This window comes from Mytilus galloprovincialis, chromosome 9 (assembly GCF_965363235.1).
Source record: "Mytilus galloprovincialis chromosome 9, xbMytGall1.hap1.1, whole genome shotgun sequence".
In the NCBI taxonomy this organism is placed as follows: domain Eukaryota; kingdom Metazoa; phylum Mollusca; class Bivalvia; order Mytilida; family Mytilidae; genus Mytilus; species Mytilus galloprovincialis.
In genome coordinates this window covers 3,074,065-3,218,243 of record NC_134846.1, presented here as the reverse complement: position 1 = coordinate 3,218,243, position 144,179 = coordinate 3,074,065, and the positions used below count along the sequence as shown (strand labels likewise).

At 32.2% G+C, this 144,179-nt stretch overlaps 8 protein-coding genes across 15 annotated transcripts; all 8 read left to right on the top strand.

Moving 5' to 3' along the window:
- Positions 1 to 22,582: 22,582 nt before the first annotated feature.
- Positions 22,583 to 28,889, top strand: LOC143044270 (ras-related protein Rac1-like). The gene is made up of 5 exons (XM_076216205.1): positions 22,583 to 22,681; positions 23,296 to 23,367; positions 24,772 to 24,889; positions 27,441 to 27,503; positions 27,922 to 28,889. The coding sequence occupies exons 1-5, from the start codon at positions 22,647 to 22,649 to the stop codon at positions 28,222 to 28,224; spliced, it is 591 nt and encodes a 196-aa protein (XP_076072320.1). The 5' UTR covers positions 22,583 to 22,646; the 3' UTR covers positions 28,225 to 28,889.
- A 98-nt stretch (positions 28,890 to 28,987) lies between these two features.
- LOC143044269 (ras-related C3 botulinum toxin substrate 2-like) lies at positions 28,988 to 40,919 on the top strand. Of its 7 annotated transcripts, none has more exons than XM_076216198.1 (6): positions 28,993 to 29,145; positions 31,757 to 31,828; positions 37,596 to 37,667; positions 39,323 to 39,440; positions 39,972 to 40,034; positions 40,514 to 40,919. In XM_076216198.1, exons 1-6 carry the CDS (start codon positions 29,111 to 29,113, stop codon positions 40,808 to 40,810), a joined length of 657 nt encoding a protein of 218 aa, XP_076072313.1. In that variant the 5' UTR covers positions 28,993 to 29,110; the 3' UTR covers positions 40,811 to 40,919. The 7 variants fall into 7 exon arrangements, with proteins under 7 accessions (XP_076072317.1, XP_076072313.1, XP_076072314.1 ...); XM_076216199.1 differs by lacking the exon at positions 28,993 to 29,145 and adding an exon at positions 29,390 to 30,169; XM_076216201.1 differs by lacking the exon at positions 28,993 to 29,145 and adding an exon at positions 29,395 to 30,159.
- A 17,653-nt stretch (positions 40,920 to 58,572) lies between these two features.
- LOC143046588 (ras-related protein Rac2-like) lies at positions 58,573 to 63,067 on the top strand. 2 transcript variants are annotated; one of them, XM_076219741.1, is made up of 5 exons: positions 58,573 to 58,868; positions 59,748 to 59,819; positions 60,548 to 60,662; positions 61,781 to 61,843; positions 62,450 to 63,067. In XM_076219741.1, the coding sequence occupies exons 1-5, from the start codon at positions 58,675 to 58,677 to the stop codon at positions 62,744 to 62,746; spliced, it is 741 nt and encodes a 246-aa protein (XP_076075856.1). In that variant the 5' UTR covers positions 58,573 to 58,674; the 3' UTR covers positions 62,747 to 63,067. The 2 variants fall into 2 exon arrangements, with proteins under 2 accessions (XP_076075856.1, XP_076075857.1); XM_076219742.1 differs by having other exon boundaries at positions 58,646 to 58,868; positions 59,752 to 59,819.
- An 8,758-nt stretch (positions 63,068 to 71,825) lies between these two features.
- Positions 71,826 to 79,303, top strand: LOC143044268 (ras-related C3 botulinum toxin substrate 2-like). The gene is made up of 5 exons (XM_076216197.1): positions 71,826 to 72,029; positions 72,851 to 72,922; positions 75,676 to 75,793; positions 76,908 to 76,970; positions 78,945 to 79,303. The coding sequence occupies exons 1-5, from the start codon at positions 71,995 to 71,997 to the stop codon at positions 79,236 to 79,238; spliced, it is 582 nt and encodes a 193-aa protein (XP_076072312.1). The 5' UTR covers positions 71,826 to 71,994; the 3' UTR covers positions 79,239 to 79,303.
- Positions 79,304 to 83,690: 4,387 nt separating this feature from the next.
- On the top strand, positions 83,691 to 90,862 carry LOC143044267 (ras-related C3 botulinum toxin substrate 2-like). The gene is made up of 5 exons (XM_076216195.1): positions 83,691 to 83,818; positions 85,596 to 85,667; positions 88,283 to 88,400; positions 89,210 to 89,272; positions 90,528 to 90,862. Exons 1-5 carry the CDS (start codon positions 83,784 to 83,786, stop codon positions 90,819 to 90,821), a joined length of 582 nt encoding a protein of 193 aa, XP_076072310.1. The 5' UTR covers positions 83,691 to 83,783; the 3' UTR covers positions 90,822 to 90,862.
- An 11,353-nt stretch (positions 90,863 to 102,215) lies between these two features.
- On the top strand, positions 102,216 to 110,419 carry LOC143044265 (ras-related C3 botulinum toxin substrate 2-like). The gene is made up of 5 exons (XM_076216193.1): positions 102,216 to 102,444; positions 103,587 to 103,658; positions 106,526 to 106,643; positions 107,908 to 107,970; positions 110,053 to 110,419. Exons 1-5 carry the CDS (start codon positions 102,410 to 102,412, stop codon positions 110,341 to 110,343), a joined length of 579 nt encoding a protein of 192 aa, XP_076072308.1. The 5' UTR covers positions 102,216 to 102,409; the 3' UTR covers positions 110,344 to 110,419.
- Positions 110,420 to 113,309: 2,890 nt separating this feature from the next.
- Positions 113,310 to 119,298, top strand: LOC143044266 (ras-related C3 botulinum toxin substrate 2-like). Its single transcript, XM_076216194.1, has 5 exons — positions 113,310 to 113,549; positions 114,089 to 114,160; positions 116,177 to 116,294; positions 117,805 to 117,867; positions 118,893 to 119,298. The coding sequence occupies exons 1-5, from the start codon at positions 113,515 to 113,517 to the stop codon at positions 119,178 to 119,180; spliced, it is 576 nt and encodes a 191-aa protein (XP_076072309.1). The 5' UTR covers positions 113,310 to 113,514; the 3' UTR covers positions 119,181 to 119,298.
- Positions 119,299 to 123,882: 4,584 nt separating this feature from the next.
- On the top strand, positions 123,883 to 127,779 carry LOC143044264 (ras-related protein ced-10-like). The gene is made up of 5 exons (XM_076216192.1): positions 123,883 to 123,973; positions 124,706 to 124,777; positions 125,523 to 125,640; positions 125,834 to 125,896; positions 127,045 to 127,779. The coding sequence occupies exons 1-5, from the start codon at positions 123,936 to 123,938 to the stop codon at positions 127,336 to 127,338; spliced, it is 585 nt and encodes a 194-aa protein (XP_076072307.1). The 5' UTR covers positions 123,883 to 123,935; the 3' UTR covers positions 127,339 to 127,779.
- The last annotated feature ends 16,400 nt before the right edge of the window (positions 127,780 to 144,179 follow it).

Genomic DNA, 144,179 nt, shown 5'->3' with positions numbered 1-144,179 from the left:
TTGTTTATTGTCCTTAGCAACCAATATAGACATTTTGACACAAAGACTTGGTTCCGTCATAAATTGATACTTTATTGGCTAACCCTTGGAAAAGAAGATTGCGCGTTATGTAGAAACCTTAGAAGGGAACGCTTTATATTTTTTCATGCGACTAAATCAAATTTATTATTTTAGGAAGTATAAAGTCACAATTTAGCATGAATTAAGCCTAATTTTTTTCCCGCTGTTATAAATGACTTCAGTATTTACTCAATTTTAACCAAGGCTTTGGTATGGTAATACACAACAAAATTGACATTCTAGAGCTTTAAAATAGCTTTAACTTGTAAAATGTGTCTACTGTTAAGGTTAATTAAAGTTTTTAAACAAAAAAAGACAGGCTTAGAAGGTACAGTTTTAGAAATTTGACTGAAAAAGGAGAAAATGCACTTTGACATGGCATGTTTCATAAAATCACTTTTTTGTTGCATTTCAGTGTCAACTGCTAACCTTCATAAAATATTTATTTCTGAACAGATTTTCAAAACTAGCAGGCCAATTTGCTCGTTTTATCTAGAAGAAAACAGAAATCCATTTAAAGTGGAATTAGGAAAAAAAAATGTTAATCCTTAAGGTAGCAATACACAGTTAGAAGTTTAGTTTCACATTATGGCCCCTGTGAATTTTTTAAATATGAAAGTTTTTGTACAATAAAATTGATTTTTAGATAATTGAAGAATAATATAGCCTTCTTAGTGGGTTTATATAAACATTTAGATTGTTTTTAACATGTTTTATAGGCCATTTATATGATTGACAGTCCGTATTTTCCTATCCGTACCGTTCATAGGTCCATAAATTATTGTAGTGTTTATCAACAAAGATTTTGCGCTCGATCTTTTCAATTCAATTTTATGGAAACACAAGCAGAAAGGCATATGATTTTTTTTGGACCACTTGATAGATATAAACCTATGGATTCAAGAAAGGTATCACTGTAATTGATTGAAGTTTTCCTTTAGACCAAATTTTGGAGACTTTTGTGACATGTTCACCCCCCCCCCTTTTTTGCTATATTTTGTATCTAAGAAATGCAGATTGTTGCCATGGTTACACCCAAGAGGGATTATATTTCACCCTTATGACCATTAGAAATCAAATCTTTGGAAGATTCTCTTTTTATAAGTATATACATGCATAACACACATATAAATCCTTCTTTGTTAGACAGGAGGGTAAAGAGGGTGTTTAAAAATTATGAGTGTCAATTTTAAGTTTTTTTCCTAACTGTGTATTGCTACCTGAAAGACGGTCGTGTTTTTCAGCGTGGTATATAAAACTTATTACTCTGTAGTTATAATGAATAGTGACAGTGAACATGTGGATGAACCACGAGATGTTGAGAGTAGTGTTAGTGGCGCGGGAACCGCCATTATCAATACCGGTTCTTCAAAGACGAAGAAAAAACGGAGAAGTATATATGACATTCTTGAAGAGAAAATGAACAGTAAGTTGGACAATGTTAATGATAAATTCGATACTTTAATCACAAAAGGTTTGTCACAAAGACAACCTGAAGGTCATGAGTAAACACAAAGTAAGCTGCCTACATGGGTATTGTTATGCATATGTACATGCAACAAAGTTTGGGTATACTACTGCAAACCTTACGGTCAGACAACGTAGATTCTGATAAAGCAATACAACAGGTTAGAGATGTATTTGCCATGTCCACTGAAAGCTTAGATCAAGTGGGGCGTACAGGTACTTTTCATCACAATGTACGGAGGCAAGTATCTATGACTGATACAGATTGATATGAAATTGATGAGGCTAGAGACTTGTCTGATTTACCATTATCAGCCGATGGTGTGTTTGGATCTGACTTTGAAAAATTTCTCAAGACTTGTAAAGAGAAAAATAAAGCTCTGGACGACTTACTACCAGACATTAGTGTTAAAAAGTCCTATTTGGGTAAGAGTAAGACAGTGTCTTCTTCAGAAGCTTCTGGTTCTAAGAAACCTTATGTTTTAAAGGACAAAACAGAGTCATCAGATCGTTCTGGTTATGCAAATAAGCAAAAAATTTAATAGTAGACAGTTTGAGAAAAAAGTTGGGCATAGTGAGACTAAAAATGAAGTTCAACATTTTCGGATCCCAAAGTTTAAAAGAGGTGCTAGTAACAGTAGAGGAGGAAAGATCTCAGGACATTTTAGATGACAAGGTGAGAAAAGTGAAGTTTCCGAAGATACACATACCGGTCGGGGGGAGGAGGGCGGTTAACACATTTTTTACAAGAATGGGAGCAGATAACTCAGGATCAGTGTGTTCTGTCAATTATCAAAGACGGTTACAAACTGGAGTTTCTGCCAAAACCTCCTTTTCAGTGAATAAAAAAGACAGAAGTCAGTACAAAAAATTTGGGTATTTTAAATTTAGAAATAAATTCTCCTTTGGAAAAAGGGGCTGTAGAAAAAGTACCAGTCAAAGAAAGAATGACAGGTTTTTACAGTACATTTTTTCTAGTTCCAAAAAAGAATGGACAAATGAGACCGGTTATAAATTTGAAACTACTAAATCAGTATCTTCGGAAGCAACACTTCAAAATAGACACAAAAAGAGGTAAACTAAGTAAAACAAGGAGATTGGACAATAAGTCTGGATTTAAAAGACGCTTATTTTCATATAAAAGTATTCATAAATCACAGGAAATACCTCAAATTTTCTGTTCAAAGTCAAGTTTACCAGACCAAAGCCCTTTGTTTTGGCCCAACATCGTCACCACGAGTGTTTACGAAGGTGGTGTCAGTAGTTGCTGCCCATGTAAGAAAACAAAACATACGTCTAGCAGTATATCTAGCCGATTGGATGTGTGTCAATCAGTTTAAACAATAACTTGTAATAGATCGAGAAATAATGTTGAATCTCCTTGTTCGACTAGGCTTTTTAATAAATCACGAAAAGTCCAGTTTAATACCAAATCAAACAATCACTTATTTCGGAGCGGTGTTCAAGTTCAATCAAGGTTTGGTGTTACCAACTCAGGATAGGATACAGAGTCTATTTCTATCAGTACAAAAAGTAATGAATGGCAATGTTACAGCCAGACATTACATGGAAGTATTGGGGAAAATGGCATCTTGTCTAGAGTTGATTCCGAATGCCAGGTTATTTATGAGGCCTGTCCAGTTACATTTACTTCGAAATTGGACCCCATTAAAAATGAGTTAAGATTTTCAAATTTAATGTACTCCATATCTAAAAGTTAATTTGAAATGGTGGTTGCCTTTAGCAAACATTATGCAGGGAAGATCTTTAAAACAAAATCGGACCTCAGTTATGATCTCAACGGATGCCCCCAAGTCCGGTTGGGGGGGGGGGGGGGGGGAGGGGTCACATGAACAATCTAACAGCTCAGGGTCTTTGGACAGAGGAGCAAAAACTGTTACATATAAACAATCTAGAATTGGAAGCAGTTTTTCTGACTGTGAAGAAATTTCAGAAGTTTTTGAAAAACAAACTAGTTTTGATTCGGTCAGACAATGTTACAGTAGTCCAATACATAAACAAGCAGGGAGGGACTCGGTCACTTCAGCTATGTCAAAGGACTTTATGGATGTTTGCCTTAGAAAACAAAATTTATCTGAAAGCAGCACACATTGCGGGAGTAAACAATGTGTAAGCAGATCAATTGAGTCGGATAAAAATTCATGCACAGAGTGGGAATTAGACAATTCAGTTGTGCATCAAATTTTTCAAAATTGAGGGCATCCAATAATCGATCTTTTTGCGACAAACGAAAACAAGAAAGCAGTTGTATTTTGCTCATAGATAAATCACCTACAAGCATTAGCAGTGGATGTTCTGTCCATAGAATGGAACAACATGTTTGCCTATGCATTTCCCCCCTTGCACTAATTCCAAAAAATTTACAGCACATGCAAAAATTTCAGTGCGAGATAATACTGATAGCTCCACATTGGCCAAGACAACATTGGTATCCCCAGTTGTTACAACTACTAGTAGCTTGTCCTCTAAAACTTCCACTAGTAGAAAATCTGCTGGTTCAGGGAAAGAGAAAAGTGGCACATCCGAACCCAGAAGTGTTTCAGTTAACTGCATGGCTACTACCGACCAGCAGCTCAAAACAAAAGGTTTTTCTGAAAACGCTAGGAAACTCTTGTCAGCATTTTGGCGGGCAGGTACTCAAAAGGATTACAAAGCTAAAATTAGAAAATACAATAGCTGGTGTTCTGAACAGGATACCTATCCCTATACAGCTTCTTTTTTTTAACACATTTATTTGACAAAGGTTTACAGATAGCTCAAAATGCTCAAATTCGTTGATATTAAAGTTTTATTCCGCTAGATAAGAGATCACCATCGATTTTAAATTTAGAGTATCAATTCTCTGCGTTCGGCCATTTTGTCTTCTTTCCCGATTAATAACAACGATATGTCTATAAACCACAAAGGAACAAAACTACAGTAACCGATGTAGTCGTAATTGCGTGTCGATATCTTGTCAATCGTACGGTTGTTTTATCCGACTAACTAACTTGATACGGAAAATATTCTTATTTTTTTCAAATTACCATGGTCTGTTATTTTTAAACTGTTAATATTGGAATTAGTGAAAAAGTCAAAGTTGAAATCATAAATAAGTGTTCCGTGAAAATTGTTTTCGAAAATCTGATTTGTTCATAATTCTTTAAAGTAATAAACTTCATTCAAATACATTCTGATCTTTCCTCATCTGATCACCAGCATGGCTAAAGGTATAACTCCAAAAGGTATTGTGAGGGGTGTGAGGTGACACGTCCAGGTATTCAAGCCATTTCCTGTCGGTCTTGCAAGTTCATGCATCGTTTCACTTCTGTAGGTATTGATCAGTGTACACGGTCGATAACTTATAACTTTCCATTTTGAACTATCAGGTGTATAATATACATCTCTGTCTTGTGTGTCCGAAAGTGATATAATATACTAGTCATTACTTAACTCATACGCTTGTTTATAAATAACATTTCTGGTGTAAAGAATATTATTTATAAAAATATAAATAATACCAAAAAAAATAGATTTGAAGAAATAAAAATCTATTTACATATTTTTTCCAAGGGTTAATTTGGGAAAATGTAATATATACTCGTTGTCAATAGTTAAGGACAGATTGGAACATACCAGAAATGTACGCACTTGTCGACGATTTGTTTATATGCCTGGATAGAAAGTTACGGAACTATCGCGCAATTTAAGATATATACATTGAACATAAGAAAGAAATATACATTTTGTGTAAATTGGGGTAAAAGTTTTGTAAATAGTCCACGTATGCCAACAGTATGTAATCAACGAATTCGATAGACTATTGTATACCAAAAGAAGAAGAAGAAGAAGAAGAAGAAGAGAACCAATTTGATTTAAATACAGGTCGATATATAACTTGCTTTGGTTCATCGAAGTTATGAACATAGTAAAATCACAGATTTATATATAAATTAGATTGTTCTCGAATAAAGGAAGAAATTCGTCATCATCACAATTGTTCCGACATTCATGTAATATATATATGCAACTGGACGTACATATTCACTTCCCTTGGGGATTATTAATACACTAATAATCCCCAAGGGAAATGAATATTTTCTAAGAAAACTATTGAGTATTAAAGTTTCAAATCAATTTCGGGATTTATTTTCGTTCTTGATATTCAATGACAGCAATTTAAAGAATAAACTGCTTGTCCGCTTTAGGGGTATTCTTGCCAGTTGAACAGACTTATAATTACATTCAAAAATAGGGAAAGATGACATTAAGTTCGATGTCTTTTGTTTTTAAACATCGTTGGTCAAATAGCTAAAGAATAATACGTTTTGAGACGAAGACTACTTTAAGTGCCAGTCTGCCTACGAATCAGGAGTGGTGAAGACATGACCAATTTGACATTGATTTCAGTTCATAAAATGTAGTTATGCACAAAAAAAAACAACATTCATTTCTGTTTTCTGTTCTGGTAATAGAAGATACAATTTGGTTGAAATGCACTAGGAATTAACGAATAAGGGGAGATAACTCTGTAATTTGCTATCATTCTAATCAATTTTCTAACCAAGTTATTTAATATTACCAGACACACACAAACGAAAGACCAATTATTTTTAACTCAGGATGTCCGATGATGATTAGTATTAAATAGCATGATTATCTCGATGGGTTTTTTTCTGATCATGTTTTGATTTTTACTTAAATTGCCTGATTCTTACAAAAACTTAATAAGGACGTTCCCGATTATGAATAAATTTGGTTGACGTTTTTCACACTTGAAAAGAATATCTATTCGTAATTTTTCGATTCCATTCCAAGAAGATCCTTAAATTTCCTGTCAATTTTTTAAAACATCTTTTTTTTCAAATAGTGAAGTATTCATGCGTTGTGAGATTTAAAATATTTTGATGAGAACATTAATTCCTAAATAGGTAAATAAAGATCGCTTTGGATGGACTAAATTATATAATTGCAATTGGTAATGATCTGTTTGAAATATTAAAGGTTGCCGATTCTAATTTAAAAAAGTACAATTTTTAGTTCATACACTCGTGTTTAGAAGGCTATTTTTATTTATAAATTTATTCAATTAAAATAATTCAGTATTTTATTGTTACAAAAGTAATCAGAAGTCAAGTGAGCTTATGCAAAATATATCCAGTTATTGTGCGACCTTATTACTCCCGAAATTAATTTTAATTCTTTTTCTTACATTTCTGTGTCTAAAACTATAACTGACTCCCGTATATTATTCATACGAAATGTAATTCACATCTGAAATGGTGAACCGTGACGCCTAGATGTCACTGAATGAAGATCAAAAGATAAGAATTACATAATGCTAATCTTTTAATTACCTTGAGTTTAACTACGCATTCAACATTCACTAAGTGTCACAAATTAATACACATTTTATTTCCACAGTACAAGCAAGTGAAAATGTTTGCTGGAATGAAGCAAAAAGTTCAGAATACAAACATGTATTTTTTAATACACTATCGATCATGTCAGTTTCACATGTTTGTTTAAAGTATTTGTAGAAAAAAAACATAAAAATGTTCTATTGTATTATTTACTTTAATTACTAAAATTCGTATAAAAAAATCCACACATAAATCCTACACTCTAATTTTAAAAGTTGAATGGCTATCACGTACTTTTCGTTGGTTAATAGCTACATCAAAAGTCGTCGATGCGCTTTAAATAGCGTTATTAGTTGGTTAACGAACAAGACTTAAATGATATTAATTTCACTCCCGGCATGCAAAAAGACTTAAACTACGTCACATAAGTCGGTAAGTTTGAAGAAATAAAATTAATAATTCCCAATTTTCTTCTTTATTACTTTTCATATCAAAATAAAACTTGGTGAATATGTTTTTTATGGTATTATGAACATAATAAGATGAAAAGTGAAAAATCACGAATTATCCCTTTAATGTTAAAAAAAGGGGTAACTTTTTTACGTAATGGTTTGTAAAAACAAGATAGAATTTCTCATCAAAGTCCAACTATTTTTGTTCCAGTTTTTTAGAACAAATGATTATTAGATCCTATAAGGGCTTTGACACATTATTTGAGGAATACAGAAGATTTAAGAGACAAGAATGGCAAAGATGAACTAAAATTGTTTTTAACTGTAAATAAACCACATAGACCAGTGTCTTCGCAAACTATTTCAAGTTGGTTAGTTAAGGTGATTAAGTATGCATATAAGAAACAGAAGAAAGATATTACTTCAGTGAAAGGACATTCTACTAGGTCAATTGGACCTTCCTGTGCTCTTTTCAAAGGAGCAAAAATGAAAGACATTTTAGATAGAGCAGATTGAAGTCAAGCTAACACTTTTGTGATTTTTTACTTAAAAGATGTACATGTGGATATTTTAAACATTTGAATACTTTCCCGACGAGTTTTGGTGGAGAGAATGTTTTTAAATCGGTGTGTAAATATTAACAGTCGTATATTTTAACTGTATAAAGAAAATACTTAAAACATGAAGTTGTGGGAGACATTTTTATAAAAAAAGGCAGCAAAATATTTTAAAAAATTATAAAACTTTAAAAGCTACAAAAAGATGTCTGTACATATATATAGAATGAACTGATGTGAAGAAGAGGAAAATAATTCCAAAAGATCTATAGGGGAAAACTTCTATTTACCCACATCCAGAGAGGGATCGCTTTGGAATCAGAGATAATACTAACGGACATATGTCAGGTAGGTTTTTAATTTATGAAATTAAAATTCAAAAATTTGTAAACAAGTTTAAATGTTATGAATAAATTATACCTACCTGACATATGTACGAACCACCCTACCTCCCCGTAAATGAGAAGTTTGATACGCGGTATCTTTCAAGCGCCGTGTGAAAACTGATCTCGTTTACCTGGACCGGAAGTCATAACAGTACACCTGAGTACTAGTTTTTAACTTCCCGTGGGGAGCGAGTTAAATACCAACGTGAGAAAGAAAAACAATGTTCGGGGTTTAGTTGTGAATGCGGGTTTAAACGCAACCGGCTTTCTTCTTCTTGGGTCGCAAAACAATTATAAGGTTCGCAAATCTACCAACATAAAACTCCGGGTCTGCGACTGTGTTAATATATTTTCAAATTTGCAGGACGCTAAAACAAATACTAACAGTATAGTACTACGTCACAGCAATAAATGTTATTATTTACAGTTTTCGATTGCACATTAAAATGCAGATTACATTGAATCGAAATGCATACCTCTTTATCTTTAAAAGTTCACAATTTCTATCTCAAACGGAAGTGACGAATTTTGGTTACAAAAATATTATCTCTTACTATATATCTAACATTATTTGGCTAATATAAGACTAGAAGTGTGTACACAAAGTCATATTTGCAAAACAATATCGCATGAAGTAACCAGTCTTATATGTGAGTTCCCTGAATGCTTTATAGAACTGACAGCCGGAATCTGTATTTGGCATAAATTCAAAGCTCAGGTATTTATTTTCTATACAGAAGACCTTTATCATAATAAAATCATGGCGTTTACAGGTTCAATTATCTGTTTAGTTCCCCAGGGGTTAGTGTTGGCTCTTTGGGTTTTTTTTGGGGGCTGGGGCCTCAAATTTGCAAAGTAATTCTGCTGTTTCTCTGAATATGGCATATTTAGTACATTTTTAGGACAGAACACACTATTGTTAGCTTTAATGAGGTATTTTTATATTCCAAGCTTAGTTCTTATGTCGCAGTCACAGGAAACCATATTCAGGTGGTACGAGCTAATTTTGTATTTTCAATTGGACGAAAACACCTAAACAACAATATTCATCAAGAATCTATGAGTTTAAATGACTGTGAAGAGTAGATATAAGCACTGCTTTACAATTTAAATTACAAATAAGCATATATTACGAATTTTCTTTACATACAGGACTTAAGGTAAACTATACATATTGTAAACTGTCAATTTATGCTAAATCATGATGGTAAAGGCCCAAAGTTTCTCAATCTTCATGAATATTTTTATAACTTTGTATTTGAGTTTATTTTGTTAATAGGACTCTGGAGATAAACCAGAATTGATGAAACTCTACACGTTTTCTGGTTTTCACCCTATATAGTATTTCTGTAGATATAGAAAATGAAGTTTCCAATAGGAACTCCTTTTACGGCTAAAACTGTACCTCATTAACACGGTTGTCATTCGGTTTAACGAGAAACATTGTCGTGAAAGAATATCTGACGGTGGTCAAGTATTGCGAGACGATCGTGAAAGCTCTGGTACCGGATCGTGAAGTACCTTTAATCGAGAAGACATATGAAAGTTCAGTAAATAATCTTTTTTTGATTAATTACACAGACAAATCAGTTTTTAAAGTACATCGTTTTTACAAAACAACAAAAGGCAGATTGCTTCTTGACATTTCAATGTTATCAAACATGATTTTTTCACAAATTCAAATAAAATAAACTACTTTTCTCCAAATAAGGGCATCCTTTTTGAATTAATCAAATGGTTCTCATAGTTATTTTGTATAAACATAATCTGAAACTTGGTATAAAAAAAACTATTTAGCCAAAATTGATTTTTCGGATCGTAAAAGATCACGTACCGCTTTTTGAAGATCGTGAAAAGGATCGTGAAAGATCGGATGCTACGAAGACGTTAAAATTATTCTTCAATTATATGATAAAAAATATTTTCTATTGGTATTAAGGAAAACTAGATTGGCCAAGATCATCAAAAAATTTGCATTTCAAAGTATTAATATTTTCAGAAAATGAAAAAAAAAAGAAATAACAACTACGTCAATAAGAAAAAAAATGGTCAACAAAATGCTGAAAAAAGGTTCCATGAACATGAACGGATTTGTTATCACATAAGCAACACGACGGGTGCCACATGTGGAGCAGGATCTGCTTACCCTTCCGGAGCAACTGAGATCACCCCTAGTTTTTTGGTGGGGTTTGTGTTGTTTATTCTTCAGTTTTCTATGTTGTGTCGTGTGTGCTGTTGTTTGTTTGTCCTTTTCATTTTTAGCCATGGCGTTGTCAGTTTGTTTTAGATTTATGAGTTTGACTGTCCCTTTGGTATCTTTCGTCCCTCTTTTATTTGTAAAATATTTGGCTAATTGTAGGATGAAGGTTTTCATTGCCATGAGAAGTACTCACTTATCACGAGTTATAGGATAACTACATTTGGTATATTGGATCCTATAATTCTCATGTCCGTCAGACAGGAACCACCTTACCTCGACTTTGCATCATTTCATGGATGAAGGTTTAGCTTTGTGATCAAGTCCGTATCGCGGATTCGTTACGCTATAGGATAACTGTCTGTTGTTATGATTGTAAGGTGTACATTTTCGACTTCTGCAAGATTTCAAATAACATTGACCTCATTATCATGCATCATTTGGCAATGTTCGTGTTATGTTGTTTGGCCTTTTGTTTATATGTACATGAATGCTATAGCACCACAGTATTTAGTGTATGGTGTACATGTCTGCCTGCATGTTTCATATATGACGTCAATTGAATTTGATATATTGAATGATAGTAAGAAGTCTATGTTTTGCTGTCGGTCAGGGTTCATATACTTTCGACCTAATGTTCCGAATTAATTGGCCAAGCATAACTTCTACATTTGTCAGTTTCTATTCTAAGGTACTGTAAGGATCGGAACACCTATATTTGGTGTACGGGATGTTTGTAGAGATCTGTATGGCATTGTTCACCTTTTTATGAACCATTGACAATTTTAAGCGTATTTGAAACTTGTAGTAAAACCCTCATTATTACAGACGTTCAACAAATATACTACTATAATTAAAGCAGAAGAAACATTTCAGCATTTGCGCTCTGGTATTTTTTAGTCTGTAGTATATTGTTATCTTATTGGAAATCAATCCACATCTGCTACTTTGTATATAAAGATAAAAAGAACTTAAGAAAGTACTGTTGCACAAAATGTTGGTTATCGTTCAATCTCAAATTGTTCATGAAAGCTGCTGTTTTTGCTATAAGTTTTTGGTTGATGGTTAACATTTTGGTTCTAACGTTGCATACCCATACTATTGGCTAAATAGTGGCAGTCTGCTTGAATTGTACTGTACCGATTCTCAGAGCTGAATTTTTCACACTGATTTTGACACGTTTTAGTTGTGGTTTTTTTTTTTTTAACTTTCGAGGTAAAGTGTTGATTAAAAAAAAATGATAGCTTTAATTATTATGTTCATTCTTAGTTACAGGCTTCAACATCAAAGTGTAAAAGAAATATTGATTTCTATTACAAGTATCTTAGTCTGGTCACGCATTATCTTTCATGATCAAAATAATGCGTTGCATGATCTTTCACGATCAAGTTTGATGAAAATTCAACAAAATTCAAGGTTTTCAGAAACATATTAACTGTTTTAAGGAAAGGGTATACTTTTATTTTACTGTACTATCAGATACATCAAAGATTAAATTTCAAATATATCAAGATATATTGAAATATAACCATTATAGGTACAAATAGCGTGTTTTTGTAATTAATTCCATAGACATGCATGGCACCTTTTGTGTTTTTTGTTTGGATTTGTTCCGCGTTATGAAAATTAAGCGATTTTTTCACAGATTCTGTACTAGAATTTACATTAAATATCTTTCACGATCCGGTACCAGAGCTTTCACGATCGTCTCACAATAATTGACCACCGTTAGATATTCTTTCACGATCATTTCTCTCGTTAAACCGAATGACACCCGTGATGAAGTTTCGCTAAGGATAATATCCTAATGGAAAGCTCATTTGATTTACTACATGTATTTTGTCCAAAATCAACATATAGGGCTATGAGTCATGTTTTCAACCCCAAACTTCTAAGAGTTAAGCTTATACATAAATTATGTTCTACCTCTTCCGTCACTTTGGGTCTTCCTCGGAATTCAATGCGACCGCTATTTATTTTATTTTAACCTGGTACCATTCCTAAATTGTCAGATAAAAATATTGAGATCATATATTTGAACCAGTTCATAAGCACCACAGAATATCTATGAATAGTATATATATCTCTCCAAAAAAGATGTGGTCTGTGAAATAGTTTTATTGACAAAGTGCAACCTAATTGTAAGATTCGAGTTACTTCCGCATTAAATCATTTCAGGTAAGAGACGTGATTCAATTTGATCACAGTTTCATTAAAACGTTAAATAAACAAACTGTATTGATAAGCTTGTGATTGAAAGCTATCATTTTTTTATTAAGTTGATTTTTGACTTTCTGTCAAAATCAAAACGTTTCAGGAATTAATAGTTAAAAAACCGAAATTTGACTGGTTAATGAAAAAAAAATTGGAGATGTTCGAGAAAAAAACCAAGAAGGACTAAGCCGAAACTATACCATTTTTTGAAGCATTTCTTCGCCAATAATAATCCTATTTGCCATAATCTAATTTCCCTGACAGAAACTCTTGTACAATTTATCAGTGTCTATGATCGTTGTTTCAGCAAAACATCTTATTAAATCAGAAGTACGACAAAACCTATTTTTCCGGGTTATCCGCTTTTTAGAACATATTGTAACAATTTATTTTAATGTATATTCATTTAAGACGACACCCATATTAGACATATTTGAGACGGTTCATGGTTTTACATTGTCGTAATACACGAAAATACACGAAAATAAACTGTTTGCAACATTAGTTGGTTTACAGTGGGCACATTTTTTAAGAATATTTAAATACCATGTTGACAAAATTAAAAAGCTATTTATTCAGCACGTTGAGTCCATATTGGAATCATCAGTGGTATTTAAATCGAATCTGTTTGAAGATTTGAAGATTAATAGCTCAAGAGTCAAAAAGGTATGCCTAATTCAGCTTAGTCAATCTAATGGATACGTTCTATCATATGATTTTGCCATTTGATAATGGTCTTTCCGTTTTGAATTTTCCGCGGATTACAGTATTTTACTTTCTTCACATCACCTCGAATGGAACAATCTACATGTTTTGAGTAAAAAAAAGTATAAGATCTATGAGTTTTAATGTCCCTCTGTTTTCTTTCGCCCCTTTTTGTGATTAAAGCAGTTCATTTACTACTATTGAGACAATCTTTTAATTTTTGCTTTCTAATTTGTGTGGTTATAACAGTTCGTTTACCTTAATGTTTCTCATAAAATGTTAAAATCGAAAAAAAAACAAAAATAGTAAACAAAAAAAAGGACAGATGTTCGGTTTCCGCTATTTTCAAGATCTTTAGTAAATCTCATTTGGAGGTTGTTGAAATTTTCCACAGGAAACATGGACAATCGTTCGTTATCGTAAAGGTTGGTATTTATTGCTGTTCATTATTTATAACAATAAGATATGATAAGATTAAGTTCATCCAAAGTCCAACTAAAATTAAAAAATACATTATATCTCAAATAGTCTATAGAAAAAACTTGTTTAATGAATATTCATGAGGGGTAAGGTATATAATAGCTGATATATATGGTGTCTACCTTTACTTATATCAATTGAATACAATAGTTGTACATGAAATAACTAAACATGTTGCAAATTATAAAGATAGCAAATTTTGTAATTGTTACTGGAATGTTATTGTTTCATGGTTGTTCCATATACGTATCTACTACTTCAAAGGAATTAAAAAAGAGCCGTTTCTTAGTATTGTCAATGTACCTAAGTCTCAGTGACAGCGCATTGGGTCTGGAATACATTTATCACAATATTTGAATTTTTGTGAACTCTCAAGGTGTTACATTCCAATACCAGTGTTTGATGATTCAACATCTGATTGGTGGAACAGTAATGTCATCTCTTATACAGACTTTATTGATATGCATCGAACGACTAAATGCTACATTCACAACACAGAAAGGACTATTGGTCTTAGTATGCACCAATAAAGGAGTTTTACTATATTTCATACTTTGTCACTGTATTGCTTTGTTGAGATTTGGTATGGCAACAATCGATGGACCAGTACCATGTGACCCTAAAAACACTACTACTACCCTGAGTTTTTTTTCACATGACATTCCTTGCTTATGTATTGTTGTTGCAATAATTTCTTGTTACGGTTTCGTAATAAACAGGATGATTCGTTCGCAAAATGTACTTCAAGCAAGTAGTATGACGGAGAGCCAGGTCGCCAAGAAGAAGGCTAATGCTATAAGAACACGTAAAAATGCAGTTACACTGGGTTTGATAATTGCTGTATCTTTAGTGGCAGTTCTACCACGAACTATGCTTGTGTTCTCTTTGTACATGGGGAATACATCTGCTATAACAGGTACTCTCGCATTGATATTCAACAACTTTTTTCTGTTGTTAAATCCTGTAGTAGATCCCGTAATCTACGTCTTACGGATTAAGAAGTACCGTCAATATCTTCTGTGTAAATGTCTGAAGAACAATTCTGTTACGGACGCGACTAATTCGACAGCCGTATCTTAAAATGTCCAGATTTACTATATGTCAACCAATTGTAGAACGTTAATTATTGATCAACTATGTTGTTACAAGAAAAAAGTTTTCATTACTCTCTCATTGACAACTTGTTTCTGTTGTTAAATCCTGTAGTAGATCCCATTATCTACGTCTTACAGATTAAGAAGTACCGTCAACATATTCTATGTAAACGCCTGAAGAGTAATTCTGTTTCGGATGCGACTAACTCGACAGCCCTATCGTAAAATGTCCAGATTGACCATATATCAGTGAAACAAATGTTGAAAGTTTCACAATGTTTCATCAACTATGTAAAGATGTATACGTGTTGTCTTTCAATAATTCAAATATATTCAAACAGTATTTGCAGGTATACCTGGCTTAAAACTCTAGATAGACTCAGTATGTTTAGATAATTAGTAGGTTAGTATTATATTTATTGTTGTCTTCAATTTAGAATAAAGAAATCACACGTTCCATTTTTGTAGAATTCAATGTCTTTGATGAAGCCAGAACCATATTAATCCAAAGATGAACAAATGTAATGAAAAAGAAAAGTAGAAGAAACAGACATTAACGTATTTACAATAGCAAGGATATCGATCAGTCAGTGATGATAACACTTTTATAGTGTATGATACGTAAAAACTATTACGTCGGCATAAAATTTTAAAATGCGTGTAAGCATTTAATTAGCGTATGGGTAGAAAATACAATGTACAATAAAACAAATACAAACAAAAATACGGGTAGTCATAAAAAATTGTGAAAAAAAACAAAAAGACAAAGTAAAATTTATAATAAAGTTTACTTCCTTAAACTAAAAAACATCAAGACATATAGATACATTCATAATATAAGGTTCAGAACTTTCAGTTCGGTTTTTTTCTGGAAAATAACTGCAAAAGGTTTATTTATAAAAGTTACTCGAAATATCTTAATGAAAATGCATTAATTCTTATTAACATTTTCAGTGAGTGTAGCGTGAATTCAAACCTGTTCATGGAGGGGATGATCGATAAGGCCCCTTCTTGTCCGTTCACTCTACTTATTGACATCCTTAAGATACTTAGTATAAAAGGATGTTATTGAATATCAGATATTAATTAGATACCAGATGGTTTTAGTTATTAAATATATATTAGATATCAGATGAATATTAGATATTAGATATATTTTACAAACAAACATTGCATTCTTGCAGTGTTGACAAAAAATACCATGATGTATTTGATACCATTAGTTATTTATCGGTCGTCCAACTGTCTATATAAAGGCAACAGTAGTTTACCGCTGTTCAAAACTCATAAATCCATGGACAAAAAACAAAATCGGGGTAACAAACTAAAACCGAGGGAAACGCATTTAATATAAGAGGAGAACAACGACACAACACCGAAAAGCAACACACAAAACACCACGAGAATAACAAATATAACATCAAAACCAAATACAAGAATTTGGGATAGATAAGTACCGTGCCACGTCTTATCTAAAAAAAAAAAGAGAATACACAAACGACACAACGTTAAAATGCAACACACACAGAAACGAACAATATTATAACAATGGCCATCTTCCTGACTTGGTACAGGACACTTTTAAAGGGGAATAAAAGTGGTGGGTTGAACCTGGTTTTATGGCATGCCAAACCTCGCACTTAAATGGCAAAGTTAAATATAACATTGAAATGACAACATAATATTACAGGACTACAATACAAATAAAAAGGTGACCATATTAGACAAAGAAAAGCATGATTAATAGATAACAAAAAGCATCAGGTTTAAAATTCAATACGCCAAAAACGCGTCTTGTCCACACAAGACTCAATAGTGACGCACAGATATAAAAGATCGAAAGTGAAAAAAGTAATAAGTTGTACAGCACTGAAGATCAAAAGTTGAAAAGGTTTTGCCAAATACGGCATTTTTTGTATGCCCGGGATAAGAACATTCTTATTATATAGAACAATTCATGCTATTGCAAACAGTAAATTTTATCAAATGAATATGAAAGAGATATACATAATCATGATAACGAAACTGAAGTATTAACTAATTACAGAAAACTAAACCCGAATACATAACGCCCAGATATAAAAGATCGAAAGGGAAAAAAGTACAAAGTTGTACAGCACTGAAGATCAAAAGTTGAAAAGGTTTTGCCAAATACGGCATTGTTTTTATGCCCGGGATAAGAACACTTTTATATAGAACGATTCATGCTATTGCAAACAGTAAATTTTAACAAATGAATGTGAAAGATATATTCATAATGAAACTGAAGTATTAACTTATTACAGAAAACTAAACCCGAATACATGATGCCAAGTTCAATACAGCATAGACACACCCGAATCAATCCAGGCGTCAACGCAATTAAAAAAAATGACGTCACATACGATGGTGAAAAGGCAAACGTTATGCCACATTTGAATTTATGAAATTTAGAAACAGCATGACGTCACACATGAAAAACTATAATTCAAAAGTGAGATAGAATTAGGATTGCTTTAAGATTATATTAGAACTAAATACTGATAATTTATTAAAACAAAATGCATATTGCAATACTTATTAATAGCAATTAACTGTAATATATATATGTCCAGTTTGTTATATCACTCAGCTCAGCTGTTAATAAAATTGCATATCACGGCTTTGTGGCGTCAAATACGTTGACCCGGCCTCATTAACTTTGAGCCGTACGTTTCAGCGACGTCACAATGTTTAAACTGACGTTGATAAGATTGACTCGAATCAAGTCATCTTCTGGTTTCCTGACGAAACAAAGAAAACACTTCAAAAAGACGCAAATACAGCACAATAAAACGATTATCAGGTTATCTGCATAATGATATTAGCAGTCACATAGTGTGTTAGTTACCTAAAACGACATATATACGGGGTCAGTAAATTCAATATAGGATGAGAACAAAGCGTATATATCGTATTTTGTCACTAGCACATACACTATGTAACGAGTTTATCTTGCCGACTATCTTTATTTGTTGAATTTCGACAAGAGTTGTCTCATTTGCAATCATACAACATCTTCTTACCTTGATATTTAAGTGTTCAAGTGTTCAATTGTAAGAACCTACTTCCATTGGTCTGCACAAAAACGGAACGTAATGTCAACAATAACAATTTAATATCAACAACTTTGATATAACAATAGTCAGCAGAACTTTCAATACATTTAAATAATCAAATTGGGCCAAAGTCGTAACCGGTATTGAAATAAGTCTCCCTCCACACCTAATATGGAACATACACGGTCTGCACGCGGACCCTTTTCACCTATCATATTCCTAGAAAAGTATAGGAAGTAAGATAATGTGAACTGTCAGCTGCTTGACACATAATGAAAGATTTTTGAACAAGTTCGGTGCGCTCACTCGACAAAAAGCTTCATAGTGCGACTCGAAACTGATATTTTACAATATCAATATGCAGACAACCTGATAATTTGTACATATACCAACTTTACCCGGCATTTCTACAATTAATATACATATACTCTGACTCGAAACATTTGAAAACATAATACAAACGTTAAAGATCTGTTACAACATGTAAATTCAAACACGGACAATGAAGAGCTATGCATGCGGGAAATTTATTCCTTAATTTTGAAATTATTTGATATTCATAATATCAAGATTTGATAAATCATACCAGGATTTTCATGCCAGTACATATTAACTGATTACTGGGCGGATGATTCACACTGAAACTAACAGTCCACCAGCAGTAGTATCTATCCAGTGTTATTTATTCAATCAACGGTACCTATTTAAATGCAAATTCATAGTTCCACAAATCATGTCTCTTTTAGAACGATTGAAACCACAAACACTCACTAAAATGTAAAATCACAAAAATGGCCATACAAATGTTTTTCTATCATACCTCTATATTCTGCCAGCAGTCGATCTCGACTTAGTGCTAATTGGTACATTATGTTTTCCAAAAATTGGTTATAAGGAAATAATAAAGTTTAATCTGTCTATTCTTTATGGCTTCGTTATGATCTATTAAGTAAAGCCATTTTGCAACTGATTTTTGTGTCGTGTTCTTATTTTGTAATGTAGAACTGCCGTTCTAGATAAAAATGAAGGGAATGCCTGACCCAAATCAGGGGCCTGTACGTATTTAGATTCGGTGGTTGAAGTTTGTTTATGTGTATTATATATTCTGTTTTTCGTAACTTGTTTTGTATAAATTGGGACGTTATTGATTTTGCATGTCGGGGACTGTTATAGCTGACTATACAGTTTGGTTTATTTTTCTCGTTGCTTAATGTCGTACTGTAAACTACAAGTGATTATATATCTTCCTTATTTGAACACTTGTGCATGGAAAGTTGTCTCGTTGGCAATCTAAACTTACTGACGTGGTTTATCATCTTCATAACATGTTAACGTACAATGTATTCTTTTATTTGCCTTTATGAATATTACTCTTACTGTTTAGTTTGTTTTTGGTGATATAGTTTTTAACGGGGCTCTGTACTTATACTTTCCGTCATTGTGTTATTGTTCTGTGGTGACATTTTGTATTCTTGTCTCTGAATTTTGCTAATGTTCTTTGTCTAGATGCCTTTTTTTCTTTCTTTGTTACATATGACGTTGCTCTGTACTTATATGTCCCATCAATGTGTTAGTGTGCTATAGTAACATTTTGTATTCTGACATTTCAATTTCGCTAATGGACTTTGTCTTTTTGCCTCAAAGTATTTCTTTGTTACATATTTGTTTGTTTAATATAGGTTAAGACTATAACACAATGTTGACCTATGTACCCTTATTTTTGACATTTTACTCATTATTTCTGTTTATTTTGTTCACACATCGTTGTCAATATAATGGAATTTTATACAGCTGTCATACAAGTGAGAGGTGTAGCTAACTATAAAACCAGGTTCAATCCAACATTATCTACATAAAAAGACACCTCTACCAAGCCAGGAATATGACAGCTCTTCTCCGTTCTTTTGATGTGTTTGAGCTAGAGATTTTGACATTTGATTACGGACTTGCCGTTTCAAATTTTCCTCGAAGTTAGATATTTTGTTATTTACTTCATATTTTTACGAAAAGGTGTCTTTAAGACATCAGCCGGATTTTAAAATGTTGTACTAGCACCATATGGCAAAATTTGGGGTACTTTGCTAATTTGCATAGCGGCCATTTTGCCTTATCATGACGGCAGCCATTACAATAGGATTATATAAGCCCTTTTAATAAAAATGCCAATATGCAAATACCTATGTCGAGTGAACAATTTGTTCGCATATAGGTGAATTGTACATGTTTTTAGGCTTCTGTCCGTGTACAAATTGACATTGTCTACTCTGAAATCTTTCGGCCTTTTTAGTTGAAAAATCGGAAGCGTAATCATTGTGTAATTGCTATACAAGATCAAATAAAATGACAGAAAATCGTAAATAGCAAGATTCAAAACACAAATACATATGCAAAAAGATATTGCTCATGTTTTGTTCGCATATAAGGAAACACCTTGTAGGTTGAATTTTAAAGTTAAATAACCTGCTTTCTTAAGTTTCTTTTAAAAACATGATGATTTCAACCTTCCCATTTCGTGAAAAATCAAACTTTAAGCATTTTCCCTTAGACTTACACAGCATTTTTGTATTTATTAGTGTTGTCAACGGCTAACCGGTTACCGGTTAACCGTTCGAACGACCGAATACCGAATACCAAAAAAGCTAACCGGTTAACCGGACTTCTTTCAATTTAAATAGATTTCATATAAATTTGTATTGAAATCATTGAATAGTTGTGTTTTCTTTAAAAAAAACGTTGTCGTGGTAATTAATTTGACGGATCAATTGTCCAGTATACCGTATTGTTAATCAAAAAATATAAAATTAATTAAAACTTGTCTCTCAGCTCGGGGCAAGATCTTAAGGAAACATAATTAGTTTCATGTTTTTTTAACAGTAATTTTTAATCAGTAATACGATTTAATTTTATGATTTACTTCATTATTTCACTTTTGATCTTATATTGTGTAGACCTACATCTGAATGTGAAATCTCCGTCGTGCAAGTCTTTGTCATAACTAAATGCTAAATCAAAAACTGTAAAAGCAAGCCAACGTGAATGTAATCAATGTATACTTGATGGTACGAATATCAGGATTAATCAATTTTAATTGAAACAACTCACATTATTTTTGGAGACAACAAGACAAAATGGAAGAATCATCGGTTCCAGACATATTCAATTCTACGAGATCAAGACGTTTTTTTTTTTATTTTTCAATTTGAAGTTAGTACAAACGCCATAATTGACACCGTGTATTTGATTATTAAAAGTCAAACTTCGACAGGAATCTTCACAGACAAGCCTTTTAAAACCAAAGGCCAAATTTCAATTCATCGTATTATAAAAACGTAAATGTATGACATGGATGGAATGTAGTCACATTGACACTCATACCACATCTTCTTATATCGATGTGTAGGGTACTTTTGATAAGGCCTTCAAACATAAACTTCAACTACCGGTTAACCGGTTAATCGGTCGAACGATTATACGAGTAACCGGTTAGGTAAATGTGTACGATTTGACAACACTAGTATTTATCCACCAAAGGAAGTTTTTAAGATACATTAGTTTTAGATACATGACGGAAAAGGACTGGACTATCCGCAAATCTAAAATAGATTATATTTTCAATCTTAAGCTAACTTAAAGGGAAGTAATTTGATCAAAAGGGACAAAGTCACGTGGTGCAAATCATTTGAATAAAGTACCTTTGATTTTGCCATATGCAGTGGTCAGGTTTTGTAAACTTATAGAAAGTTATTTTTACCTACGGATATAGTTTGACTAAGTAAGGATTCGTATTCTTGGGACTGCAGACATACATTAGAAAGAAATGCTTACAATGTTGATGCATGTTGTCTAGATCCTTACCAAGTTTATTTGATCCCCATAGATTATTTCACTTGACAGTATAGATTTTAGTATGGAACACATACTGTTGGTAATTTTCCATGGATATTGTATTATCAATGCAACACATCAAATTTTAAAAACAATATTCACATTTCAATGCAAGTACTGATGCTAAGAGTTTATAACTGATGATTCACTTGGGAAAAAATAGACCCAGTGTTGTGATTATAATTAACATGCACCAATTTTAGATCCGCAGCAAAGTGTGAGTCCGGTGAGTCAATTCTTTTATTTCAAATTATTTGAAGTGCCCGACCCCTTTCCCTAAATTAAAAAAAAGCTAAATACAACAAAAACAAATAAACAAAAATAAAGAAAAAAATATAATTTTAGCAAAACAAAAAAAAAACAAAAAAAGAAATACACTGTATTATCCTTTAAAGTTTAGTATCACTACATAAATATATAACGATTATATAATGTATATATTCTAAACAAAAACTTATTTTATCATTCACAACCGTCGTCTTTTTGCACAAATATATCTTAACACAGAAAAGTACGTAGTTATCTTATGAACGTAAAAGTAAGACTACATATTTATTTAAAGGTCTGTCGGTTTATATACCTAAAAGCAAACATCCGGGTTATAAATTAAATTTTCACAATATATTAATAGAAAATCTATATTTAGGCATGAGAATTTTAACATATTTAAACAAATTTTTCGTAAGGTTATTTTATATAGATAATTATAATGCAAACTTTAAAGTGTGTCGTTGTAGGTGATGGGTGAGTTAGAATAATGATATGTTTGTATGTAAATTCATCTGTTGTGTATGTGTGCGTTTGGGTGTATTTTTAAAAATAAATTGTTTCATTTAACATTTCTTGAACATCATTATTTGTTCAATTGAAAATATAAACACACTTAAGTTGAAACAATGTTTTAATAAAATTGAGAAAGGAAATGGGGAATGTGTCACAGCGACAACAACCCGACCAAAGAGCAGACTTTTTAAAGTGCAAAACTGATGAAACAAAAAGAAAAAAATGAGGGTTTACAGAAATGAGAATTATGGCTTAAGTGCAAAAAGAAAATATAAAAAATAAAGAAAAATGTGGAAAAACTAAAAAATAGAATACTGAGGTGCTTTAGTATAACAAAACGATAATGACTGTCACAGTTAAAATAAATAAAGAATAGAGAATGATGGTCACAATAGATGAAAAAAAAACAATAAAAAAAAACATCTGTACAAAAAAGATTAAAAGAATGAAACACCCCATATCATGACTCTCACAAACGGTTAGTTTGGTTAACAAATAAAACATGGAAATGAGCTCGGGTTTAAACAGTTCATTTTCTTTTTGATAAACTTTATCTTTTTATAAAATTATTTCAGTGCCGTTGGGAAGACATGCTTGCTAATGAGCTATTCAAGCAACAATTTTCCTGGGGAATATATTCCAACTATGTAAGTAATTAATATATATCAGTTAAGACTAATTACATTACTTCCCAAAAACTTTCAATGACGCTTATGAGCTCATACAAAGACGATATAGTTCTGTAATTGTCAATGAAATGCTACATCATTGTTGTTCAAAAAATGTACTATGGCAAATGTTTCATATTTAGGAGGAGAACCAATCGAAAAATTTCAAGCCTAGTGTCTACATGTATGATGAGTTTAAATCCAATATTTGAATTGTGCGAAGTAGGTCAAGCGGAATGAAGCACGGGGAATTCGAATGTGACTGGATAGCGAGGTTTGTTCAATAGGGTCAGCCCCGTTACCCTATAACAATCAACATACATGTACAAACATTTCAAATGCATTCCTATGAGATGCAGAGGATTCATTACTCAAATTCTGATTGGACATGAATTGGTATTCATATACCCTGCACAGAGTTTCGGACGTTAAACTGCCTTCCGTATAGAAATATATTAAAGAATATCCAAGGCAAATCATCCTTTAGTGTCAGAAATGAACAAGAGACAAACACAACACTTGAAAAATGTGTAGTACCCACTGTAATGAGTACCTTTATTATCATCGTCAGCATTTTTCTATTTACTCTGAATTTGATACTACACTGTAGTTACTTTGAAAAAACAACTGATCGATTGATTGTTGTTTGCTTTGAGTCTTGTAGCGTATATTCAAAGCATGTTCAAGACAAACAAAATCAAACAAAATCAGAATTGGGATTGACCGTGAGGGCATACTGGATAGGGACAGAGATTTTTACTTGCAAATGGCAACCTATGTTCCTTAAAAGAGTTCTTGAGAACGTTTGCAATGTGCAAATCGACTAAATCAGTGTATATAACGGTCGTCCCACTTTTGCAAAAATTTCACTGTCGTTGGAAGAAGACCAAAAGTTACTGTATTGTTATCTCCAGCGACTTTTTGGGCATACAAACATGTAAGTTGTATCACACTGAGACAGCTTTAACGGAGGACATTTCTTATGCCTTGATAGAGCGTTATTATTGCTGACACGGAACGTCATCGTTGTCATCAATTCACAAGTCATCGTCACAGAATTATACGACTTTTCAAACTTTCTGTTTCTCTTTTTACTTTCTCTCCTCTTTGTTCACCTACAATGTATGAAAGCTAATATTATATTGTATAAACTGTTTGTTTTATATGTATGTCCATTATATTATACTATTATTGTAACTTTATATTGTATTATGGAGAAGACTTCATAAGTATGATTTACTTGTGTCTAATCCATTTTGCTTTAATTCAGCAAATAAAATATGTTTAAACTAAACTAAGGATGACATTTAATGCATTATCAATGTAATGAGGTGTTCTGAGAGTTATTAGAAGTCTACACATTTATTTTTTCGTTTAATCTAGATTTGATAATTACAAAGCTATTGTGAGAGTAAATGACACATGTGTCCAGTTATGTTTGTGGGATACGGCTGGTCAAGAGGACTATGATAGACTACGGCCACTCTCTTATCCGCAAACTGTAAGTTATATGATAAAATACGGCCACTTATATCTGTTATCCACAACCTGTAAGTTATTTTCAATATTTGATACATCATAAGATAATGACAATTTTTCCATTTTCAATGAAAATTTAATGTTGATTATTAGGTCTTTCCACTTTTCTGTGGAAAGACCTATTGTTTTTCTTCTGATTATTTTTTTTTTTTTTTTTTTTTTTCTTCCGCCTAATTTTGTTCTTGCGATAAACATTTGTTTCGCAATATGTCGCTTAGATATTTGGTATATGATATCGAACAGTTTATGCACTTTTGAAATTTACCCTGCGTAAACGAATACTTTTCTTTGTAGGAGTTATCTCCCCAAACACTGTTTTCCTTGTTAGCGCATCTCCTTCGCAACCGTAAAAGATTATGACAAATTTATTTTACAAAATTGCTCGTTATATCCTTCGCATGATTTGTCCTATTTTGACCGAAGCGATATGACCGCTCCATATGAGAGTTATTTCCCCTTATGCATCTGATATAAGTGATATGAATTTCTATCTTATAAATCATAAGTGATAGAGACCTAGGATCTTTTGATTTGAGGTCCTTGGTCCCAAAAAATGAAAATTAGGTCAAGGTCAAAGGTCAAGGTCATATTCTAATATTTGAATTTGGCTTATTTTCACTTATATCCAAAGACTGTATAAGATATCAACAAATTATTTTTACTAAATTGTTAGTTGCGACATGTCGTAAGATGTAAATTTTGATTGCAAGCGTACGTTGAATGTAAAAGGGAGTTTTCTCCCCTCTTGTATTTAAAAATACGCGTTTGGTGATATAACTCATTAACTAAATATAATAAAGACCTATGGTCTTTTGATTTGAGGTCCTTGGTTTATGACCTTGAAACTGATCTCAAGGTCATAGCTTAATTTGACGTTCTAGATTTTGACCTTTGCTTTTATTCTATATGTATACATGATAAAGATATACAACTTTTAGAAAAAGATATCAAACCATTTAACCTTGTAAAAAACAACCGGAAGTGACCTTTTGTAAACCGGAAATAGCTATTTTTTTTGTACTTTTTAATATAAAAGTATATAGAACCAGATATTTTTGGAATCAGTGTCAAGTAAATATTCAAATATAATCGGAAGTAACATTTTTCAAACCGGAAGTAACAAATTATCTCCCTTATTTAAAAAAAAATGTATGGAAACAATATATTTTTGGAATCAGCTTACTAGGAGCTATCATTTGACGATTGAAATGACATTTTAAACTTAGTTTCACAACTTTTCATATCAAAATACATTGTTTTGATGGAAAGACCTTCAATTGTTCTCTGAACAATTGGTTTTTAATTATTATAGTCTCTGTTCAGTTTTTTTCACATTTAATTGTCATATGTGTGGTGACAGGACGATAAGAATATTGACATTTCAATAGAGACATCAATATTGAAATTGACCTATAATGGTTCACTTTTAAAGATTGTTATTTGGATGGAGAGTTGTCTCATTGGCACTCACACCACATTTTCCCATATCTATTTAAAAAATGTTTAAAAAGTAATTTTGATTAAGGGACGACATCAAAAGATCAATGTAAGATAAAAAAAAAAAAAAAACTTAATTCAAATAGTTTGGGGGTGGGGGGTTGAACTGCTGCAAGATTTGGTTATCCGACATTGATTTTTACATATATCCATATGGGTCAATCAATTTTTCCCAAATTAAGTTAATAGGGGGGTAGGGGGGTCAGTGAAAAAACTATTTGAATTAAGTCTGTTATCCTTCATTGAACTTTTGATGTCATCCCTAAGCGATGTGTCTCTATTTGATTATTTTATTAGGATGCTTGTAAAAGCGTTGGTTGTTTGTTTAAAGCATATTTTTTACACAAATTTTGCTTAGATCATTGCGTTTACACTAAAACAAAACCTGACAAAATATATCTTTCCTCGATTGAACACTTCCCAATATGTTTTCAATGATTTAATATAATTCTCCCTGTAACACTTTACCTTTTTGCTTCTCATCACGGTTAGAAGGTATTAGTTTTATTCGATCTACACGCCATCTTGAAATAATTAATTATCACAAGTCATATATAGATTCTGATTGGTTGCTTTATGATGCGGTAGAGATACATCAACAGCTATTGGCGTAAATGAGATAAAGAATTATAGACTTTTTTCGTCTCAGGAAGACATCAAATGCAGGAAAATTAGCTATGTGTATGTCAGTTCCGATCAACTGTCATTAATTCATGTCCGTTTAATTATGCACTTCTTGCACACTGAAATTCAATATTGAAATATCAATTATTAATACGTGTTTATTTTCTTTACTAATCTGCAATATCCACGATTTTTTTGCTAAACAATATTCCCGCACGATGGTTACAAAATGCATTGTCTGTCAAAAACAGACACCTCTAGAGAGGCACACCTCCAATTTCAAATGCTTAATCAACAACCGCATGAACACATATTGTACATTAAATTAGGATAGAGCGAAGCACTCAATAGCTTTTTAGAAAGCTCAAAATTGTAACTTCATTTCTTCACAGGATGTGTTCTTGGTGTGTTTTTCCTTGGAAAATCAAGCTAGCTTTCAAAATGCTGAACATAAAGTATGTGTTATGAGATATTTATATCTGTATAATCTTTAACAATCTAATTTAAAAACAAATGAAAACAAAGTAAAAACGAGTTGTCTGTGGGCATGCAATAAAATCCGTCTTAAAAGTCATTTATAGTTTATGTATAGATATTTTATTCGAGCATTAATAACAAATACTTAAATTAAAGATTATCATTCCTAATACTATGACTGTTACTGTCCTTAAATAGCTAAATACAGACAGATATACATTTTATAATAGTAATAATATAAATTAGTTGCTTAGTAGCAAACATATTTTCAAATAGTTAATAGAGTAACAAAATTGATATAATTCTTGTAAGAATTTAACCTTTAAAAAAATACCGACGCCAAGTTGTTAAAAAAAATGGGAATTAAAAAAACAGCATTTTTCGATTTTTTCACAGTGGTTTCCAGAAATCAAGCATCATTGTGCAGACGTTCCAACTATATTAGTCGGGACCAAATTGGACATTCGGGAAAACACCACCAGGTCAAATGCCGAAGGAAAACAGGAAGACAAACGAACGTCAGCCGTGTTATACAACCAAGGTCTAGCAATGGCCAATAAGATGGAGTGTGTCAAATACGTTGAATGTTCTGCCAAGACACAAAAAGGGGTAAAAGATGTGTTCGATCAAGCCATTAAGGCAGTGTTAGTTCCGACCAAAACCAAGAAACATAAACATAAAAAGTGTCACGTGTTGTAACGTGTGAAACAATGTTCATACATTGTACGAAAGATTGTAAGCGAGCAAATTGAGGTTACAAATTCTTCATTTTTGTGCAAAATTTACTGTGCAATATGACAAAATGAGTTGTGATTAATTTTAATTTCTATATATTTTTTTTTTCATGATTAAGTTCACGTATGTTAATTTTGGAACATTCCATTTTGTGGGCCAGTCTATAAAGAAAAACAGAGAATTCGGTTTTCCGAACAGTGTAATTGGTTTTAAATCATTCGATTTTATGAACCAGTATAGTTTTAATTTGTATATAGAATAGTGATACAGCAACAGTCTTGGCTGGTCGTTTAGAGTTGTCTTTCGTTGTTCATTTCTGAAACACATTTGGTAATTATTGCTCACTAAAAAACGGCATAGCTCCTTAACTTACTGTCTTAAGAGTACATGTACATTTGTACCTACTAAATTAAATCACCGAAACATGTTTAGTGGGCAATTTAAAGAGATAGAAGGGGACACAATTTATTTATTCATTTATTTGTTAGGATTTTTTTTAAACTTTTTTTTTCTCTGTTCATTGTCCTCAAATCTCTAAGTCTCCATTCTCTGATCTATTCTTCTTTATTGTTTCCATTTTTTTTTTTTTTTTTTTGGTGTTAATTCTCTGTTCTGTAAATTTTTATAATTTAGACTTTAGTGGAGGAAAATACATGCTGTTATTGATAAATGTGGATAGTTTCCAATTTAATGTACACGTACTTAGTGTACATAATGAAAATAAAATATGTTTAATAGTTTATTATGTTCAGTATTTATTTGACATCCGACACGTTTACATTTTTATATGTCTTTTGAGTACATATAGTGTTTCAACATACGTTATATATCTTTTTCATTGCAATTAACTATGCAGGCTTTGAAACTAGTTGTTGTTGGAGACTGGTAAGTCAGTTTAACTCAATATCAAAAACAAGAAGACAAACATCTACCAAAGACCAAACAACAAGGCTTGAACTACTGAATGTGACCGTACGACCTTCAACAATGATAAAAAATTCCTTACGGTTAAACATAGCGAAATTTTCAACAAGATGACAAAATATCAAATAACTTAAAGACAAAACGATCAGCAATTGCATTATATGACTCGGATATACAATAGATTGATTATTCGGTCTGGTTTTTTTTTCAATTTGAAGGTTGTATGGTCACATTATTACTTATATTCACGCCATGTCGTTCTATAATTGTCCCATATGACTATCTTATAACATCTCCTATTTTTAATATCAAATCCAAACCCAGTCGTCTCGTATTCTAATGCCCTCGCTCCTGTTTTTTCTTAAGTTTGGCAAACTGAATTTTAAGTTTTTAGCGCCAGATCATACAGTTCACTTAAAAATATGAATTCACGTAGAAATAGAGTCTTACTTGAAGAGCACATCGGTGTGCATATGTTTGAATTAAAAAAACACACACTTTTAATGAAAAAACGCACCTAGTTTTGTAATTCGAACTCCACGTCTTGTGAACTCTGTTAAATAGATAATCGGCAATCATACCACATTATGGCACATATCCATGAATTAAACATGTTGTAATGTAAAGTCACTGACCGTTTGAGATCCTATTTCTAACACGTGAAAAATATATCTTCGCAGAATTGTAAATGTTAAGGTGTGTGGGTGGTATTGTACATGTAACACATGATATTGTCATACGTCTAGCTAGTGTTTGGGATTGTTCTATGGATGTCCTATGCCGCTGGTTAGCAAGACTTTTTTTAGAAAGAAAGCCGAGGGAGTAAATATGTTCAGCCTACATTACCAACCAGGCGATCTGGTGTGTATCTCGGAGCAGCAAAGGCTCACGAAATTCTAAGTGCATGCCATCTGGTATGTGGACATGTCCTAGCACGCAGTAGCTTTGGTTAAACTATGATGGATCAAATAGCAGGTAATGAGAGGTTCGTAGGCTAGCTACATATGTAGGTTAATGGGAGCAACTGAATTTCTTAAGGGACGTCAAAAATCTAAATATACTGGTCGATCAGACTTCTAAGCAATGGAAGGCATACCTATTTGAAGGGAAACCATAAAAAAATGGTACACCATGCATGTTAGGAGTTAAGCTAGGAGGTAATATTCTCTACTTATAAAACAGCATCTGATTACGGAAACAACTACAAGAAAACACTCACTTAATTCTTATGTGGTGAAATATCTAGTGATTGCACTATGTTCCTTCATATATGAATAGTATAATGTAGATCGGTATTTGTTAATAGTCGAACGAATACATGTTTAAAACATGATAAGAACAATGAGTTTTGATTACCGGGTATTTGATTATAAAAGAACATCTATTTATATAGACTCGGATATATAAAATTGTAACTTGCCATGTCTCGAATATGTATAGAGTTATGGGTAATATCCTCTACTTATGTTTACAGCTAGGAGGCAATATCCCTTACTTACATATAGAGTTAGGAGATACTGTACCCTGCTTATATATAGAGCTGGGAGGTAGAATGAAATTCAAAACAGTGTAGCTGTGGCCATTGATTGACACATTAAAATCATCCATTGACTGGGACAATTTACGTGAACGTTTGTCTGTAACGACCACTGTTCACGACGTACCTACGATAGACATTTAAACTGTGGGGTCACCAAAGCCTTTAATTATAAAATAATTCGAAAAATTAATCAGGAATAACCTTTGTGTTTTGATTTATATAATTGATATAAATCAAAATATCGTGTTATTTCTGATTAATTTTTCGAATTACTTTATTTAGGTGTTGAGAACCTTTGGTGACCCCATAGTTTAAGTGTCTTTAAAAAGTACATAGTGAGCATTGGTCGTTACATACAAACGTTCACCTAAATTGTCCCAGTCAAGGGATGATTTTAATGTGTCAATCAATGGCCACAGCTACACTGTTTTGAATTTCATTCTAATATAATCCCCATCATATATCTAGAGTTTGGGGTAATATTCTACTTATATTTAGAGCTAAGAGGTGATATCGCCCACTGATATAGAGAGCTAGAGCTAATATTCCCTACTTATATACAGAGCTACAATGTAGGGGATAATATCCCCTACTTATAAAACAACATATAATTACGGAACTTTGGGAGTCATTCCTTGATCGCAGTGCATGTGGATAGCTTGAGTCCAAGGATTAGAAAAAAAACTCACCTTTGATCAGTGGAAAGTGATTGCACTATGTGTTTTCGGGTATATCAAAGACTAGGTAGATAGGTGTTTGTTACGAGTCAAACGAATACAGGTTGAACAATTATAGAAAAATAAAAAAAAGCCTCGATTTTTTATCTGGTGTATTTTTTCAATAATCCGTGATCATACCTGCTGCAATGCCTGCATACTTTGGCTGAAAAAAACAAACTTCATATAATTTCTTCCACCGAAGTGGTTTTCTAGATTAACCTTCACCGGGAACCCTTTTTTTCCAAATATCCGACATCATTGGATGTATATGTAAGGAGTTAGCTGGTAAACAAAATGATAATTTATGTTTTAGTGGTGTTGGAAAGTCATCTCTCTTAATGAGCTACGTTGAGAAAAAATTTCCAGGCGAATACGTACCGTTTGTGTAAGCATATTTATTAAGATCATAAAAAACTATATTAACGTATGTCTAAGCAATTACAGGAACAATAGATCAGCATACGAAATTTTATGCATGTAAATAATCAAAAGAAAGATGAAAAAAATTACAAAATATTTTTACATAAATTACTTAATTCAAAATTCTACATTATTATTTAAAGGCTCGAGAGGCAAATCAGAAAAAAAATGAAAATAAGAAGATTTGACATGGTCGTAATGAACAAGATGCTATCTATTTAAGGGGGCAGACCTTGGTTCAGGGAGATAACTCTTTAAATCAGTTAAGCGTTTGTAAAAGTCAAGTTCATCAATGTAATTTAAGCATTTACCTGAAACAGATTGAAAATAATCTATGTAACCTAGAAGCTTAGAATATATTTTTGAAAATGGTTGACACAAACGTATTGATGATTTTAAGAGTTATTTCCCTTAACCTAGGTCTACCTCCTTAAACCAACTTATTTTCGAAGATACTTGATTTTGCGTTTAGTCCTTTCAATACTACTTGGCGGCAATTTCATTTCGCGATTTTCTTATAAACTAGATGTAGTTATTTAAGTAACGATCCAAGTTTTAAATTTTCGAGGATATATATATACGCGTTATTTTTCTACTCGCGATAGTCGCAAAAATAAATGCTCGCGAAAATAAGTTGGTTTACAGTATCCGCCTTAGCAAAAGACAACAAATGTGTCTGTACAGTCAAGTTAAGAAAACAAATTCTGTTACAGTATTTACTATTGTATTATTACCTCATTTTTTGTCAAAACAGTGATTTGAACAACGGTACACTACTCGTTATAGATGCGACCTTCATGATTATAAACATAATATTCAACTCGATGAAACATTCGTGCAGTTGTGTCTGGTAGATACTGCTTGCAAAGAGGAATACGACGGATTACGTCATACGGCGTACAAGGAAACAGTACGTATAACTCTTATGTTAGAAAAAGTTTATCTCATGTGTCTTATTTTTGGACAAATGTCAAAAATGGAATGTTTAAAGGGCATTATTATGAGAGTAAAATGTGTCTACATGTATTGAAGAAGAAGAAGGGAGATGCTAAAATGAAGAACGACTGACAACACCATGGCAAAAATAACAACATAAAAACGTGATGCGACAAACAACTCCACACAAGACTACATAGAAAAACTATACAGACTATGCTACACGAATCCTACAACTCACGTGTAGCATATAACATAAAAGACCAATCTTAATAGTGTAGAAAATATTTTATAATTTGTTTGATTATGGACAGTCATCTTCCTGCATTATATTTTGCTTCAGTTTTATATAAACTCGTATCAAGTGCATCAATTTATGATTAATTTTAGGATATGTGTAAAAAAATAAATAATGAATGTTCAATTTTGTAAATAAAAAAAACAGACTACATTTTGTTGCTGACCAATTTTATAAAAACATAGATGGTGTAGGACCATAAGATGTTTAAAGGAGGACAATGAAGTTCACTACAAGAAAATATCATCCGAGCTTGATAAACAGTGTTTCATATATAATTTTATTGATTTTTTTAATTTGTATTACTATATTTCATCTGCAGAACATTTTTTTAAATTGTATTTCTATTTTATTGGCAGGATATATTTTTGATTTGCTTTTCCTTGGATGACAGTTACAGTTTTCAGAACGTTGAAGATAAAGTAAATACCTATAGTCTAGTGTTTATTTGTTTATTTTCGGGGATACAGGAAACATTGTATTTTCATGTTTTATTTGATTTCGAGCAAAATCTAAATACAAATCTATAGAAAATTTTAACTTTGTAGTTACGGATGTAGTTCTTATTTGAAATTTAAAAAAATCTGGAATTTAAGATAAATACTATAAAACAGAAGAGCACTAGTAGGGAACAAAATAAGCTGAAACTATTGAACTATTGATAGGTTATTGAGCTCCTTTTCAGGATATCTAGTTTTATTTTTTAAATGGCGGGAAAAGGGTGACTCGGACTTTTGAATTGGTATTTTGTTGGGGGCCCAATCGAAAGAAAAGAAATCTAGATCTGTTGAAATTTCGGTAAATGAGTTTTTATGAAATGTTGAAGTCTTATATGATATTGTCAGTTTTTTTTTTTTTTTTTTTTTTTTTTTTTTTTTTTTTTTTTTATTATGGACTATGAGGATCCATTTGGTATCTTTAGTCTCTCTTTTACGCATAATTGAACATTTAGTTTTTAAATCCCAATTTTTATCTTTGATTTGAAATAAAAATCACATTATCTTAAATGCGTATCAGGGCTCCATAAAAACATGTACAGCGCAAAGCGTGAAATTTTCAATGTAGGTCTACGTACATTCTTGTAAACTACGGCGGATAGTTGGCTCACTGGTCGTCATATTACACCTCCTTATCAACATGAAAAAAACACTGTAATTAAAAGATACATTATATTTTTGAGTGCGATAGTTTTACGCCCTCAGTTTGTAAAATTTTCAGTAATTAAATTCAAGAAACTATCTGTAATAATCAACAGATTAATGTGAACAAATGTATTATCATGATGCATATTTCTTTGCAGTGGATTCCTGAAGTACGACATCACTGTCCATTTGTACCTTTTATTCTGATAGGAACAAAATTAGATCTACGAGAAGAATACAAAGATGCAGAGAACGAGCCATCTTCCCAAGGAAATTCGTTTGTTTCTTACAAAGACGGAAGGTCCCTATCTAATAAAGTAAATGCGGCTGGATATATTGAGTGTTCAGCTCTAACACAGAAAGGGGTGAAATCTGCCTTCGATGAAGCAGTGAGAACAGTACTGACCACTACAAAGACTAAGAAGGGCAAAACAACGTGTTTATGCACTTTGTGATTATGTGTGATTTTACAAAATTTAATATATTCAAAGACTTTGATTCTAAATCTGTCACGTATAAATGATTTTATATATTTAAGTATTAAAGAAAATTAGAGATGAACCTTTAAATGATTTGATATGCTCGTTTTAATAATATTCATTGATTGCTTTTACACTAAACGCCTCTATACCGTATGCGATTAATTATTCAACGGATATATACATGTATATTGCGGTGGATTTTTATTCAAGACATACATATAATCGTTAGATCATTTTATTTGAGGTATTGAGCTGGCATGTATGTAACTACTAAACACTAAAAGTAGTCTTATGATAATGAAAATTTACTCTGATCCTTGTCATTTGCATAGTTTCTTCTGTACATTTTCTAGCATAGAACTCCGAATTCTTTTAAAAACGGAGTGTTACTGTGCGTATTGATGTGTGTCTGTTTATTCTACATTGACTAATAGGGTATAGAATGAGGGCTGTAATCTCGCAAAAGATGTTTAACCCCGCCACATTAATTGTACACATCTCCCTGTTAAAGAATCACAAGCTTTTATATATTATATAAATTAGTTAGGCTTTTGCACATTTTGTAATTAAATATGGCGTTTATTTCGCTGTAAAAAGTATACATTATTCGGCCGACTGAAGCCTACTCCGGGTGTGGCATTTCTCGCTGTTTTGTACACTTATTGGTTGCCCTGAGCGGTGTATTGCTTTTAAGTCGGTTTGTTTCCCCTTGGACACATTCCCCGTTGAAATTTTCTGTTTTTTTAGTAGAAATAAATAGTTTAACCCGCCTGTACAGATGTAACAGGTCAAGTTAATTGTAAAATTAAACATAATCACAAACAATAACAAAGAACAAAAAAAGGGCATAGCACAAATATTGAAACGTTATATTTATTACAAATAATGTCTAATCATTTCATACAAGTTTATTTCGATATAAACATGTATATACGTTTGTACATGTACAATGTATATGAAAATACGCTAAACTACATGACTTTGTATGTATTGTTTGATTACATCGCTCTTTTTATGTTTTTGTAGTTTTATGAATAATGTTTATTCGTAACATTATCATCCAGATATTGGATTGTTGACTGCTTCTGGTGTATTTTTTGTTATTTTGCCGAAAAAAAAGATTAACTTAATTTTTACTTATTTATCAAGTAATATTAATCATTCCTGCCTAACGTTACCCTAAGTGGGGCAAGAAATTTCATTAACCAGCTTAGAGAATTGAACAGACGGTCGGACGAGGGACACTTATTCATTTAAATTAATGTTGAATAACGACTGAAATAAGTTGGCTAATAACTAAACAATAATTTGTATACTATAATGTTTTATCATTTCCTACAAGTTTACGCGTAAACTGTTTAATATAAGTCGATCATACCACGCTTTTTATGTCCTTAAATGATTTTTTACACAATATGATCGTACATATTTCCGGGTGTTTTGTTTACCAAGTATTTTGATATTAAAAGAAAAATAATCTTTATTGTTAAGGAGAAACTATTTGGTTATATATATATCGCATGACGATGCAGCATATAAAATGTGTGGTTGTAGGAGACGGGTAAGTAACGTTATTCACTTATTTATAGTTACTTTTACCATGTGAATGGAGAGTTGTCTCATTGGCACTCATACCACATCTTCTTCTTTTATTTATGTACATAAGTTATATATATATACATGTATAACGATTCATCCAATATGTGTTTGAAAATAAATGAAAAGAGACGCTACAGTAAACGTTAATTTAACGATATAACACAAACATATACTTATCTTTTTTTACGTTTTTCAATGATATAGATAAGCATCAATGTAATATGTATAGGGATTGAGTGTTGCTCGTGTTAATGTGACCGCAATTTGTCATGCATAATCGTCCGTCCGTCTGTCCCGCTTAAGATTAAAAGTTTGGTTAAAGTTTTTGGTCAAGTTATTGTTATGATTAAGTTGAAGTCCAATCAACTTGAAACTCAGTACACATGTTCCCGATGAGATTATCTTTATAATTTTAATGCCAAATTACAGTTTTCACCCCAATATCATGGTCCACTAAACATAGAAAATGATAGTGCGAATGGGGCATCCGTGTACTTTGGACACATTCTTGTTTAAATTCAAAAGTAAATTAAAGGTAAAACATGTTTATTAGCCATTTACCACGCTTCCTCAAGCTAATAGCTCAAGTTCTTACTGTCTATCAGTATCATGTGACTTATAAACATACTTTTAGCTGACTATGAGATTTGGATTTTGCTCATTAGTGAAGGCCGTACGTTCACTTATAGTTGTTAACTTCTCTATGAAATTTGGTCTCTGGTGGAGAACCATCTCAATGGCAATCATACCTCATCTTCTAATGTTTATAGTTTCCGATTGCTCAGTACTGATAACTTCTGTTCCACATATCAACACACTGGTGATACATATTAACGTATTCATTTATGATAGATGATGCCTACATTGCATTCGTCTCAACTCGGCCGATTCCGTTCCCCCAAGGAGAGTAGCGGATACTACCGAGGATTGCCGAATGGCTTAAATTGATACATAGATATTTTAAAATGTTAAAAATTAGTTAAAAACCGAAAAAAAAGTTTGAACTAAACCATAGACCATTGATTATTCGAGATAAATACCCTGACACACAAAAAGGCGATTCACACTTTAACGTTTTTAATAAATTATAATAAACTCTCATAAACCAATAAGCGAATTAATTAAACCAAATTGTAAAAACAATCATATTATGTCAAGAGAAGTTTTTTTATTATAATATTGTTCCCTCGCCTTACGGCTGGCGAAATTTAACATGTTCTCGACTGGTATTTTTCGCAAATATATATCTGTTCATAATGTTTTCTCTATTTTCAGATACGTAGGAAAGACATGTATTTTAATGTCATATGCTAACAACAAATTTCAACATGAACACGTTCCTTCAATGTAAGATTATTATTATACAAAACCCATGTAGTTTTAATACACAATTGTTTTATCAATGCTATATATAATTCTTACTTTTTGCATTCTAAAATGAAAGCAAAACATTTTAATAGTATTCAGCTTGTAATGTACATGACTATTTCACTTGAAAATTACGAAGTACATGTAAGCAAACTTTAATACTAAAATATATCGATAAGCAGGATACAAATTAAGGCTGCGGCGATGTTTGAGGTGTATGTTTTTACATCAAAGAAGTACATATCTAGGTTAACCGGTTACAACTGGCTAATCATCTATTAAGAAGCAATCACATAACACTTCCCCAAACTCAAGAGTCTTCATATCATTTTGAATTTCACAATATACATTTATATCCTGTATATATATTTCCTCTAACAACTGTTGGCTTTAAGTTGGGTGTCAAATGTAATGATTTGAACCAAGGATATCATATCTGTGCTTTAATAGTACAAGTACCCGGCCACGTCCACTTGTATTTTTGTCCATCTGATGAGTTTAGCCTTTTTCAACTGATTTTTATAGTTCGTTCAAATGTTGTACTGTTATACCACTGTCCCAGGTTAGGGGGATGGTTGGGATCCCGCTAACATGTTTAACCCCGCCACACTATTTAAGTAGGTGCCTGTCCCAAGTCAGGAGCCTGTAATTCAGTGGTTGTCGTTTGTTTATGTGTTACATATTTGTTTTTCGTTCATTTTTTTTTTATATAAATAAGGCCGTTAGTTTTCTCGTTTGAATTGTTTTACTTTGTCTTATCGGGGCCTTTCATAGCTGACTATGCGGTATGGGCTTTGCTCATTGTTGAAGGCCGTACGGTGACCTATAGTTGTTAATGTCTGTGTCATTTTGGTCTCTTGTGGACAATTGTCTCATTGGCAATCATACCACATCTTCTTTTTTATATTTAAGTGCTGTAACCTACTTAGCTGAAAAAGGACTATCCTAAACTAACCCCTTACTGTTGACAAACTATCTACTACCCAACGGAAAAAATCCTGTAACAGACTTAACATTATTTGCTAAGAATTATTCATTTGCATTGTAATTCATGATTACATCGTAAAATTTCGATTGCAAACTACTAACAAGTGTATCTTGAAACTTCATAGGTCACCGTACGGCCTTCAACAATGAGCAAAGCCCATACCGCATAGTCAGCTATAAAACGCCCCGATAAGACAATGTAAAACAATTCAAACGAACATAAAATATTTATCAAATAACCACAAACTCTTACATGGGAGACGCCACTTGCAGAGACAAGCGCACATTTTATTATAAATATGAGTATAATATTGTTGAAAGTTTATAGAAATATATATAGCTAAATTTGTATTAAGCAGCTTGTACTGGTTTCCCCATACTTGTGGTCCACAAATCTGACAATAAATATTATTTATTATGATTAATAATATTATTTATTTGGCAAAATGCTACTGTACACTTTGACTCCAATGGCTCGAATGACTTTAAACCACCTGAGTTCACTCGTGCATGAACTCAATACCCCAATCGAACCGACCTTACTATAATTAACCAAACACGTGTTAACTATAAACAAACAACATTTTACATGTTCGATTTTGTACAACTTTGATAAATACATATATAACAGCTTATGATTTCTATAGATTTGACAATTATAATGCGAATGTAATGGTAGATGGTAACTGTATAGAGCTAGGATTGTGGGATACAGCTGGACAAGAGGACTACGACAGACTAAGACCATTGTCGTATCCACTCACAGTAAGTTTACACACATCTACATATGTACAAACGCAAACGTTGCATGGAATTCAGAACGCTCTCAAATGAACAAAAAATCGAATGAGTATAGGCACATAAAAGTAAATTTTCCGAATTGTGAAGGATGGACAATGTTTACTGTCATTCGAAGATCACCGTCTATCGGACCTCTAAAAGAGTTGTTGCACGGGATCTTATACGTGCTGCGAAAGTGTCACTTTACTTACACACGAACTGGAATTTAAATATCAGAACTTTATAAGAAATCTTGCGCCACACGACCAAACGCGAATCTCATCTTTATCATGGGTTTAATTAATATTAGTTGATAAAAATTACTAGTATACTTTCAACTTTTCTATAAGACGTTTAATACGGGCTTGTTACATGCATATAGAGTATCACGTTTAAAGGAAGAGGTATAATTGCATGCAACGTCCGAAACTTCCATTTTTGTTGTTCAAATTACAACTAGAACTGTTATTTTCCTATAACATAGATATTTTAAAGCATATACTTCATATTTAACAGGACATATTCCTTTTGTGTTTCACTGTTGAAGGCGCAACTAGTTACCACAATATTGAACTCAAAGTAAGTTTAATAAAGGATTATAAACTATATGCTCTAATTAGCTCATATCCCTTCAATGAGTACCGATATAAAGTCATCTGCTATGGGCAAGAACAAGAATAAAGCATATACTAGATTCCATATTTCAGATTTCAGATGCAGCATTGCTAGATAATAGTTATCCTGTTGAAAATTGAATACATATACAATCATAAAGTGTGTGTAAAGAGTTGTAGGATATACGTTTCTGTGTTAATGTCATTAAAAAAACAAACAAGCCTGCACAATTATCATACATGTATCTAACAAGAAAGTAACGACTGGGCAAACCTAAACCCATTTTAAAAAAATAGGGATGGTCACCTGTGCTCCGGAAGGGTAGGCTGATCGTACTCCAATAGTGGCATAGTCATGTTGATTATGGTTAGGACACTAAGGTTTTAGGTCTTTTTACTGTCATTTCACCTTCTGTAACATTTACCCTTCTTTTTACATTTCAGTGGTTTCCCGAAATCCGACATCATTGTCATGACGCACCATTGTTACTTGTCGGAACAAAGATTGACTTAAGAAATACATATGAAAGAATGAAACACAAGTCACAGAAACATGAACAAACTTTTATAACATACGAACAAGGACAAGCACTGGCCGAGAAAATAAGAGCCGAGAAATACGTAGAATGCTCTGCAATGACACAAGAGGGCTTAAAAGAAGTATTTGATGATGCTATTAGAATAGTTTTACATCACAAGAAAATAAGACAAGAAGGTCACGGGAAGTGTGGTTTACTATAATTATTCACTTTTGTAGTACACGTGTTATAAGAATAAATACTCGTTTTCACTGACAATTTTGTTACCGCTTTGTGGATATTTATCAGAAGAAATGTACTAAAATATGAAACTGGGTTGTTCATTCAAAAACAAAAAGTACGAAACTGCCATAAACAGATCAACAGCACCTTATATATCTTCTGATTAAGATTGCAGAAGATGTTGCCAAATCGAACATCTTCAGGTTATGTTTAGACTTTCCGTATATCAGCTGAGCTTGGTTTTTGCTTTGGTAGGGTTCGAGTGTCACTTTCCAGTGCATGTTTTGATCTTGGAGCTGCTTTTGTTACATTCATTGTTGCTGTTTATTTAATGGATTTTTAAATGTTTATTTGATCTAATTTTGTTTTTTTGGGGGGACAAAAGAATTGATCATGTTTGCGATGAGGATATAATAGGTTTTCGTCAGTGCAAAGTATGGTTTTACTATCTTCCTCAAACAGGTAATAATTATTAGAATTTGTTTTTTATGCAAACAGGGAAGACTTTGTATGCAAACAATGTCTCGGGAAAAAAACGATACATACCTGTCAATACTGAATATCAGTGATAAGATCTAATTATAAACTCAACTTAACTTTAAATAGATTATATTGTATTTTTGTCCATCTGATGAGTTAAGCCTTTTTCAACTGATTTTTATAGTTCGTTCTTATGTTGTACTGTTATACCACTGTCCCAGGTTAGGGGGAGGGTTGGGATCCCGCTAACATGTTTAACCCCGCCACATTATTTATGTATGTGCCTGTCCCAAGTCAGGAGCCTGTAATTCAGTGGTTGTCGTTTGTTTATGTGTTACATATTTGTTTTATGTTCATTTTTTTACATAAATAAGGCCGTTAGTTTTCTTGTTTGAATTGTTTTACATTGTGTTATCGGGGCCTTTTATAGCTCACTATGCGGTATGGGCTTTGCTCATTGTTGAAGGCCGTACGGTGACCTACAGTTGTTAATGTCTGTGTCATTGGTCTTTTCTGGATAGTTGTCTTATTGGCAATCATACCACATCTTCTTTTTTATATAATAAATATTGTTTATGGTCAAACAAGGAAAAAGCTAGTAAAAAAAAATATTTGAAGATAAAGATACAATTTAACTTGCTGCATGTACACTATAACTTGTTACATTCTTTTAACTTTTTAGTGTATAAATACATGTAACTACATGTAATTAAGACAGAACCTCATTTTGGATATTTAAAGAGGAACTTCCCTTTTAAAGATGTATACTATAACTACGCATTAATAAATAAAGAAGTGCGTTGTACACATACCGTTTGTTGTAAATCGGAAAAACAGGAATGTGTACACAATGAATTAGAATTAATATCGTAATAGATGAGCGTGTGCATACTTGCTTTTTTGCTGTTTTTTTTAGGGGGGGGGGGGGTGATTAAGAGATTTCTTGAAATTTAAATTTACTCTTGAATTACCATTCTAGTGTGTCGTCCTTCTTTCGCTTTGAGAAGAAGGTCGTGTCCTCTACCATGTTTCAAAAACAAATTCGTACCCAAAATATATGTAGGATATCGTCTTGGTTAAGTTCTTCATGCTCTCAGTTTACGAACTCATTGAAGTTCATTGAATTCTCACATATTCCTTTGCAGTTTAGTGGACTCCACACACTGTGGTTGTGGTGATGTTGAAACTAATTATCACGTCAACACTGAAATTGCAACGTCAGCTGTGTTTTGAACAACGCTGAAAACCAAACGGATATTTTTTTGGTATTGCTCGATTGGAAATATTAAATCAAATCATTCTTTAATTAAGTATGAAAATGTAATGCCTCCACATGTTAATATGCATGAGCATACATGAATACATGTAGCATGGTATGAAAAAATATTAAATACATTAACTTATTACACCCTAAAAAGGAAGAGCATTGTTTTGCCCCTTTTTAAAGTGTTGTCCGGAGTAGCAGTTACAATTCTACATGTGCGTTTCATTTCACGCGATCCAAGAATATTGTGTCTGGGTAGGTTCACATGTTTTCTCCCTTACCAAGTACGTATAGAATCTAGATCAGTGTGCTCGTATAGTATAAAAGAGGGACGAAAGACACCAGGGGCCGGTAACAAGAAATTGTATTAAGAGAGGTCGTAAGTATTGAATTAAGGGGAAGATAAGGTATTCCTAAGATCATTCAAAGAGTGTAAATCAAAGCTCCCTTAGGTTGTTCGTAGATCGGTCTTATTTTCCCCTTAAGATGCATCGTAATAGTTTTCAAGTTACGAGTTCTTAATAATTTTCTGGCGTCTCCGTCTTTGGTTCCTCGCAAAGAAATTAGAATCACCTTAAATGAATCATAAAAACGTTTTAATGAACGATAAAATGTGCATAACAATCAATTACCCAGTTAACCTAAGGAAAACAATTCTGGCCTCTGACCACCATTATTCTTCCCCTTTGCTAGAATGCTTTTTTTTATTATATGCCAGCTATGCTGGCACTTATGGTAGAAGCATCGTTTTGGGACAAAGAACGATAACTCTTGCTAGACGACCCATCTGAAAAGTTTCGTCACTCTCGTTAAATCTCGTACGATTATTTTTTATTAATGGCTGCCAAAATTCTCGTTCAATCGCATTCTTGTAAAAACAGGCAGAACGGAACAAATTCGATGTTAAATACGACATGAATTTTTATTTGTTTGCAAAAACAAGAATTCAGAAATGTTGGCTACTTGTGTAGCTTATTTAAATTTTATTGTACCACGGAAATTACCGAAGTTATGACAACAACATCCGACGCCATGTTTCGTCTGCTTCAACATTCCATTATCAGTGAGGTCAAAGCAAATGTCCTAAATAATCACAGGTACTTCATTCAAAAGTCACAAAATCATAGTTAACGATAACATATTTAGCGTAAAAGTTCCGTCCAGCCATGGGAACACAGAAAAAAAACTCTGCAAGCAATATATTTCGCATTTCTTTTTACAAATTGACCATGTCGGACATGCGGGGTAAACTCCGGTGCACTGGTTGACCATGACTCCTTATGTTCATCTGCCACATATCATTATTCCCCACACCAAGGAACAGTCATAATTATACAGTTGAATGTGATCACGGTTATTCATGTAGTCAATGGCGAATCCAGCATTTTTCATAAAAGGGGGGGGGGGGCTGACGGGGCGCTCCAGTCATGTTTCAGTTATTCCCTATATAATCATCATTCCCCCCCCCCCCCCCAAGAAAAGGGTCTCCCTCTGGATCCTTTGGTAGACCACAGACTAATTCAAAACTTAACAAAAGTTAAAACATTCAAATAATTCACAATCTTCTTATTCTGTACTTTCTATTAAAATGGCAAACTCTCAAGACATCTTTTCATTGATTATGTCACACCTTATACAGTCCCAGGAAATGGAAACTGTTTTGTTTTCTCTCTCTAAGTTGAATCATAAAAGGAGACTTGAGTCTAAGTAGTACATTTAGAACTGACTACTGTATATATTGTATGCTTCAATATTGTCCAAAATTGGATTTTATGGGAAGATGGAGTTATTATGATAACCCATGAGAATAAACCATGATGTGTTTATAGGGCATGTTACTTGGAAGCATGTGGGCTACATCCTTTAAAATTCAAGCTGCAGCAGTCGCCTGCATATTTTATGCATCAGTTTATCCCTGATCAAAACATTTTCACTCTACCAAGTATTTTATCACTATATCACTATCAGGTTCACATTTCAACCTATTTAGCAATACACACTTATGATATAACATCACAGTACAAAAATTGTACCCAGTAACCAAATTGCACCTATTCAACAAAAAATACCTGCAAAAAACTTACAAGTTTTGTTTCACCATGTGAAATTATCTTATTATCATCTTTTTACTCTGGTACATTAATTAATAAGTGATAGATTTCTCTTAGAAGAAATTTAAAGGTCTGAGTGACTATAAACTATACAGAGAACAATACCTGTTGTATTTGTTCAATGGGACAATAGAACTGCAAACAGTTTAAATGGACAGGTAACTATCAGGTGAATCTATGGAAAGGTTCAATTGGGTTCCAATAAAATGAGCAAATTAAATGTGTTACCATGAACATCCTTTTCTTTCAAAAATAATAGTTACAGCATGAAATAAAACAAAATCTCTTTTTATATCCCAGTTTAAAGGATTTGAAATTAACCATACATGTAAAGATGTATGGAATTTGGGTACTGTTCTCATTACAGGATCATGGATTGTTTGGATGTTATTTCAAACTAATTTTTCAATGACTCTACATGGACTCAAAATTAAATTGGTATTACTCTATTGTAAACAAGGGAAGTCTACAAAATAAGCACAGAATAAACTTTTGTCTGGTACATAAAAAAAAGTTTGGTAAAAAAAACTGACAATTTAGGTAAAATTAGGGTATTCTCATGTTAGCAAATTTATTTTCATGACCCCAAAAAAAAAAGTACAAACCTAAAGGCAATAAAATGCTTTGCCATGCACAGCCTGATACGACCGCAGATGTATATTGAGCATATATAAATAACACCAAATTTTTTTATGTCAGTTGAAATCAAACATATTTTTAATTTTGGATCCTTTAAACTTCAATATGGACTAATTTGAAAACAGGCACAGGTAGACCCACATATTTCTATTCAGCAGAAGTCTCAAACTACATGTACATATCTCCTTAATTCCATTTGATAGTAAGTCCTACTAACTATTGAAAATGTGTACATTTAATTTTTTTCTAGCTCCTCTCGTGTGAAAGCAGAACCTTTTTGGTCACCATTTATGTGTTGCATCTAAATAAGAATTGTAACACTTTATAGTGACTGAACAGGTTAAACAAATACTTCTTAGGAAACAGAAAAAGAAGACAACTTGAAACAGCACAACCATGCCAGTATATGTATGTATAAAACTCAGATCAGAATAGCATGGACAATGTGTTAGTTCTATGTCCTTGTGAATTTATTGTGAGGAAAGTTATCAATAATTCTGCAGATAATGCAATTTATTCAAGTGTTTTGTACATTGCTGTTAAAATTTTCACACAATCAGTGAAACATTCAAACAAGCTAAACTGAATTTTTATTACTGAAAGTTTCAAACATTGACACATGCTTTATTTACCAAATAACTCATGTGTTTCTGTGAGAGAAAAATAATCATGTGCAATTTTTGGAATTAAAGGGAAAGAAGATCCTTTTCTCGCTCTGGTGCATGTCAATTGTGAATATATACTTACGGTTACCAAATATATTTTCTTTATCATGATACTCACATCAACATTATCAAGAAGTACATGTACATCATAGGAAAAATGCACAGACTACAGATAAAATGTTTAAAACACCATATTTTGAGTGCATCTCCTGCCAAATCTGTACTAGATGAGTATAATTGATGTAAATAAGGTAATTTTTGGAAGAAAAACCCAAAATAAAAAAATAAAAATACCCCCAATAATGTACTATAACCCCAAAATCAATTCTTATCTTCCTTTTGAGTTTTGTGTATGAACCTCCTGGTAAAATTTCATGGAAATCCATGTACTTAACTCAAGTTATTGTCTGAAACCAAATGTGTTTTTTTTAACATGCTTGTATTTCCCATTTCCATTCTCAATTTTTTTTTGCTATCATATAAGAACTTGAAAAGTAAGCTACATTATGTACATGTAACAAAAAAAAATATATGCAAGAAATGACATAAAACTGACTCTGAATTTAATAGTACATGTCAGATATTGATGTAGAACTCACAAACTGAAGATGATCAGAAATACAAATGTTTTTATTCGAGTCAGATTTTTTTTTACCGAAGCCATTCAGCACTATCATTTAAAATTGTTTAGTCAAAATTTAACACTAGTATTAAGGTTTATCATAACAAATTGGCAAATACAGTCTTATTATCACCTAAAAAATACTGTGTACAGACTGACATGTGCGGTTTGGGAAGTTTTTATGTTTTTAGATAATAAAAGTTAAATTTAATTTGCATATCTGAAAGATAAAATCATTTTTGGCAAAGATCTGGATTCAAAATATTTTTTTGTCCTATGCTTTTTTATTCATCAATTTGGGAATCAGAATATTTTTTTTTTCAAGAAAAATAGCATTTTCCATCTGAACTTATAATTTTATTTTAGACATAAACAAAACGTTACTGTAGCCTTGGACATTCGTTCTGAACATGCATGAAATATTTGCCACTGAACGTTAAACAACCAACAACCAATCAATATCTAGGACATTATAAAGCTGGCATTTAAGGTAGCGCCTTCCTCATATTATATATATATATAAAAGTCCAATTGAATTTAAAAATGTTCACCGCTTCAAACATGAAATTAATTTAACTGCTTATAGACCATAATTATTTTAATAAAAATATGCTTGTCTCAGGACAATCCATCAGTGCTTTTTCTTTTGAGTGCCCTATTATTCACCAGGCCAATGGTAGGATTTGAATCTTGTAGTTGTATAAATGACTTAGGCTTATTGTTCTATCCTTCTTTAATTGGGGTCAAATAACTACTATTATAATGGTTTACTTTTATAAATTGTTATTTGAATGGAGAGTTGTCTCATTGGCACTCTTTAAACAATTTTTTTTCTTCACATTTTGAAATCCTTACAAAAAATAAAATCACAAAAATACTGAATTTCGAGGAAAACTCTAAACGGAAATTCCCTAAGCAAATGGCAAAATCAAATGATAAAACACATCAAACTGACGAATGGAAGACACTAGTCATATTCCTAACTTGTTACAGGCATTTTCAAAGTGTAAACAAGAATGTATCCCAAGTACACGGATGTTCCATCCGCACTATCATTTTCTATGTTCAGTGGACCGTTAATATGGAATGAAATCTCTACTTTGGCATTAAAATCAGAAAGATCATATCATAGGGAACATGTTTACTAAGTTTCAAGTTGATTGGACTTCAACTTCATCAAAAACTACCTCGACCAAAAATTTGACCTGGACCAAAAACTTTAACCTGAAACGAGACGAACGGACAGACGGACGAACGAACGGACGGACGCACAGATCAGAAAACATAAAGCCCATAAATGGGGCATGAAAAATGATGGATTGAACCTGGTTTAAAGAGCTGAACCTCTAACTTGTATGACAGTTCCATTATATTGATAACGATGCGTGAACAAAACAGACACAATAGGCAAAAATGTCAAAAATAGGTGTATTTATAACAGCAACACGAAACCCACTAAAACTGGGGATGATTTCAGATGATTCGGAAGGGTAAGCTGATCCTGCTCCAGATGTGGCGCCCACCGTCTTGCTCATTATGTTACGAAGCCGGTAAATAGTCTAATTCGTTAGGTCACATTCGTGAAAAAGGAACGGGATTGTAGTTACGACATAATAAACATATCCGTTATCATCTGTGTAACGGATATTCCATAACGGTCAACCAACTCATGATGGCTTCCGTAAAGTTTAAGAATTGAAGATTTAAACTTCACCATTTGGAACTCTTGGTTTAAAATTGAAAAAGGTCACAAACTTCTCCTTGCTTTATATTTAACACTTCTCTCAACAAGCCAAAATTGTAATGATTTACAACAAAGAGAAACTACCATCCTCCACACACATGGCCAAGAAAACACTGATATATAATTTCCTATTTAGATGAAATAATAATTAGAATAAAAAAGTTCTAAGGTTCACGTATTAACTTTTTTTAAGCAACAGCTTAGTCGGGACCACTCTTACAAAAAATATCAAGTGAAGCTATTGTGAATTGTTCTTGGTACACCTCTAAGTTGCTAAGTTTGTTTTAAGAATACTTAATAACTGACCAAAAAAAGGATTTTGTGTTACAGGAATTAGTAAGATTGCTTTAAGGTAGACGTAAGAATCGTTCTTAAATCATGCACTTTTTCAAAACATTAAGGGCTGTCAATCATTCTCAGATAGGTCTGAGGTTGGGTCTTGTTACATTCTTAAATCTTAAGACGCTCTTAAGACGTTCGTAAGACATAAAAATGCTTCTTGTTACCGGCCCCAGAGAGATAGTCAAACTCTTAAATCGAAATTAAACTCACAACGTCATGGCAAAAAAAATGAAAAAGGACAAACAGACATACAATAGTACACATGACACAACATAGAAAACTAAAGAACAAACAACACGAAACCCACCAAAAACTAGGGGTGATCTTAGGTGCTGAAGAAGGGTAAGCAGATCCTGCTCCGTCGTGTTGTTTAAGAGATAACAAATCCGGTAAATAGTCTAATTCGGTAAGTCACATTTATGAAAGGGAAGGGGATTGTAGCTATGACGTAAGGAACATATCCGATATCATTTGGGAAACGGTTATTCCATAACGGTCAACCAACTCGTGGTGGCGTCCGTAAAATTTACGAAGAGATGATTATATATTATATAAGTTTCTCGTTCTGATATGCCTGTAAAATTTGCCACCGTATGATGAACACCAATCTATCCTTTCTTGAGACGACAAAACTAAGATATTGACAGTATTAATATTGATGCTCCACTGGGACTTTGTGATCATGCTACCATTACATTTGACTTTTTGTACTCTTTCAATGAATATGAAACTGGTAAATCGAAATATAAATATTCCAAATGTGACTTCGAAAAATTTTCTGAAGACTTTAGCAATTTTGATTGGGATAGTTCTTTTGAAGATAAAGACATAAGCGAGATGTGGAAAATATTTTCTGAAAAATATAAAAAATGTGTAGAAACGTATGTACCGAAAACTAATCCTAAACCGGGTTGTCAACCTAAACCATTATGGCTAACATTTGATTGTCTGACGATATAAAACGCAAACAAAAGGCCTGGTCAAGATACTTGGTTACTAGACGAGCAGTAGATTTTGATTTTTATGAAGTTGCTAGAAACAGGGCAAATGAGAACGTTCGAAAAGAAAAAAAGGAATATGAGAAGTTAGTGGCATCAAAAGCTAAAACAGAGCCAAAACATTTTTGGACATATGTCAAAAGTAAAGTGAAATCAAATTCAGCAGTATCAAACCTCATGAAACCAAATGGGAACTTAACTACTTCCGACAAGGAAAAAGCGACTGTATTAAATGACTTTTTTACCAGTGTATTTACTGCTGAAAATCCAAATAATATACCTAATATTGAAGAGAGAAATTTTGAATCATCTTTAGACCACTTTGTGATCAATCAAGATACAGTTGAAAAATATCTACTTTTATTAAATGGAAGCAAGTCTATGGGTCCAGATAATATTCATTCGTTAATAGTAAAGAGTATGGCAAATACATTTTCAAAACCTTTGACTTTGATATTTCAAAAGTCCATTGACACTGGAAAAATTCCAAAAGAATGGAAAGATGCTAGAGTTACCCCACTTTTTAAGAATAAAGGTAGTAAACTGGATGCAGGAAATTACAGACCGGTCAGTCTAACTTCAATTGTTTGTAAAACTTTGGAAAAGGTTATACGGAAGGAAATGATTGATCATTTAATACCAATAATTTGTTATCAGACTCACAGTTTGGTTTTCGCTCTGGAAGATCATGTATATTACAATTACTTGATGTCATGGAAGACTGGTTATTATATATGGATAATAATATATCCTGGGACACATTATATCTCGATTTTGCCAAAGCTTTCGATAAAGTGCCACATAAAAGATTATTAAAGAAACTGTATTCGTACGGTATTCGTGGATCTATATTAGAATGGATAACTGACTTTTTAACTGGACGTCGACAACAAGTTGCGGTGAAAGGGGAAAAATCTGAATGGCAAAATGTAATTAGTGGAGTGCCCCAAGGCAATGTACTTGGACCTGTTCTTTTCATTATATTCATAAATGATTTACCAGATGTTGTGGAGTCTATACTAAAAATTTTCGCAGACGATACTAAAATTTATGCACCTACTTCTAAATCTGATGTCTTACAGAATGATCTAGATGCCCTCTACGATTGGTCCAAGTTATGGGACATGAAATTTAATGTGAACAAATGTAAACAAATCCATTATGGAAGAAATAATCCTGAAAATGTTTATACCATGAACAATATTGATATCATTAAAGATGAACAAGAAAAGGATCTTGGAATTATTTTTTAAAATGATCTTAAATTTTCTCAACATATATCAAGTAAAATAAATAAAGCCAATAGTATACTTGGGCTGATTAACCGAACTTTTATCTTTAAAGATCAATATACATTTTTAAGACTATACGTTGCGTTGGTACGACCACACGTGGAATATGGAAATACAATATGGTATCTGCATTTAAAGAAAGATATTAATGCTGTAGAAAAAGTGCAGATGAGAGCAACTAAATTAATTCCTGATATACGACATTTAAGCTATGAAGACAGATTAAAAGTACTTAAACTACCTTCCCTAACTCACAGAAGGCGAAGAGGTGATATGATACAAGCTTTCAAAATATTAAAAGGGTTCGAAGATATATCTTATGAAAGATTTTTTACTGTCATCAGTACAAATACCCGTGGGCATAATTGGAAATTAGCAAAACCTAGATGTAACTCTTCTCTTCGATTAAGACATTTCTCACAACGAATTATTAATGATTGGAATAACCTACCAGTTGAAGTTGTTTCATCAAAAACTGTGGAAGTCTTTAAAATTAGTATAGACCGTCATTGGGAGTCAGTCATGTATCAGTTAAGAAATTGATGAGGACACAAATGGTTTTCTATATAACTTTTTAATTGTGTGAAATATTGCACCAAATCATGCAGGATTGATGATTGTATCAGTTTTGAAAATGTACCAAAATAGGGTGGGCTAAAAAGGATAGGATCCTTCCATATGAGCCCCACAACGATCTTACAGGTACAGGTAAGATGTAAAATTCGTGTCTCATCTGTTTGTTTAGTTTCTGAACAATACATATTTTTAAAGAGATGCGAAAGGTACAAAAAGGGATATTCAACCCCCACAAGTCGAAATCAAACTAATAACGCAACGATACTGCTAAAAGGGGGGGGGGGGGGTCATACATACAAACAACTGTTCCCCAAGTACAAAAAAAAACACAACATAAAAAAATCAAGAATGATCAACCGAAACCAACAAAAAACTGTGGGCGATATCAGGTTTTCGGTAGGGTAAACAGATCTTGCATCCGTTTAATTCATCCGACGGCATTAAATTGCATGAGATATTATACTTTAGTGTTAAAAAATAAGTATTAAACCATTCACATCTTCTTTTTTTTTATATAAAATGTATATACAATAACCATAAATTGTCTCGTAATAGAAAAAGTTCACATCGATTCCCTGATTTTAAATCTTCAAAGAACTGAAATTGGTGGTTGTCCAATCGGTTTTCGAAGACCCTCAGTTACAGCTTTCCAAAATAATTCTTCGCCCATACCTGTCTTATATTTAAGATGCGGTGTACTATCCAGTAAGGTACGCAAAGGACTGGTCATATTTTTGTTTTTTGTTTTCAAGCATTATCAAAAGAAGAACTTCTCGACCTTGTCGCCGTCGTCTTTCTTGAACAATGTCAACTTCCCACTGGCACCATTCACTTTTGGCAAATGCATTTGACATTATGACAACAACTTTCCAAGATTTTTTCAATAATGTATCTACATTTCCAATTATCGTTTCACCAACAGCAAAATCTCTGTGATGAATGCAAAGTTTAAATCCTTCCTCGTTTTCAAGCTTCTTGACAAACTCGTTATGCACCCATAAACGGTTTGCATCGCAGTAAACGACAAACGCATGGTACTCGTAATCTTCACTGTTATCTAAGGGAAGATAACCCTGTCGTTGTCGTCGACTAACTTTTAAAAGATATATACAATTCTTTAAATTAGTATAGCACCTTACAAAAACTGTAATTGATACAATAATGATAAATCCGAACACCGCCATTGAAATTGCTATGGTAAACAGTGGATTCCAGAGAGTACATGACTCAATAGTTGGCTTATAATCTTTAAGTTGCATCCCGTTTAAAGCTGGTGGTTGCACACAACGATATCTTTTTGGATAATTGACAATATTAATTTTGGAACTTCTGAGCCAATCAATTGACGAACCACATTTGGTGACAGGTACACGAAAACTGGTTCGTAGCAAGATTTATTCTACGCAAACTTGACAACAGCTGAGGTGGAATGGATGATTTGTTTACAACTTTGATATAGTTGTTACTCACGTCAAGTTCCTGTAGAGTAGTTACATTGTCAAATATTCTAGACTCGTCCCAGCCATATATCTTATTTGAATTAATGCTTAGGGTTTCCAAAAGAGACATTTTTGAGAACTTGGTTTGGTAAATAAGTAAGCTGAGTTAACTCTAGATTCAAGTATTTCAGCTTTTCTAAAGGATATAACAGTGGACCTAAAAGTATCCTTCCAGGATTAATAACATTTTGAGCAAGATCTAAATGTTGGAGATTTCTGCACTTTGAAAATAGATCTGCGAGAGCAGAGTGATTCAATTTATCAAAATGGAAATTACATTCACGTAAAGAATGTATAAGAGATGTACTATTGAAAGCCCCTTTCTCTAAAGTTTCTAAGTTTTTCCTTCCGACAGCCATGAGGTATAATTCCTTCAAAGAATTCAAATATGCGAACGTGTTTGTTTGAATACGTTTCAACAAATTTTGTTCCAAGCGAAGTTCAGTCAACCTTGGAAGGCACTTAAGTGGACGTATATTCTTTAAACTGTTAAAGGCTAAACTAAGAAATGTCAAATTTGGCATTGTACTGTTACTGGTATCATGAAAGCAAAAAGAAGGAAGGTCGCTTATGTCATTGTATCCAAGATCCAGTCGTTGAATATTCGGTAAATATCCCAATATTATAACTGTTTTTATTTGGTTCTGTTGGAGTTTTAGTTTAATCATTTTTTCTACATTTGAAAATGTTGACAAATTGCAAACATTAAAGTTATTGCCTGTAAGACGAATGTTTTTATGTTTTCTGTTTAGAAGAGTATCAAACATATCAATCGGCACCTCCGTCCAAGCGTTGTCGGCAAAACTAATACTTCGTAGCCGATTTGGTTTTATATTTTTCAAAGCATTCCTAATATCAATCGGCTTCAAGATTTGTTTTTTACAAATATCTAATTGGACGATGGTTGTCACGTGTGACAATGCGTCTGCTTCCATCTTCTCAATCCCATTGTTACTGAAGTTCAGCATGGTTATACTACTATTTGTGAGGTTTGCCATTGTTATTCCAGAAAGGATTTTTATTTGTCCATTCATAAACGTTATCTGCATAACCCTTGCTGGCATACATGGAATATATTCTCCAGAACAGATAGCCTCATGGTACAACTGTCTGTCTTGACATATGCATATCGGAGTAGGACATGGTATATCGATAACACCATCATTATCAGTTGTTTGCATGAACTCCACGTGACGGACAAACAACAGGAAGACCAATTTAAGATATGTAAATACAAAGGATCATAGTTAAATTGCCACTAAAAAGAAAAAAGAAATTTTGATAATTATTTGGTTATAATCATGGATCATAGTTTGACCTTGATAGTTTTACGTAATTTTACTCGCATGTTTTGTGACTTAAAAACTTCAGAGGTTTAGCTAGCTATAGATATAAAACCATATTAAAGCCATTCTTTTCTATATGATGAAATCATTTGATGTGCTTGAGCTTTTGAATTTGAAATTAATTTTTGATCATGCACTTTCTGCTTTTATTTCTCCTTTGCGTTTGATATTTTTGTTATTTTTTACTTTTTTAATCATGCTCTATTGAGTTAAGGTAAAGACATTTTAGGATTTCATTTTATTTCTTCAAATCCATCATGAATAAGTGCTTTTTGTCGTTTGAACTGGGTCTGTGATATAAAAGCCTCCTATAACTTTAGTATATTTATTGTTGCTTATTCTCCAACTATTTCCACAATTATCAGGTATAATTCAAGCAATGTTAATAGTTATCAAAGGTACCAGGATTATAATTACGGAGTGTCTATTCGTCCGGCTAGCCGGACGAATAGTTAAAAATCTCTATTCGTCCGGCCATCCGTCTGCGCATGTGCAAATCTTCAATATCAATCAAAGTGTCATGTGACGTGGAAAGTGTCCAGATGAGGTGTCGGATAACAAACGCGCGTATGCAATGGACGTTTTGAGAATCGGAGATCGTGATTTATATTTAAAGATGTCATAAAGAAAGCAAGAGAGAATGTTATTTGCTTTTAACGAATTTCTATAGGAGTGATTCAAGAACAATAGCGTATACATGTTAACTGTGAGGAATAAGCCTGAAATCAAAGTGAAATTGATGATTTCATGATCCCCAATTTACCTTATGGAGGCAAAACGATGATTCGGAAAAAATACTATATTAAACTTGCTTGGATGCATTATTTGTAAGTTATACTACAACGAAGATCTATCAACATGCACTGCTGATATGCCTGGACTGGGAATATGACACCAGGGTTGGGGTATCCCCCCTTTTTTCTGTTGTATCATATATATATTTGTTTTCTAAAAAATCTATCGAAAACACAATCCTACTTTTGGGGACAGGTTACACGTGCCTATCTTTTTCTCTGATTTCCTATGAATTAGAAATCGCAGAACAATTTAAATGAAGAATCGTGCATAATCATTTGAGGACCTTACTTTAACCAAACTTCACAACAACAATACATTTAGGATCTTTTAGAATCATAGATGTTTAAAGAAGCCAATAATCATTTGCCCGACTATTTACCTTATAAGAAATTCATAGGCAGAACAACAAAAGAGAGAATAATGTGTGCCCCCCTAAACCCCCTCCCCAAATTCCTTTAAAAAAATCTAAATCAAATGTAAAGTTTAGTTTTTTTTATTAGAATGAGTTCTTTTCATAAAACGATGAAAGACAATATATTTAAAAACTACTTATGCTTGATCTATCTCCTTCAAAACACATGTTATATAATGTCTTCATCATTATATTTTGGCCGGACAAATAGCGAAAAACCGTAAAAATGCTATTTGTCCGGCTTGCCGGATGAATAGACATTTTTGACTATTTGTCCGGCTAGCCGGACGAATAGCCACTGCCTTATAATTAAGTACGCCAGACGCTCGTTTCGTCTACATAAGACTCATCATTGACGCTCATATCAAAATACAATGAAGTTATAAAGCCAAACAAGTACAAAGTTTAAGAGAATTGAGGATCCAAAATTCCAAAATATTGTGCCAAATACGGCTAAGGTAATCTATGCCTGGGATAAGAAAATCCTTACTTTTTTGAAAAATTTTAAGTTTTGTAAACAGTAAATTTATAATATCTTCAAATTAACTCTTCATGTATCAAATACATTGCATGTTATACCAAAAAAAACCTGAAATTGTTCTGATGTATTCTACAACCTCCAAGCTCAATTTTACAAAAAGGGAATAGAATTGTAATCATGATGATTTTTCAACAAACATATCTTACCTTTTAACTTAAGGAACATTTCTGTCGATATCCTGACGGAATTTGCAACAACACTGTAGTTAAATGCTAATTATGTAGTGATATTTAAACAACCATCTTTTACATGAATTTACAAAGGACAGGAAAACCGAAAAACTTCCTCAACTTTTGTTAGTTAGTTTTTCAATTGTGTGTATGTTCTCAATTTTACACTTGTCTTTACAATTCAAGAAGGAAAAACAATGTGACATACAGTTTTCCACAAGATAAAAATAAACTGTGTCGCCTTATATAAAGAAAAATGTACAACAACACAAATTCTTTTTATGTATGGATTATAACATACACAAAAATTCAAAATATGTTTTACCAATTGTCTAGTTTATGTATATCAAGATAGTTGCGTGTTAAAAAAATAAAACGTTCAGTAAATATATATATATATAATATAATTGTGCTTGACCTGAACATTAATCTAGTTTAAACTTTGCGGTTTTTAATATACTATTTTTTGTTGAAATTTAAAATTTATCATGTTTATATCTGTTAAGTTCAAAATGATATAAAAAATGTATTGATCAATATCAACTACTTTGAATTCATAATTTAAATAGAGAGACAAAAAATAAATAACAAATGGACTCTTAAACTGAACATAACCTGACAATGTCATGATAAAAAAAAATAAGAAAAAGACGAACAGACAATTGACGCTGCACATAATACAACACAGAAAATCAAATACCGAGCAAATTAAATCCAACCAAAAACTGAGGTGATTGCAAGTGATCGGGAAGGGAAATCATATCCCTGCTCCACCTGTAGCACCCCGTCGTGTTGCTCATAAAGAACAAATCCAGTGATAAGTCTTATTTGGTAGGTTAAAGTTTAGTTAATCTACAAAACAATCCATACAATTTAAATTTTACATAATGAAAGAAAATACGAACGTTAGGTTATCAGCTAATATAACCACAATTTCTGCGTTCACTTCCATAATCATCAAATTGAGAATGGAAATGGGGAATGATGTGTCAAAGAGACAACAACCTGACCATAGAACAGACATTAGCAGAAGGTCACCAACAGGTCTTCAATGCAGCGAGAAATTCCCGCACCCGGAGGCGTCCTTCAGCTGCCCCCTAAACAAATATATATATATATATTATATATATATACAAGTTCAGTGATAATGAACGCGATACTAAACTCCAAATTGTACACAAGAAACTAAAATTAAAAATAATATAAGACTAACAAAGGCCAGAGGCTCCTGACTTGGGACAGGCTCAAAAATGCGGCGGGGTTAAACATGTTTATGATATCTCAACCCTCCCCCTATACCTCTAGCCAATGTAGAAAAGTAAACGCATAACAATACGCACATTAAAATTCAGTTCAAGAGAAGTCACACTGTTTGACATCTAACGGACTGGCAGTGTAAGGACTCGAAAATGTAAGACATCCTATTTTCTGAAGTAGGTCAAACGTATATCTACACTATATAGGAAAGGCACATGAGATAAAATAGTCAACTTCACGTCAGAAAAATCAAATTTCAGTTATTCAAACTTAATGTATTACCAATACAGAACTATGACCTCTTAAGGTGAACTACATTGTAGGTGACAAAACCCAAGTATTTTTAGAACTACTGTCAATAGGGAACGATATACCGGGGTAAGCTGTTATTTTCCTAGGATCTTTCTTGAAATAAATATCGGACAGTACAGATTAAAGATTTGTTTACCTATGTGTAGCTAGTCATTTTCTATAAAGAACAATTTCATTGCGGTCTTTTTTTTTTAATGTGATGGAGGAAAACGAAATGTTTCTTGTAAAAAATATTGAATAAATCAGGAATATATCAAATGTACCATGTCACTGTGTTGTAGAACAATGCCCGGAATAGATATTGATTCCTACAGTAAGAAAAAAAACTAGGGGATACCAAAAAGGGCAGATAGTAATAATGAAAAGACAGATCATGGCTGAAAGACATTAGAAAGAAATGATTAACGCGAAATGTAGAGTGAATAACTGCATAATACGAGGTTCCACTGGTAAGCCCTGGTATGTTCAGTTCCTTGTCAAGTAGTGTAACCCGTAGTGGTAATAGGTTCGCTACACATATGCCCAATCGTGACCGTTAATTGAGTTCTAAACTCTCGTTTTTTATTTATTATTTGTTTTTTATTAATTATTTGACAACCTTTTAAAGGATGTATATATGTAAATTATAATAATATTAACCTTGACATGTTCGATACATGTACACATGCTACTACATAAAACAGAAGATCATAAGATGTTATGATTTTATCCTACTATTAAGCAATTCTTTGTAAAATAGATATATCTACACAACAACCTTAATTTCAACATTATACATGCACAAGTACGTGATTCTGAAGTGTCTTCGCGAAAGATTACATTGTACAATATACATATACGTGTTCATCTATAAGTTTAAGATCACCAATAACCGGACTTACCGATCGGGATTAAATAATAGTTTTAATATTGTAGATAAACAAATTTTGATGGACAGAATTCAAATAAAATGTGTTGTGATGGGAGACATGTAAGTATTGTGGATAAAGCATCATAACTTTAACTTTTTCCATTGCAAACGCCATTTTTGAGGCAGTCTTTGCATGCTGTATTATGAGTTTTTTTTCAATTAAGATTCATTGAGACATTAATTAACTAACAAACACAAGAGGAAGATAATACATTAGAGTAAAGTCTACATCCCATGTCGTCATGATAATCAAATATGTGGTCGCTTGTGCGGTATTTCTTCTGATCTAAGTATCTTATTTCCTCTGATCTAAGTATTTTGACGTCCTGACACTTCAATATGTGGTCGTTTGACAAACCTTTCTGCAGGCCTACAATGCATCTGTGTCCTGTGACGTCATGACATTATTTGTTTATTTAGATATTATGTGTCCTTTCAATAAAATAGACTAGCCTTTTAGTAAGCTTACGAGATTGGAACAAGCTCATATATTTGTATGCGGCTGGGCACCATACCCCAATCAGAGGCCGTTGTGTAACAACACATCATTATAAAAGACTAGTTGTTACACTAATTTGAAAACGACTCGCTTGCAACCGACTACATCAACACACAACAAATATTTCAATTAAACAACACATAGCAAAATAAAAATCATAGCTGTATTTTACCGTTCGTTTGGCGCTTAAGATTTTCTTACTTATTTCAGGACCCCCAAAATAATAAAAAAAAAATGAATTACTGAATACTTATAATATTGGTTTTTCTTTTCTTATATACTTAACCGTTTGTTTGGCATTTAATATTTCCTTACTTATTGGAGGACCCCTCGAGCCCCTCCCCCCCCCCCCAAAAAAAAAGCCATAAAATAACTGATTACTTATAATATTAGTTTGCATACAATTTGTACAAAATGACTACATTATACCTGTATTTTAGAAAGGTTGGGAAGACATCATTGATAATGTCGTATGCCTATAACATGTTCCAGGAAGAAGATATTCCTCTCGTGTAAGTCTATTGTAGAATCATTTGTATATTTGTTTGATTTTTTTTTAAAGTTTGTTTACACAGGGTTTGACTGCTGAATCCCAAACAATGTCACATTAACCTATAAAGTCTATTTTAGCTGCCCATCAAATTCTTCAATTTAATGGCATTATAAACAATATATACGTCATTCGGCAATCCTCGGTAGAATCCGGTACTCTCCTTCTTAGATGAGGGTACGGAATCGGCCGAGTTGAGACGAATTGCGAATACGTTTGAGGTTAAGCTAGCTATAAAACTAGTTTTTTTTCCAAAAAAGATATTTTCAGCATAATGTTTGCGCTCGCTATACATCTTCACGAGAGCAGATATCAAAGAGAAACAATCAAAGATAGCTGATACAGCAGGATGAGTTAAATAAATTAACAAAATATTGGAACTACCATAATGATTTCCTCGTTATTTTTTGTACTCAAAAATAAAGCGTTTGGATGTTCTCGATGTCATTAAATATAGATCTAGGTACTGATATACCAATAAATAAATTATCATTAGAAAGAGGATATCCTCATTAGTTAAAACTAATTTGCATAACGTTCCTCACAAGTTTAAAACGCATTGAATGATAAAGTCATGAAAATATCATATCAACAAACACAAATATACAATAAAATAAATGAACTAGTCGGGAATGCACAATACTTTTCAAAGCTCGATAATTGAAATACAGTTTCTTTAATAAATTTCAGATTTGATTTTAAAACAACTGTTACGGAGAATGACAAACCAGTAGACCTCGTGTTATGGGACACGTGTGGTAATGCGAATTATAACAAGCTACGACCAGTTTCCCTCCCCGACACGGTAAGTTTATACTATGCGTTTAGAAATACCTTCAGTCCTCCGATTTTTGTTATTGTATTATGTATTAACAAGTCATTGGTCGTTTAGTATTTCATCAAAAAAGTTCAATTTAACCAAATTACATCGCGCGTAAAATTGAGGCGCATGATACAAAAAAAGGACATCAGTTCAGAGTCACTAGTATTAACAACTCTCAGTAAAGACCTCGAAATGAAACGCATCTCCAAGAAGCACCAAAAACAAAAGACTGAACAACACAATTTCCACCCCAAAAAACTAGGTTTTAGTTTCAGATGGTCCAAAAGTGTACTAAGCAGGTCCATTACTGACAAACATGATGATGTTAATATATTTTGAAATTTTTTATGGAGTTCGATTTCAGTTGGGTTAGCTATTTAATAATTTGCACAATGCTTTTTTGTTTATATCTTCAAATATGTACACAAAAGTACACTAGTATTCTGATCAGTTATCAGCATCTGGAACGATGGACATTTGTCCTATGGAGTAGTGTTTTTTTTTTTCCCTTTAATTTTGATGTCCAAATTTAATTATGATTCTTCAATATTCGAAACGTTAAATTGAGAATAGAAATAAGAAAAAAAAGCAATAATATCTTTCCCTAAAAATGATGGATTAAAAGTACAAACTATGCATAGTTGCTTTGATCTTTAAGAAGAGAAAATTGCAACGCAATATTCACGCTGCGTGACGTAAAGTGTTTATAATTATAAAAAGTAAAATGAAATAACATAAAACGGTTATAACTGGATATAGATCATATTGACAGTCCTAGGATAGATACATTCATGTACATGTATATGCACGCATGATTTAAATACAAAAGCTCGTTGATTATTCAATTCAGACTGCGTCATTCCTTATATGTTTGAAATGTTGTGTTTTTGTTTTCATAAAAAAACAAAACAAAAAAAAAGTATAATGAAGAGTCTCATTGACACTCATTCCACATTTTCTTATATCTATATGAGACGTCTGGGTATTGAGATGTTACTTTGATGCCTGCTCGTTTGTGTTTTCATTTGTTACTTTTAAAATAGACGTGTTTTTTCATACACAATATTCTTGATATATATTATCTTTATCAATTATTTAAGGATGTCTTTCTGCTTTGTTTTTCCCTGGATGATCCAGACAGCTTTGCATTTATTGAGGAAAATGTGAGTAGTTACAGAACGGGTTGATATTATTAGACCAAAGCAAATTTGTTTGAAAGATTGTTGTTTGCCTAACGTCCAATGATAAATAGTTCATACATATAGAGGACAATGTAAAGTAAGAAACTTGAAAGTAAAATGATTATTTCAGAAAAATATTAGTTAATACAACATTCAACATCATTAAAAGCAAATAAAAAAAAATAGAAAAAAATAGAAAGCATCAATACAATATGGGAGTGAGCTGTCATTTTAATGTATCCTTCATTTCATCCAGGATGCAAAGATATTTTGAAAAAAATGTTTAAGTTCGTATTTTACTATCCAGAAACTAATTAGTTATTATATCGTATTGCACTATTAGTGGAAAAGCGAGTCCAGCATTTTATGAAGAAGCTAGTTGATGCATTAGCGTTTGCAACAGGGGGACACGACTAATGTCTTAATGGGATATAAACGTAGTATGACCCTTCCAGAGCACATGTAGTCAACCCCATTTTATTTGCGGAAAAAGGGAGAGCTCTTCGGTTTTTTTAAAGATAGTGTATTGGCCAGTGCAAATATTTTTATTCCTCTCTTTTTTTTTTTCATAATTTATCTTTATTTCAGTGTTTCCCGGATATCAAGCGTCTCTGTCCAAATGCATTAATTTTGCTTGTTGGTACTAAAAAAGATTTGATAGATGTTTGTCAGAACGAACAGGAAACAAGGAAGAAAGACACAGGCAACTCATATGCTTATGAGCACGGAATAAACCTGGCAGAACGGATTCAAGCTGTGAAATATATTGAGTGTTCTTCAAAAACAGGAGAAGGAATAAAATCAGTGCTACAAGAAGCAATCAAATGTATATTTAATAAGACAAAACGATTCAAAGAAAATATTTCAACGTGTAATGTTTTGTAGTTGCTTCGTTCAATGTGTTGTCCTGTGATAAGTGTTTGTTCTTTAGTCCTATTTCATCAGATAGTTTTTTTTTTATACTTAGATAAAATGAAAACTTTTCAATGCCTTTTTCAAAAATATAATAAAAGTATAGGTCACCCTGCTATTTTTCAAGCTACAAGTCGTGCAAAATTGCCAAAATTTGTAAAGATTGTTCATGAATTCGAAAAAAAACCATTTATGTGAATTAAAAGAAATCCATGAGATGGAATTTTAAAATAAAATATAAGAATATAGGTTTTGTAATATGCTTTAAGAAAATAAAAAAATAAAATATGGTGTCACCGAACTTGTTTTCTTGCGGCAAGTTAAAATTGAAAATTTCCCTATCATTCCATTATACAAATTTTACCATGAGAGTTATCTCTGACTCCTTAAATTGTCAGAATTAGGCCGATGTACAATCCAAGATGGCGGTAAACAGTGAATCTACCTTAATTTCACCAGTTTGTATGTACATTATACATAATTTTATACTGAAAAGAGTTCAATATTTTTATTGTATTTATTTTCAAACCTCATTTGTTCAACGCTAGCTAATCTACACGACACGAATCAACACTAAAAGTCACTGATCATTTATCTTTTTATATAGGATATAACTGGGTTTTTCTTCAATAAACTGCTTGATACCAAAGAAGGATATATGATAAAATTTATTGTTTGGCTGCTAATATAATAAAAATAGTAATCTCATTCCGGCCGTTCAAAAGTATATTGATTTTGTAATATACTAAACGGTAAATGTTTTACTGGAAATTTTATGACATGTCACTTTGATCGATTGATATACTGTTGGTGGCTTAACGTTCAGTGGCAAATATTTAATGCGTGTCCAAGACACGATATAAATACAGTCTATACTACTAAAGGAAGAGAACAATTTTATTAAGCCGCAACTCCTTTGAAACCATACAAAGTCGAATATGACATATAGATAAAATTGAGAAAGGAAATGGGGAATGTGTCAAAGCGACAACAACCCGACCATAGAGCAGACAACAGCCGAAGGCCAACAATGGGTCTTCAATGTAGCGAGAAACTCCCGCACCCGTAGGCGTCCTTCAGCTGGCCTCTTAAAAAATATGTATACTAGTACAGTGATAATGGACGTCATACTAAACTCCGAATTATACACAAGAAACTAAAAATTAAAAATCATACAAGACTAACAAAGGCACCGTCAACTACGGAAATAGTGTATAACCACCGGACTACATTAAAATTTACATAGGGGATGATTGCAGTTTAAACTTAACATACATATTTATTGTTAACTTCATAAACTCCGTGTTAAACTCGAGTGATAAATTTTAAATACGACATAAATTTTGGAAATAGTAAATAAGTGTTTCTGATTTTCTTTTATTTTGATAATATTTTGTACAAACATACATGCACGACGTACTCATTCATGATTTTTTTTTAAAGCGGATATTCCTATATAGTAATGCGCTAGCTCAATAACTCAGTAATGTTGTCGATTTTAACAAACTATCAACAGGTTAAATCACTACGATTTGACTTACGACTGCCTGTTAACACTTGTAAGTTTACGATCAAACTTGCGATAAAATTCGATTTACGATAGTTTATGAAACGGTCAAAAACTTACAATTTTACGTACGACCGACGTACAATCTAAGATTGTCGTACGATTTTTGTGAAACGATGGCCTGGTACTGTTTTAGTATGGTGTTTAGTTTAACCAATCTTTTGATTTACAAAATGTTGGGAAATATTTAACACTTATTTGATCCTATCGACGAGGAAAAATACAATAGATTACACATAAGTCCTAAATAAATACGTGAATTAAACCAACTTATTATGCCCAACCTAGATGCATTATATTTTGAGTTTGTGCGGCCGTTCTCTCGTTCGTCCGTCCGTCCGTCCGTCCGCTCGTCCGTCGACTGTAACACTAGTAGTTAAAGTATCTTCATGTTAAAAAAAATCAGTTTAAAGTGTTTTTGGTCAAGGTAGTTTTTGATGAAGTTGAAGTTCAATCAACTTTAAACTAAGTACACATGTTCCCTATATAATGATCTTACAAATGGCAATGCCAACTCAGAGTTTTGACCCCGATTATACGGTTCACTGAACATATAAAATGATAGTGCAACTGTGCCATCCGTGTTTTATGAACACATTTTTATATTAAGAGGTGTGTTATTTCAATTGGTTATATGATGACAGGCTAAAATTAATTGCAAAGTAAAATTGCCACAAAGTAGCATAAAATGGGTACAACCGTCCTGTTGCTCATGTTATAACAAACCGGTAATTACGGTAAATAGGCTAACTCGGTAGGTCACATTCGTGAAAAGGAAACGGGATTGTAGCTATGACATAAAGAACATATCTGATATCATATGTGAAACAGATATTCCATAACGGTCAACCAACTACAGATGATGTCCGTTAAATTTAGGAAGGGATGATTTCAACTTCACCATTTGGAACTCTAGGTTAAAAAACTTCCTAGTGAGCGGCTATAACCTATCAAATAAATCATAACAGGAATACAAGCCCGGTAATATCGTATCAATCGGGAGATATATACTCCGTCAGCAGGCTTTGCTGGAATGTTTTTGCATAGAAATTGAGGTTCACAATTGGAAAGCTGAAATCATCTCTTATGTCGTAAAGTTTTGTTTCCAACTAGTCAATGTCTAGATGCAAGTCAAGATATGAGACACACTTAACTGTATCTGTTGTATCCTTTATCTCTAGTTCGATGAGATAGATGCGTTAAAAAAAAGTTAAATCACAAAAAAAATGAACTCCGAGGAAAATTTAAAACGGAAAGTCCCTAAACAAATGGCAAAATCAAATGGCAAAATCAAAATATAAACACATCAAACGAATGGACAACAACTGTCATATTCCTGACTTGGTACAGGCATTTTCAAATATACAAAATGGTGGATTGAACCTGTTTTTATTGCGCTAACCCTCTCACTTGTATGACAGTCGCATCCAATTCCATTATATTTACAACGATGCGTGAACAAAACAGACATACTAGGTAAAATTGTCAAAATAGGGGTACAGCAATCATCACCGTGTCGCAACCTACTCACCAAATTTTGAATCATTTAGTGAGAGATCATCATCTGTATAGCGGAAAATCAATATGAATATCAAAATATGTAATCCTTAATGACCTGACAACAGTATCGTATCTATATCCTCTCCGAATAATTAGAAATACGAAGATCTGGTATGACTGCCAATGAGACCATTATAGGTCAAGTTACGGCTTTCAATAGGTAGCCATGACTCGCACCGAACAGCAAGCTATAAAGGGCCCTAAAAATTACTAGCGTAAAACCATTCGAACGGGAAAAGCAACAGTCTAATCTTTATAAAAAGTATGGTCAAAGGTTTGGTTAGATTTTGAGGTGAATGCCGACATTTTTGTGCTTTGTAAAGAATTTTGCCATAAAATATTGGATGTGATATACCTGAACGTATAAGATGTTTTGTTTACTGTTGTTTGTTTATTGTTTTTTCCTTTTGTTTTGTGCCATTGCGTAATCGGTTAATTTTTAACTAATGAATTTGAATTCCACTTTGAATGTATCTTTCGCGATTGGCATTATCGCTGGTAAATTGATGATAGGTAGTTTTGAAGTTTTTTGACGGTCAATATTAAAAATAAAAATTTGAAAGTAATAAAAAAACACACGAAGACCATTGAAGTTCAGTTCCGTACTACACTTTTTACAATTGTAATATATATATAATTGAATGATTTTTTTTTATTTACGCGGTTCTGTTTTTATCAAGCAACCACATAAATTTAATTTAAAAAACATGAAGAGTGCGATTTCTTTATTCTCAATCATCGGCAACAATTAATTTCAAACTTACCTACTATTAATCTGATCTGACTTAGACGATCTGAGAAGTTTAACCTAGTTCGATTTTGGATCATGTTTGAACAATATATTAATTGAATTACAAATTTCATAATCAACACTTTTTTCATTGTTAAACCGACATTGTGAAACGTTTAACACATGTTTGAGATGTAGTCAATAGTGACATTTTAAGATACGGCTATGGATTTTGTTCCATCCGTCACAGAAATGTTCTTCAGCCATCCATATAGAAGATATTGACGGTACTTTTTGGTCCGTAAGACATAGGTAACTGGATCTGTTACATGATTTATCTAAAGAAAAACGTTGTCCCAGAACAAATTATATTAATTAAACAACACTTACATTTATAGTTGATGAATAACTGAGAAACGTTCAACCTAAATTTGAGCTTTAGTCGATATACACATTTTGAGATATGGCTGTCGAATTAGTTAAATCCGAAACAGTATTTTTCTTCAGACATTTACAACGAAGATATTGACGGTACTTCTTGATCCGTAAAACGTAAATAACTGGATCTATTACAGGATTTAACAACAGAAAAATGTTGTTGAAGATAATTGTGAGAGTACCTGGTATAGCAGATGTATTCCACATGTAAGAATAGAACACAAGCATACTTCGTGGTAGAACTGCCACTAAAGATACAGCAATTATCAAACCCAGTGTAACTGCATTTCTACGTGTTCTTCTAGCATTAGCTTTCTTCTTGGCGACCTGGCTCTCAGTCATACTACTTGTTGGAACAAAATTTATCAAACGAATCATCCTGTATACTACAACACCGTAACAAGAAATTATTGCAACAACAATACATAAGCAAGGTATGTCATGTGAAAATAACAACACCGTAGTAGTAGTGTTTTTAGGATCACATGGTACTGGTCCGTCGATTGTTGCCATACTAAATCGTAGCAAAGCAATGCAGTGACTTAGTATGAAATAAAGTAAAACACCTTTATTGCTGGATACCATGACCAGTATTCCTTTCTGTGTTGTAAATGTAGCATTCAGTCGTTCGATGCATATCAATAAAGTTTGTATAAGAGATGACATTACTGTTCCACCAATTAGATGTTGAATCATCAAACACTGGTATTGGAATGTTACGCCTTGAGAGTTCATAAAAACTAGAATATTGTGATAAATGAATTCCAGACCCAATGCGATGTCGCTGAGACTAAGGTACATTGACAATACTAAGAAACGGCTCTTCTTTAATTCATTTGAGGTAGTCGATACGTATATGGAACAACCATGGAACAATAACATTGTAGTCACAATTACAAAGTTTGCTATCTTTATACTTTGCCACATGTTTAGTTATTCCATGTACAACTATTGCATTCAAATGATATAAGCAGAAGTAAACGTAATAGATATCAGCGATTATATACCTCAAACCTAATGAATAGTCATAAAATGTCTTCTATAGACAACGTGATATTAATGAAATATTTATTTGTAGTTGATCTTTGGTTGGAGTTATTAAATTCATATGAAACTTTAAAAAAGAGGTTTTTATTACTAAATGTCTGGTTTTTAGCACAAAACTTATATATACATACACTTTTTTCTGAAGAAATTCTTGATTTTTTCAAATTTTGAAGCAAATTATTTTTTTTAATTGCTTGCTTCCAACCAACAATTCGCCGATATGTAATCCGTATGCATTTACCTCAGCGTGACCTTTCACGTAAAAATCCGGAAATCGTAATATGCAGGTGGGAAGGGGGAAACCAAATTGGTAAGGAGAGTCAACAAACGTAAACATCGCTCCGTCATTTAAAAAACTGCATAGTATTGCATATGTTATACACGTGCTTACCTGAATATTCGTGCTTCTTTGTTGATTGTTTACAAAGGTGACAATAGGTAAACTTCGGTTTCAAAACTAGACCATTAATAAGCTGTCATATTTTCACAACAACACTGACCAATCGAAATATTCTTTTGTCGATAACACGATATCGATACGTAAAAAATGATAAAATCGTGCACAGAAGGCTAAGATTAAGATATATGCATGCAATGATTCAAGAATTGAATTAACATTACTTTTCACCAGTCACTTGTTTCATATGACTTTAAGAATAATGAACGATTGTCCATTTTTCATTTATACAATTTCAAAAACTCATTTCACTTGGCTTAAAGAGGGGTAAAAGAGAAGCAAAAATTTTCCACGAAAATAATTTGGCGTTCAATATTTCTGATTAGTTTAGTATAGTTTTTATATAACATATTTATTGATAGTGGATTTGGAAACAAGTTTTGCAAGTTATATTAATCCTTTTCCATTTTGCGGGTGCGAGTGCTGCCTTGTAGCGACATTAGCCTGCTCTTTTTCGAAATCTAAGGGTGTCTTTAACGTGCAAGATATATGGTTCTCTCTGAACACGGGTCAGACATTTATCGTCCCCTTCCGACGGATTATCATCTTTTTCTAAAGACCATACTCGCAAATGGTGTCAAGGGAGAGTAAAAAATTCAGTCCCTGAAATTTTCATCCCGGACCGGGAATCGAACCAGGCAGAAACCTTAGTGTTAAATTAGCTGTTTTGCGGAAACTACATTTCCTTGATCTATCAAATCTCGGGCTTTTAACCATTAACTCCTCACACGTTTTGATATCGAAAGAAAATTCGATAATGAACTAGGCGTATGTAAAAAAAGAAAGAAAAACACTATTTGATAGGTATCGGCAATAACCATGAATTACTTTTCCGTAGAGTTTGACAGCTAAGCAAAAGTGTGATCAAATGGCTTACATGTCACTTACAAGAAATATCTTATGTTTTTCTACCCAAAGTCAGGATTGCTTTATCCGTACTTAGCACAACATTTTGGAACTTTCGGTTCAAATGCTCTACAACCATATTTGATTTTGATTTCGAATCGTTTTGATTTGTGCCCAAATGATGAATATTTTATAATAAGACAGAATGTGGGTCTGGCTAGCGTTTCACGAAACATCGTAAAATTTTACGAGTGTTTCACAAAGCCTTTAAGGTGATCACAAACGTAAAGTAAACATTACGTAAACTTTCAATTACAAAGGAAAATAGGTTATTTCTTTGCCAGCCGCGTTCATATCAAATAAAATAATACTTCTTTCAAGACTAGGAAGAAAATTCATATCATCGTAGTTTGAAATTTTTATCAGTCGTTTATTCGTGTATCGTAAATAGGTTCTGTAAGGTTAGCATAGTAAATGTCCCGTCTAGTTTTGAGATATGTTTTTCCTTTGGTTCTATTAGAAATATTGGCTGATGTTTTTTTCGTTTTTTTCCAAGTGCAGTATGTTGAAAAATGATGATGTCATATAAAAAAAGCCTAGAAAAATCCAATGGGACTTCTTGAATCCAAATCATGATGAATTTCTAAATTGTTGACACAAAATTATAAGTACCTTCAAATGTTAAAAGTGACCTGGAATAACATTCGTTAAGCATTGTGCTAGTTTCAATAATGCGTTCAAGGCTTTTATTAAAGAGGAATATACTGTAGTAATGGTTCTGGCAAGACAACATTAATGCCTTAAACATGAATAAGATATTCATATTTTCATTAAAATTTCATCACTTGGCGTCCGTCGTCTGTCGTCTGTCGTCCGTTGTCGTCCGTTAACTTTTACAAAAATCTTCTCATCTGAAACTACTAGGCCACATTCAACCAAACTTGGCCACAATCATCACTAAGGTATCTTGTTAAAAACATGTGTCTGATGACCCTGCCTGCCAACCAACATCGCAGAAATGTCTAAAAATAAAACTTAAGGAAAAAGGCAATTTTTGACTTATATCTCTGAAACTAAAGCACAAGTATAACTGTTGCAATATTTCATGCATCAATTGTAATTAAAAAAATCAGGTGAGCGATACAGGCTCCTAGTTTATAATGCTATTCATTTGCTACTGTATCATCCAAAAATATGGTCCTCAGAAAATAAAAACAAGAGGCTCTAAAGAGTTTTTGTCGCTCACATATTATTGAATATGGATTTTATACACCCTCTACGGTCCATAGGTAGTCAGACGTGAACCGTATAACACATTTATCGCACGTGAGATTTCCCTGCAGCATTTTGTAGAAAAAAATAAACATTGAAATACAACAAGACCAATTGATGACATAATCATTAATAGAAAACGTGACGTTATGAACCCCATATGAAATTTACGAACCCACGACTTATCCATTGGGGTCACCACGTGACGGCGTTAAACCGGTCACAACTTCATAATTTATCCGCGGTGAGATGAATTAGGGAAGGTTACTCAGGTAGAGTAATTTTATGGTAGAATATCTTTTGAATTTCCTATTTTATTATGTAACTACTAAACCCGCCCGGTGACCCTATTTTACTTTCTCTCATCTAAAAGCTTCTTCTCCTAAATTTTAATGCTGAACTTTTCTATTTATCACACAAAATAGGGTTTTCCATCAGTATCTGTACGGTGACCCATTAATTTAGTTTATTTCAAAAAAAAAGCATGACATTAACTTCATTCTGACAAATTAATAAAAAAAATATTAATTTAGACCCCCATATACCTTAACAGATGAAGTCAACAATAATAATAGACGTGCCTGCATGAAACAAATATGAAATATACTGCCCTTTACGGATCCAAAAGGGTCACCAAGTGCGGCTTTGACCAATCATAACATCACTAATTTACCCGGGGTACGATAAATTAACTAGTTATTCTGAATATATATGCAATATTTGCAACTGGACATTAAGGAAATTACAGCAAATCGGTCAATAAAGCAAAAAGGTTATAAGGTCTTTTAATTTAAATGATTCATGATAAAATATTTGTTACAGTAGCATTTAATTTGGTATATAGAATATTATTTCTTTTGGAAACGAACTGTTAGTAAAAATGTGTTGGCTTACAGATCAATATTTATAAGTTAAGAGACGTTTTTATGATATGAAAATGACACGCTGTAATGTTAAAACAAAACTATTCATGTAACTTTTTTTTAATTATTTATTAATACTTTATTTGCAAAAAAAACCCAAAATATTGGTTATTTAGTATTACTTGTTTATATGTTTATCATAGTTTAGTTCCTTTTTTGTTTGAAATCTATCCTTTTTTCTTTTGTAAATTTTCTTAACCATGTTAATATTCACAAATACACGTACTAGTATAATACCCCGTTTGTACTGAATCGATGCAGGAAGAACAAAAACATATGTTATTATCAAGTTATAAAGTAAACAAAGAAAATGTCAATAAATCGTAAGAAGTGGGTCGAAATGAAATAATACATTTGTAAATCTATATTGGGAACTTGAAAATGCAACATATCAAATGTGTTGTAGTCGGTGACGGGTGAGTAAAACAAAGCTATTTTCTTCATTTAATTTGGTTGTATGAATATCAAAAATGAAACAGATAACAACATATATCATTAGCATAGAATTACATATTTGGTCTTCATGATTTGTTTACAGTTTTTCATTTATATTTGGGAGAGTTTTTGTGTTAATATTTTTAGTATACAATTGCGGTCTTACAACTATTTCCTTCTTTATTAATAGTTTATACAAATGTGAAAGAGATTTCGGACGCAAGTTAGACACTGCCTAGATATATCCAATATGTGTCATCAAATTGTCAAGGAACATAAGAGTTAACAAAATTGTAAAAATTTAAGAAATATTTACAACATTATTCAAATTCAGAGGAAACAATCATTAAACTATTACAAATGCTGTTACTACATTACTAGTTTACAAATGTATCACTAGGGTCCATGTAAAACAGATCTATATATAGAAGACATGTTGATTTTATTATACGTTTAATATGGAAAACATGACATTTTCTTGTTATTTGAACATTCATCTATTAGAACCAAAATAATAAATTACTTGCTACGTTCTTTTCCAATTTCCATTTGTAGAATATAAAGAATTGTTGTTCGTTAGAATGAAAAAAAAACCGTCACGATAGTGGATGCATTTCTGGTATTTTGGACGTTTTGGTGTATAATTTTGGAAAATTTACCCAAAATACTGTAACAGTGTATTTCGAAATGGTCGATTTATAGATCAGAAAAATATTTGAAAGAATACAAAAATATGACCTACCATTTATCCACACCCACTTCTCCGTAGATTGCCATACAATATTTTCTTTTTATTTTACAGAAATGTTGGGAAAACGTGCTTATTGATGTGCTTTTCTACGAATACCTTTAATGAAGATTATGTTCCTACTATGTAAGCCATTTTTATTTGAAGCATTACCGATTTAACATGTATTTGTAGGCAAAGACCCGCTAATTTGGTTTTCGAACTATTGTAATTGCCTGAGCCTATCGATTTTTCTAATAATAAAAATATGCCTTTGTCTTCAGCTACAAAATAACTGAAATGCCGCATTTGTTTGTTCATCTGATAGATTAACAGTAAAGAGAGATCACAGGGTTCTAACGAAATAATTGTTTTACTTATAAAATCGGTTTTGTCTTTAGAATGATCAGTCTTAATTTTTCACCGAATACACCGATCTTTGGCCATGTTTTTTTTTAAAAGATGTAACCCGGCTCATTTATCCCCTCTTAAACGTGTCCTCCTAATTTCAATTTACAACAATAAATTACTTATTGTGACCTAAACTATTTTTTTAATCTTCAAAAGGGAAGGTGATTTCCGTGTTGTATTTTGTAGTAGATTTTATCTTTTATAACTTATATGTAAGAAAGTTCACTTCCTGTTACTTATTAATCTGTAAATATCTCGGAAGTCTGTTGATCTTTTAAATTACAAATCACATGTACATTTTGACAGATATGTTTTTCTCAATGTTCTTATATTGGATGATAACATAATTTATAGCTTATCTTGTTATAATGTTATCGAAAACATCTACACTTTATATGTGTACAATTTTCAAAATTGACCTGCATATGGAAATCACAAAGCCATATATTTAGAAGTCGACGATGTTTAGGTATTAACACATGCGAAAAGCTCTAACTTTAAAATCAAATAGTTCCTAAATATAATAGCCAAATCCATCTAACCTAATATTGTAAAATCATATTGGAACTGATACATATTGCTTTGGGATACCATAATGCATATTTTGTTAATAGTGAATACTAGTACAAGGTTAAAATCTGCTACACAGAGGAACAAATGATCCGTATGCTGGAGTTTTTTATTGACAACATTTTTGTTGAATTTGGAGATATACTTCAATAAACTGATAGCATTCATATGGGAACGAATTGTGCACCTGTTTATATTTTCATATAAGTCTGAGTTCTCTCAGACACTTGTCAAAAAACAAGCAGATCAAAGCAGCCATGTCATTTTATTTGACATTCAGATATATTGATGGTGTTCTTTACATTAACAATCCAAACTTTTGTGATTGGGTTCCATTAATATATCATATCACACAGAACTAGAAATTTGAGAAAAAACAGACACGGCTTCTTCCGCCTCATTTTTATACTTATAACACGAATCTGACATCTACGAGCATCTCATTACCAGAATTTATTACAAATGAGACAATTTATTTTTGAATTGATCAATTACTCCCACTTTAGTAGCAATATACCAACTTTACCTACATATGGGATATACATTTCCCCATTGGTTTTACGATTTGATTAGGAACATTCTGTTTAAATCTTCCTCGGAGTTTCGGCGTTCGGTATTTTTTATTTTACTTTTTATTTGATAACACTAAACATACGTTGTTTACCCATAACATTAAATTGAAACATTATACACACATATACCAAATTTATCACATATATTAAATCCTTATCTACTGGTATAAGGATACGTTTCGAAGAAAATTCGATTAAGAAATTATTAACTATTAGATTAAAAGTAAAAGGCATTATGTTCATAGATGATTAAGAATGATTTTTATTAGGATTTAATAAATTTTACCCTGGAAAAATAAAAAAATTCTCTAGTATACAACATATGTTCCGAAATTGTTAGCAAACATTACCGCTTGAGAAATTATTACACTAACATTAGATAATATTAACTCAATATCAAAATCTCACTACGTATTAAGGAGTTTATTTCACACTGGCACTTTTAAAGTTTTAATGAGTTAAGTCCACAACAAGTACAACTTTCAATGCTTCTATTTAAAAACATGTCACGCTTGCACAATTACGTAAACTATCAAACAATAAAAGAATGTCTTTGAGTTGTAACAGGAATTCTATGAGCTGATGAGTACTAATCAAAATGGTATAATAAGCAACTTTTGAAAAGCATACACATTTCAAAACTTTATTTTTTTAAAGTAAACAAATACGTCAATAGATAGGGGAATTTTTGTTTTGAATTTTCCTCGGAGATCAGTATTTTTGTTATTTTGCTTTTTACTTTACTTTTGTTAAATGGACATTTAAGTATTATCGTTTAAATTGTTTAACATGTGTCATGTGTCGGCCTTTTATAGCGAGCTTTGCGGTTTAGATTTTAATTGTAACGAACGCCAAACACTAACACATAGTTTCTAACTGTCTACTTCAGTCACTTGTTTTCTTGGAAAACAAGTTGTCTTATTAGCATTCAAACCAAAACTTTATATATATATATATAATTACATTAGATGGATGTTTCATTATAATATTTTATTCTGATTGGCTAACTACAGATCACGTGTTATTCCGTAAGCAGTTGCATTGCTCTATACAACTTTTCACTCATGATAACACGTGCTCCAACAATAAAGTGCACAGGTGAATTAAATAATAAAATATAAAAAAATCGTGTTTTCATGATCATAGCTAAAAAATGTAATTATAAGTATTGAATGCTTCTTTTTGTAACTTTATAGGGTTGTAAAAGCGTTGATCGTGCGTACATTTTTAGAATGAAGCGTTTCCGCGCTTCATACAAAATGTACTTCGGTCAACGCTTTTACACCCCTATAAATTTACAAAAAGAAGCATTCAATTCTTAAATAACTACATATATCTTCATTATAGATTTGATAATTACAAAACTACTATAATGGTGAACGACATTTACGTAGAGTTAGGATTATGGGACACAGCAGGGCAAGAAGATTATGATAGATTCCGGCCATTATCATATCCACTTACGGTGAGTTTTCGGGACTTCTCTACACTTACCTTTCATAGTTGAATGGGTATACGAATTAAAAAAAGTTTAATCGCAGGTTATTTAATTGTTGGTGTCGTTTAAATATGATTTAAAAAGATAAAAAGATGCGGTTAGATTGCCAATGACACAGCTACTAACAACAGTTCAAATGATGATAAAAGCAACTAGTTTTCTCTCTAAAGTTTAGAACCCATAAATGTTATAAACGAAAAAATACCCAATTGGGTAAACACATTCTCAAGTCAAAGAAAGACAACCAATTGTGATTAACAAAAATGAAAATCATTGCATTCCAAAAAAAACTTCAAATAAAGGTTTGCAATTAAAATACAAACTACACCCAAAATTGAAACATTGTTCTGTGCAAGGATATGCAGATCGTCCTAGCAAATCTCTACATAATGCCCAAGACAAATATATCTAGTAGTACGACAAACATGAAACACATACGCATCAAGTAGTACGACAAACATGACACACTCCTCGGATAGTACGACAAACATGACAAACACAAGTGATATCAAAAAACTGTCAGGCGTCTGTAAAACTTTAAAAGAGATGCAAATAACTCGGAACATATTTATAGGCCCTTAAATTGTTAGAAAACCCTTCTTAACCTCATCTTTGTCAATAAATATTAAATCTGAACCGTTTGATACTTACAATTTTTTGGATTTTTCAACTTTCGAATTGTTTGTTTTTAGTAATTGAAGGTTTTTGGATGACACCAACAAAAAAAAAATATGCTGACGACACTTGAACATTATATGTATATGGTGAACATAAATTAAGACACAAAAACACACAAAAACTACACATTAAGTAAAAAAGTAAATATATTATTTAGTTAAACAATTTTTCAAAACCTATATCGATCTGCGATATCAAAATAAGAAGAGAAAGAATTTGAAATAATTGCAAAAACTCCACTCGGATCGATTCTTGGTGTATCGGAAGGATAATTGTCTCTGATATGCAAAACGTTGCTATGTACAATAACAGCTTAAATTAGAAAGATGTATCGTACATATTCACTTTTTGAACTTTAGAAATCCTCAACAATTTCATCTATTAAAAACTAGTTTAATTTCAGGATGTGTTTCTGGTATGTTTTTCACTTGTTCATCGACCAAGTTTCGAAAATGTAAATCAAAGAGTAAGTTATTTTATGTAATATTATCCGACTCCTCTCAGCAAAGCGTATTCCTTATGTATACAATCCCGTGGATCAGTATTTTTCAGTAGGTCACATTTGAGAAAAGAGTACAGAATTGTGGTTACGACAATCATGATATATTGGTCGTCATATGTAAAACAAAAATTCAACAACAATCAACCAACAAATTTTTCGTCTGCAACATTTGGCAAAGGCTGATTAAAATAAAGTTCAATTTACCACGAACGAGTTGGAATCACCTTTTCTTTTTGTTCTCAGTATATTAACGGAGAACTTATAAAAAATGTGTTTTGAAATCAAGTCATTATTGCAGTACTGATATTGGAGAGGATGAAATATCATTAAGGGTATAGACCAAGTAATTGTATTGAAACAATACCAGACAATTAAGTTATTAATTAAAACAATATGGTATATTGTATGCGCCGTTCTGCATTTCCCTTCACCAGAAGCGCCTAAACTGAAAAAAAGTCAATGAAAGCTAAGGATGTATAACGTAAAATAATAACAAAACCGAACTCCACGAAAATGCAAAAGTCCAAAATCAAATGGCAAAATCAAAAGCTCAATACATCATTCGAAAGGAGAATAGCTGTCATAAAATAAATTCATCTTTCATGCATGTCAATGCTTAAAATGGGATATAATAACGTCATAGGTACTACTTGTAAATAAAATTCAGTCTTAAACGGTCATTTCGATCTGCTTATCATCATGAAAATCTGAATCGAAGCTTCAAATATTTAGTCTTTGTAAGAATTTTAATATGTTTTCAGATATTTTCACTAGATAGAAATTTAGTATAGTTTAGACAGTTGATTTGCAGTTAATTTAGTATTGTTCAGTAACATTTTAGATAACTTGGGTGTTCATTCGTACAGATAAATTACAACTTCTCAACAATCAGAAGATACTGAACATTTGTTTGAACAATACTGAATTAACAACAGTTGACCTGACTGAAAAACTAAACTTTTCTTACCATTCATTTATCAAGTATTTTTAGAGCTTCTAAAACGAAATGATATTTTTAGTTAAAACTTGATTCACATGTGTATTTTCAGACGTTAAACAAAGTTAAGAAACATCCTGAAGGTTTTGACTTCAGTTAGGAAAAACAAAAAAGTGTGGGCGTCACTTGTAAGTCTTGTGTGGACAAGGCGCGTTTTTGGCGTATTGAATTTTAAACATGATGCTTTTTGTTATCTATTAATCATGTTTTTCTTTGTCTAATATGTTCTATTAATTTGTATTGTAGTCCTGTAATATTATGTTGTCATTTCAATGTTATATTTAACTTTGCCATTAAAGTGCGAGGTTTGGCATGCCACAAAACCAGGTTCAACCCACCACTTTTATTCCCCTTTAAAAGTGTCCTGTACCAAGTCAGGAAGATGGTCATTGTTATATTATTGTTCGTTTCTGTGTGTGTTGCATTTTAACGTTGAGTCGTTTGTGTTTTCTCTTATTTTTGAGTAATTGAGATAAGACGTGGCACGGTACTTGTCTATCCCAAATTCATGTATTTGGTTTTCATGTTATATTTGTTATTCTCGTGGTGTTTTGTCTGATGCTTGGTCCGTTTCTGTGTGTGTTACGTTTCGGTGTTATGTCGTTGTTCTCCTCTTATATTTAATGCGTTTCCCTCGGTTTTAGTTTGTTACCCCGATTTTGTTTTTTGTCCATGGATTTATGAGTTTTGAACAGCGGTATACTACTGTTGCCTTTATTTAAGATAGAAGTTTTCTTTTTGGTGCAGACAGTTAAATCAGATTTCCCTCTCGAAAGATATAATGTCTGCTAATTAAGGTCGAGATTACAACCTAATTTCATATGAATTTGTATTCTATTTAATTTATTTTCCAAATAACAGATCATTTCTACAGTCACACAAAAGGTGAAAAATGTATTAAGTTACATTGTCGTTTGATAGATATTTTTTTCCATTTACAGTGGATTCCTGAAGTCAGACACCACTGTCCAAGCACACCTATTGTTTTAGTTGGCACAAAAGTTGACATGCGACAAGACGAATGTCCAAGAAAATCAAAACATATTGACAAAAATAGCAACCTGGTGTCATTTAGTGAAGGACAATCTTTAGCAAATAAAGTACAAGCCGTAAAATATTTAGAATGTTCAGCAAAGACTCAGGAAGGACTTCAAATGGTGTTTGAGGAGGCTGTAAAGGCTGTGTTATTTCCTGCTACTCATAAACCAAAACACAGACCATGCATTTTATTGTGAAAATTGCTCAGAATAATATGTATAATATATTAGTTTTAAATGAATACAGCGTTTAGAAATACCAATGCAGTGTCATATCTTGACTAAATATGCATAACTATTCTTTCAACTGATTATTTTGCAGCTGTTTCTTTTCACTAAACGTTACTTATCAATAATCAAAGGTAAATTAATATCGAGATAATCTATGTTATCTACCTGTAGATCGATATATCGACTAATTGTTTTAACAAAGAAAAGTTGTTTTTGACATACGCTTTTTTATGCCCCATTTATTGGCATTACATTTTCTGGTCTGTGCGTCCGTTCGTCCCGCTTCAGGTTAAATATTTTGGTCGAGGTAGTTTTTGATGAAATTGAAGTCCAATCAACTTGAAACTTAGTAAACATGTTTCCTTTGATATAATCTTTCTATTTTTAATGCCAAATTAGAAATGTTATCCAAAATTTTACTCAAAGATAACTTAATATCGAGATAATCTATGTTCGTCGGGGTGTTTTTTAGCTTTAGATTTTGCCAATTTATGAGGGACTTTCGGTTTTGAGTTTTCATTCGAGTTCAGTATTTAAAGTATAATATTTGAGTACACAAAAATTGATGTTCAATATAAACGGCAAATACAGGTAAGATGGGTCCTGCTGTGCGATTTGGACAAAAAGAGTTTTTACCATGTTGTTTCAATTTTGATTTTATATCTACTGCTACTGTTTTGTTGGTGTCTTTGGTAGATTCATTTGTATGTTAAATTCGTTTCAATGTTTTTATTTATGTTTGGTTTGCTCACCCAATTAAGTCAACATAACAGAACTATAAACAGTAGGCATACAAGTTGAAGATATATTTAGCTATAAAACCAGGTGCAACATACCTGATTCATTGGAAAATACATGTCATATGTAATAAAATATGGCAGTTATTTTTCATTCGTTACGTTGTTTAATAGCGTTTATTTTTCCTACTTGAATTTGTCATGGAGCTGGTATTTTCGTTATACTTTATCTTAACAAACTAACGAAAATACGCTTATTATATCTCAATATCTATCGGCATCCACGTATTAATCTGGATTTTTATTTTACAGTTAAAGTAAATGCTATGTAACTGTTCTCTTTTTTAAATAGACCTCTAACTTCAAACGGATGATAAAAAATTCAAACAATACAAAAAATATTACAAATCGCCTAAACTTGCTTAAATCTATTTGAACTTTTATTCTTGTTTCATTAACAATCATTCTTCTTCTACTTATGTTTATACAGTATCGTGAACTGGCAGTAGTATTTTTTTTCGAAAATGATGGTCGCCTTTATAAGGATAATATTACACGTAAATGCTCTAACGGGTTTAGTCAACGAATTGTTGTACGGGTTCTTTAACGTAAAATAGCATTACACTCTACTTGAAAAAAAAATCTGATTTAAAATTCAAATATCTACCAACAATAGTGATAGTATACTAAGGTTTTTCTACTCAAGAAAAAGATAACGTTAGCTGTATTTGGCAAATTTTAGGTACTCAATGCTCTTCGTCCTAACACTTTATTTGACTTTTTTAACGTTTTTTTTTTATTCGAGACCACTGCTAAGTCTTTTGTAGACGAAACGCGTGTCTGGCGCAAATACAAAATTACAATCCTGGTGTCTATGTTATCTATACATAGCTTAATAGACACCTATATTGCATGGTGGGATAACTCTAAGTGTATCAACTCATGTACATGTATATTGTTTTTATTTTTTGTTTATATATTAGATGCATATCATCATATTACTGAAAGTACGTCATCTAATTGCAGATCAAAAAGGATTAACTGGATTTTCAGTTAACTTGTTGCCCCTAGTTTTTATGTCCATAGTAGACATATTTTATCAGTCCATGAAATCATTGATTACATCGACAACCAGTTGAATATTTCAAAAGTATTTATCGACATCAAAGATATCAAAGGGCTATTCAATCTCACAAGTTGAAAACAAACTGACACCGATATAGTTAAAAAAAAAAAAAAGACCAACAATACACAAACAACAGTACCCACAACACAACATAGAACACTAAAGACGGAGTCACTCATTCTCTGCCGAAATATGACCTCAGGTGCACCGAAAGTTAAATCCTTACGAATTGTTAAGAATACAATAAAAAATATATTATGTTGTTCTCTATAGAATATACAGGAATCTTTGTGGATAGTCAACATACTCTACTGACTGACTTGGTTACATTTATATAGTACAAGTGTTGTTGAATTGACTATGACATTAATACTCAAGCTAATTCAACATTATGAGTGTTTCTCGTTTAGTTCTATTGAAGAAATAAATGTAAAATCACAAAAATACTGAACTCCGAGGAAAATCCAATCTGAAAGTTCATAAACACATGGCAAAATCAATGACAAAACACATCAAACGAATGGACAATAACTGTCATATTCCTAACGTGGTACAGGCATTTTCAAATGTAGAGAATGGTGTATTGAACATGGTTTTAATGCGGTAAACCTCTCACCTGAATGCAAGTCTCATTATATTCCGATATATTTACAACGATGCGTGAACAAAGCAGACATAATAGATGAAATAGTAAACATATGGGTACAGCAGTCATAACTGTGTTACAAACTTAAAACAAACAATGATTTACAAAAAAGCACAAAGACATCTATCCAATGCATTATCGATACCCTATCACGTCTGGTCAGAATGTGTAATGCCCTTTTTTATTGTATATTATTGCAATTAATTTTTCAGTTGCAGGGTCAACATGTGGCTTTTCTTATGTCAAATGTCAAAAGTCCTTCCCAGATCAACTTAGATATGAGCAAACCCCATACTTATGTTGTTTCTAGTAAGACAAATGCAGTAACTTTAAAAAAAATTAAGGGAATACAACTATACACGCCGTGTGTGTTGCTTTTCTTGTTTACATCCTGTAAAGCTTTAACAAATGGGTTTTAAAATAACAAATATCTTTTATTATAATAATTTTTATTTCTCAAACAAGACATTTTCAAGTGAATTTTCAATCTTTTGCATTAACTACTATTTACAATAAAACCAGCTAAAAAGTGATCGATTGATTGTTGGTTGCTTAACGTCCAGTGGCAAATATTTCATGCATATTCAGGACGAAACTACAGAGTGAGCTGGCAAACTGACTTCAGCCTTTAATGTGGAATTCTAGGAAGTTAATTAAAAATAATACAACACCTATCTCCAAAACCTCATTTTAAAAAGACTTTATCTTAAGTAATAATATTTCAATTATATTAGAACACACCCGCGAAATCGCGGGCATTCAGAGCGTAGTTTCAAGTATTTAAAGTGTTGTTGGAAGAATTTTGTAAAAATATTGAATGACTGGAGAATTTCAGCAAAAGTATCATTAGTCATAGGTTATTGCAAACAGAAAAATGTTTTTTTTTATCCCTCCTCCTTTATTTTCATAATTCCCAATTTTTGGTTTTCTGTCAATTTCAGTATGAACATGCCTTTAGTATTTTATGAACATTTTAAAAGTAAGCAGCCTTTAATTCAGTGATTGTCGTTTGTTTATGTGTTACATATTTGTTTTTCGTTCATTTTTTGTACATAAATAAGGTCGCTAGTTTTCTCGTTTGAATTGTTTTACATCGTCATGTCGGGGCCTTTTAAAGCTGAGTATGCGGTATGGGCTTTGCTCGTTGTTCAAGGCCGTACGGTGACATATAGCTGTTAATTTCTGTGTCATTTTTTATCTCCTGTGGAGAGTTGTCTCAACAAGGCAATCATACCACATCTTCTTTTTTTTTAAATCAATGAATTTTGTAAAATATTGAATGACTGAAGAATTTCAGAAAAGGTCACATGAATTATTTAAGCGCTTATCTGTATATTATGAACATTCATTACTATATAAATAAAGTGTATTTACTTTCAATTCTAAGTTTACTAATCGATCCATGGTGGTCATTGATATAGTATACATACCCTCTTTTTAATAAACTATGTGACCGTCGTGGATAGTAAACTTGAAAATGATAGCAGATAGATTTAAATACACTTTATTCGTAGTATATGTATGTTCAAAGGAAAACACAAAACGGAAGTCTAATCTGACTTAAAATTTCGTCCAATGACGGGACAATATCCGGATGCCTTTTTTCTTGTTTTTCTCCCAAAATAATTTCTTGACAAATGCGACTATGAACTGTACCTATAGAGCACCGAGGCTTGTTGATTAATTTATTGTGGAAAGAAGAGAAGCGACACACAAAATGAGGTCTTCTCGTTTAATAGTATAGATATTCCTCCTAATTCAAATGTTCATCTCAATTTCATTTCCTGTTTTACTGAAACTCATAATTATTTCCCATAAACATTCACAATCATCATTGTTATATTTGTATATACATCTTCTACCATAATGCCCTTATAAACAAAGTTTTCACTGAATCAAGGAAGAAATTGCCCAGTTAAAATAAATACTTTAATATCAATGCATTTTAAAAGTGGACTGAAATAAAGTAATACATTATTTATATCTATAATTGGAAGATTAAAATGCAACACATCAAGTGCGTTGTAGTCGGTGATGGGTAAGTCAAATTTTAATATCTATAATACTAAAATAACGAGGTCCAATTTGTCAGCCGTCATGGGGCAAAAACGACAAATCAAAGAATTCAACTTTATATAAGCTAATATAGGACAATGGTGTTGATTAAAAATAACACCACTCCAGACCCTTTTGTTTTCCACATAATCATTTTTTCCAATAATTAGCGAGTTCCGGGTTGAATTCGATACGGATACTAATAGTATATTCACCCGATACCTATAACCTTATCTGTTCGTTCCGCATCACAGGAGCACCACCAAACGATGTATTAAGGATTTTGATATATACACGGGTTATAATCACAGGGTTAACACTAATAAATTCAATCATTGTCACATTGTTCCCTATTGCAGTATTTTAATCAGTATGACTTTCTAAGATGACAATACGAATACTCAAAATCTAGACTTAAAATAAGGCGTATAGGTACAGTTTTTAATTTGTTAGCCGATATGACGTAAAAGAGCGAATCAAAGAATTCAACTTTATTTATAACTAGTATAGGGCTATGGTGTTGATTAAAAAATGCTCCATTCCAGGCCCTTTTGTTTTCCAAATAATTAATATTACCAATAATTGGTAAGTCCCACTGAAAGCAGAGAAAACTGTACATATTACTAGAATCGGCATGACTTTATCAGATGACAATACCAATACTAAAATAAGGTTTACGCATAGTTATATACTTTAATTCAGTCACGAACCCGCGATATCACGGGTGTGTTCTAGTATATTTTATCGGATATCACAAATGTTATTGGATGTGTTAATTACGTCGTAACTACAATCCCCTCCCTTTCATGAATGTGACCTACCGAATTAGACTATTTACCGGATTTGTTATCACATAAGCAACACGACGGATGCCACATGTGGAGCAGGATCTGCTTACCCGTCCGGAGCACCTGAGATCACCCCTCGTTTTAAAATTTTGGTGGGGTTCGTGTTGTTTTTCTTTAGTTTTCTATGTTGTGTCATGTGTGCTGTTGTTTGTTTTTCTTTTTCATGTTTAGCCATGGCGTTGTCAGTTTGTTTTAGATTTATGAGTTTGACTGTCCCGTTGGTATCTTTCGTCCCTCTTTTATGTTTAAATATATATTCCTGAATATAGTATTGGCATGCAATTACACGTTACATGTCAGTCTTAACATTTTGGTTACTGTTTTATTTATAAGAGTTTAAAAATTTGTTATATAAATCAAGTTTATTATCATTTTATCATTTTGTTAAAAAAAAATGAAAGTCCCGGCGTAAGTTATATTACATCTGTGTTTCTCTTCTTATTGTTTATCAAAATATTTTAATGAAACTAAATGAAATGTAGGAAATATACATGTCTCACTTTAAATGTCAAAGCAGAATACAATTAGAATGTGACAATTTCTGATATGCCGTTACATGTTTGGCTCTTAGATATCTCACATGTAGAATATTCAGTACACTGTACATGATTGTCGATAGAAATGGTGACGACTCAAAACTACACAAATTCTTGTCATTTGTATAAGAACAACATGTTTTTCAGTGCAGGTTCTTTCTTATAATTTACAGTAACGGAATCAAATATAGTTTTGCCAATTCAATTATTGGTCCATGCAAACGAATATTTTACGTATATCACGAATTATATCACGTAATTTGGCTTGGTTAACGCCATAGTAAATTAATTTGGCAAAAATTCTTTAACAAATTTAATATTAATAACAATCAACTATACCACGAATTATTAATTGAATATACATGTTTCTTTACAGCAATGTTGGGAAGACGTGTTTATTGATGTGCTATTCAACAAATACTTTTAATGACGATTACCTTCCAACAATGTAAGCACACATTTTATATTACTAATCATCGATTTCCTAATGGATGCATTGTAAGAGGTCCTGCTTATTTAATTTAACTTCTTTGTATTAACTCCTGATAAAAGATTGTTCTTGTGCTCTCTTAGTGACGACATCAACAGTTCAATGAATGATAAAAAACTTAATTCACATAGTTTTTTCACTGTTCCCCCACCCCCCCTCTTAACTTAATTTGGGTAAAATTGACCCGTATGGATATATGTAAAAATCAATGTCGGATAACCAAATCTTGCTGCAGTTCAATAATTTATTTTGCAGTAGATAGTATCATTTACAATGTATACGCATCAAAGTTAACTTCCAGTTTCTTATGTATTGGTGTAAATATCTCGGAAATAGGCTAATGAGTTTAACGTACTAACTTCCTGTGAATGTAAACAGATAAACTTTCTTACATTTTTTTTTAAGTTGGACTAAGATGTATGATGTATTTATTATTTGTTATTTGCTTTGGACTAGCTGTCGGTAAATGCGAGTACTCTCAGGTATGCACCTAGTGTCTTTTTGTTGTTGGAATGTACATCAGTACAAGTACCCGGTCACGTCCACTATGTTCTTTGTTAGATGCATTTCTATGTGTATCTATCTGATGAATTAAGCCTTTTAAACTTGTTCTTATAATGAACTATAAGACTACCGTTCCAGGAGAAGGGGAGGGTTGGGATCTCGTAACAAATTTAACCCCGCCACATTATGTATGCATATGCCTGCCAGGATCTTGTATTTCCATGGTTGCCGTTTGTTGTTGTGTTACATATTTGTTTTTCATTTGTTTGTTTTTGTGTTCATTCATCAGGCCGTAAATTGAAAATGTATCATTTCTGGGCCTTTTATAGCTGACTATGCGATATTGCATTTGCTCTCTGTTGAAGGCTGTGCAGTGACCTATGGTTGTTAACTTTTATATCTTTTGGTCTCTGGTTAAGAATTGTCTCATTGGCATTTATATCACACCTTCTTTACTAAGTCATAATTAAGTTAAAATTGTAAAAATGGACGTATAAGTAACAAAACTTATAAAACGCTATATAACCAAATAGGCCTCCAAATCATTCATATTGAAAAGTTGCTTTTTGTCTCCATTTAAACGACATTTTAAAGTGAAGATTTCCATATTATATTGATATACCATCAGAAATGGTCTTACTCTTTGTGTTCTGTTTATTTTGAAACAATCATGTTTTACTTTTGCGTTTTAAACTTAGCGCACAATTGACAAATAAAAACAACAAGCAGACCAATCGTTAACAATGGTTATATTTATCTTAAAGCGAGTCAAAAGAATATAAAGTAATAATCTAACTCACAATTCAAAAACAGAAACTACCATGGGAAAAAACAAAAATCGGCGAAGACTGACAACACTACACAATCACATCAAAGAAAACGCAACATGAACCCCATCGCAAAAACCTGGGATTATCGCAAGTGCTTCGGATGTCTAACCTGGGATTATCGCAGGTGCTTCGGATGTCTAACCTGGGATTATCGCAGATGCTTCGGATGTCTAACCTGGGATTATCGCAGGTGCTTCGGATGTCTAACCTGGGATTATCGCAGGTGCTTCGGATGTCTAACCTGGGATTATCGCAGGTGCTTCGGATGTCTAACCTGGGATTATCGCAGGTGCTTCGGATGTCTAACCTGGGATTATCGCAGGTGCTTCGGATGTCTAACCTGGGATTATCGCAGGTGCTTCGGATGTCTAATCAGATCTACTTTTGTGGCACCTTTTGTATTGCTTAAGTATTAAGTATTACCCCGGTGGTCAGTCGGTGTGTTTCCTTTAATGTTCAGTGTAAATCGAAACAATTATGCCTTTTACTTTCTTCGACAATGATTAGAAATTGCATACAGATATTCTTTAGAGAGAGAGAGAGAGAGTGTGAAAGAGAGAGAGAGAGAGAGAGAGAGAGAGAGAGAGAGAGAGAGAGAGAGAGAGAAAGAGAGAGAGAGAGAGAGAGAGAGAGATTTTGTAGACTAGGGATATGTGCTAGACTAGAAACTTGCAATGTTAAACAACTGCGTGGAAATACAGTCAACAGGGATGTGTAAATACACAGCCACGTTCTATTACTTAACCTTAGTAAAAATTTATTACTCATTTTTCTTATCATCAAATTACTATATATTTGGGGTGTTTAAATACGCAGTCTCTGTTGCAATTTTTCTACTGTTGTTATATTTTAAATATCATATCAGCTTACATCGGTCACGACTGCTTATTGGGACTGTATTTCCACGCAGTTGTTTAACATCTCAACTATCACCACCTTTGGGAATTTAGAGTTGTGCCAGTTCACATCGTAAATTACTATTTTTATTTTGGCATATCTTTGTAGTCTTTGCGCCGTGTTTGAAAATTTGAAAATTGTTCCAGCGTTTGCTGAAATAGTACAAATTTCAAGATTTTGATATAGTCTTAATTTGAATTGACATGATTCATTTGTCATCGTGCTATCACGGAGGAAGGATATCTGTTATCCGAAATATCTAACATATTGTTCGTTTATTGTATTTTTTGGTGATGTTGTACCCTTTTAAACTTGTTATATATATATATATATATATTGTAGATTTGATAATTATAAGACTACTGTAAAGTTGGATGACATTTATATAGAGTTAGGACTATGGGATACAGCAGGTCAAGAAGATTATGATCGATTCCGGCCATTATCATATCCACAAACAGTAAGGTTTTTTTACAAAATTTAATAGGAAAATCAATTTTGAAAAAGCTGCACTTCATTTATACAATTTTGAACCAATCAACCAAAACAAAAGGAGCCTGGTATAAGATTGTGATAAAAAAAAACTTAAATCAAAGAGAGACAACTCATTTACTACATAAATACGTTAGGAAGAATCAATGAACAAGTCAATTTTAAACAAACGAGTCATGGGTTATCAATATAGTATTTGATAAATAAAAGTTCAACAATCTACTAGATCCCTTTCATTTATCTAAAATATCCCAAAAACAGTCGACGAGGAACGGATATAAGTGCAATTCTGGATTCGTCGGGATTAGAATCATTTGCTGCTGTACAAAACTTCATTTACCTTTCGTTATATGCGCTGAAAGGAAATTCAATTTTTGAAGTATTGGTTCAACTCCGATATATCATCAGCTCAGTAGTGAGTGCTTCGGTACTGACATGATTTCACAAACTTTACTAAAATTGTTCGTTTATAAATTTTGAAATTATTATAGCTCTGAGGTTTCAACTCCCTCAGGTAAAGCTGGCTTAGATGAATTTAGCTATTATTTTAGGTATTTTTGACATATAGCTCCTCAACGATTTTCGGTATTTATCCATCTTCGCATTTCTAATGTTTGGATTTGAGCGTTTCCGATGAAGGTAAATCCAGAAATGCGCTTCGGACGCTATAAATGATTAAACGTGTTGTTTTCGATTTTTAATATGCAGGCGCTGCAGGAAAGTTGATAAGACAGAAAAGTTAAAAATGTGATCTACAAAACATTATTTCTATTTCAGGATGTAGTTCTAGTATGTTTTTCACTTGTTCATCGAGCAAGTTTTGATAATGTTAATCAAAAAGTAAGTTATAACAGGTATCTGATTATATACTCGTTTAACGAAGCAGGATTTAGATTCAACTCTTTATGCGACAGTGCTATTTTTTTTTAAATCTAACAAAAAGGATGATTGATTGTTAAACTACACTTACAAAGCATTTTCCTATGTAATGATTTTGTCCATCCCTTGTATTATCTATCTAATATTTATCTAAATTATTTATCTAAAAAAATAAATTTCTGCATTTATTCTAAAGATGCAATACCAATATCTAAACTCTATCTGCACATATTGTACCTTTTCATACAAAGCAGCAAATGTGTGTCACGCGTTTCGAACTTATATTATTAGTTCAGTTAATCGATGTCGTTCCAAAAACAATCTAGTTCAAACTAGATGTCAGTTCTAAATTGTCTTTTGTAGACCTCTTTTTTTCATAATAGTGCAAATTTTAATTTGAAACAGAGAGTTATGAACGTTTAAACAAGATATTGAATCGGAATTGAAAATACATTCAGTATAAACTACGGTAAAAAATGTTTTGTATTTTTTATGTTTTTTTGTCGTTTTCTTGGAATTCACTTATGCAAAATTATGTACCGTACCTACGATTAATAGTAACTCAATCAGCAACATGTCAAAGTCTGTTTTAACTCTCGTTCAAAGCTCTATAGAAGATGTTATGGTCGTCGCCTAACAAATAAACATAGTCTTATCACAATATAATTTAAATTTGGATGTAACGTGTCTTCTGATTGGCTGACGTCGTTTCGTTAATCATATCATAGACACAATTTTGTCATGTGAACATGACGTCCTCAACTTTTTTTTCATGATTTACGCCGGTTTAAAATGGAATTTAGAATTAAAAATTATAAGAAATAAATTTACTGTAATATTTTGTCAGTCTATTCGAAATAACATAAAACAAATGTGGTGCACACTGTTAAATAACCTGCCATTCGCGTTATTCAGTGTGCACCACTTTTTTATGTTATTTCTGCATAAACAGAAAAAATTTTACAGTCATTCCTTCAACAAAAAAGGTCTTGGACGTCATTAAATTGGTTTAAATTAACATAATTTTAAATAAACGGATTAATTAGGAAGTATTAATATTGTACTCCTAGCTTAGTCTACATTAACTGAACTAATTTGACGAAATATGCACTCTTACGATTCCAAAAATAATACAATACATTTTTAACCTTTTTCTATCCATTTGAATGAAAATTAGGCAATGATTTACACTTATGATAGCTTTATTATATTACAGTGGATTCCTGAAATCCGCCACCATCTCCCAGGAATACCAATTGTGTTAGTGGGTACAAAACTTGATATTCGACAAGACGAAGAACAAAATAAATCAAAACATGTTGACAAAAACAATCTTCCTGTATCATTTAGTGAAGGACAATCTTTGGCCAGAAAAATAGATGCAGTACGATATATGGAATGTTCAGCAAAAACTCAGGAAGGACTGAATTTGGTGTTCGAAGTGGCTATAATGGCTGTGTTATGTCCATCTAAGCATAAACAAAAACACAGATTGTGTATTTTATTATAAAACTTGTTCGGTATTGTACAATGTTTTAAATAATTTTATATAACATTATCTGATTGACAAAAGATTGTTTTAATGTGCATGTATCAAATGCTTTCTTGCTCTCCATATGATGGAAATAGCTTTTGTTATAGGCTTTTGCTTGAAGGGTTCATATTGAGACAAGTTCTAAATTGTCTGTCATTAGAATATCTGCCAATGAAAGAGATAGACATGTAATATGTTGTTAGTTCAGCTTTCACATTGTTGCAAAATATGTTAAGCATTAATGTTTGAGATATAAAAAAAAAAAAAATTTTAAAAATAGTCAGTGTTACTGTGCAATAGACCACTTTCGAGTTCATCCGTCACCGGCAAAAACTCGTCAATTATGCACGCCTTTATGACGTCATTTACCAGATAGAGGGGGTCGCCTGTATCCCTGCACTATTTACGTTCATCAAGCGTCTTAGTGATCGTCTTTGTGCAGGATAAACTAGAAATAATGGTTGCTCTGTAGGTACTTACTGACAATTCCATAATGACAGCAGTGTTGATTGTCAATTTTGAGAATTCAATTTGCCGAATAATTCGTATAATATAGAATTATAGTTTTCCCAACCACTCGCTCAACATTGGAAGGGAAGTGACGGCGCCCCTAAACGCACAAATGACGGTGGTAAAAGCGCGTATAATTGACGAGTTTTTTCCGGTGACGGATGAACTCGAAAGTGATCTTTTATAATACATAGAAATGGTTTCTTCAAACCACAAAGATTACTGATGTTATGTCCAGTCTATGTTATGTCATGTCTCTTTCTACAATGTTGATAATGGACTTTATAAAGTATGTGTTTCCATGAGAAGGGTGATTGATCTGTAATCAGATAACAATTGATGTACAAGAAATAAGAAAAATCAACAAAAATATTTATTTGCATTTCTAGTATGAATATAAAGGAAAATACTAAGAGGACATTAAAAAGAAAATACTAAGGAGACATTGAAAGGAAAATACTAAGGAGACATTGAAAGGAAAATACTAAGAAGACATTAAAAAGAAAATACTAAGGAGACATTGAAAGGAAAATACTAAGGAGACATTGAAAGGAAAATACTAAGGGGACATTGAAAGGAAAATACTAAGAGGACATTAAAAAGAAAATACTAAGGAGACATTGAAAGGAAAACACTAAGGAGACATTGAAAGGAAAATACTAAGGGGACATTGAAAGGAAAATACTAAGGGGACATTGAAAGGAAAATACTAAGAGGACATTAAAAAGAAAATACTAAGGAGACATTGAAAGGAAAATACTAAGGAGACATTGAAAGGAAAATACTAAGGGGACATTGAAAGGAAAATACTAAGGGGACATTGAAAGGAAAATACTAAGAGGACATTGAAAGGAAAATACTAAGGAGACATTGAAAGGAAAATACTAAGGAGACATTGAAAGGAAAATACTAAGGAGACATTGAAAGGAAAATACTAAGGAGACATTGAAAGGAAAATACTAAGGGGACATTGAAAACTCATATGTCGATGTCAAATGAGAACGTCATAGAAAAACGAGAATAAACAAAAACACAAACAAATCTACAAAACATTACAAAGCATACCAAAGTTTGGGCAAAAAATGAATATGAATTCAGAAGCTCTGTTAAGTTAACGATTCCACATGTGATTTCCTTTGTTTTGCCTATGTAAGTACATACAGTCATGTTTGTTTGGTAGCCAGTTGAAGCTGCTTGTGTGCGATTTTCCCGCTGGGCTGAAGACAGTTTAGTGACCTTCGACTGTTTTCTGCTATTTAGTTGGTGTTGTTTTCTCTTTAATATATTCCCCATTTCCATTTTCAATTTCACACAATTCGTGATAAGTCTCACTCGTTAATGTCATAATCGAGATAACATAACGGGATTAAATTATCCCAGCCTATTTTTGACATTTTTACCTATTTTATAGATATAAGAAGATATGGTATGAGTGGCAATGAGACAATTCCTACATTTTTTAAAAGTAAACCATAATAGGTCAAAGTGCGGTCTCCAACACGGAGCCGTGGCTCACATCGAACAGCAAGCTATAAAGAGCTCCATAAATGACTAGTGTAAAACCATTCAAACGGGAAACCAACGGTCTAATCAATATAAAAAAAGAAACGAAAACACTTATGAACCACATTCACAAACAACAACGTTGTCTGTTGTTTTATTTACACATAAGAAAATGCCTGTACCAAGTCAGGAATATGACAATTGTTATTAATTCGTTTGATGTGGTTAAGCTTTAGATTTTGCCATTTGAATACTGTCTGATCGGTGTATTTTTGTTATTTTCCTTTTTACCACAAATGACACAAACGTGTTCATCTTTGAAACGGACAACCTACTCACTCCGGTGTCCGTAAAACTAGGAATTTGAACGCTTGAATTTAAAAGCAGTTCTAAACAGCAAATCTTTATCAATGAAAACATATCGAAAGCCAGCTCTGGAATATTGTTTCAAAATGAATATTTATAGTTCACATCCAGGCGCTACAACCATGTTGATTATTATAAATTTGCCTCATTACATAAACACTGATTACATGTACTAGATTGCATATTTTGGCGTTAATATTGATTCACTTATAGGGTCTTTGCATCGGAACTAAACACATTTATTCAAAAACCAGTTGTTGGCATGACACGGGTCATGTTCTTCTCATATATGTTATGATGGTATGATACTAAACCCCTAACGGGAAGGATTGTGCCTGATGTTCATATGATGAAATCATAGTCTTTCAGCCAATTTAATTGAAGTCTGGAGCTGGCATGTCAGTTAACTGCTAGTAGTCTGTTGTTATTTATGTATTATTGTCATTTTGTTTATTTTCTTTGGTTACATCTTCTGACATCAGACTCGGACTTCTCTTGAACTGAATTTTAATGTGCGTATTGTTATGCGTTTACTTTTCTACATTGGCTAGAGGTATAGGGGGAAGGTTGAGATCTCACAAACATGTTTAACCCCGCCGCATGTTTGCGCCTGTCCCAAGTCAGGAGCCTCTGGCCTTTGTTGTCTTGTATTATTTTAATTTTAGTTTCTTGTGTACAATTTGGAAATTAGTATAGCGTTCATTATCACTGAACTAGTATATATTTGTTTAGGGGCCAGCTGAAGGACGCCTCCGGGTGCGGGAATTTCTCGCTACATTGAAGACCTGTTGGTGACCTTCTGCTGGTTTTTTTTTCTATGGTCGGGTTGTTGTCTCTTTGGCACATTCCCCATTTACATTCTCAATTATATTTAACACATTAACGTCGAAATTTGTAACGTAACGTACGTAACGTATTTTAGCGTCATATCATCATTACGCTATAGTGTATGTATAACATTATAAGGCAGTCAAGTAAAAATAGTGTGAATATACATATGTCTGTTTATTTATAATAAACTAAGTATTCACCAATTAAGCTAAATCAAAAAAAAAGGTTCAGCCCACGTCATACATAAAAAACAGAAGTGATGGCACACACGCTACTTTGAAGAAGTCAATCCCTTAATTATAAGTAAAAATATATTTAGAGAATTTGCGCAATTAGATGATTATTTTATTAGTGCAATTGCTACTTTTAGTTTTTAAAATGAAGGGGAGCAGAAGTAGCATTTGCCCTTATAAGTTGTGGTGCAAAGTAGTTCATTTTTGGTGCAAAAAGATATTGCCTTTCCTTTACGACATTTCAATTCGTTTTGCTTCGAATTATATAAAATTCAGGAATATTGATAAACAAATATTGATATGAAAGATACAAGAAAACAGAATAACATTGACTCTTGGCTAAACAATATGACTTACAAATAAATATTGATTTATCTATAACTTTGTTTGGTTCGAAGAAATTGATCTTTTTTTTTTTCATTTTAACAATCTTAACTTCCTGTGAGTGAATACAACCGTATTCGAAGTGTTTATAGTAATTCTAAGAAGAATTGTGATAGTATATTATTGGAAAAATATTAAGATTAGATATTAAAAATGAAAATAGATATTAAGTGCAACGCAAAAAAGATTATATTTACCCGTTAATCAATAAACCAAAATTCTAAGATGAAGGATGCTAAAAATGTTAAATGCGTCGTTGTCGGTGATGGGTGGGTACAATTATTATAATTAATTATTGTATGAATATTTCCACTAATGGGAAAACGATTGACTGTATATGTATTCTAATTAAAGACTTTGTTCTGTTTCAGCAATGTTGGAAAGTCTTGCTTGTTGATGTGCTATTCAAATAATACTTTCATATTCCAACAATGTAAGCACAATTCTTTTTAAAATCAAATTTACATTTATGATTAAATAATCTGGATTTTCTTTAGTTTTGATCAATTTAAAACGGTTTAATGTATACTGTTTGTCATTATTTCAGTGTGTAAACAAGTTGTGTTAATTAAATCTTGAACTAAAAATCTTGAAAAGATTTCGAGGATTTATCAATATTTCTCTTTGTTGACATCTTATTTAAGCTGATATGAAATTCCTATAGTACGGATGACATAATTAAATAAGTTTTACTGTTTATGTCACTGATTCTTGTAGAAAAATGCCTTTGGTTCAACAAATATGGAAACTTGGGAACTGTACATGATTTACTGCATGTGTCAATGCCAAAGCATATATATATATATATATATATATATATATATCATGTTAATCATTCTACAAATTATATAGATATAGGAACATGTGGTATAAGTGTCAATATGACATTTCTTTTTTCAGGTGGCAATGTATAAAAAGATAACAATTAAAGGTTAAAGTACTGCTTTCAATACCGAGCATTAGCTAAAACCAAACAACAAGCTATAAAGGTTTCCAAAAATGACTAGTGTAAAACCATTCAAACAGTCAAACCAACCTAACGAGAAACACTTATGAACCCCATCAACAAACGACAACTACTGAAAATCCTGTTCCTAAAACAAATGTAGGACAAGTGCAAACAAGTGCAGTTGGTTTAAACGTTTAATATGAACCAACTTTCGCTCTTGTTTGACACAATAGTCACTGTGTAACATCACAACAAAGAAAAACACACAATAAACTATCAATTCAAATAGCTTACTTAACTCAATCAAAAGACATATGATCACATGTGAAGATACACAGAAAGAATGAATTTGATCTTTGGCACAAAGTTAACACAAAATCAATAAAATAAAGGGTTAAATGTTAAACAATTCCAGAAACAACCCAAACCTTGAACACGATAGAATAATGTACAAAGGTAAATGAAAATAATGTTGTTGTAAGATATTCAGTATAAATGGAGAACGGAATGTTTTTTACAAAATATATAATTTTGTGGATCATACTACTACGATAAAAGGGAAAATTTATAGTCAAACCAAACACTAGAAGAGAGAAGAGATATAAAACTACCAAAACTTGAAAAACAAACTTAAAAATAATTGTTTCAACGGGTCACATTAACAGGAAAGTACTATTTGACAGTACTCGCAGCTACTGAAATATAGTTTAGCATGTTGAAATTTATAACAAAAAAGAATCAGAAACTAATTATACTCTTATTTTAAAGACTTTGTTCTGTTTCAGCAATGTTGGAAAGTCTTGCTTGTTGATGTGCTACTCTAATAATACTTTCATATTCCAACAATGTAAGCACAATTCTTTTTAAAATCAAATTTACATTTATGATTAAATAATCTGGATTTTCTTTAGTTTTGATCAATTTAAAACGGTTTAATGTATACTGTTTGTCATTATTTCAGTGTGTAAACAAGTTGTGTTAATTAAATCTTGAACTAAAAATCTTGAAAAGATTTCGAGGATTTATCAATATTTCTCTTTGTTGACATCTTATTTAAGCTGATATGAAATTCCTATAGTACGGATGACATAATTAAATAAGTTTTACTGTTTATGTCACTGATTCTTGTAGAAAAATGCCTTTGGTTCAACAAATATGGAAACTTGGGAACTGTACATGATTTACTGCATGTGTCAATGCCAAAGCATATATATATATATATATATATATATATATATATATATATATCATGTTAATCATTCTACAAATTATATAGATATAGGAACATGTGGTATAAGTGTCAATATGACATTTCTTTTTTCAGGTGGCAATGTATAAAAAGATAACAATTAAAGGTTAAAGTACTGCTTTCAATACCGAGCATTAGCTAAAACCAAACAACAAGCTATAAAGGTTTCCAAAAATGACTAGTGTAAAACCATTCAAACAGTCAAACCAACCTAACGAGAAACACTTATGAACCCCATCAACAAACGACAACTACTGAAAATCCTGTTCCTAAAACAAATGTAGGACAAGTGCAAACAAGTGCAGTTGGTTTAAACGTTTAATATGAACCAACTTTCGCTCTTGTTTGACACAATAGTCACTGTGTAACATCACAACAAAGAAAAACACACAATAAACTATCAATTCAAATAGCTTACTTAACTCAATCAAAAGACATATGATCACATGTGAAGATACACAGAAAGAATGAATTTGATCTTTGGCACAAAGTTAACACAAAATCAATAAAATAAAGGGTTAAATGTTAAACAATTCCAGAAACAACCCAAACCTTGAACACGATAGAATAATGTACAAAGGTAAATGAAAATAATGTTGTTGTAAGATATTCAGTATAAATGGAGAACGGAATGTTTTTTACAAAATATATAATTTTGTGGATCATACTACTACGATAAAAGGGAAAATTTATAGTCAAACCAAACACTAGAAGAGAGAAGAGATATAAAACTACCAAAACTTGAAAAACAAACTTAAAAATAATTGTTTCAACGGGTCACATTAACAGGAAAGTACTATTTGACAGTACTCGCAGCTACTGAAATATAGTTTAGCATGTTGAAATTTATAACAAAAAAGAATCAGAAACTAATTATACTCTTATTTTAAAGACTTTGTTCTGTTTCAGCAATGTTGGAAAGTCTTGCTTGTTGATGTGCTACTCTAATAATACTTTCATATTCCAACAATGTAAGCACAATTCTTTTTAAAATCAAATTTACATTTATGATTAAATAATCTGGATTTTCTTTAGTTTTGCTGGTACCCATGTAATGAAATATTTGTTTAATCTAAAAGGAAAATTGTCTTCCATGTTGCATTCACAGATTTTATCATTATAGATATGTATCACAGTTCATTTCCCGCTACTTATTGATCAGGATAAGTGTTTATAGATACATTTGTTAAAAATCTATTGTTAAAGACCTATGAATGAAAAAAGTATGTTTTCCCAAATTTGGAGAAAACATTATGAATAGATAAACTTGCTTATCCTATATCATATCGTTTTAAATATACAATTTTTTTCATAAAGTGTCGCTTTCATTTCATTCATTTCGAAAATAATTTTTTGTCAACCTTTATTTTGACCTGGAGTGAACATGGTGAAAACTTCATTTTTAGGTAGTCTATATAAACTAGGCTGTTAGTTTTCGTTTAAATTGTTTTACATTTGTTATTCCGGTGCATTTTAATTTATAAATGACATTGCGATATGGGCTTTACTCATTGTTAAAGGTGGTACGGTGACCTGCAGTTGTTAATTTCTGTGTCATTTGGTATTTTGTGGAGAGTTGTCTCATTGGCAATCATACAATCTTCTTTTTTTATATTGGTTCAAACATAAACACAAGTTCAATGTGAATAATCTGAAGACTACTCATCACAAATGCAATTAGGTCAGACGGACTTTATGAGTTGTTGTGATGAAACACATAGTTAACACATTAATACATACCGTAATAATAACATAAAACCTGAATAATTCTATTCAAATCCAGACACATTCCAGTGTTTTATCAAGTTTATTCAATCGATATATACATTGTATTGGCAACAATCAATATGTGGACCAAAAAATATATATAAAAAAACAGTCAAAAATGTGTTACAAACCAAACTTCTTTACTCGATTGTACTTTTTAGTATTTTAGAAAATATTGAAAACAATATTTTAATAGTCAAATATTCTAAAGATTTTTTTCTGAAATATTTATGATAGATATGACAATTACAAAACTATTGCAATGGTGAATGACATACCTGTAGAATTAGGATTATGGGATACAGCTGCATGATCAAGAAGATTACGACCGAATCCGTCCATTATCATATCCACAAACGGTAAGTGTAAGGTTCGTTTAAATTTAAAACAAGAATATGTCCATAGTACACAGATGCCCCATCCACACTATCATTTTCTATGTTCAGTAGACCGTGAGATTGGGGTAAAAACTCTAATTTGGCAATAAAATTGGAACAATCATATCATAGAAAACATGTGTACTAAGTTTCAAGTTGATTGCACTCAAACTTCATCAAAACCTTACCTCTAGCAAAATCTGTAACCTGAAGCGGGACAGACTGACGGACAATCTAACGGACGGACGGACGGACGCACAGACCAGAAAACATAATGCTCACAAACTGAACATACAAAATTCCAGCTGAATGGGATTCGTCTTTTTATTCAGGATCTTTTGAACGGCAATTGAAAATCAGATCAAAACTGCGTTTTTCATATTACATTTTATCCGTAACCGTGGTAGAAAAGGACCAGGAAATTCAAAACCTATTGCGAAACATAATCATCCTGTATCATTCAGTGAAGGACATTCGTTAGAAAATCAAATAGATGCTGTAAAATATGTCGCATGTTCTGCAAAGACTCGATCAGGAAGGGATTAAAGAGGTTTTTTATGAGGCCATAAAGGCCATTTAAGCGCAGACGAAAACACAGATCATGCATTGTATTGTGAAAAGTGCTCAGAATAATAAAATATGTTTGAATTGTATGCAGCTATAAAGTACCAATAGAAGTTTATTATACCTGATTATAAAATAAAAACAAGGTTGTACCACTTTGTTGCAATGGCCTCTCTTGCTGTGTTTCAGATTTAGATTTTTTAATTTGATAAATGACTTTTTGTTTTTAATTTTTCTCTGCCCTGTTGTTATTTTACTGTTATCAGTGTATTTTCAGACATCAAGACTGCAGATAGTAAGGGACATGAGTCTACCTCAAAATAATGTAAAATTTGTTAAAACCATTTATTATATTATAAAACATTTTTGTTTCTGACACATGTGACAGACAGAAATCAGATGTTCCCCTTAGATTATACAATTTCACCAAAATAATATAACGATAACAAGTTTATAACATTTGAAAACTTTATTCTCTATGACATTAATTCCTTAAATTTCAAATTAGAGATAATTTTAATAGCGCAGCCAAACAATGTTAAAACATTATCTATGCTGCCGCTTCATAGCTTTTTCTGTGACAGTGGACTCCTGAAATAAAACATCACTGCCCAATACCGCCAATTGTTTTAGTTTCACTAAATTTTACATGCTAAAGATATATTGACAAAAAAAGCCATTTTGTATTATTCAGTGAAGGATAATCTGTAATACAATAAATAATTTAGAATGTGCTGCAAATTGTAATTGGCATATTTCAGGAGGCAATAAAGGCAGTGTGATTTTTCTCTGAGCATATAATAAATCACAAACCGTACAGTTTTGTTGTGAAATCGCTCAGAATAGTTACATAATATACTGTGTTTTAATTGTATTCAACGCTTGAATATACAAAAGCAGTTTCAAAACATTACAAATGCTCGGAATTAAACATTTAATAATGGCACATATATAATGAATTGGGGTAAACCTTTTATCACTGCTCAGCCATCACCTCTCCTGATATAATGGTATAGAAGCACAACATGAAAACAAACTTAAAAGATGATTTTGTACACATTTAATTTATATGCTGAGAACCACTTCCGTGTGTCTGATTTTCTCGTTGCGTTGAAGACCCATTGGTGGCCTTCGGCTGTTATCTGCTCTTTTGTCGGGTTGTTCTCTCTATGACATATTCCGTATTTCCATCCTAAGATTAAATTGATACGGAAGTGATGGTTGTCTGTTTTTGAAAATCACGGATGCCCACAAAAAATTGTTACAAAGGCTCATTTCTGCATATACGTTACACTCTATCAGTTTATTTTCGATCGCCATGAACAACGAACTATCCCCTTGTTTGAAGGGTTCGTTTATGTTTAAAAGCGTCACATTCTCATTAAACGAAATCAAATCCCCTCAAAGAATTGTTACAAGTGTTCGTTTACGTACAGGAGCTATACAACATCCCTGAACGAGGAATTAAATTGAACATTCAACATTCTACCGACCATCTATATATGGATTTTACTGCAGAATTTTAGAACCCAAAGTGATCATATCAATACCTTTAGCCCTGTCAACTCATATTGATTGCATGTATGTGTTATGGTTTTTTTATATACCAATTCATATCATTAAATTGCTGGAAATTCTTCACCTTATTAGAGACCAGAAAGGACTAAATGGACTTTCAGTTAACTTGTCAACACTACTAAACTCATCATAGATACCACGATTAAAATGGTGCACGCCAGAAACGTCTCGTCTACTGAACTCTTATCAATAACTTTCAAAAAAATATAGACTGTTCATAGCGACAGTGTTATGTTTCGCTGTATGGTATCATAACAAAACATACCAAACTCCGATGAAAATCAGAACTGAAAGACTTTAAACAAAGGGCAGAATAAAAGCTAAAACACATCAAATGTATGGATAACAAATGGCATATTCCTAACTGGATACATGCATTGTAGAAAATGGTAGATTAAACAGGGTTTTATAGCTAGCTAAATCTCTCACTTGTAAAGCCGTTGTTTTTAAAATGTTCCGTTGCATTGTGGATTGTTGAAATAAATCTTTGAAGCATGTGCAGGATGCATATGTTACTTTACAATTACTCAACAGACAAGCATAATAGCAGGAACAATCGACAACCATCAAAGGCTTCTTGTGGACTTCATGTGGGATTAAGATTTTACGCGCTCAGTCTTGAACCTTACATAACACCGTTGTGTAACAGCACAACATGGGATAAAACTGTGTTAGTTGATTATCGCTAGAATTTTGTAATACTTTTATTTCCAATCAATTAATTTTCCGCAAAAGTGTACCAATCGAAATCTAGATTTCATGACTTTACGTTGCTCTTACTTGACTTGGTACCAAGATGTCCTACAACAGATTATGCAACCTGTTTCAAAATATGAACTTCGGAGTCAAAAGTCCGGAAATACAAATAGTCTATTAAGATGATAAGCTAGTGTTTTTGGGATGTATATCGCTTTGGGTAATGATGAAATATTCTTTCCTGAAAGATAGGGAATACTTTGTTTTAAACTTGTCATTGTCCTGTGCTATTTACCTTCATTGATAATTATACCAAAAGGAAATATTTATCTAGCTGTGTTTTTATCACGTTGATCTCTTTCCTTTCGCGTGTAATCAAGTACGTGTGCATGTATTATCAGTAATCTTTGTATTAAATCCCGGAAGACCAACAATATATGTTACTATCATGTTACAAACTATAACAAAGTATGGAAAAGAATAACAAATATCAAGTGGAAAAATATTCTTTTCTTTCTTGAAGTTTTCTGATACTTATCTATAGTTCAAACTTAGATATGCAGCATGTGAAATGCGTTGTTGTCGGTGATGGGTGAGTAACAATTACTTTTAAAAATTATGTCGTTGATAAGTCTCGTTGGTAATCAACGATTGATTGATTGATTGTGAGTTGCTAATACTATTATTGCATGTATGGACAAAGATAATAAATAAGGCGAGAGTAGTATACTGTTGTGCAATAGACGTATTTACACTTGTATGCAAATTTGCCAGCCATTACGTAAAATCACATAGGTTCATGTAAACTTTGACATCATAATTCAAAACATTTGACGTCACAATGAAAACGTAATTGATGCTTGACGTCAATAGGTGATTTTGGAGTAGATCTAAGGTCATTTGGAGGCAAAATACAACTAAACACAAAAAATGTAAATACGTTTATAGTCAATCATAGAGTAAGTGAAAACAAATCGGGGTCACAAGTTAAAACTTTTGTAAACACATCAATTATAAGAGGAAAACAATGGAACAACAGAAACACTGAACTGCTACAAAAACAATCGTCAACATACATAGGACTGGACCATTTGGAAATAACTGCAATATTCATGACTAGGTACGGGACATTTTAAGAAAAATAGAGGAATTTTATCTTTTGTTAATTCCAGTCAAACCTCTTGCTAATATTGCAATATTAGAAATACTGTAAAATGGACAACAACACGTGACATGAATACGGTACAAATAAACACAAGAACATGTAAGACAAATTTATACATAAAAAATAGTATGAAAGTAAATTACATCATGTAAACAACAGAGTATCAAGGACAACTTTCATTACTTTCAGACAGTACACCAGACACCTCAATAGAATTGTAAACTAAATATAAACAATTTTATACAAAATTTACAAAAAACCTAGTTTGTAACAAATATATTTTGAATATTTGCTTAACCTTTCATCAAACATTTCGTTAATCGGATATATAACTGTAGGCTGTGTTTGAAATAGTCTTCTAATTTTGTTGGTAATCAAATTACAATGTATGTCAAATTGTATGTGCTTTTGTGTTATTCAAATTAACACTTATTATTCTCAGAAAAAAATTGAAACCGACCCTAAATATCTATTCCTCCATGTTTGGATTGGTTTTCCTTGTTCAAAATATACACCATTGTTGATCCTTATACATGTATGCTCCTAATAAAAAACCGTTTTTATTACAGTGCTGTTGGGAAAACCTGCTTGTTGATGGTTTATTCCAGGAATTCTTTCGACGAAAAATATATTCCAACAGTGTAAGCAAACACTTGATTGTGTTTTTTTTTTTTAACAAATATTTTTTTTTTAAAAAGGCTACGCTTATTGAATTTGGATTTCTTTGCCTTTTTTCACTAAATAATGACTTACAAATTGTGTTCATAATACACACGTTCATTTGTCATCTGTACAAATCGATGAAATATATGTATGTTCCTCTTTCAACAAGACAAATATGAAGGGTGATTTTAATATTTAAAATTTAGTTTTAAAACTATTATCGCTGAAAAGAAGATTGTGTTTAAGAATAATTATGTTTTAAGCAACATATTCTCGGAGTATATTTTCTTCACAAACAAAAACCATACTCAAACATTCAGTCACTTTTGTAACATGTATAATGAACTGTAGACGTCTTCATTACTTCGAAAGGGAAGGTATCTTCCGTGTTATATTTTGCAGTAAATGATTTCATGAGTACATGTATGTTTGTACCACATTCAGCTTCCCGTCAATGGTTTGATCTTGATAATAATCTAGGAAATACGTTTATTGATTATATTTTAAACTTCCTGTGCATGTAGACAGTTATAGTTCTCTCAAATTATTGCAGTGCCTTTGACTAATATAGCAATAATAATATTTAAAAAATTTAAAAAATATTGAATATATTTTTTATACTTAATCATTAAAGTTTTACTATAAAAAAAAAGCAACAGATACAAAGTTCTACAAAATTATTCCACAGTTACTAAAATTAGACATAGGTAAAGGAAAATCAAAATATAATGGAATCGAAATAAACATACCGCATGGGACATAAAAAAAAAAGTGCAACGATCTTTCTACCTTCTTATGTTTCAAAAACTCTCAGATTCTTTGTTGTTTGATTATCAAGGTAACGATCTGCAATCTTCTATCATCAAAACCCGAGAGTTACACATCAGCCACCATAGTCCATCAACAATCAGTGAAAGCATGTTTTGTGTTAATCAATTAATGATATGAGTTCAATATAAATGTAACACAAATGAATACAGAAATAAGTTTAGCATGGAGTGGTTCAATAATTTCGTGTGTCGTGTCACTGATGATAGATATAGTAAGATGTGGTATGAGTGCCAATGAGACAACTCTCAATCCAAATAACAATTTATAAAAGTAAACTATTATAAGTCAAAGTACGGCCTTCAACACGGAGTCTTGGCTCACACTGTACAGCAAGCTATAAATGGCCCCAAACATTAGTAATGTAAAACCATTCAAACGGGAAAACCAACGGTCTAATATATATAACTAGAGGCTCTTAAGAGCCAGTGTCGTTCACCTTGGTCGATGTGCATATTAAACAGAGGACACAGATGGATTCATAACAAAGTTGTGTTGTGGTGATGGTGATGTGTTTGAAGTTCTTACTTTACTGAATATTCTTGCTACTTACAATTATATCTATCTTTAATGAACTTGGCCCATTAGTAACAGAGGAAAATATTTTGGAAGAATTTACAAAAATTCACAAAATTTATGAAATTTGTTAAAAATTGACTATAAAGGGCAATAACTCCTTAAGGGGTCAACTGACCGGTTTGGTCATGCTGACTTATTTGTAGATCTTACGTTGCTGAACATTACCAATTCAGGGGCAGCAACCCAACAACCGGTTGTCTGATTCATCTGAAAATTTCAGGGCAGATTGATCTTCACTTGATAAACAATTTCACCACTTTGTCAGATTTGCTCAAAATGCTTTGGTTTTAGAGTTATAAGCAAAAATCTACATTTTACCCCTATGTTCTACTTTTAGCCATGACGGACGACGACGGACGACGGACGCCAAGTGATGAGAAAAGATCACTTGGCCCTTTGGGCCCGGTGAGCTAAACACGAGAAAGTCTTTTCTACACGAAACGCGGATTTGGCGCAAATCAACATTTTAATCCTGGTATCTATGATGAGTTTATTTGCAACGTAAAGTAAAGGAACATTAAATTGACAATTTGTAGAGCGTTTACATATTTTCCAATCAATAAGAAATTTCCTGTGCATTATCACATTATACAGACTTCATTAATAGTAATAAACTCATTAAACAAACACTACTGCAATACAATAATGAAGGAGAAAGAATCTAGCTACTCCTCATTTGTTTTACGATGATCTATTAAAATTGAGGATTTTTAGCATTTATAGACTAGGCAAAAACTCGCTTTTGTGTCTTATTTTAGATTATGCCAAACATATGAAAGAAATACATTAGAAAAAGTTATTTTTATTAAAGAACATTGTAAATGTTTATTTTCCTCTGAAGCAATAACCTCCGGTAATATTTTGGACAAGTGCAAAGTGTTTCAAAACTAAAATTCAGCAACTTTCAAGAAATATCTAAATTTCTTAATATCCTTGCAACTTTAGATATTGCAATTACTTAAAAGGATCCCTGAACTTTCCCGTTTGTATTTTTCATGTCTGTCAAGTCGGAAAGTGTTATAGCTAGTAATTTGGTTTCGATTTGTGCTCGTCGTGAAAGTCTGTACGGTGACATAAAGTTGCTAACTTCTACATCATTTGCTATCATATCGAAAAAGTAAGATAACAAACATCACAAAAATACCGAACTCCAAGGAAAATTCAAACCGAGAGTCCCTAAGCAAATGCTTGAATCAAAATCTTAAACACATAAAACGAATCGATAACAACTGTCGTATTTCTGACTTGGTACAGGCATTTACCTCATGTAGAAAAAGTTGGATTCAACCTGGTTCATAGTTAGCTAATAATACCTACACTTAATAATAACTATACACTTAATAATAACTTGTCGGGAAATGTTTTCCATTGTCAACAATACCACATTCGTTTTATTTTTACATGAATGGGACAATGTATTATATATGTTTGTTTTTAGATTTGATAATTATAAAGCAAATGTAAAAGTGAATGACATTTATATAGAGTTAGGACTATGGGACACAGCAGGTCAAGAAACTTACGATCGATTCCGACCATTATCATATCCACAAACGGTAAGTTTTCGGGTCTGTCTAGATTCATAACGCAACTTGGTGAGACGTTGCATTCTGTTATGCCACAAATAACATAAGGAAGACGGTAATGAATGAAAAACAAACAGGAATTATCAACTTTACATATATTTCTTCGGGCAGTGAATCATCACGTCATCTATGGCATTTCTATTTCGTGACATCAGTTTAGATAACCACTTATTCACAAGTTAATGGATGATCAATAGATAAGAAGATGTGATATGTATGCCAATGAGACAACTCTCCATCCAAGTCATAATGTGTACAGGTAAACCATTATAGGTCAATGTACAGGAAAACTCACGGTCTCATTTATATATATAAAAAAAAAAACGAAAAACAAAAAATATGTATTAGCAATATTAACCAAAAACAACTGAACATAATGTTTCTGACGGAAGACAGGCACAAACATATTGAGCGTTATGAACGGTTTAATAGGCGCCAAATTTCACCCCACCTGAAACAATAGTGTAACATTACATCATAGAAAAACATTCTATAAAATATCATTTGAAATGGCTTAACTCAATCATAAGACATATTAACAAAATCAAGTGAACATTCACTGAACGAATAAATTTGATATATGACACAAAGTAAATACCAAATTAGTAACAAAAAAGGATGTGAAATGTAAATCAATATCAGTAAGACAACCATAAAATTGGAAAAAATGCTGCCGAATAAAATTACATAAACATGGGAAAACAATTGTTGTAAGGTATACATGTAGTACGAAAATATATTTTACAAAATGATTGATTTTGTTGTTCATAGAACAGAAGGGACAAATTATTGTCATATCAAACTTTAGCATATTATATAAAACTTCCAAATTATATCTTTCATGTAAAAATCCTGATGGGTTATGTTTTATTTCTTTTTTTATTGCTAAGAACTGTCTATTTTGTTTTAAATTTCATTTTCAGTGAGAAAAAAATACTGTTTTGGCAGCTAATTATTTATTTTGTAGAGACATATTTTTTTATTTTAATAATAAACAACAATTTTGAATAACATAATAGCTGATGAGTGGTAAACACAGAGAAAACAAAAAAAAAAACATTTAGAAATACACTATTTAATAAGCGTCGGGGCTTTGAACAACCGCAAAACATAACCTGAAATACATGATCAAGCGGAATTCAGATGAAACATGCCCATGAATGTTATGTTCAAATACAGGTGAACCGTATACCAGTTTATGGATATCTCAAAATAACTATAATTCTATTTTTAGGATGTATTCCTTGCCTGTTTTTCACTCGTGTATCGGACAAGTTTTGATAACATACTGTACAAAGTAAGTAATAACAGCTAGGATGACTTATACCAAATAACTAATATTACCTTACTCCAAATCGGAAGCCGCTATGCAAATGGCAAAATCAAAATCTAAAACATCAAAAAGTAAAATTGTGAAACAACTGTCATATTCCTGACTTGGTACGGTCATTTTCTTATGTAGAGTATTGTATATTACACCCACCTCTCACTTGTATGACAGTAAACGAAAGTAAGGTATCTTTTGATCATTGTTCGTTTTGGTTAGATCATCTGTCTTCATACCAAAGGAATGTAAATTTATTGCAAAATAAAGGCATCAGGAGCCTGTACTTCAGTGGTTGTCGTTTGTTTATGTGTTACACATTTGTTTTTCGTTCATTTTTTTTACATAAATAAGGCCGTTAGTTTTCTCGTTTGAATTGTTTTACATTATCTTATCGGGGCCTTTTATAGCTCACTATACGGTATGGGCTTTGCTCATTGTTGAAGGCCGTACGGTGACCTATAGTTGTTAATGTCTGTGTCATTTTGGTCTTTTGTGGATAGTTGTCTCATTGGCAATCATACCACATCTTCTTTTTTATAACAGTAGTGTAGCGCTGTTCAAAAGTCATAAATCGAAATGGACATTCATTTTTTTTTTTTGCAAAAGGAGAAAATTGGGAAACATATCTATTGGCTATATGCATTTCCCCATAACTGAGTTTATTGGCAAATAAATGAACATCAAACTGATTTTATTGGAGATGTTATCATTTTCATTATAAATGAGCACTAATACACCAGATTTGTACAAAAAAATCGAATATAGGTTTTAGTGTTTTGTGCTATGTAGATCCATTTAATTGTTGATACAGTATTGCATATAGTTCCAACATTGTCTAATGTGTGGTTAAACGCTTAATCGAGAAGTTAAGATAAAAAATATTAAGCTATGGCAACTTAATGGTAGTTTTCAAAGAATGAAACGTTTTGCATTTTTGTATGAAGATCGACAAAAAATATGTTCTTTTTGATATGCAATCATATCACAATTTAAAGAAAAATTAAAGATTTTTTTATATAAATGACATCCGTCTGAAGCGCTATTTTTAAGAAACCGCTCAGAGCCAAATATTTAAATCCATTAATGTAAAAACCAGAGGACGTACAAAGCATTGCACAATAAATACTTTTGAATATTCTTTGACAACACACAAATATTTTAAACAATTGAACCTGAATCTACTTTTCACATTGATGTAACTTTTTGAGGATTATATTTCTTTAAATTGATATGGACTAGATTTACCAAAAGGTTTCGCAGAAAAAAAATGCTGGAGTGCAAATTTCACAGGCACTACCATTTATTTGTAAAGGTCAACACAATTAAGCTGGGCGGCATGTTTTCAACATTTAGATACATCTCTAGGAAATAAACATAGAGTTCATATCTAGGAACCAGTATGGACAAAAAAACTTATCTATGAATATTTAGTATATTTTTTAAAGCGGCGTAGTTCGTGAATCAATATTTACAATAGGCAACGTAGTTTATTGTTATGCTTAACTATTTAAAGGAAGATGTTGTATATTTGCCAATTAAACACCAAGAGACCAGATCGAACAGCTATAAGTCACCATACGACCTTCAACAATGAACAAAGTTACGCCTAGTTAGCTATAAAAGGCCCCGAAATCACAAATGTAAACAATTCAAACGAGAAATCTACCGGTCTAATTTATGTACTAAAAAGTAAACAGTAACAAACGACAAACACTAAAACACAGCCTCTTAACATCGGACAGCATTTTCCTCATTAATGTGTGTATCTGTAGTTACGAATCAGAGTCACCAAACAAACCCGAGGGAAACACATCAACTGTAAGAGGAAAACAAAAGGAGCAACAGGAACACTGAAGTGCAAAAACTTTACTCATAGCAAATATTTCTTTATTTCAAAGAAAGATAACTTCAGCCTATTTTTTGGAAAAGATCAAAGTTAACAAAGATTAAAAGGAGAAAAATGTATGGTTGTTTTACACCAAAATAGAAAATAGTCATTCATTGCGAGATATAACATGTAAAATAAAGAAATTTCTACGTTCTTTATTACAGTGGATTCCTGAAATTAGACACCACTGTCCAAGAACGCCAATTATATTAGTTGGCACAAAACTCGATGTTCGAAGAAACAAAGGACCAGAAAATTCAAAACATATTGAGAAAAATAGTCATCCAATAACATCCAGTGAGGGACAATCTTTAGCAAAACGAATAGATGCCGTAAAATATATAGAATGTTCTGCAAAGTCTCAGGAAGGGCTTCAATCTGTGTTTGAGGAGGCTGCAAAGGCTGGTTTACTTCCAATTCAGCACAAACCACAACAGAGATGCGTTTTGTTGTGATAATTGATCAGAATAATATACATGTATGTTGTTCTAATTATATATATTATCTGATTAAAGAAAAAACCACTTATTTATTATCCTTTAACAATCGTGAGTGTCTCATCGTGTAAAGTCCAATTTAAATCAATGGACATATCCAATCAAATAGACCTTTTTCAAGGGACATTGGTTTTTAAAATCAGTAAAGCAATTGGAATAGTTATGCAAAGTTTCAATAAAATAGTTACAGAATTGATAAAAACAATCTATATTTCTTAGAAACTTGTTAATGAAATACATTTGAAATAAGCTTATCCAAATGTGGACTATTATTCCCCGAGGGTATCACCAGCCCACTAGCCAGTATTTCGTTCGGTACTGGCATGAAAATACGGATTGTTTGTGTTATTAAAATTTGATGTTACAAAATGATGGAAATTATTATAAATTAAGGAATGTATCTCCCTCATGCAAAGCTCTGATTCCTTTCACGGATTTGGCTATACTTTTTTGACCTTTTGGATTATAGCTCTTCATTTTTTATATAAGCTTTGGATTACAAATATTTTGGCCACGAACATCACTGAAGAGACATGTATTGTCGAAATGCGCATCTGGTGCAACAAAATTGGTACCGTTAATTTTATTATAGTGATTCTTAAAGTGATGTCAATTAATACCACGAACTTTAATTTTAAAATATTAGTTCTTAATATGTCTAGTTCTTTGCTTAAATCTGCAAATTTTGAGACACGAGCCAATTTATTGGTTATACTGTAAATTGAAATAAAGTAAAAGTAAGTGATTTATTGCCTTATTCAGACTGATTTATCAACTTCCAAATATTCGAGTTTCTTTGAATAAAAAGATCGATTTAACAAATTTAGGGGGATAACTCAAAAATTCAAGTTTTAATGAATTACGGCGGCTCGGGTGGTTCCTTCATCTTAAATTTTGAAGTAACAGATAACAATTGGTCTTTTATAAGAGACTTCTATTTTATAAGAGACCTCTTTTGTATAAGAGACTTCTGTTTAATGTTTGTTTGTATTAACCAGATGTTTATCAAATCCCTAATTTCCAAAACATGTAATGTATACAGTTAATGATTAAATAAGTTTTCATCTGGAATGATAAATATGTTCGGCGAGAACAGAACAACATTTACATCATCAAAGTCACATGAATCAATATGTAGTCTATGTATAATGTAGGAAACGGCTACATTTACTCCACATGGTCATGCTTGGGCATCAGTAAAAAGGGAGACTAGTTTTTCCCTAAACTTATACCAATCATTTTCTTGATTTCATATCAACAAATGATATACTTTACATCTCTGTTCCTCCATATTTATTAAAGGTTTACTCCACGTCTTAGATAAATCTTTAATCATAACAATTTATTGCACTATAATTATAGTACGGCTTTTAAGGAGGTAGACCTAGGTTAAGGGAAATAAATCTTAAAATCATCAGTACGTTTGTGTCAACCATTTTTAAAAATATATTCTAAGCTTCTAGGTTACATAGATTATTTTCAATCTGTTTCAGGTAAATGCTTAAAATATATTGATGAACTTGACTTTTACAAACGTACTGATGATTTAAAGAGTTATCTCCCTGAACCAAGGTCTACCCCCTTAAAATTAAGTAAACAACATTACCATATTAATTGTATGTGAAGGTTAGCGTTGTGATTAGAAGTTACTTCCCTTTGATATAAACACTCTTATCATTGGTATGGTCATTATTATAAATTAATTTGAATTTTTCAAATACTTAGGCTTCTCTACCTCAGTTTACCTAAGCTGTTTGACAAACTTTTAGAATTTTTAGGTCTTCAATACTTTTCTACTTCGTTCTTTATTTGGCTATTTTACTTTTTTATTCGAGCGTCACTGGTGAGTATTTTGAAGACAAAATGCGCGTCTGGCATAAAGACAAATTTCAATCTTGGTATTTATGATGCGTTTTTCTCTCCAAAGGTTAACATAGATTTTTAAAAGAGACATTTATTATTTCATTTGAACTCTTAAGCTTACATTTTGTGTATTTGTGTATTAAAATCAGTTAGAGAAAGTAATATGAGCACTGCTTAAAGTCCAATATTGAAAAGTTAGTTTCCAAGTGTAAGCGTAAGCAATATGCTTGTTCTCACAAAGCATGGATACATTTTCAATATTAAAATTAAAAGGCATGTGAACTTGTACATGTTTTATATAAATAAAGACAACAGTAGTATACCGCTGTTCAAAGATCATAAATCGATTTAGAGAAAGCAAATATGGAAAACAACGACATAACAGACACACTGATGTGCAACAAAAACAAACAACAATGCAACACACACGGAAACTAACTATAATACAGCAATTGCCATTTTCCTGACTTGGTGCAGGACATTTTAAGAAATAATCATATTGTTAAATGTGGGTTTTGTGAATTTATTTTCGTTGAATTGAGCTCAGTTGTGTTTACAATCGATAATGTCTATTTATTTAATCGGTAATCCGCTTTTCAAGATGCTATCAGCTGATTTTTTTAAATTTCATTGAATATTTCAAGTGAACATTTATTCAATAACAGGGAAATATTCGATTCAATAATAAATCTTTCTGCTCTTCAAATATGTGCAATGTGTTTGGCTTGGACTAAAAACATTTTTTTCCTTGTTGATAGGAGATACATCATATTCATTGTTTTACAATGTATAAATTCCTTGATATCTATGACATTTAAATCGAAAATATACAGACGTGATTAAGTGGCTAATTGTATAACTTCAAAATATTTATTTGTTTACTTGAATATTAACTTATCTTTAACTATTTTAGTTCCTGTTCCTATGAAAATTATTTCATTTCTCCTTTTACGTTAAACATTCTGATATATATAGATGTACGTGTACATATATTATTACTATAGGTATAGAGAATCACGGACTATTTTAAGTTCCTGTTTTTTTAAGAAAATGATTTCATTCCTTTTACGTTAAGCATTCTTATATATATAGATGTACGTGTAGATATATTATTACGGTATGTATATCTATAGTGAATCCCGGAAGACCTTCAATATACATTTTATTATCAAGTTAAAAGTCAAATCAAATTATGGTAGTCGTCATAAATTTTAAGTGGAACAAATAGGTGTTATAAATTCGTAAATCTATAATCTAAACTTTAATATGCAGCATGTTAAATGTGTTGTAGTCGGTGATGGGTGAGTTACAAATTATTTTATTAGTTATGTGTATGATCATTCTCACTATTGATAAAATAATCATATACAGAATGATATCATAATTACTTTTCTTTTGTGTTTAACAGACTGCATTAGTTGTTAAGACTTCATCATACCTTTCAGGAATATAACAGTTGTTATCCATTTTATTCGTTTGATGAGTTTGGACTTTTGATTTTGCCATTTGATTAGGGACCTTCTATTTTGAATATTCATCGGATTTCAGTATTGTTGTGCTTTTACTTTTTCGTTAATCAGATATAACACAAATAATGATATTCTTTCTTTATTGTATTTGTTTGGTTTTATAAATATTTTGATCTGAGCGTCACTGATGAGTCTTGTGTATACGAAACGCGCGTCTGGTGTATTAAATTATAATCCTGGTACCTTTGATAACTATTGTATGTTAAATAATCTTCCGTGTGTGTATTGATTTTATTAAGGCCTAGAGTATATACCATCATGTCAATATTCCTTCGTTTAGTTTATAATATAGATCCTTTTTTCTGTTACAGCAATGTAGGTAAAACGTGTTTGTTAATGGTTTATTCCAGTAATACTTTCAACGAAGACTATATTCCAACAGTGTAAGCGCACATTTAATTTTATTATCTGTTTTACATGTATTTATGAAAATAAGAAGATATGGTATGATTGCTAATGGGACAATTCGCAACTAGAGATCAAATGACATAGACGTTAACAACTATAGGTCATCGTACGGCTTTCAACAATGAGAAAACCCCATACCACATAATCAGTAATAAAAAGGCCCCGAAATGACAAGTGTAAAACAATTTAAACGAGAAAATCAACGGCCTGACTTATTCAGAAAAAAACAATGAACGAATTACAAATATGATAGATATAAGAATAAGGTTAGGTCAATTGAATCACGATTTCGTTGCTTGCATCCATACCATAAAGAAAATAAAAAAAACAAAATTCACACAACCTGTCTTCTCCCCGAAATACCAAGTTACATGAGTGTTTGTTAATTTGATTAGCGAAATATAGAGAGTGATCTGAAAGTGTAAAAGTTTCCTTATAAAGTTTTTGGTATGAAGAAGATTGTATTTGTGAGAAATGTATGAACTTTACCATTTGTCTCTCCGTGTACTGAAAGAAAATATACTTGAAATAAAAAGAATATAAACCTATGTGTATTCTTTTTTTGTATTTCGTCGTTTTAAACAAGTACGATAAAATGTATGACAATCGAAAGGGAATGTCTCTTCCTTGTTGTATTTCGCAGTAGTTGATATCATTTAGTGCGTATCACTGTAAATTCTCAGTCACTGATAGTTATCTATAAATATCTCGGAAATACGTTTATTGATTTCATTTAGTTACTATTTCCTGTGAATGTAAACATACTGTTTCGTCATTTTATTTAACAATTTACTATAAAAGAAAACTCGTGTTTCGTAGACTTCTCTTAAAGAAAATTATGTATTTCATGTTTGCACTGCTATTGAGTTTTTGTGTTCCCGTACTCTAATTTGCTGACGGCTTTTACGATTGAAGTGACCTCAACAATCAGATCTATCACCCCTCGGGTAACGCACTGGGTAAGAACAAGTGATAAACGAATAATAAAAGAAAAGATAAAAAAAAATGTGGAACTTAAAATTTGATTATTGATTCTGAATGAAAAAGTTAGTACAACAAATCATTTAAAAATCCTACATGAATTAACAAATTTAACTAACAAATGGAACCGCATGCGAACTTATCTCTCACTTTTTCACGTTTTCTTTGTTTATCAAGATTACGATCGGTAAACCTCGTCACCAAAATATGAATTTTAATTATCAGCTAATAAATGTTATGCAGATAAACCTTAAAGGGGCACTAGTTACAAGATATATAAAATATTTAAAGTTAATTTTTTTTGTTTTGTTTAATCATTAATGAAAATGAAATAGTTAAATAATAATTCGGAGCAAGTCTGAATAATTTGGTCACAATAAGCTAAGAAACACTGATGATGAATAGTTTACTTTCAACAGAATAATTCGATCTCATTAAAGTCGTATTCTTGTGAACTTCAATTTAAAACCTTAGCTAGAGAGCTATATAAAAAAACGAGAAACGAGAAACATGTATAAATTACATAAACAAACGAAAACTACTGTACATCAGATTCCTTACTTAGGACAGGTGCAAACATTTGCAGCGGGATTAAACGTTTTAATGGTATCAAACCTTCTCCCTTTTACTGAGACAATAGTATAACATCACAACATAGAAAACCACACGATCAAATATCAATTGGAAGGCTTAACTCCAAACATGGTTATAGATTAAATATGAAAATTTAAGTCTAATCGGTGAAAACAAATTTGACAGTTATTGCCCCTTTAATGCTCGTTATAAATGAAAATAATATGAATAACAAACTCATTGTTGCATGTGCATACATTTGTTCCCTCATTTCAATTTTATTGTTATTACAAGACATTGATATCATTTTAACTTAATTCCTTTCTTTTATTTTGTGTTCCAAGAAAATTTATTAAATCTCCTTCCTAAAATATTCACGAAAATGTGTATTGACTTATAAATTGCTGAAGATAGTGAACTAAGAATATTTGTTGTAGATATGATAATTATAAAGCGACTGTAATGGTGAATGACATTCCCGTGGAAATGGGATTATGGGATACTGCAGGTCAAGAGGATTACGTTCGAATCCGTCCATTATCATATCCACAAACGGTAAGTATGCATGTTTTTGTAGATTATTCGTTTAAATTAAACATTATATGTGGAAAGAAAAATAAACAACACAATCGATGGTATAACATGCTTCAACTCCGATCACAATCTGTGGTTTTTTTCAATATTGAAAGAAGCCAAATTGGCAATCAAAACTGTTTCAATAGTTGAAAAACGTAAATTGTCAAATAAAAACGATGGAAAGACAAAGAGTCAATAACGTATTAAACAAGAGGAAATAATTACAAGTCACACACCATCCCAATACATAGTACCTGTATTCAGTTGCTCTTTTGGAGTTTGGCACCATGGCTAGATCCCAATCGACGGATTCTGCACTATGCTAATAATAAACCGCATATTCAAGAAAAGTTACGTTTTGAGATGCTATCAAAGAAAAGATACAAGTGTAACAAACAGAATTTATCCATTTTCACCAACTATACACTTATTTCAGACTGTAAACAAAATCATTGTGTGGTCCGTGAAATTTACGCGACACGTAATTACTAGATTTATTTCTCTTGACTGGGCGGGGTTTAGGAAGTTTGCGTATTTAAGACCAGTCTATCTATAGACAGGAGTTTTGGGATAAACTCATCAATGAAATTCCAGTTATTCGTCCAATATCATACACTCAGTTCTTTTGTATATACGTTTGGTGACACTGATAGGTGATTAGAATTTAATAATAATTATAACGACAATCATCCTTATCACACTCATCTTAAAATAGACTGTCCTTATGCAAATTAAATCATTAGCCTCCGCCCGATCAGTTGAAATAACATTGGTAATAACAACTGTGTAAATAACCGTCCAATTACTTTGTATCAGGCACATCTAAGTCACATTCGTGCAGTTTTGTTTTTTGTAGGATTTTGTTTATGAACTAACTAATTTTTAAACTTTAACATGTTTTAATGACAAAACTAAGGCCTATTGTGGCGACAAATAATTGTTTTCGTCGAAACTTACCCTTTTTAAACTTTAATTGAAAACAGACGTTTTCGAAAACACTTTACAACACGATTCTTTTTTAAATGATTTACGTTTTCTTTATCTTTTGTTGCTGATAATTTAAAGAAAAACAACAATAAAGATGTTTTCATCTCCCAACTGAACTTTACAAAAATGATATTCAGTTCGTTAATAATTTAACAATTTATTAAAAATGGGAATCCGCACACAAAAGACGAATGATGCTTGCCATAATGCATCGGATAAGAAGTTTTGACACTGCGTGAATTGATCAGAGATAAACATTGTGTAAATAAAATACGCAAAAACATTAATGATGTGGCATTTGAATGAGTTGGACGACAGCAAACATTAATTAGGGAATCATCTCATGCTAAATGTATCATGTAATCATCAACTGAAATACATAATCCAGCGGAGCTTAGAGGTGACATATATTGTACAAATGAATATTATGTACATATATATACATAGCTGATATTTAGAACAGTTTAAAAATATACCTAAATAACTATTATTTTATTTTTAGGATGTATTCCTTGTTTGTTTTTCATTGGTTTATCGATCTAGTTTTGATAACATACTTCACCAAGTAAGTATTTGCAGCTAAGCGGAGGTAAGGTGTGTTGTGACCATTTTTTTCATTTTGGGTCAGTTCTTCTGTTAGCATATCATAAACCAGACACTGAATTTCAGTTAATCTTTACGGCAGAGATCAAAAGTAAAATAACAACAATACTGAGCTCCGTGAAAAATCAAAACAGAAGTCCTTATCAAACGGCAAAATCAAATGCTCAAACTCATCAAGCGATTACAAGGGATAACAGTTGTCATATTCCTGACTTCGTATAGACATTTCCTGATGTAGAATACGGTAAATGTAGCCTAATATACCACTTTCTAGTTCATCCGTCACCGGAAAAAATCGTCAATTGTGCGCGCCTTTATGACGTCATTTACCAGATAGAGGAGATCGCCTGTATTCCTGCACTATTCAATTAAAGTTCATCAAGCGTCATAGTGATCGTCATCAAGATAAACTTGAAATAATGTTTGTTTTGTAAGTACTTCTTCACAATTCCCTAAAGACAGCAGTGCTGATTGTCAATTATGAGAATTTAATTTGCCGAATAGTTCGTGCAAAATAGCATTATAGTTTTCCAACCTAGACTTGCTTATCATTGGAACGGAAGTGACGATGCTTCTAAACGCACGACTGATGTTCACTAAAATCAGAGTTTTTGACGGAAATGCATCGAACTCTAAAGTTTTTAGATAGCTTATCATTGATTCAAACTAATAATTAAGAATTCAAAGTGAACAAAATTCCGTCAGGTTAAAAAAAATCATATTGCAGCCAAACATAGATAGATAGATAATTTTATTATTTACCAATCATGGTGCCCAAAATTTGAGCTATACAATTGAGTGAATTACAAAATTAAGCACAGAAAATAATGAGAATGATAACAGTACATTTAAACAAAAACCAAAAAAATACACATGAATACAAATGCACACTAATTAATCTGATATAAACCAAGTTCATGAAGTTATTGACAAAACGTATGTGTAACTTGGTTAGTTATATTGAAGTTCCAACATTCATTTTTGCAGTGGATTCCTGAAGTCAGACACCACTGCTCAAGAACACCAATATTGTTAGTTGGTACAAAACTTGACATTCGACAAGAACCAGGAAATTCGTCGCATATTGAGAAAAATACTCGCCCAATATCATTCAGTGAGGGACAATCTTTAGCAAGACGAATAGATGCTGTCAGATATTTAGAATGTTCTGCAAAGACTCAAGAAGGGCTTCAGTCTGTGTTTGAAGAGGCTGCAAAAGCTGTGTTATTTCCGTCTAATCACAAACCAAAACGAAGATCATGCATTCTATTGTGATTCCACTAAAGTTGTGTTTACTAATATATATAATGTTTTATTTGTATACTTTGTTCAAACTATAATTCTAAGATTGTTTTTATTCTTGTTAAACAATAATTAAACAATTCTATCGAAATTGAATGATTTATTCAATACCATTACTAATTCTCAAAACTGATCACACGGGGACCATAATTATGCCCTTAACTGGAAGATGTGATATCGACCCTAGAGTTCACTATTGTCTATGACCTTTGACACACCAATCGATTAAAAGAAATAAACGATAAGCTAGATCAAACATATTTAGAGAAAGAATAGCCATGCATTGAACGTATACAGTGAAACCTGATTAAACCGAACCCTGAATAAACCGGAAACCTGTCCAATCCAAACTTGTTCTGAAGACCAATCATATCACATTTTATGCATTGTGAACCTGATGAAACCGAATACCTGCCAAAACCGAACAAAATCTCAAGTCCCGAAAGGGCTCGGTTTAATCAGGTTTCACTGTATTTGTAAAATCTTGTTTTGGTTTATCTTTAATGAAGTATTGAACGTATTCAATTTGTTAGTCCCCGAGGGTATCACCAGCCCAGTAGCCAGTACTCCGGTGATGGCATGAATATACGGATTTTTGTGTTATTTAATTTGCTGTTACAAAATGTTAAAAATTATTATAAATTAAGGAATATATCTCCCTCATGCAAAGCTCTGATTCCTTCCACGGATTTGGCTATACTTTTTGGACCTTTTGGATTATAGCTCTTCATCTTTTATATAAGCTTTGGATTTCAAATATTTTGGCCACGAGCATCACTGAAGAGACATGTATTGTCGAAATGCGCATCTGGTGCAACAAAATTGGTACCGTTAATTTTATTATTCTTTAGTTTTCTATGTTGTGTCATATATACTATTGTTTGCCCGTTTCTCTTTTTCATTTTTAGCGATGCCGTTGTCAGTTTATTTTCGATTTATGAGTTTGACTGTCCCTCTGGTATCTTTCGTCCCTCTTTGTAAATTTTAAAATTGTTTGTGTATATGCACATTGAACATTTGAATAAAATTTTCTGACGTCAGACACACAGATCAATAAATGTGTTTGTAGATAGATGTTTTTTGTGTTCTGTTAAATTGTTCCTTTTAAAATTGTTATACGATGATGACTGATGTACCCATATTTTGACTATTTTATTAATTGTGTTTGTTTAGTAAACGCATCAATGTAAATACCACGGACTTTGATGAGTGAGAGGGTTAGCGCTATAAAACCAGGTTTAATCCACCATTTTCTACATTTTAAAATGCCTGTACGAAGTCAGAAATATGTCAGTTCTTGTCCATTCGTTTTTAATGCGTTTTGTTATTTGATTTTGCCATGTGAATATTGACTTTCCGAAGTGATTTATGTATGAACATTTATGACAGTTGATATTTTATCGTATGTTTTTCTTTGTTGTGATGTTATGCTATTGTTTCAGAAAAAGGGAGAAGGTTTGGATCCATTAAAACGTTTAATCCCGCTGCAAATGTTTGCACCTGTCCTAAGTCAGGAATCTGATGTACAGTAGTTGTCGTTTGTTTATGTAATATATACGTGTTTCTCGTTTCTCGTTTTGTTTATATAGATTAGACCGTTGGTTTTCCCGTTTGAATGGTTTTACACTAGTAATTTTGGGGCCCTTTATAGCTTGTTGTTCGGTGTGAGCCAAGGCTCCGTGTTGAAGGCCGTACTTTAACCTATAATGGTTTACTTTTTAAATTGTTATTTGTATGGAGAGTTGTCTCATTGGCACTCACACCACATCTTCCTATATCTAAGCGTTAGAATATGCAGCTGCATTTTACTTTAAATGACCCTAGAAACCGACGCATGCCAGTACAATCTATCTGTTCCATATACCACATTTTTGATGTTATTCTTTTTGACATAAATATTACCGTCTCGAACTCCAGCTGGAAAAGAAGAAGAGAAATATTGTCCAATGGAAATTTGTTTTTCTTTGACCATTTGCATGGATGGATGATAGAAAATAAGCAGCCAGATTAAGTTTTTTGTTTATTGAAATGCTGTTTTGAACTCTAGAATAGATGTGTCCATGTGTCTTCTTGAACCTGTATTGTCATTTGGTGATGAAGATGCCGGTGATTATTTCTGTGGAGAGAGTAATATAATTCTCGTGAGTGCTTTTTGTGGCGTGTACGAATGTCAAGGAAAAAATACACCGAAGAGGATATCACTGCCATGCTAGAATTTTAATTTGACAAAATATTTGTTGAATTTGGAGGTTTAGTCTTCCAACAGACCATTGGAATCCCAATGGGTACCAATTGCGCTCCTCTACTTGCAGATTTGTTTTTTTTTATTCCTATGAAGCAAAATTTATCCAAGGGCTTGTACAGAAAGGAGAAAAGAAATTAGCCCAGTCTTTTAATTTCACATTTCGGTGTATTGATGATGTACTGTCTCTTAATAATAATATATTCAGTGATCACTTACATTTAATATATCCAAGTGAGCTTGAAATTAAAGATACTACCAACACAGATAAATCTGCTTCATATTTACACCTTTTTCTCGAAATGACTAAGGATGGTAGGTTGAATACCAAAATTTATGACAAACGCGATGATTTTAATTTTCCTAAAGTCAACTTTCCATTTCTGTATTGAGCCCAAGCCGTGACCTTTTTCTGACCATGATAGTGACTGAAAAGGACAACAAATCATGTTCCGGCATAAAACAAAATACTATGAGTCTTTTTTTTTCACTTTTTATGAAATCAAAAGCACATTACTTATAAGACTAAAACAACTGGCAAAATAAAATATCCGAAGTTTGTTGTTATAACACAGTAGATGTGTTTGAATTACAAAGTATCAGATAATGGTCTAGTTGTATGCAAATCTAATCATTTTTTGATAAATGCCTCTACCCCTTGATACACAAAATCTGGCACCCTTACCGACACTTTATCTTTAATTTGATGAAAAACTTGTTTTAAAACCAGTAGATTTTAACTAAGAAATTGCTATTTGGTTAAATTCCATGACAAAAATTTGATTCCATATGAATCATATGGGGAAGTCCGTCAAAAGTAGTTTTCATCCAGACATTTGCATATGAAGCCTCAAAATCTGCAACACGGAAAACTAGTGAGAGGTGTTTGAGAAAACAGAGCACTAAAAACGTTTACTTCAGCTTGAAGGAAATAGATTATGATTGGGTTCTTTCCGTGCAATACATTACACAATGTATATGGTACTAAAAACTCTCATAAAAGAAATTTTGATACTTGAACTTACCTTTATCGTTTTTCTTCGCTTCAAAATCGCAAGCCCGTGTCAAACATAGCCGACTCCCCACATGTGGCGTTCCACACGGTGTACACGAGGAATCGTACACAGCTGGTACTTGTTGAGATATATAAACACCATAAATATCCGATGATGACAAGGAAATGTCACCATCGAAAAAGGGGTAATTAACAATAGGAAATAAAAAATAATTATATTTTGGTTATAAATTCATAAAGTTCCCTATATGACAAAGGCCACAAGATTAACAATGCTAAGGCTTTAAAAAGTTACTAGAATGCATTGATGTTTTTCACTCTCTACAGGGAAAACGGTACTATTTATTCTGCCATAGGCGACAATACTTACATTTTCTAATTTTACCACTTTTTATAAAAAAAAACCTGGATAAAACAGTTATGTGTGGTGTTAGTACTTTATTACTCTATTTTAAAAATTGAAGTCAAATAGTATCATGACCAATTTCCAACGGAGCTTGTTTATGTTATCCATGCCCACCGTCATTTTGCAGCAAATTTATAAAATTTTGAAAGCCTTTTCGAATAATTCTCTAGAAAATATTTCAATAGGTTTTAAAATTTATATTGTAAATATAAACACTGCAGTTATTCATAGACAAATAAAAAATATAGTGTACCCTTACATCCAATAACGGCGCTCCTAAGTTGACTTCCTTCACCTAGGGTACACAAAAGGCCAACCTAATGCTAGTAAAATGTAATACTACCGTTTTCCCTACACCAGGGTATGAATGTTCTCAATTTAGCTGACGTTGTTGCGTATGCTACATTGTAATATCCCACATAGCCATAGACAGCCTTTATTAGTGCATTATAAATTGATAAACCATAAAACACAATTTGGACCAAGACATGCAAGACAACCAATCTAAAGACATCTCGGACTATTTTAAAGCCCAGTTTGTAAAGACAAAACAAATACAAGGATAAATCAAATAGTAATAAATCGTTCAAATTTTGTTTCAAACTTGTTACGTATAATTTGTATTTAAAGTTGTCCAAGAATTGTTGTACCCGATTTATTTATTCAAACACCTATAACTGTCATGTTGGATATCAAGATATATATAAAAAAAATCCTTGTATGTTACTTAATATGTTCTATAGTTTTTTTATAATAAGTGTTTGCCAACTTTTTCGACTCTCCTTCTTTTTTACAATTACTTTTTACTCTGTTTTAAAAGAATGTCGTACTTCCAAGATTGAATAATTATAAAATATAATCTAACTTTAGTATAGGGGATTTCCATTTCTACTTTAAATTTGTGCCTTAATTCTCGCTTTAAATGTTTACTTAAGATATGTTCCGGTTGTATAAATACTATCCAACTAAAATCGTTTTAATCATAGATATCTAAATATAGGGTTTATTATCATATTATAAATATAATATTCAAATCGTTGTGTTTATACTCATAATAAACAGATAATGGCCAAAAATATCAAGTGTGTTGTAGTAGGAGACGGGTATGTTTTTACTTATAAAATTTATTTAATGTCTTAACTTAACTTTTCATTCAAAAGATAATAAATAGTAAATTAATAGTTAGATATCAATACGTTTATTTAAAGCTTAAAATGTGGAAGATATTTTTTACGTTAATTTGATGTTCAAAATTTTAAATCATTTAAAACACCAAGTATTATCTACCCCAAGGCACAGCACGCACAGAACAGATTCACAGACAATGATCAAAACAAAAATTGTGTTGAAGTCTGTAAATATTATGACTGATATAAAGAATAGCTGTGAATTGTTCAATTATCAAATCTGTTTTGTACACTATCATTCTTCAAGAAATCAAGTTAGCACACTTCTCAAATGTCAAAATCATTCAAATACCCCAAGATGCTTTAACCTCATGACAAAGATTGACTTACTTGCTTCGTAACATCATTTGGATTTGGTTTGTCAACGCAAAGGAAGTGGCTTAAAGACTTTAAGTGCATATAAAAACAATTGATATCTCGGAATATAAAATTTGTAGGAGGAGTTACATATAAAAAGTGTTAAAAGAGAAGATTTCCTACGTATTAACTGCAATTGCTTCCTTAATCCAAATGTGTAAACTTTGTTTTTTGACAATATGTAGCAATGCATGCAAAGCAAAGAGAGAGAGAGAGAGAGAGAGAGAGAGAGAGAGAGAGAGAGATATATAACAAAAAAATATGTAAATACATTGCCTTTTTTCGTTACAGAGCTGTTGGTAAAACTTGTCTGTTGACTTGCTATGCAACTGATACCTTCCCCGAGACATATGTACCAACTATGTAAGTATTTAGCTTGTACAACAATGTACCTAATTAATCAATTGACAGCGGGGCATCTTCATTTGCGGTTAAGCGAAAATTCTACAAGAGTCACACATGTTTCCTTTATTCTCCAAAAAGAGTGCAACATTTATTTTTGAGCCATGCTGATTGTATACAATCTCCAGCACAAAGTTCATATCCGCTTTGTATACGTTCCGCAATGCCCAACTTAATATGCGTGTGCAATCTGCGTAGTCTGGAACAAAACGAATATAAACAAGGCGTACAAGATTGGGAATACTAGTATATTCAGATGAAGAAGAACGTATTACTCTACTTTTGGGTATATCTGGACCTATTAAATTGGGCATCAATTTTGAATTGACATTTAGTCGTTATGCTTCTTTGTTTTAAATGATTCAAACTGTTTAGATTTTCAGTTACAGTGCATTTGACAATGCCATTGAAAAACATATAAAAGAGACTGGAGTATATAGCTTAACTTTTTCGCTACATCTATTCTACTCTCTAATTCTACTACAACGAGTGATGGTCTGAACATGTTGAATAAGATTTTCACTTTCTGCGTCTGCACGCAAAATCAAGGAATTAGAGAGTTATATATTATAATCTTGTCAAAATGGTGCCGAATTACCTGTTACAAATTCAAATATTTAACTATTAGTATTCATAACATATGTCATATATTCTTTACTGTCAGTAAAAATTCATATTAATGTACCACTAACTTTTATTTGAGTAGATTTGATAACTATTCCACGACGGTTTGGGTTAACCAGATACCAGTTCAGTTGGGTTTATGGGATACAGCTGGACAAGAAGATTATGACAGGTTACGCCCCTTGTCATACCCTTTGACGGTACGTGGCTGTGTTAAACATTTTATGTAAAGAGTCTACGACGTCATTATTATTACTTTTAAGAAAAAGGTGAAAAATTGTATTTAAATGAAAAAATTCAGTAAAATATCGAAATATTACATTGATAATTGAAATATAATACGAAAGAGTTTCTTGAATGAATAGCAAATAAAATGGCTTCAATTTTTTTTAGGATGTTTTCGTGTTATGTTATAGTGTTGACAACAAAGCAAGTTTTCAAAATATCAAGTCAAAGGTTAGTTTGTAAAGTTAACGATATCGTAAAGAATTGACCATGTTTCAATCATATTTTAACGCAACGTTGGCTATGCACGCTTCGCCTTGTAAGCGAAGCGTGAACAAAATGATCTCTTTTTAAATCAAATAAATTGATTTTAATTTATGAAGACTATGTTACATTAGACACATTGTACGCTTGGTATCACCTTATTTTGATCCAAAATATAAAAATAGCATCAGACACCTTCTTAGGGAGCTGCCATTTGATTTTTATGAGGGGCTAGGATGAAATTTGAAAAAATAGGCAGGACAAGAGTTTTGAGTTAAAAAAAAAGGCAGGATGAGGCACTTGCCAAAAAAAAAAGTCAGGACGACAATTTAGGTAAAAAAAAGTCAGGATAAACTAAAAAAAAAATAAAATGGTAGCTCCCTTACCATTTATCACGTCGGTAGGTCTTCCGTCTCACGAGAATTGAGAACTAAGTATTAAACAGTAGTGATTAATCTCATTAAGAACAGATATCATCATTGTTGTAAAACTTCATTATTTCAATAGGTTTTTAAATTTATGAGAAGTACATTTACAGAAAGTGACAGCTTAAATGAAGTCCATCAACATAAAAAATAAAGTAGTAACCGTCAATTGATGGTCATCATTCCGTGTGGAAGGGTACAAATGTAGATACAATCACCAGCTTCTATAGATGGGGGTCTTCAATATCAATATTCTTTGATATTTTATAAAATGTTAATCTTTAATGTTTATACTAAGGCTTTTCTACCTCAGGCATATATTACCTTAGCTCTATTTGGAAATTTTTTTAGGAATTTTGGTCCTCAATGCTCTTCAACTTCGTACTTTATTTGGCCTTTTTAACTTTTTTGGATTCGAGCGTCACTGATGAGTCTTTTGTAGACGAAACGCGCATCTGGCGTATATACTAAATTTAGTCCTGGTATCTATGATGAGTTTATTTAGTATTATCATTATTCTCTCAAATGATTCTTCTTTTGTGGGTCCCTTTTCTCCATATTTTCTTTCTTCCACATATTGTTTTCTACTATATAAATCCCATCCAGACCCTCTTTAATGTATAAAATCGAGAATAATGGTTCCTTGACAAAAAAAAAATAAACTGACAATTCATTATGTATTATTTTCAGTGGTATCCCGAAGTTTCACATCATTGTCCAGATGTCCCAATCGTACTGGTGGCTACCAAAACAGACTTAAGAAAAAAATCCATAAAATCTAAAAATAAATCAAAAGAAATTAGTGAAACAGTTTCAATTGAAAAAGGACAAGCTCTAGCCAATGAAATTAAAGCTGTAAAATACTTGGAGTGTTCCGCACGAAATATGCACGGAGTAAAAGCAGTTTTCGACGAAGTAATAAAGGTAGTAATTGTACCACATAAACGGAAATATTCTAGAGAGCGCAGATGTAAAATGTTGTAGTAGAGTTGCATCTTGTGTACATGTCAATCGGCCATCCTCGGGTGAATCCGCTACTGGTCTTCCTAAATGAAGGTACGGAATCGGCCGAGTTCTGACGGATGGTGTATATGCAAGTCAGTTTGAGCTCAGTGGCTGTCTGGGAAATTCTTATGTGATTTTAAAAATCCATCCAGTTGATTCCTTAAAGATAAAGTTACAGCAACTTAAACATTATCTTTCAGAGGAAGTAGATACAATAATGTACTAGTAGATGTTTTGCCATTACAAGAGTTTTAAAGAAGAAATATTAAACTCAAATAGTGAATTTATTTTTGTATTTACTGATCATGCTTAAAAGAACAGTGGAAGACATTTTTTGTATGTATTTGTTACTAAATGGTTGAAAAAAATATATAATTATATGCTGTTTTTTAAAGACCGACAGTTCGATTCTATTTAAAATCGTTTTCTGGTTTATTTGTTGTAAAAAATCAAACACTAATTAATACCGCTACGTGGATTATTAATACCGCTAGGTGGATTATCATATAATAGGTATTGAACAGTAAACGTATTCTAATAAAGACATATTTAATAGATATAAGAAGATATGGCATGAGTGCCAATGAGACCACTCTCCATTCATTTAGTTTTATTCTATTGCTAAGCCCTTCGCAAAATTATATTTGTGATGGCTTATACAAAGTAAATAACACTTTGTAAATGTTTCACGTCCGAAGCAACCTTCATCAGAACACTCAAAGCAAACAAAAACCATAGCCACGTATGTACAAATTCAGAAACACGTTAAGATCTATAAGACGAAAATGGACCAAAACATAATTGCCAGATCTATATATAAAGGTCAATTTTGTCAGAGTACAATAAGATATGGTATATTTGGCTTTGAACTTGATATGTTCATATATACGATGCAAAACAAAGCCTCCATAGTCGGATCATGGGGCGGGCATGGGATTTCCCCCTTTTGTGGGAAAAATTTGGTTGATTATATAGGGAATCACTGAAGCATGACCTGGAGCGGGCCCCCCTTAGGTCAGTCAGTGCCCCCTCCCCTTTATGAAAAGTTTTGGATACGCCACTGACCTTAAAAGTAAACAAAGTTTCTGGAGGTTACAATAATGGTCGTCATAGATAGACGACAGTCTGGTTGGAGATAGCAGAACAAATACTAATTGGTAGAAAAAAAAATAGATATAAAAAGAATAGAAAATAATGCGATGCTTAAAATATATTAAGAAATAGGGAATAAAGAGGTCTTACATATATAGAAAAGAGAATAAGGAGTACTTAGAGATAGAAACTAGAGAATAAAAGGGTGCTTAAATATGAAGAATAGAGAATAATGGACAAAATTTATAAAGAATAAAAAAAAATGGCTTAAAGGATAACAAAATGTTTTTTGATTTTTTCTTGAATTCAACAGTGCTTCAAAATAAGATGGAGTTTCAACAAATGGAAAAACAACAAAAAGGGAGTTATAAATCACTGTACAGATATCATAAATCAACAAAACCATTACATTGTTTTCAGCAAATAGAGGAGTTGTGGCTTGGTTGCTTTCCAGTTGTAGCTAACAAGGGTTACCCTAGACTCAGAAATGTAAGAAAAAGGAGAGACCAGAAAAAACAGGATTTAGTCGCTTGACTATATATATAAAGTGTATCCTGCTTTATATTTAAAAAAGAAAGAAGTTATGGACTAAGCCAGAGCGAGCGGAGTTTTGAGACATAAGAATAACAGAGTAGATGCAGGGCCACTATATATATATAGGTTTATCTGCCAGCTTTGCATCTGCCTACGAAAATGTATGCCTAGCTTACATGTACGTTGGGACTTGAACCCGCATCCGTTTACTCCACTGTCCTCTATGAATACGTATAAAAATTAATTGAATGCAAAAAATACAGCTGTGATTTTAACATAGAAAATTGACACTGTAGACCCCTTAATTTTTTATCGAGACCTAGCTAGACCTTTTTAAGGCAAAGTGTATTAAATAACTCTTGAAAGCAATACAATACCACCATTAAATTCTAACATATTACCTGTTAAACAATAGCACAAAACATTGATGTTATAATTTTCTAAAGAACGGGATGATTAAGTTTTTACGATAAACGTACACAAATGTGATGGAAATAGATACACAGGTAGGCTTTCTGACTGCATATTAATTGATGATCTGAACCGAAGCAGAACAGAAATCGATACAGCTGTTTGATGTGACGATGACCTTGATGTGACGATGACCTTGATACAATGTAGCTAGACTGAGAAAATGTTTGTCACACCTGATCGGCCTTTAGCGTAGGTATCAAGCCAGGGGACAGCACTCGTCAGTTTATCTTCATAGCTAACTAAGTAAGGTAAGAATGTATATGCTAGCTGCAATAAGTGAAATTAGGCATTAAGCTTAAATCCTAGGCAATAAGCTAACGCCTAGGCATTAAGTTATTGCCTGAAATTTTCAGACATTATTAGAGCTTATTTCCTGAAATCTAATGATGATTATTCAACCCATTGCCGAACATAATTTTAGGCACTATAAGTAGAATTGATATTTTATGATTTATTCTTAATATTAAGTAGTTTCTTAATTATATTTCTTCTCATATATGTTATGATGGTATGATACTAAACCCCTAACGGGAAGGATTGTGCCTGATGTTCATATGATGAAATCATAATCTTTCAGTCAGTTTAATTGAAGTCTGGAGCTGGCATGTCAGTTAACTGCTAGTAGTCTGTTGTTATTTATGTATTATTGTCATTTTGTTTATTTTCTTTGGTTACATCTTCTGACATGAGACTTCTCTTGAACAGAATTTTAATGTGCGTATTGTTATGCGTTTACTTTTCTACATTGGTTAGAGGTATAGGGGGAGGGTTGAGATCTCACAAACATGTTTAACCCCGCCGTATTTTTGCGCCTGTCCCAAGTCAGGAGCCTCTGGCCTTTGTTAGTCTTGTATTATTTTAATTTTAGTTTCTTGTGTACAATTTGGAAATAAGTATGGCGTTCATTATCACTGGACTAGTATATATTTGTTTAGGGGCCAGCTGAAGGACGCCTCCGGGTGCGGGAATTTCTCGCTACATTGAAGACCTGTTGGTGACCCTCTGCTGTTGTTTTTTATTTGGTCGGGTTGTTGTCTCTTTGACACATTCCCCATTTCCATTTTTAATTTTATCCTAATATTAATATACATTCGTTTGACAGATCTTCGAATTTTAGTTTTTTTTTCATATTCAAAACGGAATTAACTGATCAAACTATTTTGTGTTTTTAAAAAATGGAAATAGGTTTTAAAAAAGTGATTGTATCCAATAAAAATGGAGAGATTCTATCAAATAATTATAATAATTATTTTATTTTTTTACACTTCACTGGTTGCACTGTTTGTAACTTGTCAACAGTAGAAAGAATTAAGATACAATTTTTTGTTCACACCATTTTTCCAAATTTTTTTTTTTTATAAGTCAATTTGTTAAATACCCCTTTTTCGCTTTTTATCTGGATTCTTTCCCATTTCCATTCTCAATTTTATTAGCGTTAAGGGACAACATGTTTATTGAGGACAAATTTTTGAATCTTTGAGGTCTAAATCCGAATCAGGATAAACAAGGAACATATACCCTAGAGAAAATTACCATGCTCTTTTGTCAAAATTAAACTTTTGGAATCATCAGAAAAGAAGGCAACAAAAAATTATTACAATTTAAAAGGTATGACATTTTTACAAATTGAGGTTTTGAGAGGTTGATAACTAAGGTCAACGAGAATTATGAGGACATTTTTTTAATGTATGTCTTACTAGAGGAATCTATGTGTTTTTTTGGAAAAGGCTCATAAAGAAACAGGTCATGGCGGCATGATTTAGCAGCTTAGTAATGGATAATTTGATATTTCCCGTGATGCTATTTCTTTCACTTTGTAAAAATTGTAATATGAAAAACAAAACATATAGGGAAAGGAGTAGTAGTGAGGTCCATGTTATCTTGAGACTTTAACAGTAGAGAGGCCCCTCATGGGGGGTCCTAGTAATCACATAATCACCATTTTTTGCCAATATAATCACATAATCATTAAATATTTGCTTATCTTTAGTAATCAAATAATCATAAACTAAAAATACAGTCCTAGGTAATCAAATAATCATGAAATATTTGGCTTAATAATCAAATAATCATTAAAAAAACGGCCAAGTAATCACATAATCAAAAACCCCATGAGGGCCCTCAGTAGAGGGCAAGTTGATTTGATGGATTTTCAATCAAACCCAGATTTTCCGGAAACTATACATCTTTTGTTGTGTTCCAAGATCACCTTACTAAAATTCAATTCTAGAAAAGTTAATCAATTGTGAAACAACTTTAAGAGGTCATCATGGTCATGAGGCAGCAACCCATGATTCCGGCGGTCATGGTTTTTTCAAATGTGCATGTAAATCCAAATGTTTGTACCGGTAGAAATGAAAGAAAAACGTGAAGCAGAGCAATAGTCGGTGCCACATTTCCACAACTTGTGAAATGACAAATGATTTTAACACAAATTTCTATCTAGTTTTTATATTTTGCAAGTATTATTTGATGAGTTTTGATATATTAAAGTACATATTTTATTAGTGATATTATATCCGGTAGATGACATTTTAAACTTCAGTTATCATGATGTTGTTATATAACAAATGTATATTTTATTACCTAGTTTTCATATTTTGAAAGTATTATTTGATGAGTTTTGATATATAAAAGTACATATTTTATTAGTGATATTATATCCGGTAGATGACATTTTAAACTTCAGTTATCATGATGTTGTTATATAACAAATGTATTTTCATTTAGATGAATAAATGTCTTTTATTTACTCCCATTGATATTTTAGGCATTAAGCTTAATGCCTGCACACCCTTTTCGGCATGCCCCAAGGGTGACTGGGGAATAGAAATATGGTCACTTGGTCTTCTCCAGACCGGCAGTAAAACGCTTGCCGAAGTGTGGCGTCCGTTTGGCTGTGCGGGATGTAATAAGTTCGCAGTCACGTCCAGTCAGAATGGGGACGTTAAATCCGATGTCTCGTGTAAAGATAGTGCCACGCTCTTTGCACGTTAAGAACCCTTTCAACAACTCTTTGCGGGCCCGTAGGTGGCCTGTTGCAATGCAAAATTTCTGCCCCTATCCAATATACTCTCATGTTCCAGTGGCAGTCCAAATTTCCCCGACCATATTTCCAAATGGCCTCTATTATGACAACCTACCTATTGTATTTAAATCTATTGTGAACTTGTTCTCGTCTTGAATATGCATGAAATATTTGCCACTGGACGTTAAGCAAACAATAATCAATCAACCCTTTTCGGGATTTAAGATTAAATCCTAGGATTTAAGACTAATGCCTAATTTCACTTATTGCCGTTAACATATACATGTACATGTATATAATATATAGTATTTAAATTAGTTCAGCCTAAATGTGCATGAAATGTATGTTATATGTCTTTTATGTTTTAATACTAATATTGTGTATGATTATTATGTAAATGTATGTATTTGTGGGTTATAAAAGCTCAGAGAGCTTATGTTTATTTGTTATGTAACATGCCGACTATAAATAAAGCTTTGAATTAAATTTAATGTGACTAGCCATGCACGATATTTCGAGGCTTACGGTACCTAGTCTCAAAAGGGTTTATTGCCTATTGTTCGCTGGCTTATTGTTCGCTAGCTTGAGTCTGGTTAAATCCAGTATATCAAAAGAAAACATCCTGTCATACCCGAATGGGGCTTTAGGTTTCAATCTGTTCGTCTGTATGTCTGTCTGTCAATCTGGCAAATTAATTTTCCACACTTTTTTTACTTCATGCTTGAAGATATTGATTTGATATTTGGTGTATTTGTAAAGCAAAATTATATCCGGGTGAAAGGAGTAGGTCCGGTAAGGACCGATTTTGGCAGGGGCGTAGCTAGAAAGAAATGATGTGGAAGCAACTACTGCCGAGCGGAGCGAGGCGAAAAAAAATTTGGGACCCTATTATGCAGCAAATTTTTTTTTTTTCGGTTTTCGGTCATAGGACGGTTAAAAGAGGAGCTATATGTAGATAAAAATTTATGAATGTAAAACTATTAATAAATCTTCTGAATATAGTAATACATAAACAACACATATTTGTGATACAGAATTTACTCAAAATTGTCCAAAATCTGCTCTTCGGGTCTGGGCAGAAACAAACTTCTTTATTACTTTGTCAACATTCACACTGAAATCCCGATGAATATGCAGTAATGCTATGTAACTTTCGTTGTTCATTGTTGATCGTACATTTGTTTTCAATTACATACGTAGTACCGTGACTGATAGATCTCAGGGCCATCATGGCATGGTAGCACTCGCGAGGTGTTATAAACCAGCGTACGTGTTCGGCATCGAGCGACCTCCCAATTGAATTCGTCAAAATTACATGCTAGGTCAGTTTCGTATGTTTCAGACAATATTGAGATTTGTTCGTTTGTGATATTTCCTACAACACGATGAAGCAGATACAGCACAAAGAAGCGATTTTCTGATAACTTGACGCGACCCCACTCTCCAGTTGCCTTATCACATGGTCTATGAACGCAAATATAATGAGACTTTCCAATACTGTTTTGGTGTGGTTGCAGGGTGATTGGCTCCGGTAGTCTGTCAACCACATCGCCTCGGCATATTTTCAACGATATCGAAGGGATCTGATAATTCTAATGCCGATTGGTACATCTCATTCCAAACTGATGAACTGTACACTGTAAAATGTGCTCCAAAACTACATGACTGCGTATTACAAATTCAAAAGTAAAAATCTTGTAAAAGATACAAGTAACCTTCCGATTTTGTCATAATCTCCAAAAAAAAAAACAATTATTTTGAAACCAAATGTCGTTATTTAATGATATTTCATCAATTAAAAAAAGTGACAACATAGTTGTTTCCTTTAACATTCAATTTATAAATTTTTATTTTGCCATTTCTTTTTTTGCATGCCGAATCAATGTGCACGCAACTTCGGAGCTACGATCTTTTTCTGAATGAACAGCTTCATCAACACTTGTAACTAGGTTGTCAAACTAATATCCGGGATAGACGGAAAAGACACCAAAAGTCTCCGATTCCGATTGACCAACTCATCTCTCTCTCTCTTCTGCTTTTTTTTTTTTTTTTTTTTTTTTTTTTTTTTTTTTTTTTGTGAAAACGACGTGGATGCACGTGCTGTCGTGCCTCCGGGTAGCTACGCCCCTGTTTGGCCTCAAATTTCATGTTCATCTGACGAAAGATTTTGACCACTTTTTAAACACTTAAGTGTCTATTTCATTTGAATCAACAGGGATGATTCCACTATATAGTTTAGGGCCGCTTAGCGGCCCTAAAATTGGCCAGCGGCCCCAAAAAAATGTACATGAAAATGAATTCCCAATTCAGGAAAATAAAATAAAAATCGATATTTCCGGAAAAGTTTCTGTCACCGATTAAGGCAACTATAAATATAACAGGTTGATAAAAAAGGGAGTCAAAGCAGACCTCGGCAGAGAACAAATTCAAATTTTGATATAACATTGATGGTTAAAGTTTAATGGGCGCAGATCTCGTTAAAGCAGATCGCCCAGCAGAGCCGGTTATATAATATGATCATGAAAACTTGTTTTGTAAAAGAAACTATTTCTAAAGACAAAAGTTTGAGCGTTTTTTGAAAATAATGTTGATGATAGACCATTCATGAAATACGATGTCATCATGATGGAACTATTTCAAAAGTTTTGAAGATGATCCAAATAATTTTAAAGAACACTGGTTCAATGCTTTAAATATCGTATCAATTAAGTATATGAACTTTTGTAAATGCTTTTCTGAATTCGACAATTGACCAGTTCAATTTGAAATCCATTTGAATCAAGGTAAATTTATAGAGATGACCTGCTGTTGAAAAAATACCCGATGAATGATTTTTTTCAGTGGTTTATGTTTATAATAGCTAAAATATATGTTTTTGTAATAGGCCTAGGTAACTATAGCTAAGATGATAGACTAGTGCATCATGTTCAATGATATTCATGTAATAACAGTAGCCCATCCAGAATTATTCAAAATGTTACAACTTACATGAACATCAGTGTACAGGTGAAACTAGTAATATACATTTTCCGTTTTTACAGGAAAATAATGTTATGTCTTAGATTTTATGCTTAAAAAATTCCCAATTAGAATAAAAATTCCCAATTTGATGTTCAAGGGACCCATTTGAAAACACCTGGAATCATCCCTGATCAATAATTTATGTGAAAGATTTTAACTGATTTAGTCATAAAAAACGCACCGATTCAAGCTGAAATATGAAAAATCTACCAAATAAGTTTCGGAATTGATAACTATATAAATGTATACATCAAAATGTGCGTAATTAAAAGTAGAAATGGAATATGCCTTAAAATCAATACTTTTATTTATTTTGTTACTCGAATGATCTCTAATAACACTGATTTTGAGCGTGTAGACAAGTAACACAGAGACATATGATCAACGTTGCTTTGAAGTTATTCTTGTCATTTTTTAAACTTATTAAAAAAAAGTTGTACTGCAAACAAGAGTAGTCTTTGGTTTTAATGGTGTATGTTTTATTTATGACGTCATCGTTAACTGGACGCGTCTGACCAGGACGAAAAGTTCACTTTGTTTTGTGGTCAAGCCGAAAATTGAAAAAAGTGAAGTTAAGAGTGATTTTTAAAGGTAATATCAAATAGATTATTCCGAAAATGATATATCTTTTTATTCCGTATATAATAAGGGAAAAAATATAAAAAGTTGTGTTACAACATTTCAATAGATCGTGGCAGAATCAATGATTTTTTGAAATTTGTATTTCTGTCACAAAACCCAAATCTCGCATATTTTTTTGGAGCTCTTAAAAATTCAAACGAATGCTGCAGATCAAAACCACAATTTACATATCCACCCTTCCTGTGTCAAAATTATACAATAAATATACAACTTTTTATGTCTTCAATTAGTAAGTATTGTTTAAATGGTTCATTCAACCTATGCCAACATTTTGAAATTTAGGTATAAAATTAAGATTAAGTGTTATAAAAACATAAATTTATTAGGGGCTAATCAATTTACAACTAGTTTAAACCTACCGTTAAAGTATACTCAATGTACAAAGTATTTTACAAGAACTTTAATTTTTTAAACTAAAACAAAGTAAATAAAGGGTGCACTGTCCAACTTGAAAGTCACTGCCTATAAATAAACCAAAAAATCATTCTATTTGATATTTATTTTTAATTTTATATTGCAAAAGTAATTAGATTTAAAAAAAAAATCTGTTGAAGTATGGTATATTTGTATATTTTGTTGCTTGTTGAAGTATGTTGATTGTTGAAGTATGTTGTATATTAAATGCAACAGAACTATGAATAAAATTTATCATAAAAATTTGCACCAATGAAATAGCTTTTAAACTATCTTTTTCTCAAGTATTGTTATATGTGTTTAATTTCAGAAATTTAGTCTATTTTTTTATTATGAATTTCAAATTATTTTCAACATAATTTTGCTTAAATCAAGGGTTCTATTTAACCATTTTTGTCCTTTTAGAAATTTTTTAATTATTCCATTTTTACTACAACACAATATTGAAAATACTTTATTTTTGTTTCTTAATTTTCAAAGAGTAATACTTTAATGCTTAAATATACTGACTGTACTCTTACCTTTTATTAATTAATAATTGCTATAACAACACCTATTGTATTTTGTTTGTAGGCATAGGTTGAATATATTTTTATCAAATGTTGGCATAGGTTGAAGACACCGTTTAAATTATGTCCTAAATTGTTCATTTTATTAAATCCGTTGAAATGTCACACTCGCCGTTTTCTGGCGTTTTTAAGTTTACGAAACGTATGTTTGTAAAAAAATTAATAAACCCTTTCCGTCTTCATAGCAGGAACTAAGCTAGCAATAATAAAGAACACTTTAAACATCAAAAGGAGTAATTCCAATGGGCGAAAACTAATAAATATGAAATTTAGTTTATCAAATTAAAGTCAACTTGCAAGTATTTGTCGCTTATCAATCAAACATTATTTGGTTAAAAGGAACTCAATTTAGATAAGAAAATGTGAACATTGACAGTGTGTGTTTTATCGATCATTTAAGGTGAATTTTGTTTAGTTCCATGCTGAAAATTTGTGTTTTTTCTAAATTTTCATTACAGTAACTCCAAATCTTAACATTCTTTTCAGTGTTAATAATCGAGTTTTCTTGTGCCATTATTCTGTCATGAGTGGACGGGCCGATTTCCTGTTTCAGACTGTCTTAGAGGATAAACACATAAACATTAATATTCGAACATACGTAATGTGTGAAACTTTATAAGTCATTTTTCAACACACAGTCTATCGAATATGTCGGAAATGCGTCAATAAAGTGTTTTTTTATTATGTAAGTCTAATAAGTAACGATGCAAAAAAAAAGGGTGACCTGATTTTATTCAATTATCTTGTGTTTCCAGCTCTTATGTCAATCACTAAATTTCAGCACCAGTGCCATGTGCTTGCAAAGATCTGTAAATATAAAAACCAACGTTGCCGTTTGCCGCTTGTTAACGTGTTTTTTTTTTCTGAGAAAGAAAATTCAATTTACTTTTACCATAATTATAACGTCATGATGACGTCATGGATATTACGTCATTGCTTCAAAATACACTAAGATGACCGATGGTCAACAATGTTATAAAGGTTTAATTATTTACTGAAGTGAAGATTGCAAAATTTTGATTTATAGTATATATTGTTGTTGAAACGACATATATGTCGCCTTGGCATCAAACCCCCATACGACGTATATGTCGCTTTGGCATCAACACTAGAAGGACATATGTGTCGCTTTGGCATTAAGAGGGTTAAGAGAAAATATTGAAGAAAAAAAATTAAACGCGATCTTTTTGTTTTTGTCTAGTCAAAATGTCACAAAACGCCGTTTTTTACATTTTTGTTACAAGTATGATAAGTCATATTATACAGTTTTGGAGGGGGGAATTTGAAATTATAATAGCACAAAAAATACTATATAACATTAAAATCTACTGTTCAGGGATTTTTTTTAACCCATTTTCAATCACATGTCGGAAGTATTAACGACACAGTCAGCGACTACTTTTGTCTAGTCATAATGTCACACCATGCGTTTTACTTGTTTTGACGTTACGTTCTGTAAAACTTGACATGTAGTGCCCAACGTCGAAAATTGCGGAAGCCTTTACGTGCAATGTTAATTAACTTTTTCCAATTTGATATAACGAATTATGAATTTGATATAACAGATTATGAATTTGATAAAACAAATTATCAATTTAATATAACAGATTATCAATTTGGTATAACAAATTATCAATTTGATATAACAAATTATCATTAGAAATAACAAATTGTCAATTTGATATAACAAATTGTCAATTTGATATAACAAATTGTGAATTTCTCTACCAATAGTATGATTTAATTATAATAATGAGATTGTTTGAAACATTGCGTTACCCAAATTGGCGCATTTTTTTGTGTATTGATTCATTGTTTATCTGACGTCCTGCGACAAATATGTCATTGAATGCTTATTCAAAACTTTCTTAACAGGTTTAATGTTTCTGAAACCCTCTCCCTTTCCTTTTATCTATTATTTGAGGCAGTTTGGGGGACTAGTTTGAAGGTTCTCTATGCAATACATGGGACCTGGTGTCTTTAATAGAACGAACGATTATAATAGAAAAGGGATAAATTTATATTGCAAATCAGAAAGAATGGATAGTGTGTTTCTAGGGACATAGAAACATGCAAGGATAAAAAATGCTGGCATGCTTCTTGATCAATTTCGATGGGCACATACAAGGATAAATGAAACATCCCTAAGTTCATCCTTGCATTTTTCTTTGTATATTTGTTTCAATATTTATTTTGTTTGCACACTTTTTATTAAAAAACAAAGACCCATGCGCGAGATCTAGAAGAGAAAACCCATGCACAATCAGTACAATACTGTTGATAAAGTTGCTGATTTTTCTCTTTATCTTGTCTAGATTGTGGAGCACATTCGCCTATACATTGTATTTTTACAGAGGATGACCTTGAGGTCACTCCGATGTATTGTTATCGCTTAAATTTCCGTCATTCATAAATTCTAGTCAAATTAGTGTTGGGTTTTCAACACCAGTGAAAAAAGTGCATTTTCATACCTGCGATTTCTGTTCTCCGGTTGTACGATGTTTCAAAAAAAATATGGAATCATTTCAGTTGTTGATTTAGTGGTGAAAATTTGACTGAATTATATCTTAATAAATACGATTTTATATGTTTAATTGGTGTTTCAGAAAGAGGTCAGATGCTCTTGTTCATTCATAAAATTATCGTTCATTCATAAATTTATCGTAAAATAAAAATCACTACACAGGTTATACGTGTAGTGTAAATGACCACCTGTAATCTAAAAATAGCGGTCTCACTAATAACGACAAGAAGAACTTTTAGCGACAAGAAGCGTCAAGAACGGACAAGAAGAATAAATTAAGCGACAAGAAGACTATTTAGCGACATGAAAACTTCTCGTACCGCATGAGGATGACACATATCAAATGAACAATTATGTGTGGGACTTAGTTTTAAGAAATGATGTCAAAGTAACACTATGAAAATATTTTTTGTAAGCTGAAATATATATTCATTTTTTACATGTTTATGTCTTGTAAGTTATTTTATTTCTGTCCCATTTTTCAACATTAGCGTCTCGAAAGGTGAAATGTTTTAAATGAATGGTTAATTTAAATTAATTATGAAAATTGTTAAAATTAAATAAATAAAAGTAATTATTGCCCAGTTACAAACACTACCAGGGGATAATCCATAATTACCCCCAACTTTAGCCTGGTAAACTTGTTGTCTCCTTGTGAAATATAAAACATATTAAAAATGATTTCCTGCTTAAGTCTTTTATTGATATAAAATCAAAACCTTCTTGCTTTTCACTAGACAACCATGTCCTGTCAGGTTTAATTCTTATAAATGTTATATATGTAGATGAAAAATAAAAGTGTCCCAAAACATTAACATGGCAGCAATTGCTTTTACAGCCTTTAAGGCTTTGATTTTTTTTACAGAAGAGTGTCCACCATGCACTTGCACTGCACTATAATAATAGTAGAATAGAATTATCATATATACAAATAGATGAAAATGATATTTATCGGTCGTCCAACTGTCTATATCAATCTGCTCAGCTCTTAATAAAACTCCATATCACGGCTTTGTGACGTCAAATACCAAACTCCCCGGCAGTTCCAGTTCCGATCCGCATACGGGCCCGAATACTACTCTACACTTGATGGAGTAAAGGAAAATAGTTCCGGAACGGAAACGATCACTGTCCGGAGTTTGGTCAAATACGTTGACCTGGCCTTAATAACTTTGACCCGGACATATCAGCGACGTCATAATGTTTGAATCAAGTCAACTTCCGGTTGCTGGTGAAACTAAGACAATACTTCCAAAAGACGCAAATGCAGCCCGATAAATCGATTATCAGGTTATCGGCGTATTAATATTGTAAATTTATCAGCTGCTCGACATAATATGAAGGCTTTTTGATCTCGTTCGCTGCGCTTACTCGACAAAAAGCTTAATATTATGTCTCGCAGCTGATATTTTACGATATCAACATGCAGACAACCTGATAATCTGTACATACATGCAATCGTAATATTAATAATATATATATAACAACAAACCAGTGTATTCTCTACGACTATTATTATACAAGTATAATAGTCCAAGGTATACTGATTTCTTGCACTACAATATAATAGTTATTACGGTGAGGTTGAATTTCCTGTCATTTATTCATCATCCAAGCACGAACTTGTATCAGAAAAAAATATCTCTGTAAATTAACCCAAGTTTCAGGTATAGAGATGTGATCTGTTTCTGTGACATGTGCTTTTGACCATCCACAAGAACCTGCGGTCATCCGATGTTCAGTACTTCAGTACTTTGATTATATATGTTGTTGTTTGCAATTTGATGATAGTATCAAGAAAAACGTAAATAGCTGAGTGACAACTATAGTATTACTTTTATTTCCATGATGAACCAAAGTGAACATATATATATAAACATACAACTTTGATATTGAACTAGCATAAATTAATGCTCGTGGTTTTAGTATTACTCAACTAGGAAAGTTTTCGCTAAAATGGGCTATGGAAAATACAGCTGAACGGATTAACCCTGCGCTAAAATGGGCTCTAACGTCTGCGCTAAAATGTCCCCTAGTAGTTTTGCGCTAAAATTATCTGCGCCCATCTGTTTTTTTTTTGTGTGCATTGTTGAGAATTAATTTCTTTTTGTTTATGAAATTGGCAAATTTGATTAAATTAATTTTATTGTGGTTAATTTTGAATTCGCTTTTAACTGTTGATTCTTTTAACATTTAATACAGGCGATGAAACAAACGATTCAACTAATAAAATTTTTATTCGGAAATTATCAAAAGCGGATAAAAGAATAAGCCCTTGACACCATTTGCGAGTATGATGGTCTTGTGAAACAATGATAGTCCGTCGGCAGGGGGCGATAAATGACTGACCCGTGTTTTATTAAGAGAGAGCAATATCTCTTGCACATAAAATTCACCCTTTTAGATTTCGGAAAGAGCAGGCAAAGGCTACAAGGAAGCACTCGCACCCTCAAAGTGGAAACGGATTAATATAAGTTGTAATAATTTGTTTCCCAATCCACTATAAATAAATATGTTTAAACTAAAAGAAAAAGCAGCAGAAAAGACAGTGGTTTAAACTTTTTTTTTTATTAAATATCTTGTTTCAATCAAAAGAAAGAGAAAATATATTTGCTCCAAGGGGATACTAATGTAAATGAATATTATTTTTCCGTTTTAATTTAACTGTACTTAAAAAAAATGTGTGCCACTTTTGCATTTCGGTTCTATACGTAGCAAGTCAACCAAACCGCTCATATAAATTATGCTGTATGATTGAGCTGCACGAAATGAAAAAAGTACGACGTTATTTATACTATGCATGAAAAATAACGTCTAAATGAGGTGACCAAAACTAACACCTACACCGTACGCGACGTCTATATTTTGGGGCCAAAAAGGGGTCTTACTGGACCTACTCCTTTGATCCGAAGGAAAAAATGTCACAGTATACGTAGTTGTTGTTATTTTTTTATTAGGAGGAAAATATTTCCCTCGGATATTTTTTCCTTTGTCGTGAAATTCTATCTGGGTAGTTAACTTTATTGAATAGTTATTAGAAAAAAAACTTATCCTTTACAAATACTATGAAAAGCTAAATTCAGTCTTCACAATGAACTGCTAAATATACAGGCCCAAAGCTCAATTTTTTAAATTTTTTAGTTAGATTCTGTTGGCCTGTAGATATGATTTTTACAGGCCAAGATGCAATTTGACAAGCCTGGGCTGCCTGGTCTGCCACTCAGCGTGTAGATTGTAAATTGTTAAAAAAAAATGTATTATAATGGGAAATAATTTCACAAATTTTCATTGAATAAAATTCCTGAAATATTCAAGTAAATATCATTCTTTTAAAAACAAAAAATTATCATGAAACATAAGAAGAAAACCAGAAGTAATTTCAAAGATCGTAATTGTGAAATAATATCATGATTAACAAAGGTAAAAGAAATACATGTAAAAGTGAGTTGCTTTCAGATCTCAGTACAAATATAAATTAAAAAGTAAAGGTAGAAATATAGTTGCATTACGACTGTTAACAGTAAGGCAGCAACCATTTGATTTTCTGGGGGGTGGGGCTATGGTTTTTCACAAAGGTAGAACAAATCTGTTTTAAAAAAAAAATTGTCCAGAAAAAATAACCATAGCCCCCAAACCCCCCCCCCAGAAAATCAAATGGTTGCTGCCTAATGGAAGAATTTTAATTATTATGATGATATTTTTAACTATATAAACAGTTTTCTATATAAATAGTTCTGTCTGGTGACAAAAATGTAGTTGTTGATTATATCGAAATCAGATAAATCATAGAATAACAATATATTGGAACAAAAGAAATTTAAACAGCTGGATAGTATTTATCTGTGAAATGTTATCTGTCTTATTTAATCGCGCTGTAAGTCATCTTTTGATATAAATGAATATATAAAAAATTAGATTCAAGGAAAAATTTCACTATGAAATATATTCAGGAATATATTATCTTATAATAATATCTTTAAAATATAAATTGCTCATAATTACCTCCCTTTCATTATGGGGGGGGTATCGATGGAAATATTCCGAACTTCAATTGGATATATATATATAAAAAAAAAGGTCCTACAGATGATACAAAAATATTCTAAATCAAGAGTTTCCCCATACATTATAGTGTTAAATGTTGTGAAAAAAAAAAATTGATTACCGGCATCGAAAAAAAATCCGGAATAAAACGTTAGCACGGAAAAATTTCTGGCTTAGATAAATTAACAAAATACCTCCCCCCCCCCCTTTTTTTTAAGTTAAGTGGTTGCTTCTTTATGATTTGCAGTAGTTTAAAAATAATACAGATGTCTTGATTAAGCATTAGAAAACGTAGGCTGCAGCAGCGTGCTTACAGACGAAGAATATATATTTTTATTCTCATAAAGCCAATGCATTTAATACATCGGTACAGAGATTGAAGGAGAAGAAGGAATGATATATTAGGGATCACTATATTCCTATCTTTTCTGTTTGTTTGAAATGGTATTTCTTCTCCAATGAGTATTTGGCAAAGGGA

Coding starts and splice junctions, on each gene's coding strand:
- LOC143044268 (XM_076216197.1), top strand. CDS start 71,995: ATGCAACATATCAAATGTGTTGTAGTCGGTGACGG. Junction 72,030..72,850: donor TGTGTTGTAGTCGGTGACGG/GTGAGTAAAACA, acceptor TTTATTTTACAG/AAATGTTGGGAAAACGTGCT. Junction 72,923..75,675: donor GAAGATTATGTTCCTACTAT/GTAAGCCATTTT, acceptor TCTTCATTATAG/ATTTGATAATTACAAAACTA.
- LOC143044269 (XM_076216198.1), top strand. CDS start 29,111: ATGCAGGCTTTGAAACTAGTTGTTGTTGGAGACTG. Junction 31,829..37,595: donor GGCGAATACGTACCGTTTGT/GTAAGCATATTT, acceptor CTCTATTTTCAG/ATACGTAGGAAAGACATGTA. Junction 37,668..39,322: donor CATGAACACGTTCCTTCAAT/GTAAGATTATTA, acceptor TGATTTCTATAG/ATTTGACAATTATAATGCGA.
- LOC143044267 (XM_076216195.1), top strand. CDS start 83,784: ATGCAACACATCAAGTGCGTTGTAGTCGGTGATGG. Junction 85,668..88,282: donor GACGATTACCTTCCAACAAT/GTAAGCACACAT, acceptor TATATATTGTAG/ATTTGATAATTATAAGACTA. Junction 88,401..89,209: donor CATTATCATATCCACAAACA/GTAAGGTTTTTT, acceptor TTTCTATTTCAG/GATGTAGTTCTAGTATGTTT.
- LOC143044265 (XM_076216193.1), top strand. CDS start 102,410: ATGCAGCATGTGAAATGCGTTGTTGTCGGTGATGG. Junction 102,445..103,586: donor TGCGTTGTTGTCGGTGATGG/GTGAGTAACAAT, acceptor TTTTTATTACAG/TGCTGTTGGGAAAACCTGCT. Junction 103,659..106,525: donor GAAAAATATATTCCAACAGT/GTAAGCAAACAC, acceptor GTTTGTTTTTAG/ATTTGATAATTATAAAGCAA.
- LOC143046588 (XM_076219741.1), top strand. CDS start 58,675: ATGCACAAGTACGTGATTCTGAAGTGTCTTCGCGAAAGATTACATTGT. Junction 58,869..59,747: donor TGTGTTGTGATGGGAGACAT/GTAAGTATTGTG, acceptor CCTGTATTTTAG/AAAGGTTGGGAAGACATCAT. Junction 60,663..61,780: donor CAGTTTCCCTCCCCGACACG/GTAAGTTTATAC, acceptor CAATTATTTAAG/GATGTCTTTCTGCTTTGTTT.
- LOC143044266 (XM_076216194.1), top strand. CDS start 113,515: ATGCAGCATGTTAAATGTGTTGTAGTCGGTGATGG. Junction 114,161..116,176: donor GAAGACTATATTCCAACAGT/GTAAGCGCACAT, acceptor TATTTGTTGTAG/ATATGATAATTATAAAGCGA. Junction 117,868..118,892: donor TTGATAACATACTTCACCAA/GTAAGTATTTGC, acceptor TCATTTTTGCAG/TGGATTCCTGAAGTCAGACA.
- LOC143044264 (XM_076216192.1), top strand. CDS start 123,936: ATGGCCAAAAATATCAAGTGTGTTGTAGTAGGAGACGG. Junction 123,974..124,705: donor TGTGTTGTAGTAGGAGACGG/GTATGTTTTTAC, acceptor TTTTCGTTACAG/AGCTGTTGGTAAAACTTGTC. Junction 125,897..127,044: donor TTCAAAATATCAAGTCAAAG/GTTAGTTTGTAA, acceptor TATTATTTTCAG/TGGTATCCCGAAGTTTCACA.
- LOC143044270 (XM_076216205.1), top strand. CDS start 22,647: ATGCAAACTTTAAAGTGTGTCGTTGTAGGTGATGG. Junction 22,682..23,295: donor TGTGTCGTTGTAGGTGATGG/GTGAGTTAGAAT, acceptor AAATTATTTCAG/TGCCGTTGGGAAGACATGCT. Junction 24,890..27,440: donor CACTCTCTTATCCGCAAACT/GTAAGTTATATG, acceptor ATTTCTTCACAG/GATGTGTTCTTGGTGTGTTT.